The sequence below is a fragment of the Lissotriton vulgaris genome, chromosome 3_1 (genome assembly GCF_964263255.1).
Source record: "Lissotriton vulgaris chromosome 3_1, aLisVul1.2, whole genome shotgun sequence".
NCBI lineage: Eukaryota > Metazoa > Chordata > Amphibia > Caudata > Salamandridae > Lissotriton > Lissotriton vulgaris.
Window position 1 is genome coordinate 1,449,813 of NC_141689.1, and position 144,179 is coordinate 1,593,991.

Here is a 144,179-nt window from a genome sequence, read left to right on the forward strand (position 1 = left end):
ATTGCCAATTAATTACTTAAAATTAAATAATTATTAAATAATTATAAATAAATAAATTTACACATTGAACACTATACCATCTCAATTAAGCAAATATTAATAAATAAAATTCATTCATTAAATGTAATATAATTAAAGTATTCCTCTATAAACCCACAACCCGCTACAGAACTAAAAATACAAAATTCAAATAAAAAAATAATAACTACTAAAAATAATCAATACATTTTATATAATTAAATTACTTCCCACCCTATTCCCCTATAAGCCATCAACTTGCTACAGACCTAAAAACACAAAATTCCAATAATTGTTTTTAATAACTACTGAAATTTTAACACATGTAATAAACATACAAACAATTCTTATACAAAAAAGCATATATCACACGCATATAAAATATATACTAAAATACATAAAGTAATAAAAAAATCAATTATTTTTAACAACGATATTTTTGCAAACGATATTAAACACTTCGATATTTTTTAAATCGATATTACTTACCTATAAACTGATATTCTTTACCATGAGAATTTGTTTGTCGACATTCCTGACACACGATATTTTTGACACGATATTTGTGCAATTTGATATTTTTCACTCGCTATTCTGTCTCTGCACCGAGTGTCATCCTTTCCCCATCCTTCAGCGCCTACATGGTACCCCAAAATAAAGCTGGAGGTGACCAAGAGCCTTATTCTACTTATGTGTTTGAATGTCTGAATATATGTGGTATTTCTGTAATGCAAACCCAGCCAAAAGGCTGCAGAGAGCTGTACATGACCGACGACAAGTTTGAAGACAACATGTAATAGGAGAAAAATCCTGTTTGTGGGTGGGTGATGCGTTGTGATGTCGTGCTCTTCAAAGAGGCAAGTCTTAAACCCTTTCCTAAATTGGAGCAGCTTTGGGGCGGGTCCTGATGGACACAGGAGGCTGTTCCAGATTCAGGTGCATAGATACAAAGGGCGCTGCCTAGTTTTCTGTTTTTCACACCTCCTAGTCTGCGGTCTGTCCTGACTGCAATGTGCCAACACCTGCCAGCGACGGTGAGTTTGCCTGAAAGATAGTGGGGGTGCTGATTGCGATGGCTGTGTAAATGATGCAGCTGGTTTCAGAGATGGGGCCCGCAAGGGAAGGCTACGAAGATCCATCAGGATGAGAGTGATGTGATCGAACCACTCCAGGCCCTGGATGAGGGGTGCTGCGGCACGGAGGATGCCCGAAGGGGTCCCTGCCTGGACTCAGTGCATTACCACCATCCAGATGTGAGAGTACAAAGACTCAAACAGCAGCTCTGAAGTCTCAGTAATGAAGGAACGGTTTAACTTTCTTTAGAAGAGAGAGCGCCGGTACCAGGCCGTGTTTGTTTATTTCAGTGTGTTTCTTGAGGGTGATTCAAGTAACTTGGGTGAACGTTAGGGTCTGAAGTTGTGCAGGTGCATTTCATTGGGCCAGGTTTGTACTGAATTGTTGGAATTGGCCCTTCCTGCTGGGTCATCCCTAAACTTTTTGCCTTTTTCCTCCAATATTCTCTCTGACCTGTTTTTGTTGCTTTAATGACTCTGGGCACTTTACCACTGCTGACCAGTGCTAAAGTGCATATGCTCTCCCTGTATAAAATGTATATGTGATTGGATTCCATGATTGGCTTATTTGGTTTACTGTCAGTCCCTAGTCGAGTGCACCAGGGGTGCCAGGGCTTGTAAACACAAATGCCGCTAGTGGGCTTGCAGCACTGGTTGTGCCACCCACAGAAGCGGTCTAGTAAAATGTATCTAAGGTCTGCCATTGCAAGACCTGCGTGCAGTCTGGTACTGTCATGCTGACAGCGCAAGTGCACCTACTTGGCAATCCCTAAACCTTCCCTTAACTTCATATTAGTCACCCCTATGGTAGGCCCAAGGGCAGGGTGCATTGTAAGCATGAGGTCGGACAAGCCCTGATGTGTGTGGCATGTCCTAATAATGAATTACAGCTAATTTCGTTTTTCACTATTGTAAGGCTACCTGCTCCCTTTAGGCCAGAAAGGGCTGCTGGAATTATTACACTCTATAATCCCAGCAGGCTCAGGGAACATGGTAGAGAGTCATGTTTAGTGTGCCTGAATAATAAAATACATCTTTTAGTAAAGTTTATTTTAATATCCTGTGTTTGCAAACGCTACTTTTAGAAAGTTAGCCTTTACTTGCCTAGCCATTTCAGCCCACCTCTGATAGGATGTGTATCTGCTGTCTGGGTTCTGTGAGTGACAGGGCTGGGGCTGGGGTGAATAGGGGGATTACACTAGGATGGGTGGAGGGAGTGCCCCTTGACTCTGAATAGGGCTGTGCTTTGCCACCACAATGCTGCCTCCGCCCCCTGGGGAGCGACCGATGTCCCTGCCCTGCACACTGTAAGAATAAACCAGAGCCTGCAAAACAAAGTGCTCAGAGACTGACTGGATTAGGCAAAGGCCCCCAGGCCCGCAAGAACAAAAGAAATGTGCTATAAAAGTAGGAGTCCTGCTCCTAAGAAATCAGATCCTGTTAACGCCAAGAAGAAACTCTGCCCGAAGAGAAGGACCTAGGAAAGCTGCATGGAGGACTACTGTCTCTGACCTGGGAGACTGGCCTGTGGTGGGTGCCTTGCTGCATGAAGGAGGGAAGACAAAGACTGAAAGAGACTTTACTTTATTTCAACTTGTGCATTCTACTTGAAAAGATCTCCAAGGGCTTGCTTGTGAACCTGCCCCCTGAACTGCACCCCAGGAACAGTGGGCGCTACCCCCTCCCTGAAGGAAGCTGCTGCTGGTGGGATCCTCCCTATCAGCGCTGATCCTGGAGACCTGAGTGCACCTGGGAAGTCGTCCCGCACTCTGAGCGCCTGAGCCCCCAACTGGTCCAAGCACCATGAACCTGTGGCCCCCGGGCTGCACGAAGGCACCGCAAAGACTGGTGGCCCCCGAGCTTGCCACTCCAAGGCATCCCGCACTCTGAGCGCCTGAGCCCCCAACTGGTCCAAGCACCGTGAACCTGTGGCCCCCGGGCTGCACGAAGGCACCGCAAAGACTGGTGGCCCCCGAGCTCGCCCCTCCAAGGCATCCCGCACTCTGAGCGCCTGAGCCCCCAACTGGTACAAGCACCATGAATCTGTGGCCCCCGGGCTGCACGAAGGCACCGCAAAGACTGGTGGCCCCCGAGCTCGCCCCTCCAAGGCATCCCGCACTCTGAGCGCCTGTGCCCCCACTTGGTCCAAGCACCGTGAACCTGTGACCCCCGGGCTGCACGAAGGCACCGCAAAGACTGGTGGCCCCCGAGCTCGCCCCTCCAAGGCATCCCGCACTCTGAGCGCCTGAGCCCCCAACTGGTCCAAGCACCGTGAACCTGTGGCCCCCGGGCTGCACGAAGGCACCGCAAAGACTGGTGGCCCCGAGCTCGCCCCTCCAAGGCATCCCGCACTCTGAGCGCCTGAGCCCCCAACTGGTCCAAGCACCGTGAACCTGTGGCCCCCGGGCTGCACGAAGGCACCGCAAAGACTGGTGGCCCCGAGCTCGCCCCTCCAAGGCATCCCGCACTCTGAGCGCCTGTGCCCCCACCTGGTCCAAGCACCATGAACCTGTGGCCCCCGGGCTGCACGAAGGCACTGCAAAGACTGGTGGCCCCCGAGCTCGCCCCTCCAAGGCATCCCGCACTCTGAGCGCCTGTGCCCCCACCTGGTCCAAGCACCATGAACCTGTGGCCCCCGGGCTGCACGAAGGCACCGCAAAGACTGGTGGCCCCTGTGCTCGCCCCTCCGAGGAAGAGGCCCTGATCGCAACACACCGCCGCTGGGACTATCTCCAGCCACTGCCCCCCTCTTCAGGACGTGGACTCTGCTTATGAGCCTGTGTCCCCCGAGCACCCCCAACCTCAAGACAAGTGGTCCCGTGGTCTCCGCGCCGCAGCACCCTTCTGGAAGGCACCGCAACGTGGGACGTCAGCCTAGCATCGGCCGCACCGAACCCGCCATCAAGAAAGAGGTATTGTGCGCTTTGAACCTGTCCGCACCGTACGGCGGCTCCCCTGAGGCTGGTGCGCCTCGTAGTTCGCTGGGAACCTGACCGCACAGTAGGCTTGCTCACACGAGAAGCGTGAGGATTAGTGGGACACCTTCCTTAAAGCAGAACGAGGCGCACAGGAGCGCGAGGAAGTGCACAGAAGCGCTAGTAAGCGCCATACCTTCCAAGAACTTGTCCAACAGTACAGACCCTTGCAGATAAAGAACTGTGGCACCCTTTTAAAGTATTGGGACAATTTTACAAGTAACTGGAACACTTATTGAAGCATTGAAGACTGTATTTGAAACCCATCTGAAAGTTATATATATAAAGACATATATTTTTACAGATCTACAGCCTTGTGTCACTGTGTGGTGGTTGGTACTTATTGTGTGGGATATTGCAAATGCTTAACTACATGTAATCTGAGGTCTAGCCTTGTCTGCTCGCACCACACTACCTAAAGGGTGAGCAGGGGTTATTCCTGGGAGTAGTTCTTTGCCCTGACTTAGAGGAGAGGGTCCCTGCTTGTCGCAAGTGCCTACCTGTGCCAACCAGAGAACCCCAATTCTAAATGTATCTTACTTGTTTTTCAGTAAACTTTGCCGGCTCTCAAGCATTAGATCCGCCCTCTGCAGGACTGAGGTCTTCTCAGTTCTCAGATGGTGCCTGAGGTATGGTGCTGATGCCAGTGCAGACTCTGACGCGCAGCCTCTTCTACCCACAGGCGCTTGAGGCTGGTGCCTGCAGCTCTGGCTGCCCTCCTGGTCCCCCCTGCTTCATGCCTGTCACCAGCCGCCTGCCGCCTGGGAAGCATCCACGAGCTGACCAGTTACTTCATGGATGGAGACCTGATCCTGGGGGCAGCTCTGCGCGTGTACTCGTCAACCCAATATTTCTATGATTTGAAAACCCTCCAGCTGTACCCTGAGTGCTTTAGGTAAGAGCTCTGTCCTTATCGGCTCACAGGATCTTGACAGATTCTTGTTTGTTGTCTTTTTATTTGTTCTCCTTCAGTCACAATCAATCAATCAATCAAACATTTGTAGAGCGCGCTACCCACCCGTGAGGGTCTCAAGGCGCTAAGGGGGGTGGGGGAGCCGCTACTGCTGCAGGTCTTGAGAAGTCTCCTGAAGGTCGGCAGGTCCTGGGTCTGTCGTAGGCTCAGTGGGAGGGTGGGAGGTGGGAGAAGGATCTCCCGCCAGGGGTCGTTCGGCGGATGCGTGGGACGGTGGCGAGGGCAGCGTAGAAGGACAGTCGTTCGTTGAGGTATGCTGGTCCAGTGTTGTGGAGTGACACACAGAAATGTAACAGGAAGCATCTTTGTTGCTTTTGAAGCAAAGAGCATGTCCTCAGCTGTCTCTAACATTTGCTGGCACTGACTTGTCACATTAGCTCAATCAGGTAATACTCATGGCCCAAGAGGGCCTGGGACTTAGAAGTGTATGTTTTATGCTGTAATAGTTTCCCATAAATTGTACAAATGGCTCAGTTTGGGGCATGTTGTCTCATTCGCACACCCCTGCATGGGCAGTGTGACTCAGGCCTTCCTTTGGGGTAGTAATTATAAATCATGACTGTGACCTCCGGTCCCACCCAGCCCACTTACCTGATACAATGGTGGCAGCTCCCACAGAGGTCCCCGAGGGATACCCGTGAACCCCTAGAAAAAACCAAACACCGCCTTGGGAGAGGGGAGGGGCTAGCGCGACAAAAGAAAAAGCCATGGAAATTGAGAACAGACTTCCTCTTGCAGAGCAGTGGGGGGGGCTGAGCTAAAAAAAGGACAATGGACCAGCAAGAGGGGTCTGAAGAACAGTGGCAGCCAGCACAACAAAGAAGAAGGAATACTAACCTTTTGCGCATTATTTAATTTTCAATTTGTGGAAACGCGTTACATACTTATGTTACTTTAAATTGTCGAGTGTGCTAAGGAGCGTCATTTGTTCTAGAAGGCTGAGGCGTATCCTGAGGAGTGGGGTGGTTCTCCTCACCTTATAGCACCGTCAAATACAGGGTTCCTTATAACAAGTTGTGTAAATATTCTATGTGGTGCCTTGTTACCTAAATCAAATACCACTGTCCGGCTTTCTCTGATCACATGTGTGTTTTGGTTGGCCTAAGATGGCCAGCCATCACATATGCGCACTTAGGGAGTGCACATGGCAGTCCTCCTCCCCATGACCCGCCCCACCCCGCGATGACATTGTTTTATTTTTCATTTGCTGGCTTTGGGACAAGCAGCGGGCGAAGCTCCTCTGCATTTGTGGTAGAACCGCAGCTGCACACGAAGCAGGAAGAATGGTGACTCGGACACGTAGAGCGACGCCGCGCACCGGACAGCATAGATGCTGACACAGCGGGGAATCCCGAGGACTGTGCAGAAACGCTGGAAGTGGAAGGCTTGCCAGCGGGAAGGTCCCCGTATGTAAGGAAGGCATCGCAAGTAGTGGGCATCACGGAGGAGGGCAAGGATGAGGAGAGCTGGACACCACCAGCCCGTGTGAACATGCCCGCTGCAGCTCTAGAGTTGTGGCTCTGACGGTGAGTGATCAGGGAGGGACCAACACCAGCCTTTAGGGGGGAAAGGATCACTCATAGAGGCCAAGGCCAATCAGAGGCATGACCCATTGGGCACAGGTTGGTTTAGAGTGCCTAGGAAGTGGTAAGCTGACCCCAAGAAGGGGAAACACAGTGCTACAAGGCTTGGATAGTATACCTGAGATTACCCCAAAGTCCCCAGATGGATTTCATGTAAATACACTCAATGCACTGGCAATGGTGATGGGAACATCATGGAGTGGCCAAGAAGAATCAAACTTGGTGTCGCAATAAGGGAAGCCTAACCCTTCCCATAACAGCTGGGTACTCCCGCCAGTCTCTATATTCGCTGACCAGAATCTCCTCCTGGAGCTCGAGGGGTGCTGGTGGCAGCCATCGCGCAGGACCTGGAAGGAAGAAAAGGAGAAGGATTATTCCCCAAAGATGGCGCCTGTAGGAAGAGGCATGAATTGTCAACTACGAAAACCTAATTTCCAAAGATCCCTCCACAACGACATAGCCCCGGTGCTCCGCCCCTGATAATAATGAGTCTTAAAACCACCTCAACCATGTTTTCAGATGGTTCCCTAATTCCATACCCGTTGTATGGAGCACTCTAGCTCACAAGATGCTAGGAAACGCGGCGCAGCCCCTAGAGTTGCTGTGCTGCGTCGTATGACAAGGAGAAAGCAGGAGAGATCTATATCCACAGAGATATGCCACTCTCCTCCCTCTTCCTGGTGCTGGTGCACAGACCGGCCTCTGTGTGCCCCGCACACACCTTTCCACCATAGTGCAAGGGCCTGCGTGAGGCTAGTATAGGTTTTGTACTGGAAGGCGCTCTTCCAGTTCAAAATACAATGCTTAGACAAACGTGAAAAACGTTTTTACTATGTGTGTGCGCTGTAGAGTGCAGCACAAATGCAAAGTCAGAAAAGAAAGGAGAAATACAAGTGTTTCTCTCTTCAATGCCTGTTTTAAGTTGGCTGCATTTTTTGGTGCAAAACCTTGTCTACTATTGGTTTTGCATGTAAAAGCATGGGTGGTAGCACGGGAGCGCCCATGTACCACCCATGAAACGCCGTCTGGCACAAAGCAAAGAGGCGCTTCACGCTGCTTTGTGTTACTTTTAGGGCAACTTTTAAGTACAAAACAAGTTTTGCACCGGAAAGTAAATCCCCCCAAATAAGCGTGGGCTGGTTTGCGTCTCTTTTGTGATGCAAACACAGCACACAAAGTTTGTAAATCTAGCCCTAATACTCTTACAGAGACACTTGACATCTTTCATGTATATAATTCTGTGCAGGGCGGCACCTTTGCTACTGGGAGGTGTCACCCTATATTATGCTCAACTGTGCAGGGAGGACAAAGAATGAAGAACATTCACCTCTTGGGGTCCTGAAGCCACTGGAAAGTGTTGCTGGTGGATGAGGCCCACTAGAAAGAGCAAGCTGTCTGTGTACACTGGCCCCGCGGGACCCAGCAGAAAGAAGATGCTGCTTGTGGGCAACATAAGTACCACTGCAATGGGTGTCATGGAACTAGAGGTGCCGCCATATAGAGCAATCCGCCACTTGGTTTGGGATGGTAACGTCGGGTAGGCAATCAACCAGGATGCAGTAACCTTGCACTCCAGCCCCCCTAGGAGAGATATGAGCTTCCAAACCTCTCCGGATCTGTAGCTAACCTTACACTAACAACATCAAGGATAGAAGTAAATCAAGGGAAAGGGGAATGGGACGAGTGAGAGGAACAGAGACACCGGATATGGCCGCCCTGTCTGGATGCGAAGTGGGCTTCATCTGCAGGTGTGTTGATATATGAAGGAAAGAGAAGACTCATTTTATGGCTTTGGTATCAAACGTGGATGGTTTTCACCTTATTATGTAATATCTTATATACTTGCTGACAATGTCTTTGTTCCCTACTCTCTATTCTGGAGTTATGCTTGATATTTCACCTGAGCTGTAATATAACGATACATGATATACTAACTGTGAACAGCACTCTGAGCCACTCTTTGTTGTTTGCTGAAAAGATATGTATGCGATTGCCTTTTGAGGGTCTACTCATGCTCATTGTAACAGTTGTGATTGTAATATAACGATACATGATATACTAACTGTGAACAGCACTCTGAGCTACTCTTTGTTGTTTGCTGAAAAGATATGTATGCAATTGCCTTTTGAGGTTCTACTCATGCTCATTGTAACAGTTGTGATTGTAATATAACAAGCATTCATTAAAGCAACATTTCAGAAATCGGGTTATTGGTGGAAGCCCCACTTATGCAATAACCACCGTCCTTGTCAGGGTGAACCACCAAAAGTCACCTGTGTTTAACTCCCTGGTAGCTTGGCATAAAACAGTGAGGCTTAAATTAGAGTCAATGTGTAAAGTATTTATGCGCACACAGTAATAAAGTGATAAATCCCAAATGAATTTAGAACAATAGAGTAAACTCTATTAAATAAAATACCAGAATTACAAAAATCTAATCAGTAGAACAAGAGAGACTCAGCTTCAAAGTTGTGGGTAAGTATAGCGCCTAATACCACAAAGCACCACTCATGATCATCTAGTCGTGCTAGATGAGTAGAAAGTCACAAGTTCAGGCGGACTGCAACGGAGAGCTGGGTGGATGCATGGATCAGGTTAGTCATGCTGAAAAAGTTATCCTTACAACTCTGGCACGAAGAGTTCTGTTCCCTGTTGAGGAGGCCGCGAGGAGCGAGGAGTGGGGAGAATGTTGTGGATGGCCATCACTAAGAGCACGCCTGACGTCTTGGACACTCAACGGTGTGACACAAAGATCTGGTCAGGCATTGCTGACGGTTGCTGCTAGAGCTATAAATTGGAACGCCGAAGGCATGCCCGTCTGTGCCCGTCTGTGCCCGTCCGCTCCCGTCCACGCCCGTCCTTGCCCAAATGTTTCCTTGGGCCAGGATCCGTGCCCTGATTAAGAGGTCTACTATTAGCTACTCTCAAAATCAGTTGTTGGATTTACGTAGTATGCCGCTTCTTGATTGCACGTTAATCAACCCGAAAACCACTGATTCTAGCTGCATTTGCTGTAGATTTGCATTTGACACGCAGTCTTATAAAGAACATAGGGGCATATTAACAAGGCGGCACTATAAAATAATGCCCGCTTTTGCAGCCGGTTTCGGCCGAAAAGCGGCGATAATTTTATCGCCTTATCAGCAAAGACACGCTATCGCGTGTTTTGCTGGCTTAGCGCCCGTTTCCAGCACACCTAAATTTGCATCGCTAATGAGATGCAAAGTAGGCGTGGCTGGGAAACCATCCAGGGAAAATATCACGAAGGCAGCTTTGCGATATTAACAAGAAAGGGTAGCGATTATTATACTTAATGCAGGAATTTAACGTCTGTTAAATTCCTGACTAAGGCATACTTAACATGGGGGGTGGATTCTGTGGATAAGACCACAGGCCCTATCATCTAGAATATCGCCGTTTTCCACCGTGAAAAACGGCCATATCCACACTATTTCTGGCATTTATCGCCTCGGCGATGAATGTTGTTGATAACGCGCTAACCGGGCGATAAATTCCAGAGATAGCCAGCGATAAATATGCAAGCGCTAAGCGCGCTTTGCGATATTTATCGCAGGCCCTTGTTAATATGCCCCATAGTTCTTTTATCACTACTCCCTTTAATAATAATGCTCAGGAAAAATCCTTTAAAAGAAGTAGCTATTCACTTAACAAGGAATTTACCTTTTTCAACATCAACTGCTGCTCGCTCCCTAAGCACAAGGCGAATATCTTTGACCTCCTGATAAGCGAGCAGCCTGACGCTATTTTTCTTACAGAAACATTGCTGTATGGGAGCCCTGGCCCTGATGTAGCGTCTGTTTTGCCTTCCAACTACGTGATAGCTACAAAAGATAGGGGAGTCCAAATGGGGGGAGGCATTGCGGTTCTTTACAACAACTCGTGCACGTGTAAATTTGAAGATTTGCCCTTTAGGGGACGTGAGGCCACTTTATTTAAACTTACCTTGTCTTCCCAGTTTACATTCTCATGGATTCTGCTCTATCGCCCCCTGGGCCCGCTGGGTCATGGGCTACATCATTCCCTGATCTTATCACTCCCTACCTTCTGGACGCTGCCAATTTTACTATCTTGAGCGACTTGAATCTTCACTTCGATGACCGACATGTGTGACGAGCACTACATTGATCTCTGGCCTGGCAGCGATGAATATTCTGCTCTGTGATTCAGGCTCTACCCATGTGGCCGGCCATTTACTGGATCCCATGTTTTTCAACTTCGCTATCATTCTTTGCTCTCCCAGTACTCTGGTCAGATCACTTATTGGTCGGTTTCCGGGTCAGAAAAGAGATGTCAAGCTTATCCGTGACCGTTTTGGGTACTAAATCCAAATCAAGAATTTGGGGGAAATTGGATATCGAAACTCTTAAGAAGCTCCCATCTAAAAACGCCCCAGCCATCCATCAAGTCTCGATGGCAGATTTGGAAACCATCCAAAACTGGATCTTAAAATCCATTGATGTGTGTCTCCCACCTTCAATCATCGTCGCCCTGCCCCTTGATTCACCAAGAGGTTAAAGAAAGAGAAAAGTAAATGTAAAGCGTTAGAAAGACGCTGGAGGAAAGACTATGCACCTGCACCCAAACTCGCATATGAAACGGCAAAAAGAGACTTCCATTCACTCTGCAAAGCCGCCCGAGCTGAACATGTGGCTCTACCATCTCCAACACGCAGAAGAGTTCTAAAACTTTGTTTCAGCTAGTTAAAGAACTGTCTGGTGCAACTAGTCAACCCACGCCCCCCTGTGCTTACTGAATCACAATGTGAGGATCTTGATAAGTTTTTCCTAAGCAAAGTGGAAAAAATACACTCGACATTTAATGTTAAGCCAGTTAACACTATACAGCAAATTAAGAACTCTCCTTTAACACCGAGAAATACTGAACAGCTGGACTGTCAGACTGCCGAACCCACCAATAAATTGGAATAGGCTAACATGGGAATACTGTTATCAAGTATAACTATTGATAGAAGCGAGCTAAAAATATACTTCAAAGTATGTAAAGGCTAGCTACAATAAATCCCAAGGGTGGATTTGCTAGAAATATCACAGAAAAGAAGTTATAGAACTTGCTTTTCTGATTAGCTAAAATTCATCCTTCCAGCTGCCTCTTATTTGACAGGCTGGGTCAGACTGCTCGGATGAGGTGTGAAGTGGCCTGCATAGAGACGAAGGACATACAGTGGGACAATGTCTGCAGAGCAAAGGCAGGGTGGGGTGGAGTAGCCAAACACTTTGGAGGAAGTTGTCATACTTCTGGGTGTCACCTTGCACCCCATTGGTCAGGGTGACACCCCTGCTTGTCACGAAAAGCAAGAGTGAGAGTGGAGAGGCAGTGTCTGACAAGTGTACTAGAGGTGGATACGTCCTCCTCTAGAAATCTATTCAAAACACAAGGATCCACCTTGAGATGGGTTTCTTTAGTGGTTGTGCTCTCACAGTTAAAGTGTGTTTCCTACATTGGTTGAAAGCACACAGTGTTTGTTTGAATACCCCTCAGACACCAAAAGGGCCCTTGGTGTCATGCTTCATCATGGGGGTCTTCCCGTCCCGCTGCAGGACGGGGCGTGCTACGAATACGCGGGAGCACTGATCTTCAGTACTATGTGTGGTGTAGGAGTTCGTGAGAGGAAGGGTCAGGGGTGAGTGAAAAAAGAGAATTAAAAAAGACCTGGCACCTGTGGAATAATAACTTTAATATTCCCTGGAGCTGGTCCCTTCTGTTCTCACTATAATAATGAAACAATGTCGGTAGAGTGAGACTATGGTGATATACACAAAGGTAAGTGAAGATGCAAGGAATCTCAAGTTCACCCACACAACTTCAAACACTAACCTGGTCTTTTTGGATTTAAACATCTATCCGAATTGTGGTACGCTCAAGACGACAACACATTTCCAACCCACTGTGGAAAACTACCTGCTACTGTACAATAGCTACCATCCCCGACACCTCCAGGCCAACCTCCCCTACGGACAGTTTCTCTGTCTACAGGTGGATCCTTGTGTTTTGTATATATACCCCTGCGTGAAACTACAGAAGAAGAAGGCCCGCCCAGCTGGAACCCTGGCCTGCACCAAGAGGATTGCACTCGAAGGACTGCATCTTCTAAACACTTTGGAACTACAGCCCTGAGGACTTTGCCTTGCTTCAAGAAGAGGAGGAGCGACTCCATGAAATCAACAGGTTAAAAGAGCTCCACATGCATCGGCTCCAGCAACAAGAACCCAGCTGGAAGGCGTCAAGGGGACTTTTAAGGATTTGGCCTGATCTATTCAGGAAGATGTAGTCCCACCATCCCTAGGACCATCTCAGAGCTTCTAGACCCTTGACTGGTGTTGTGGACACTTTGGAATCCCAAAATGACCTTTGGAAGAAGATCCAGAAGTTTGGTAAAAAGCTCCGTAAGTTGACCGACTCATTGACCGACTCATTGTCGAGAGTCAAGCCACCGACGTCAAACCACAACGCAGCCTGTACTTCAGGTTTGTCCGGCTGAAGGCTCCATAGCTCAAGACTTCCAGGATTTCACAAAAGCCTTGTGCTGAGCCAAGCCGCCGATGTCGACTCGAAACCTGGCCTGGAGAGGAGCCTTGCTCGATATCGAGGGAAAAAGCTCCACAAAATTGGCTAAGTCAGAAGGTGAAAACTTGACCGCTCATTGTATCCGACTGGCAATCCATTGCGGTCTGCCTGACTTTCTCCCGGTCTAGTGCAACCAGATGTCCCAAATTTGCACTTTCTGTTTTTAGGCACTAGAAAGTGTTCATTCTTTAAAAATTCACACCTCTGGTTCCCTACATAGGAATTTTGTCGTTTTGGTGACAACTTAATCATAAAAATACTTCCTATTTTTATAAATTGGTGGTGGATTTTTGTGTGTTGTGTCTTACTTAATTAATATTTTGGTGTTTTTAAAAGCTTTTTACACCTAGCAGCCAGTTACCAAGGTTTGAGCAAGAGAACAATTTATTGAGACCTTGAATGGAACTTATATTATGATTGTGGCCTCATTACTAGTGGTAGGTACTTACCTACTTACCTACACCTACTAATAAACCACATTCCAACTATATCACACCAATTTGTTGCCAAACAGACAAAGAATATAGGGGCATATGTACAAGCCCCAATCACCACCACAACATCACTTTGAGTGACGTTGTGGTGGCGATAGGGGTTTTGCCGTATTTACAAAGCAGCGTTAAGCCACTTAAAGTGGCTTTAGGCTGCCTTGTAAATAAGCCCCCTTTCCCGCTATGCTTAGCGTGAAAGGAGTGGGCAGTGGGTGTTGTGGTGGGCGTTCCACCAGAACACCCATTGACTTTGATGCTGCTCCTTATTTACAAGGGTGGCGTAAATAGAGGCAGCGCCAAAATTAAGACCAGGGAAACCAGGACTTCAGTTGGTGAAACGAGGAAAAATGCATTATTTCTCCTCGTTTTTGCTTCCCCGTGTATGCTGCCTTGTGCAGCACAGATGGAAAGAGCTAAATGCCTTGGAACGTTTATGTACAGGAGGGTTCCCCTTCCTGTACATAAATAATCTAAACTGAATGTCATTTGGCGACTTTCATGTATGCTGCAAGAAGCAGCACACAAAGATGAGACAAAATGGCATTTAAAGATTGTTTATGTGCAGGAATGGGGACCTTCCTGCACATAAACAATCTCTCCTGTGCACGCAGACACACTGTACTATGGTGCAAGGGATGCCCGCGTTGGCGCTGCACTGCTAAGTGTGAAACGCAAGGCTGCACCATATCCTTGTAAATATGGGGCAGCCCAGCACTTCTGAAGTGGCAGAGTGAGGCGTTAAGCCATGACGACTAACGCCTCACTCCGCCGCTTCCTTGAACATATGCCCATAGTGTCTTGAAACTGTCAGTCAAATAGTGCGGGGGAAACAAGGGGGCAGAAGACAGGATTGGAACTGCCTCTTCTGCCGCGTCTGCCGCGTCTGTCTCACAGCTCCATGTCTATCCTCTTGCAGCCCATCCTTCCATTTCCTCCGCCATCTTCTTGCCTTCGTCTTCGCCATCGAGGAGATCAACAAGAACCCCAAACTGCTCCCCAACGTCACCCTGGGGTTCCAGGTGTTTGACACCTGCTCTCTGGACATCTCTGCGGTGGGCGGCGTGCTGAGGATGCTGTCAGGGACCCTCACACCAACTCCCACGTACAGCTGCTACCAGAGGGGGGCGCTGGCAGCCATCATCGGGCACATGCTCTCCTCCTCATCGGTGGCCATGGCACAGGTCTCCGGCATCCACAGGTACCCGCAGGTGAGGAGCGAGCTTTGCAGGTCGGGGGGGCCGTGGGCATTGTGGAGTCAGGACCAGGGCAGTATTTCACATTTAGGGCTGAGACTTATTGTTGAACTTGGCACAAGGTCCCCTCAGGGCTGCGGGTCCTATAGATGTGTGGTGAAGTATAATGTAATAAAAGTCAGCAGACAGGATACTTCACATTGTGTATTTATTTGCCACAACGTCAGCAGTCCCAAAGTAACTGACATACAAGGAATCTCTAAACTATGAACCCACATTGGACATTCTAATTCCTAATTATGTAATGCTGGAGTGTAGTGAACATGAGATCACCACAAGATGCTACAGACGTAGGTCTGTGTATCAGTTCAAAGCCGTCCAGGTGTGAGTGCGCCCTTTAGATCCTTGAGGGTCAGAGGTCAGCCTGCTCATCAGTCCACGGGCTCCGCAGATGAGACTGGGTCTTCGAGGTGCTGGAGGGTCAGAGTTGTCGCTGGACACGTAAAATCCACAGAGATTTTTATGTTCCCTATATGCGTTCACATTTACGGGACCCAGCACATCGCTGGAACTTACCCCCCCCCCCCCCCCCCCGACATTCACTCCATTTCCTCCATCTCTCTCTCCCTCCACTTTAAGTTTGTTCTACATTTACACCTCCACAAACAAGAGCTACCTCTCTCTCCCTCTTTCTCTCTAGCCCTCTCCACCTCACTCTCTCTCTTAGTCTCCCCTCTCTTTTTCTCTCTCCCTCTCTCTCTCTCCCCCCTCTCTCTCTTTCTCTCTCTCTCTTCCTCTCTCTCCCTCCCCTCTCTCTTCCACTCTCTCTCCCTCTCCCTCTCTCTCTCTCTCTCTCTCTCTCTTTCCCTGCCTCTCTCTCGTCGCTCCCCCCCTCTCTCTCTCCCTCCCCTCTCTCTTCCTCTCTCTCCCTCTCCCTCTCTTTCCTCTCTCCCTCTCTACACTTTAAGTTTGCTCCACATCCACACCTTCTCAAAAAAGAGCTACATTTCACAAACCCAGCCTCCCAGTTTCTGCATCAACCCCCACTGTCACCGGAGTCGCGACCCTCTAACCGTCATCTCCACAGCCACAAACATCTGTTTGCGCATTTCATCCTGAGAGTGACAAGGAACGGCCCCCACATCCATTTTTTTCTCATTTTGTTCTCCATAAAGGTTAATCTTAGGATGACAACTGAAAGGATGTGTGTCTCATGAGCCATCGGCTTGTGATGATGCAGGAGGCCGCCTTCCTGTTGGGTTCTGTTAGAAATGGGATTTCCAGCTGGCTGAGGCTTGCGCCAAATCCAGGCAGAAACCGCCACTCTAGTCAGGGCAAGGGAGTTACACGCCAAGATAACCCCTGCTCACCCTCTAGGCAACGTGACACGAGTCAAGTCAAGTCAAGTCAAGAGATTTATATAGCGCGCTACATACCCATAGGGTCTCAAGGCGCTAGGGGAAGGGTGGGGAGTTACTTGTCGAATATCCAAGTTTTAAGTTGCTTTCTGAATGCCGGGTGGTTCTGAGTAAGTCGAAGGTGAGTGGGAAGTGAGTTCCATGTTTTGGCTGCCAGGTAGGAGAAGGATCTACCTCCCATGGTGGTTTTGTTGATGCGAGGTACAGTGGCAAGGGCTTGGTTGGAGGATCGCAGCTGACGGGAGGGGGTGTAGAAGGACAGTCGTGTGTTGAGGCATTCGGGCCCAAGTTCGTAAAGTGCTTTGTGTGCGTGGGTTAGGAGGCGGAAAGTAATCCTCTTATTTACAGGGAGCCAGTGGAGGTTTTTCAGGTGCTCAGAGATGTGTTCTTTACGCGGGATGTCTAGTATGAGCCTGGCTGAAGCATTCTGGATGCGTGGGAGTTTTTTCTGGAGTTTTGCGGTGGTACCAGCGTATAGAGTGTTTCCGTAGTCCAGGCGGCTCGTGACTAGTGCATGGGTGACCGTTTTTCTAGTTTCGGTGGGGATCCAGTGAAATGTTTTTTTGAGCATGCGAAGAATGTTGAAACATGATGATGAGACGGCGTTGACTTGTCTGGTCATCGAGAGTGAGGAGTCCAGGATGACGCCCAGGTTCCGTGCGTGGTCTGTCGGGATGGGTGCTTTTCCAAGGGCTTCTGGCCACCAAGAGTCATCCCAGGCGGAGGGGGAGGTGCCTAAGATGAGGACTTCTGTTTTGTCTGAGTTCAGTTTCAGACGGCTATGCTTCATCCACACGGCTACTTCTTTCATTCCTTCGTGTAAGTTGGTTTTGGCGGTGGTAGGGTCTTTGGTGAGTGATAGGATCAGTTGAGTGTCGTCCGCGTAGGAGATGATGTTGAGATTGTGTTGGCGTGCGATGGTCGCGAGGGGGCTCATGTATACGTTGAAGAGGGTGGGGCTGAGTGACGATCCTTGTGGCACGCCGCAGATGACTTCAGAGGCTTCTGACTTGAATGGTGGGAGACGGACTCTCTGTGTTTTTCCGGTGAGGAACGAGGTGATCCATTCCAGTGCTTTTCCCTGGATTCCTACGTCTCTGAGGCGCTGTAGAAGGGTGCTATGACAGACTGTGTCGAAGGCAGCGGAGAGGTCGAGGAGGATGAGGGCGACTGTTTCTCCGTTGTCCAGTAGAGTTCGAATGTCGTCTGTTGCTGCGATGAGGGCGGTTTTAGTGCTGTGTTTGGCTCAGAAGCCAGACTGTGAGGAGTCGAGGGATTTGTTGGCTTCGAGGAAGGCGACGAGCTGGTTGTTGACAGCTTTCTCAATGACTTTGGCCGGGAATGGAAGAAGCGAAATGGGGCAATAGTTTTTGAGTTCGGTGGGGTCTGCTGTGGGTTTTTTCAGGAGGGCGCTGAGTTCTGCGTGTTTCCAGCTTTCCGGGAAGGTGGCGGAGTTGAGGGAGCAGTTGATGACATCTCGGAGGTGTGGTGCTATGATGGAGTCTGCTTTGTTGAAGATGTGGTGAGGGCAAGGGTCAGTTGGGGATCCTGAGTGGATGGAGTTCATCAGTCGGATGGTGTCCTCAGTGGAGATAGGGTTCCAGTCGTGAAGGATGTTCAAGGGGGGTGAAGGTCCTGCAGAAGGTTGGGTGGGTTGGTCTTCGGGTCGGTTGTCGAAGCTGTTGTGGATGTCTGCGATTTTGTTGTGAAAGAAGGAAGCTAGGGAGTCGCATAGGGCTTGGGAGGGGGTGATGTCGTTGGAATTGGCTGATGGGTTGGTAAATTCTTTGACGATGTTGAATAATTCCTTGCTGTTGTGGGCGTTGTTATCTAGACGGTCTTTGAATGCGGCTTTCTTGGCAGACCGGATTAGTTGGTGGTGTATGCGGGTGGCGTTTTTGAAGGCGTCCCTGGTGTTGGTGTTTGGGTCTTTTTTCCAAGCCTTCTCGAGGGAGCGGCAGTGTTTCTTCGATTTCTTAAGATCATCGTTGAACCAGGATGCGTTTTTGCTGCCTAGTTTGCTTTGGCGTTTTTTCAACGGTGCTAGGATGTCGGCGCTATTGGATAGCCATTGGGTGAGGTTCAAGGCTGCTTGGTCGGGGTTTGAGGAGTTGGCGGGGGGGTTTAGTAGAAGCGATGAGGAGATCTGGTCGGTGGTGATTTTGTTCCAGTTTCTTCGCAGGGTGGGTTGAGGGTGGTTGTGGATTGTGGTCTTATTGTAGGTAAAGTGAACGCAGCTGTGGTCCGTCCAATGGAGAGCTGTGGTGTGACTGAATGAGACATGTCTGCTGGAGGAGAAGATAGGGTCGAGCGTGTGACCTGCGATGTGGGTGGGTGTAGAGACAAGTTGTTTGAGTCCGAGGTCGGCAAGATTGTCCAGAAGGGTGGTGGCGCTGCTGTCATTGCTCTTTTCCAGGTGAAAATTGAGGTCTCCCAATAGAATGTAGTCCTCGGAGTGGAGGGCGTGTGGGGTGATAAAGTCTGTGATGTCGTCACTGAATTGTGCACGGGGTCCTGGGGGACGTTAGAGGAGGGTGCCTCTGAGTGTGGTCTTGGGGTCGGTGTGGATCTGGAAGTGGAGGTGTTCGGCGCTGGCAAGGTCGACGTCAGAGCTGGTTGAGATGCGGATGGAGTTCTTATGGACGATAGCGATGCCTCCTCCTGTATGCTTGATGCGGTACTTGCGGGTGATCTTGTATCCTTCCGGGATGGCAATGGTGATGTATGGGGCTGAAGAGGCATTCATCCATGTTTCTGTTAGGAAGGCGACGTCCGGTGAGATGGTGTCGAGTAGATTCCAGAGGTCGATGGCGTGTCTGTGGACCGAGCGGGTGTTGAGCAGGATGCATTTAAGGTGGTTGGTGTCAGGTCTCTGTATGGTGTTGGTGGATGAGGAGCTGGTTTTGGTGCCGTCGAACTTGCAGGAGTTGCAAGAGAAGGGACCATGGGTGAGTCCAGGAGCGGCTTGGACGCAGTTGGGGGAGCGGCCGGGGTTAAGGGCTAGGAGGGTGGTGGCATCGTAAGTAATGCAGAAGGGCTGGGCAATGCGAGGACCAGGGGGTATGGCGCTGGGCGCGGTCTTGGCGCGGACGGGCGTAGACGGGCTTACCTTTGGCGCACCTTCGGCGCGGCCGCAGCGCGTGGACGCTGCGCGTTGGAGCATCAGGCATAAATGAAGTGTGGAGGGGGCGGAGCGTGGGAGGGTCAGCTGGGAGGCGGGGTCTGGGAGGAGACACGGGTGAAACAACAAACAAGTCTAAATGGCCGCCCAGAGAGAAATCGAAAGTGGGGCACAGCCGAAGCTTCACTCAAAGAATCTAGTTACTAAGTGACTGAGGAGACGCTTCACCGACAAACACAATTGCCGCTTTAGACAATTAATTAAAATTAAAATGTAGCAATGCGCGCTCTAACGCTAACAAGCGCTCAAACGTAATGTAATTATTTCAGAAAAGCAATGCGGGCAAAAACGATACCAAGCGCAGTGAGATGATGTATGCGCTGTAGCAGGACGGCAGTCAGCAGGAATCCTGGCAGGCAAGGTAGGCAGCTAGCACAGGGCTTCTGTGAAGCGAGTGGAGAGCTGGGGGAGCGACCGTGATGGATGGAATCCAGACGGCAGTAAGGCTTATCCCGGAGGCAATGTAGGTTAAGTATTTGCGCACGCACCCACTAGCAACAACATCCCCGGCCCCCCACAGAAGGAACTCCACACAATGTTATATATAACAAGCATTTGCAATACAATAGGTCTCGCATTAGGAAAGTTTGAGCTATTGGTCTTGTAAATGACACATTTTTTATCTATGTGTTGGTTTTGAAAACAGCGAAATTAATAGCTTTGTCATATACAATGCCAATACGTTTAACTTTTGTAAATGTGACACCTATAGCATTTGTAATGCAACGTGTTTTGTATTTAAGTGATTTAGATGTATTGATATTACAAATAACAATAGCTTTTAATTTTTTCAAATAATTAATACTTAAATAAAAGTTATTGTAATTTATAATGGCAATAGCTTAAACTTTTGTAAATAAATTTTGAGAAGATTATGTTCAGTGTATTTTATTGTGACAAAAATCCAAGAACAGAAGTGAAATATTAACATCCTTTTGTGACATTTGTAATAAAGCTTGAAACATTGAGAGAACATATTTGAACCAGTTGTTGAATGGTTGCACAGATTGATGCTGTGGTGGCGAAGAGTGATGCTGTGGCGTTCAGTGATGCTGTGGTAGCACGTAGTGATGTTGTGGTGACCCTGAGTGATGCTGTGGTGGTGTGATAGATTTATAGAGGGAGGGCGATAGATAGATAGAGGGAAGGGCGATAGATAGATAGATAGATAGATAGATAGATAGATAGATAGATAGATAGATAGATAGATAGATAGATAGATAGATAGATAGATAGAGTGAGGGCGATAGATAAGAGTTAGGTTGATAGATAAGAGTGAGGGTGATAGATAGAGTGAGGCCGATAGATAGGTAGATGGAGTGAGGGCGATAGATAGACAGAGTGAGGGCGATAGATTCTGTAACAGGTTCTTCTTTTTTAATATAGCACCTAGACTCCGAGGGAGTTCAATAAGACATAACAGATGCTACTGGTACCAATCTTAATGTGCCGACTTAATTGCCTCTGAGCAGCGGTCAAATCAGTCCACTTGGGACTCAAACTGGCGACCTACAACTTACATCTCTGCAGCAGGAGCCTTGATCCACTGAGCTGTCTCTCCAGGTAATATAAAAAAACATTATTGCTGCGTCACAAAGCAAGGGATTGCAAGGTGATCGCAACCACAGAGTCTTAATTGAATGATGTAAAGCGCGTCAGTAAAAGGTAAGACATTCGCCTACTTATGTCATGTTCGCGGATTGTATAGCCATTAATGTGGCTTCGCAGCGTTCTCTCGAGTGAGTACATTCAATGCCCTAGGCTTGTGGATTCCAGTGACGGATGGAATGTGTGCGGAGCTGCAGGTTGTAAGGTTTGTTGCAGAATGGGGCGCCAGCCACCCCGAGAATACAATGGAACCCACCACCCCATGTCTCGTGACTGAGGCTGCTCAGACGCCAGGGTAGCAGTGCTACCCCTGGGTCACACTCTGCTTCTCCAGGCACTGCTCGGACAGAAATAGCTCGAGCTTCGCAGTGACACCTAAGGGAAGAAACGTGAACGGGGCTCTGAGGGCCAATGTCACTTCTTCCTCAGATACCCCCTTGCACATAGGAGGCCGCTGAGATAGGGTGACCAGGCGTCCCCGTTTTGCCAGGACGGTCCCTGTTTTTAACCAGTTGTCCCACCAAATTTCAAGAAATTAGCTCATGTCCCCATTTTTAGAGAGGGTCGACTGAAAACGGTGGGAGGTGTTTTTTATGTTTTACAAAGCAGCAATAGTTAGCAGTTGTTTCAAGAAAGCAATTTAATAAACAGGCAAGCTACTGGGCTTAAAAATTGTATTTTATATATGTTCTTACTGCCTGTTCTGTAATTCAAAATTTGCAAACATTCGTGACAAGAATTTTCAATTCTATTAAGGACTAGGAGGCGAGGATTATGCTTTCTCATTTCTTTAATGAAATGCTCAGCAGCCAATAAAAAACAAAACTACATTTCCCATGAACACCAAGGAATGACCATAGAGATGATGCTATAAAAGGTCCAAACATTAGTCTTTCTTCCTCTTTCTTTGTGGAAACAGGTCAACATCGAAAAACAATCCCAAGTAAAGCAGCAACAACAGTTCCAAGCACGCTGCCGAAATCCAAAGGAACTTGTAACAGAGGAAGGAGGAATCTCGGGTCCGAGAACTAGGAAACACAGGAGGCTCCCGAAGAAGATCAACAACATCATTTCTGGTCTGAACCTGAAAAAGATACAGAGCCGTAACATCCAAATAATGGAGAGAAATCAAAGCAAATCAAGGGGGGGAAAAAGAACAAGGAGACATAAATCTGCAAAAGTATGCAAGTATTACACAGTACAGCAATGTAACAGAGTCATAACAATGGGTGGGATAATCCTCGCCTCCTAGTCCTTAATAGAATTGAAAATTCTTGTCACGAATGTTTGCAAATTTTGAATTCTATGTCAGGACAGAAGGCTCCGATTATGCTTGTTCAAAGCTGGTCCACCACAACAGAAGCAACACTAACAATAGGTTTATAATAAAACTTTTTGAAAACAGAGTCTGAAGACCAATCTGCAGCTTTCATAATATCAAATAGAGTGACACCCATGGAAAAAGCCTTAGAGGCCATTGCTCCTCTTGCAGAATGTGCCCCAAACACAGAAACATCAATGCCCGCCTCGGACATGAGCCAGCGCACCCAGCGAGCCAGAGTAGCTGGTGCAACAGGGCGAAAAGGCTTCTGCAAGGCAATCAACAATTGACCCTGCATGTCCATACGCAAAGAAGCGGTACTCACCTCATAATCCTTCAAACACTGGACAACACAAAGATTGGGATGATCAGGAAAAGAAGGATACGTAATGGAGGAAGTATTAGACTTAGTCCTCCTAGAGAGAGTGAACGTAACACCCTCGGGGGTGAAACTGCGACCCGCAAGGTCTAAAGCGCAGATATCAGAAACGCATTTGCAAGACACTAGACACAGTAGCATGGCCAATTTCGCAGACAATTGTTTACGAGACAGTAAAAGATTAGAAGGCCAGGCTTCCAAAAACCTCAGGACAACAGAAACATCCCATAAAGAAACATATTTAGGAGTAGGAGGTTTCGCAAGACGAATCCCTTTAAGTAGTTTAGAAAGTAAATGATGTTCACCAACAGGCTTACCATCAATGTGGACGTGGCCAGCAGAAATAGCAGAACGAAAACTATTAACAGTTTGATAGGCTAGACCTGAAGTGGCCAAGGAAGTAAAAAAATTAATGATCAGACTGACATCCGCTGAAACGGGATCAACTTCCCGTTGAACACACCAATCACACCAGCGCTTCCAGGCCCCTCGATATCGCTTGTGAGTATTGGGAGACCAGGCGTTACTAATGAATTTGGCAGCGTCGCCAGAAATGCCCGGGATCGACCAACGATCCCCGAGATTCGCCATGCCAGCAACTGGAGAGAGCCGGACAGAATGAGGGGATGCGGCTCCCCGAGAGGATCCCGCAACAGATTCCACTTCAGGGGAAGAAGGAGTGGAGGCGCGCAACACATCTCCAGGAGAACAGGGAACCACGCCTGAGCCCTCCACAGAGGAGCAATCAGAATCAGCTCTGCTCGAAACCGCTTGGTGTAAGCCAACACTCTGGGAAGCATCAGGAATGGGGGAAACGCATAACAGAGAGTCGATGGCCACTGTTGCAGAAAAGCATCCGTGGCCAGAGCCAGGAGATCCGGTCTCCAACTGTAAAACCGGGGAAGTTGCGCGTTGAGGCGAGAGGCAAACAGATCTAAATGACACTGGCCCCACCGCCGAAGAATGGCACTGAAGACTCGAGGATGAAGCCTCCAGTCGCTGAAATCCCGAAGATGTCTGGAGTGCCAATCCGCAATCTGCTTGTTGCGACCCGGAAGATATTCTGCAATAACCGTGATCTTCCGTTGCAGGCAAAAATGCCAAAAATCCTTGGCTATCTCCGCCAACACCTTGGACCGAGTCCCGTCCAGCTTGTTGACATGATTCAGAAATGGGGGTGGTGATGAACAGAGTGTCTGAATTAAGCAGACCACTCTTACCCAGTCCAAAGATCAGGGCTTGATCAATCACTGTTTTTTAGCTCACTGCACCATCCCAGCTCAGAACTTGGCTATATGCAAATTAGTCTGACCCTGGCCCAGCTTGTTGACATAGCGGACTGCGGACACATTGTCCATTCGAAGAAGAATGCAACAATTCGTCTGAAGGGGAGAAAAACACCTGATCGCAAAGGAACCCGCAAGGAGTTCCAGACAATTTATGTGGAGAGACAATTCCTGGGGTGACCAACGTCCCCCCGTCGAGACAGATCCGCAACGGGCTCCCCAACCCCATTGACTGGCGTCGGATTCGATCACCAGTTCTGGAGACGAACCTAACAGGGCTAGACCGTTCCAGGCCTCCATGTGGTCCAGCCACCACTGCATCTCCCCCCGCACCTCCTCCGAAAGAGGAATCTGATCCGAATAGCGGAGGCCTTTCCGGAGATGCTGAATCTTCAGGCGTTGCATTGCTCTGTAATGTAGAGGACCTGGAAAATCGCCTGAATGGAGGACGCTAGAAGGCCTACCACACGAGCTAATGACCTCAACGACACAGTCTGTTTGGAAATAACAGACGTCAATTCCCTCCTGATGTAGCGTAGCTTCTGACCTGGTAAGAGAAGTTGGCAAGTCACAGAGTCTATCTGAAAGCCCAGAAAATCTATAGATTGAGAGGGGGTCAAAACCGACTTCGGAACATTGACCAGAAAACCTAGAGACTGCAAGAGCTCGATGGACCACTCCAGATGCTGCAGAAGCCTGAGAGGGCAATCTGCCATAAGAAGAATGTCGTCCAGATATATGATCAGTCTGACCCCCTGTGAACGTAGGTGTTCCACAACTGGCCTCAGTAGTTTCGTGAAACACCATGGTGCTGACGAAAGGCCGAATGGGAGAACCTGATACTCGTACCAACGCCCCAGCCATTGAAACTGGAGGAATCGACGATGGGGCTTGTAAATCGGGATTGACAGGTACGCGTCCTTCAGGTCCAGACGGACCATCCAATCTCCCTCCCGAAGGAGATCCCGCAAAAGATGGATGCCTTCCATCTTGAAGTGCCTGTACATCACCCCGCTGTTGAAGTCTTTCAGGTTGAGAACCAGGCGAGACCCGCCTCCCTTCTTCTCGACCAGAAAGACTGAGCTGACAAAGCCCTTCGGATGGCGTTCGGTTGGAACAATCGCTCCTTTTTTGAGGAGAACCTCGATTTCCTCTGAGAGACAAACTTGAGCGGGACGGGAAAAAAGAATAGGAGGGGGAAGACGGGCCTGATGCACTGGGTGATAGAACTCTGTTTTGAAACCCTGAACGGTTTCTAGCACCCATGCATCGGTGGAGATCAAGCGCCAATTGTTTAGGAAAAACTGCACTCTGCCCCCCAGCATCACATCGCATGCTTGAATTAGGCTCACCTGTAGTGCCGGCATCTTGGTAATGGCCTTGTTGTCCGCCAGATCGGCCCTTGCCGTATTGGCCCTTTCCTTTGCGGGACGGGTAGAAATTGGCACGAGTGGAGTATCCTGACTCATAGTGTCCCCCACGCTGCTGCGAGGCTCCTCTCTGGGACTGCTGCTGCGACCCACGGTCGAACGAGCGTCCCCGTTGTCGTCCGGCCTTGGTAAAAACTGGACGCATGGCCCGCCGTAAGGAGGCTTGAGCTTTATCAATGCCGCTGAAGGCGGACACAAATTTCGTCAGTTCCTTCAGGAATGGTTGACCAAATAAAAGGCCCTGCGCCTCAGGACCTGCCTCCGAAGTCGCCAACTCCGCCAACTTGGGATCCAACTTGAGTAGAATGGATCTACGCCGTTCCGCAGAAACTGCGCAGTTAACATTCCCCAGCTGGCAGACTGCCCTCTGCGCCCACTCTATGAGTTCATCTGGGTCCACGAGAGCCGAAGCTTCCTTCGCCTTGAAGCCTAAATCCAGAATCTTGGATAGGGGACCAAGTAAGTCCAGCAACTTATCTTGGACGGACCTCCAGGAACGGTCCAGACCCTTTTTAGGGTCCTTTGCATACTTCTTGAGGTAAGTGACCATCATCGGATCCACCTCCGGGGTCTCGGCCAGGTGGTCCGCAAGGTCAGGCCTAGGGCATTCGGAACGGAGCCTGGCCCGAACCGACGCTTCAAAAGGTTGGCGAATATGAGCCTCCAGATAAGCGGCTACTGCCGGAGCAGGCAACCACGACGACGAGTTCGGATGAACAATGTCCTCTGGCTCAAAATTTAGAACGGAGGGACGCTCAGGCGCGTCGACAAAATGCTCCTTGCGGAGTCGCTTCTTGGGAGGGGAGTCCGTACCAGAAGAGGCTTGAGCATGGTCGGAGTCTTCCGCAAAACGAGACACTGAAGATTTGGACGCCTCAGTACTCAAAGTCTTCGCCAGTCTCTGAAAGTCCGACTTGTGAGGATTATGTGGAGATTTGGCGGTCTTCTGTGAAGGAGGCAACCAACCCTGTTGCACCGCATACTGGTTCAAATGGCGCTTTAGGGGATTGATAGCACGAACAAGCGCCTTGTTGACAGAAAACTGCACACCCTTATCTAACTCCTCCACCAGATCACATCCAAGAGTGTCATCCTCTTCCTCATGATAGAAACAGTCATCGTCTTCCTCATAATAATCCGCCATTGCACAGGTGTGCAGAGATTCAGAGCCCACAAGATGACTGGCACAATATGGAGTATCGAAGATACAAGTAAGGGGGGGAGTGAACACCCCAGGCAGGCTAACTTGAGGTAAAACTCAAGAAAAAACAAGTACACGTGGAGGGAGTCAAGCCTGCCGGCCAAATTCACTCTAGGCAGAGCCTATGCACAAGGTAACAACCAAAACACTTTCCTGTGCTCCGGCGTCGAACGGGGTCGAAAGTTCAGAGCTGTGGGCGTGAGCGCTGTCAAAGCGGTCCTTCACTCAACCAGCGTGAGGAAAAAGAGCCTCAAACCGGAATAATGCAGTGCGCATGCGCGACGCTGCCGCTACTGAACACCGGCTCGAGAGCGCTTGCGCTCTCCGTGTGAGCTGGCGACCCCTGCTCCCACTCCACAAACAGCAACTGGGCACAAACGGCCAGGCGCAGGGATGTGAACACACGCTCCCAAGAAACACGCTGCCAACGGACGAAACAAACACCGGTACACACCGCAGGAGGAACCGGGTCCTAGAAACATACACAAGCACCGCGCACTAAAAGCAAAGCAGCGCAAGACAAGGCAAGCGTATGAATAACAACAGCAAGCAATAGCAATAACAGCAATTGAAGCAGAATAAGGTTAAAGAGACTTAACTGGCTGCGGAGCAGCAAAGAAAGAGGAAGAAAGACTAATGTTTGGACCTTTTATAGCATCATCTCTATGGTCATTCCCTGGTGTTCATGGGAAATGTAGTTTTGTTTTTTATTGGCTGCTGAGCATTTCATTAAAGAAATGAGAAAGCATAATCGGAGCCTCCTGTTCTGACATAGAATTCTCTGCTGAGCAGCGCTGTCATCGCTTGAAGTAACATTGTAGTCCTTCTTCTGTTTTTGCGAAATGTCCCGGTTTTTGGCTTTAAAATTCTTGTCACCCCCTACGCTGAGAGGACCTGGGGGCAGCGAGTGGGAGGGAACTTTAGAGCGTCAACAGGTGTGGGGGGGGGCGACGGGCCCCGCCTCTCTGCTCCCAACGCCACTGGGGAGTGTGTTGGTACAGGGACCACCAAACAATGCCAGGACATCCGCCATTTCTATCCAGGCTCGTGGCAGCCAGCGCCCTCTGAAAGACCTGCAGCTCGTGCCCTTCGTAGAGCTGGGGCCCGGCTGCAGGCTGTGCTGGCGGTGCACTGGCAGAGCCCCCCAGGGATAGTCGCCGACGCCTAGGGTCAGGCTGAGGCGCTCGGTCAAAGCTGCAATCGGGTCTTGGTAGTTGAAAGGGTGATGCAGGATACAGGAGTAGAAGGGGCGCTGATGGTCTGGACAGAGTGCATGGACAGAAAGGCCTACTGACATCATGGGGTCCTGCAGCTCGAGGCCAAGCGTACTGGAGATATGAAACCTACCACAGATCGCGGGGTGCTGTGGGTAAGGACTGATCCGTACCGGCAAAGTAATGAGGTGGAGGCAGTGCATGGACAGACGTAATGCTGCGTGGCAGCCTTGAGGTGCACGAGCAGCAATGTGTACGGTCCTAATACATTATCCTCCAAGATTTTGCAACAAGATTTCACACTTATTTACGTTGAAGATCTGCTTTTAATCTCGAGGACCCAGGTCAGTATTCAATACCAGCTACGACTGGGAAAATATAGCTCTGAAAACGGTTTATTTATTACACTAAAAAAAATAATGTCATTTTGTAAAATAAGGTCACGGCAATGACGCGGAACATCCTGTGATTATGGGCAAATCGCTTAATTTCCCCGTGCCCAACAAAGATGAATGTCCTCATGTAATGCAACTGGAGCTTTGTAAAGCGCTCCGATACCCGACACCTCGGGTCAAGTTTGCGCTATATAAAACTCTGTAAAATAAATAAAGGAAATGTAGAAAAAAATATTTGAAATTCCTTTGGTCTGAGCATGGCCTTCCTTTCCAATGCTTGTTAGTGAGCGGGTCGCGGCTGTTGTTGGCCCATGGGATGACTACCACGCGGACGTCTTTTTTCACTGAACCCTGTGGCTGGCAATGTTTTTTGTCCAGAAACAATCTGCATTCGGTCAGCTGCGCACAGCATCTCGGTCCACTGCTGACTTTTGCCTTCACAATAAAAGTATCTGGAATTTTCCAGACTGCGGGAAAGCGGGTCGTGTTAGAACCCTAACATGGTTTACTGGCCTAGAACGAGCCCCCCAGGAGCCTTCCCACGGATTTATGATAATTTTCAGAATCTAGGTTGTAATTTATCTGAAATGCATGTCATTGCTAGGACATCACTGCTTTGTTCAACGCGAGATGACAAAGGCATTGAAATGTCACACACAACTTTGAAAATATGGAGATGTCACACGTAAGCAAACTGAAAACGTGGCAGCCATGGAAACTCAAAACAAATTATATGGTAACTCAGTTTAAACCCTTAGGGGAGTAAACACGATTTGTAAAATGTATCTTTATTAAGCAATTGTGTGCAAGGTGCGGTCAGTCAGCCTGAGACTGGAAATACGAGCAGTTTCGAAAGGAATCAAATGGCGCAGATATTTCCGATACAATAAAAATACCTGGGGGCTTATTTACAAGCCTCTTGCGCCGCCAGTGCGCGTGCGTCACTTTTGATATGGGAAAAAGTGATGAACCGGCGGCGCAAAGGTCTTGTAAATAGGCCCCCTGAATTTTAGTTTACTTTGTGAAGGAGCAGAATTCTCCATAGGTACAAAAGATGAACAACTGCACTTGAAACCCCTTGTGAAGCAGGAGTAGCACGTCCTTCCAGGCACTATCAGTTGTTGATAAAAGGTAGAGCTGCTGGGAGGGAAGAAGTCGTGTGCTGCGCACAAGCACGCCCAGTGTGCCTGTAACAATGCTCTCAGCATGCACACTCTTATTGTCTGTAACCCTGCACGGCTATGATCTGCAACCGAGCACGCCCCCTGTACCGACGACCTCGTATAGTCATCACGCCTTTAACCATAAATACACATAGATTCTGTAACTATACACGCCCACTATGCCTGAAGCCATAAACACCCATGTGTACGTAACCAAGTACACACAGTGCTTAGAATAATGCTTTGTTGGTACCCGTTTCAGCTACTGCCATAGAACACACCAATTAGTCTGGTACTATGCACGTCCTTCACGCCTCGAGCATGCATACTCATGACGTCTGTAACCAAGTACAACACAGTGCCTGCCACCAAACAGCACAAGGGAACACAATCCAGAGACAGTGCATCAGTGGGCATACGGGAACTCTATCTAGAGACAGCACTTGGCATCGGTAGGCACATGAGGACATTATCTAGGGCTTGGCATTGGTAGGCACTTACCCTGTGTGACCTCCTGGTCCCAGTGGACGCCCGCCCCCTGCTGCTGCTTCTCTCAGGCTACGAAAGCAACAGTGTGAGTCACGTCCTGAGTCATGCTGCGAGCTACGCACGGGCACTAGTGATGTCGGGATGTGCAGCCGGAACTTCGGGTGCGTTAAGACTCTTGTGGGGTGGGACTTCCGTTTTCTATGGGAAGCCCGCGCCCACGGAGTGATTGGCAGAGAAGCAGTTCTGACGCGGGGCGCCCATGCCCAATGGAGAGCCCCGTGATGGCTGCGATGGTTGCAAAAGTCAGAAGTGGCGGCCGCCGATGCGGTGAGTGAGGCGGGGGGGCAATGTACGTGCTTGTATGTGTGCGCGTGTGTGTGTGCGTGTGCGCGTGTCTGTGTGTGTGTTCAAGGAAGGGGGGTGGCTGTGTGTGCGCGCGTGTGTGTGTGCTTCCATGAGTGTGGACGTTCGCGTCCACAAGACCAGAATCGCCGCGCGTGCCCCGGTCTGTCTCCCTTGAGAGGCATGACCTAAAAATAGCCCTTGTAGTATACCAAACACATTAGATAATAAACTCACACTTTACAATGTGCCATAGGCACGGGCAGAATTTACAGGGGATTCTGTACATGGGACATGGCCACGTGGGCCACTGTCAGGAATAAGCACTTTTAGAACTAGTACTTGGTAGAATTAGCACTTTGTAGGAATAACGCTTAGCACATAGAACATATAATACCTGTAGCACCAAATAGCAAATGTAGCACACAACCAGTAACCACTGGTAAAAGGTAAGTACCACCTACGCAATCCTAAACACCTTAGGCATATATCACGCACGGAACCATGAACTCACTAGCATAACCTATACTAGGAAAAACAACCTCCTAAGCATAAACATACATTCAGAGGTATAGGCATAAAGCATTATACATGATGTAGAAATCACATTAGGCAGGTTATCACATTTGCGCAAAAAGCACATGAGGGACTGAGGTCATTGAGGACATGAATGACTGAGGTCATTGGGCCATGAATGGCTGAGGCCATAAAGGACATGAATGACTGAGGTCTTTGAGGAAATGAATGACTGAGGTCATTGAGGACATGAATGACTGAGGTAATTGGGGCCATGAATGACTACGGTCATGGGGGACATGAATGACTGATGCCATTGAGACATGAATGACTGAGGTCATTGAGGGCATGAATGACTGAGGTCTTTGGGGACATGGATGACTGAGGTCATTGAGGACATGAATGACTGAGGTCATAGAGGACATGGATGACTGAGGTCATTGGGGACATGGATGACTGAGGTCATTGGGGACATGGATGACTGAGGTCTTGGGGACATGAATGACTGAGGTCATAAAGGACTTGAATGACTGAGGTCATTGGGGACATGACTGAGGTCATAAAGGACATTAATGACTGAGGACATAAAAGACATGAATGACTCAGGTCATGAAGGACATGAATGACTGAGGTCATTGAGTACCTAAATGATTGAGGACATGAATGACTGAGGTCATGGGGGGCATGAATGACTAAGGTAATTGGGGACATGAATGACTGAGGTCATAAAGGACATGAATGACTGAGGTAATGAAAGACATGAATGACTAAGGTCATAAAGGACATGAATGACTGAGGTCATAAAGGACATGAATGACCAAGGTCATTGGGGACATGAATGACCGAGGTAATTGAGGACATGAATGACTGAGGTCATTGAGAACATGAATGACAGAGGTAACTGAGGAAATGAATGACAGAGGTAACTGAGGACATGAATGACTGAGGTTATTGAGGACATGAATGACAGAGGTAACTGAGGACATGAATGACTAAGGTCATAAAGGACATGAATGACTGAGGTCATAAAGGACATGAATGACCGTGGTCATTGGGGACATGAATGACCGAGGTAATTGAGGACATGAATGATTGAGGTCATTGAGGACATGAATGACAGAGGTAACTGAGGACATGAATAACTGAGGTCATTGGGGCCATGAATGACTGAGGTCATTGGGGCCATTAATGACTGAGGTCATTGGGGGAATTAATGACTGAGAACATTGAGGACATGAATGACTGAGGTCATTGGGAGCATGAATGACTGAGGTTATTGAGGACATGAATGACTGAGATCATTGAGGATATGAATGACTGAGGTCATTGGGAAATGAATGACTGAGGTCTTGGGGACATGAACGACTGACGTCATAAAGGACATGAATGACTGAGGTCACTGAGGACATGAATGACTGAGGTAATTGAGGGCATGAATTAGTGAGGCCACTGAGGACATGAATGACTGAGGTCATTGAAGGCATGAATGCCTGAGGTTATTGAGGGTATGAATGTCCTTTGCAGCCTTAATTTGTGGCAGTTGGTATGTGACATGAAAATTGAGGGTAGACTGGAAAGTGACCACAATCCCCTCTGTGTGATCCATGACTGGTGGATGGCCATATCACGGAACCCTCAATCAAGCGATGGCCCAATGCCTACTATGGCCAATGACATGCGCAGACTCAACTGGCCGAGTGTACTGGCGAATGCAGAGTCTATGGACTTTATAAGTTCTGAGGTAGACACGGCAATCGCTGCTATGGAGGCTGCAAACTCCGTAACCCCAGGCTCAAGGGAAATAACGGACATACACAACAAGCTTTTTTCCCTTCTAAAACCGCATTTTCTGAGGTCCCGCAACACGAATAGGAAAAAACCACCCAAACCAGCTAGGTGGTTTAATCATCAGTGCAGGGAAGCCAGGGTAAGCTTGGGAAGAGCAATCAGGAATAGGGATAAGGCAGCGATTGGCGAGGCTAGGAAGTACTACAAGGTTAGTGTATCACTTGCAAAAAAAACATGGGACGAAAAGTATTGGGCAGAACTGAAGGAGGCCTCAGGGGCGAAGGATTCCATGGTTTTCTGGAATATTGTCTAGTGGGGTAGAGGTGGATCTCCAAACAAACCCGACAATAATGTCGCTGAAGGGTGCCTGGGTGGATTATTTCAAACCCCAATATGCTGAGACCACCGAGTTTAATGATGTGGAGGTAATTTCAGCTGTATTCCCCACTGGGAATTTATTTTCCCCTGAAGAAACTGAAGTTGCAATATGCGCTGCCAAAGGGGGAAGGGCCCCGGGTCTAGATGGGTCTAGATTCCCTCTGATGTTTTTATAAACGATAAGGCCAGGTGGGTTAGGTATGTATTCCTTTTCGGAAATGCAATTGCAAAGGGAACGGTAGTCCCAGAATTATGGAAGGGAGCAACTATTATACCTATATATAAAAAAAGGGATCGGTCCCTCCCGGCCAATTATAGGCCGATAAGTTTGATTGCCACTATCCAAAAAGTGGTAGGGAGAATGGTGGTAAACAAACTAATGGATTGGGTAGATGAGAACAACGCCCTGTCCCCATATCAGGCTGGATTCCGGCGGGCTACAAGCACAGTCGACCAGGTGTTTCGCTTTGCTCTGCTGCAGTGGGGGACGGTGGTGCTCGGCGAGGGCAGCCTGTATGTTGCCTTTGTCGACAAAAAGTCAAAATCAAAGCCTATAAAACCAGTCCTGGCAGTATACGATGCCAAGGCTATTGGGTCTGCCCTATATGGGGCTGAGCTGTGGGGCTTTGATAGGCTTCTCCCCTTGCAAATATCGGAGAATAGGTTCCTTAGGGGAATCACGGGTCTTCCCCAGAGTACACCACTAATCCTGCTTGGTCTCGACTTAGGGAAAAGATCAGTTAGTGACAGAGCGCGATTGCGCCTGATTCTCTACTGGAGACGCCTCTGGACTACCCCAGAGATACAGCACTATGCAGAGGGGTTCCTTGCCATAATGAAAGCTGACACCTTTCATAAAATAGTATGGTTAAAAAATCTTAGGACTGCTCTAGGTGACCTCGGCCTCTCCAATCTATGGGATAATCCATCTGGAGAACCCTTTCCAAGTAAAAACATAATTAAAAGTTTATATTGGGATTGGATAGATGGGAGACTCTGGCGTAAAACAAGATGAGACACAATGGCGGGGCGCTTCTTAGAAATCAAACTGTGTCCTATATTGGAACTATACTGGGACAGTATTACTAACCCAGGGGAGAGGAAGCTTTTCTTCCAGTTAAGATCAGGTGCCCTCCCTCTGAGATCACTGACGGGTAGGTGGAGGAGTGCAACTACCTCGTGCTGCCCGGTTTGTGGTGCACCCGAGGAAAGTATAGGTCACTTTTTATTCGTGTGTAAGGCTTATGCCACCCCCAGAAGTGTTTGGCTAGCCCCCGTTTGTAGAAATCTAGGGACATCCAGGGGTGTTGAGGCGCTACGAATTATTTGCACTGCCACTGACATGCCTATTGTTCTAGGAACAGCAAAGTATTTGGGGAGGGCATGGTCCATTAGACGGAGGGCAATCTCTATTAATGTAATATAATTAGGGTATTAAGTGATTTCTGTGTAAATGTACACCAAAGATTTTTTATTGCTTATGCATGTATAAATGTTTTAAAAATATGTATAAATAAGAATTTGTTTTAATGTGATGTATTTTAAACGTATGTTTGTGCTTTTATGAGTATATACCTCGAATAAAGCTTTGAATACGAATACGTCATTGAGGGCATGAATGACTGACGTCATTGGGGACATGAATGACTGACGTTTCTGAGGACATGAATGACTGACAACATTGAGGGCATGAATGACAGGTCATTGAGGATATGAATGACTGAGGTCCTTGAGGACAAGAATGAATGAGGTAATTGGAGACATGAATGACTGAGGTCATTGAGGGCATTAATGACTGAAGACACTGAGGACATGAATGACAGGTCATTGGGGGCATGAATGACTGACGTTATGGAGGGCATGAAAGACTGACATCACTGAGGACATGGATGACTGAGGTCATAAAGGACCTGAATGACTGAGGTCATTGAGAAATGAATGACTAAGGTCATTGGGGACATGAATGACTGAAGTCATAAAGGACATGAATTACTTAGGTCATTGGGGACATGAATGACTGAGGTCACTGAGGACATGAATGACTGACTTCATTGAGGGCACGAATGACTGAGGTCATTGAGGACATGAATGAATGACTGAGGTAATTGGGGGCATGAATGACTGGGGCCATAAAGGACATGAATGACTGAGGTTGTTGGGGACATGAATGACTGAGGTCATAAAGGACATGAATGACCGAGGTCATTTGGGACATGAATGACTGAGGTCATTGGGGGCATGAATGAATGAGGTTACTAGGGACATGAATGACTTAGGTCATTGAGGACATGAATGACAGAGGTCATTGGGGACATGAATGACTGAGGTCATTGAGGGCATGAATGACTGAGGTCATTGGGGCATGAATGACTGAGGTCACTGGGGACATGAATGACTGAGGTCATTGGGGACATGAATGACTGACTTCATTGAAAAAATGAATGACTGAGGTCATTGAGGGCATGAATGATTGAGGTCATTAGGGACACGAATGAATGAGATCATTAGGGGCACGAATGACTGAGGTCACTGGGGACATGAATGACTGAGGTCACTGAGGACATGAATGACTGAGGTCATTGGGGACATGAATGACTGAGGTAATTGAGGACATGAATGTCTGAGGTCATAAAGGACATGAATGACTGAGGTCATTGGGGGCATGAATGAGTGAGGTCACTGAGAACATGAATGACTGACATCATTGCGGGCATGAATGACTGAGGTCATTGAGGGCATGAATGACTGAGGTCATTGGAGGCATGAATGGCGTAGGTCACTGAGGACATGAAAGACTGAACTCATTGAGGGAATGAATAACTGAGGTCATTGGGGGCATGAATGACTGAGGTCACTGAGGACATGCATGACTGACGTCTTTGAGGGCATGAATGACTGAGGTCATTGAGGGCATGAATGGCTGAGGTCAATGAGGACACGAATGAATGAGCTAATTGGAGACATGAATGACTTAAGTCACTGAGGACATGAGTGACTGACGTCATTGAGGGCATGAATGACTGAGGCCATTGAGGGCATGAATGACTGAGGTCATTGAGGGCATGAATGACTGAGGTCTTTGGGGACATGAATGACTGAGGTCACTGGGGACATGAATGACTGATGTCATTGAGGACACGAATGAATGAGCTAATTGGAGACATGAATGACTTAGGTCACTGAGGACATGAGTGACTGACGTCATTGAGGGCATGAATGACTGAGGCCATTGAGGGCATGAATGACTGAGGTCATTGGGGAAATGAATGACTGAGGTCATTGGGGACATGACCTACCTGTGAGTGGCTTCATGATTCTAGAGTAACGCAACGCAGTGCAAATTGCTGCATTGCATTACTCTGCCCTGGGAGGCGTTCCATGGGCGTTGCGTGGTTGTTCCCATGCAACTCCCATGGTTTTTTTCACATTCCCACATGTACCTGGACTGGTAAACCTTTGAATACGCCAAAAAGATACGCCATCCCAGAGGAGGCCTAACGAGGAGAAATATCTTTGTTTCTCCCTGTTGCTTCCTCTTTCGATGTGTGCTGCACAAGGTGTGCCTTCCTGTACAAAAACAATCCTGCATATAACGCAGGCACCTTTACATCAAGGTGAAAGGAGGCCTGCTCTGGCGCTGACTTGCGGAGATGGCACCAGTGTAGAGGAAAAGGCAGCCATGTGCCGTATTGTCATAAATACAGCGCATTTCTGCCCTGTCCCTGTCGCGCAGCGCAGCACGGTGACTGCTGCGCTGTGCTGCACTGTGCTGTGTGACAAGTTCATAAATAGACCCCTATATGTGCAAAACCCGGAAGCTGAGGTCAGACCCGGGACCAAGGTTCAATTCCCGACGCGGCAGGGTCTGAGCCCAAGTGTCCACGGACTCGATAATTCTCACTTCGGTGCCTACTCGAATCATGGGTTCACACTCTGCAACTCGGGGCAATAGCTTCCTTAATCTCCACTATGGCCCCCCGCGACGGGATGCCTGGCTTTCACCTTGGGGATGCCCAGTACGGGTTATCTCACAGGGAAAAGCCAGGACGGGTTCCCAATGCAAGCACCGGGACACCCCGTTGGGGTAGCCGTGGCTATATAAGATACACTAAAAAAAAAAAAAAAACCTTACGTTTGTAAGAAAGGCATTATTTACAATTAAAATATAAGAAAAGAGGGTGGTCACACTCTATAAGATCATAAAAGTCTCAATTTCATTTTGGTAAAAAACATAAAAATTGGCGGGACAAAGTACTCCCAGTGTGCTAGCATAGCAGTGGCCTGGCAGATGCTTTAGGTAAGCCATGTGGCTGTTTCGTGAGTCTTCTAGCCACTGTGTCAAAGAATGTTGTTAGTCTGCAATTTAGCTGAGTCTCTTCAGGATTAAAACACAGCATCACAGCCTGCCTACAACTAGTTATGCCCTTTTGGTTCCATAAGACCCGAAGTAGGGAGCACCTTATGTCCATGAGGTTTGTACAGATGCAAATGATGTGTATTAGGTCCTCTTTTCCTGATAAGCAGAGTCGGCACCAATTAGCTGAGCAATCCTTTTTCCAAGGTGCCAAGTGGGGTAGTATAGGTATGATGCCGAGGCGCAGGTTTAAAAACTTGTTTTTTATCATCTGCGTGACGCCCATTTTTAGATATTCTTGCGGCTTCAAAGCGTTGTAGTCTTTCAGCACTGCCCATCCCTGGGCCCTCTTGGCCAGGGTTTCTTTGTCCTCTATAGATGATATCATCTTGGTTACTTTCGTTACCACTTTTTTGAAGGTTTTGATGTCTATCGGTGACTCCCAGAGATTTGTTAACCCCAAGGTCTCCAGTGATTCTTTTAAGTACTTCCTTCCGGGTGAGTTCTCTCGAATAGAGAGTTCAGTCCAGAGTTGGCCGTTTAGAGATCCTTGGTCGGCGTCTCTGATTTTTCACCAGCTTTTTATATATGCGCCTCTTCTCTCCACCGTTTGTTTCTGTAGGCCGAATTCGAGGTCGATTTGAGCAGTCGAGCTGTAAGTGGGTGGATGGAAAATTGCCCTGTATGCTCGACTGATGGTGTTATCTAGTGTTGTGACGTCTTTTCCTTGCACGGATTTGCTGCCGTGTGTGAGCATGGGGTGTAAGCGCACTTTAATCACCTGCAGAAGGGGGTCCAGTGACCGGTCAAGGAGAGCTTTCTTCAAGGGCTTTATCGATAAATAGAATGACGTGCCCTTCTGACGGATGGCCTTTAGTTGGTGTTTGAATGAGCCTCTACTGTCTATAAGTACGCCTAAGTATTTGTAAGTGGCTACCTGGTCTAACCTCTTCGTTTTGTTGTCGTTCATTGACATGACTTTCGTTTTAATTAAATTGATCTTTAGTGCGTTTTTTATGGAAAATGCGAGGGTGTTATCCAGAAGATGTTGGAGTCCAATAGGGGACCGACTGATAAGGACCAAGTTTTCAGCGTATAAGAGGTTTGAGAATGAGATGTTGCCCAGCCGTGGAGCATGTGATTTGGTTTTCTCCAGTTCACCGGGGTGATCTGCGAGAAAGAGGTTGAACAGCATGGAGGCTAGAACGCAGCCTTGTTTCAGGCCTCTGGTGGTGTTGATTTGCTAAGAGAGGTGCGTACCAGAGCCCAGTTTGATCTTGACCCAGGTATTGGTGTGTAGCATTATTAGCTGCTGTAGGAGTGGCCCGTGAATCCCGCATTTGTCCAGCTTGTGAAAAAGTTTGCTCCGGTCTACATGGTCGAACGCAGCACTGTAATTTATGAAACATAGAAATAATGAGCTCTTGGTATATTTTGCCGCATCTGTCAGAAGATTTAGCGCAATGATGTTAGTCGTTGTGCCCTGGCCTCTGCTGAATCCGGTTTGGTTAGCTGAGATGATGTACTTTAAGCTTGCCCAGGATGTTAGCTCATCCAGGATGAGGCCCGTGTAGTACTTTACCTCCGTGTCGATTAGGGCTATACGTCGGTAGCTACTTGGGTTGCTCCTTTCACCCTGTTTGTAGATCGGGCTTATTATAGAGCCTCTCCAAGTTGTTGGACTTATTTCTGTTTCCCTAATTTCCTGGAAGACTGGCACCAGAGTGTTGCTCCAGAAGTCAACGTCTTGCTCATATATTATTGGGCACCCTCGAGTTTGCCTTTTGAGATTTGTGACCTGATCCTAGCTGCGGTTTCTGTGTGTATTTTTTCCTCTCTGTTTGCATTTGTTGTGAGTCTTGTTGTTGCTTCCTTGTCCAGATTGGCGATGTTATGCAGAGGTAATTTTATAATATAGTCGTTATTAGCTTTGTATTTATGATTGCCAGTTTTATTGGAGCTCGGATGCGGACCAATTATCCGGGTACCGCCTCAGGGCGAGTACCCCTCTGGGTTTTCAACATTGAAGTGAGTTGATAAATAGTGTGCCCATTCGGGTTCGGATATGTTAGAGTTGATGCCTTTGTGACCTGGCCGTTGGAGGCTGTGGATTGATTTCAAGAATCTGGAGCTGTTCTTCTGTTTCGAGTCATGTACAATTTTTACCCAGAATTCGTCGTTCAGTTGCCTTTTTCTTTCCCAGGTCTTCTTCTTTAGCAGTACCTTTAGGGTGCGCAGCTCCTTTTGTGGAGCTTCATTGTTTGGTTGTTTGCGGAGCTGCCTAAGAGTCTGGTCTATTTTCCATTTTAGGCTTTTTATCTCTGGTGTGGTTACCTTCCCGAGTATGTTCCACGGTGTGTTCCCTTTATGTTTTTTTTCTCTGTGCCGTGTGTTGCTCCGAGTTCCATTACGAGTTCTTCCCAGGCCTCTAGTGAGTTATTTTTTGAGCTGGTTATCTGGTGCATGATTGTTTTTGCACTGGTTGATAATTCTGCAGCTTCGTCAGTCTTGCACCTTATTAGTCTGTAGTTAGTGGTATACTCTGTTCCGATGGTTCTCCTTGCTTCTACTTCGTTCCCGCTGGACATGCCTAATTTCACTTCTAGTGGCAGATGATCACTTTGGCCGCTCTCTCCTACCTTAAATGAGGTAATTGTTTCAAACAGTGGTAGTGTCGCAAGGGTGAAGTCGAGATGAGAAGACATGGTTGAGGAGAAATGTGTTGGTGCTGGTGGTGCGTCCTCTGCGAATCTTCCATTAAGTACTCGCAGGTTTAGCTGCTCAAGGTCTTTCAATAGTTGGTTTGAGTATTTTGTTTATTTATTTGGAAAGGCAATGGATTGGTTTGGTATTCCCCACGCGATGTCCATTTCCTGTGTCATTTTGTCGTCTGGTTTCTCGCCGAAGAGGTGAATTTTAAGGTCACCTGCCACAAGTATGTTCTCCATTTCCCTTGTCTCCATGAGTCTTGTCAGTTCGTTAACGAGTTCTCTTGCCCCTGTTTGTCTGTGCTTCGGGTGTATGTATGTGTTTATGATGTGTAGTGGTTGAGTAACCTGATTATTTATGATTGTTATAGCTAATGCCTGTATCGCACTTGGGGGGAGTTATTTTTACGTTAATTTCTTCCATTGTTCCGATGGTTGGTATTGAGGCGAATAACGCCAGGCCGCCTGTGCTGTGGCCATAGGAAGAACCTCTGATTGCTGGTTGGGTTTGAGTTGTGTAACCTTGTAGGGGTATTTCATTCTCTTCCCAGGTTTCTTGAAGTAAAATTAAATCAAATGATTTTAAGTCGTTTAGTGTTTCTGGGGCCTCCAGTTTGTCAGAGCGACCGTTGATGTTCCAAATACGTATTTTGATTTTGGGTGTTTCAGCTGTCATGAGGGTCAGGGCTGGTGCTCTTTGTCAATTAGTGTCTTCTGCGGTTATTGTCCGCCGTATGGTTGTCCTATTTGAGTCAAGTTGCTGAATTATTAAGTGTTGTAGGTGTGGTGGGTTGCTATCAGGTCCTGGGGAGTAGCTACGTGCTTCTTTCAGTATTGATTTAACTGCTTGAGGGCGTTCTTTTTTTCTTTCTTCTAGTAGCGGGGTGGGATAGGCTGGCCTTTTTCCTGCTTCGAGCTTTATTACCCACTGGGAAAATCTGAGTGTTTCCCCCATGATTAAGTTTGCCAGGTCATTTGTTTTCCATGTAGTCTTCGTTGTTTCGTGACCTAGTAAGTCAGGGGAGGGATGAAATTCGATTGCGAGCAAATATGTTGTGTTAATGTTTTTAAATTTTTCGATTGAGTGGACAAGCCTTAGAATGTTCCCCCTTTTTAGGGTATCCACTCTTCCTCTAGATTTAAATTCTGGAATAAAGAGAATAATGTCTGACTCTTGTATCCCAGGGGTCAGTCTTTGCTGGTGTCTGTTTAACTCGTACTGTTTAGCCCCGTGTAGGGGTTGGATTATGGTTGTTGTGGCACAGACTTCTGTACTGACTACATGAAGATGCTCTTTTGCCTGTGCACTGGCTGATTTGTTAGTGCTTGGTTTGCTAGCCTTCCAATAGGTTTCGGCTCACTCCTAACTCTCTCGCCTGCGTGAACATAATCCCCGCAGGACTGAGGAAAGGATGGATCCTTCTTTTGGTGCTTGGAAAATCTACTGGGTATGACCCCAATAATTTGGGGGTAATGTGATCCCAGGTATGGTGCTCTTGACTGCTGCTCATGAACCCCAGCCTTCAGGATCTTTGACTGACATCGAATACAGAGGTACATGTGGTGACCAGTGTTACTCTACTAGAGGTAATGTCACTTTTACATCCCAGTGCAAACTCCCACGGATTGTTCCAGGCTTTCCTAGCTTCTCTCAGGATCTTTGGGTGTGCTGCTTGTGACATCAGCGTATGGGGAATACCGCCTGTGACATCAGCGAATAGGGGGATACCGCCTGTGACATCAGCGAATAGGGGGATACCGCCTGTGACATCAGCGAATAGGGGATACCGCCTGTGACATCAGCGAATAGGGGGATGCCGCTTGTGACATCAGCGAATAGGGGGATACCGCCTGTGACATCAGCGAATAGGGGGATGCCGCTTGTGACATCAGCGTATAGGGGCTACCCCTCTGACATCAGCATACGTGGGCATACCGCCTTTGACATCAATGAATAGGGGGATACAGCCTGCGGAGGGGGAGCGACCCTTGACCCCACTAGGTAGGTCGCTCCCCCTCCGCACAGCACCCCCTATGTGTCCCTGCCCAGCTGCCGCTGCTGAGGAAGTTTGAGGCCCTCCACCACCCGCAGGCCACCACCTGCGCCTCATCACTGGTGGCAAGTGGTAGGCCGTAGGTTTGCTCATCCTCCATTGTATTGCCAGTATTTTCTTTCATTGCTCCCGTTGTTGTGACTGCATTGTCATTGTTGTGTCTGTGACTGCTGTTGTCTATCTCCCCCGCTGCCTGTACGTGGTCTGTGCCCATTCTCTCCCTCTGCTCCCCTCGCTGCCCCATGTCTCTCTGCCCGGTTTCCCTTCTGCTCTCCTTGCTGCCCCGTGTCTCTCTGCCCATTTGTTCCTTCTGCTTCCCCCGCGGGCCCCGTGTCTCTCTGCCCGTTTTTGCCTTCTGTTGCTTAGCTGCCCCTGCATTTCTGTGACCTTTCTGCCCTTTCTTGTGACCTTTGTGCCCTCTGTGCCACTCGTTTCCCCCAGTTTTTGTGACCTTTCTGCCCTTTCCTGGGACCTTTCTGCCTCTGTGTCACTCGTTTCCCCCCGATTTTTGTGACCTTTCTGCCCTTTCTTGGGACCTTTCTGCATTCTGTGCCACTCGTTTCCCCCCGTTTTTGTGACCTTTTTGCCTTTCTTGTGACCTTTTTGCCTTCTGTGCCACTCGTTTCCCCCTCAATTGTTGTGCCCTTTTGCCTTCTGTTTCCTTCGTCGCCCCTCACTGCCCACGCCGCTGCGTCCCCTGCGACTACGCCCCCCTGACTGCCCACTCGCTGCCCCCACCTCCCGCCTCCCAGCTGCTCCTCACTCCCACCTCCCCATACATGCCATCCGCTGCGGGGTCGCACCGCTGTCGCGCAGCAAGCCCGTCTGCGCCCGTCCGCGCCTGGACCAAGCCCAGCGCCAGAACCCCTGGCCCTGCACCCGCCACGATGACTGCTGCCACTACAACGCCAGCACTCTGCACGCTCTCAACCCCGGACGGACCCACAACTGCTTCAAGGCCACCCCGAAACGCACACACGGTCCTTTCACCTGCCGGAAGTGCACCTACACCAGCCACAGAGCCGACGAACCACCTGCCATGAAAGACCTCAACCACCTCCGATAAATACTACTGAACACCAGCACCGCACGCAAACACGCCATCGAGCTCTGGGACCTGCTCAACACAACCTCCCTGGACGTCGCCTTCCTGACAGACCTGGTTGAACAACTCCTCCGCATCCGACATTGCCATAGCCATCGCAGACGGCTACAAGATCACCCGCAGAGACCGCACCAACGGAGTCGGAGGAGGATTTGCCATTGTCCACAAGAACAGCATCAGGGTCTCGACTAGCACCGACGACGCACTCAGCACCGCTGAACACATGCATTTCCAGATCCACACTAACCCCAACTCCACCCTCAGAGGCACTCTCGTCTACCAACCCACCGGACCCCACCTCCAGTTCTGCGACTCCATCGCCGACTTCATAAGCACACGCACCGACTACATCCTCCTTGGAGACCTGAACTTTCACCTTGAGAACAACAATGACAGTAACTCCACCACCCTGATCGACAACCTCGCCAACCTCGGACTGAGGCAACTCGTCACAATGCCCACCCACTCCACCGGCCACACGCTCGACCCTGTCTTCTCCTCAAGTCCATACGTCTCAGTCAGCCACACCACAGAACTCCTCTGGACCGACCACCTCTGCATCCACTTCACCTTCCAGAAACCCACCACAAGCAAAATCACCGAAGACCAACTACATGCAAACCTCGCTCTCAGCCCACCCACCGAACCCTCCAACATTGACGTCGCTGCCCACAAATTCAGACGCTGGATCGAGAACTGCGCCAACACCCTCCCCCCGCTGAAGAAACCCCCCCACAGAGACACCAGACAGAGGGCCAACTGGTTCACCGCAGAACTCCTAGATTCCAAGCAAATCTGCCGGAAACTAGAGAAGAAATGGCACAGTGAACAAACTCCGGACAGCCACGCAGCACCCAAGGACGCCATCCGCAACCACCACCACCTCATCAGGGCTGCCAAGAAGACCTCCTTCAAAGACCGCCTAGACAACAACGCACACGACAGCTAGGAGCTCTTCAACATCGTGAAGGAACTCTCCAAGCTCCAACACCAATGACATCCCTCCGTCGCAAGCCCTGTGCGACTCCCTAGCCACCTTCTTCCACCGCAAGATAGCAGACAACCACGACAGCTTAAACACCCAGACAGCCCCAACAGACAGCAACACAACAGACCCTCCACACACCATCGACCACGTCCCCTTGCTAACCTGGACCAGCGTGAGCATCGATGACACCATCAAGACCATGAGCACAATCCACTCCGGCTCTCTGTCAGACCCATTCCCGCACCACGTCTTCAACAAAGCATGCAGCTCCATCGCACCCCACCTACGCAACGTCATCAATCGCTCCCTTAAGACCACGACCTTCCCAGAGAGCTGGAAACACGCCGAGATCAACGCCCTACTCAAAAAACCCAAGGCAGACCCAAGAGACCTCAAGAACTTCTGACCCATCTCTATGCTCCCCTTCCCGGCCAAGTTTATCGAGAAAATCGTTAACAGACAGCTAACCCGATACCTCGAAGAGAACAGAATCCTGGACCCTCCCCAGTCAGGGTTCTGCAGCAACCACAGCACCGAGACCGCCCTCCAAGGACATCATGACCCTGCTAAACAACGGGGAGACTGCAGCACTCATCCTTCTAGACCTCTCCGCCGCCTTCGACACCGTCTACCACCGTACACTACGCGCACACCTCCACCCCACAGGGATCAGAGACAAGGCTCTGGAATAGACCACCTCCTTCCTCTCCGGCAGAACCCAGAGCGTCCGCCTCCCCGTTCCGTTCCGAAGCCTCCGAGTTCCTCTGCGGCGTACCCCAAGGATCCTCCCTCAGCCCTACACTGTTCAACATTTACATGGCCCCGCTCGCACACGTCGTCCGATAGCACGACCTCAACATAATCTCCTACGGCGACGACACTCAACTGATCGTCTCCCTAACCAAGGACCCCATCACTGCCAAAGCCAACCTCCATGAAGGAATGAAGGCCGTCGCCGACTGGATGAAGATCAGCCGTCTGAAGCTGAACTCGGACAAGACGGAGGTCCTCATCCTCGGCTCCAACCCGTCAGACTGGGAAGACTCCTGGTGGCCAAAGGCACTGGGGGCAGGCCTGACCCCCACCGACCACGCACGCAACCTGGGAATCATCCTCGACCCAACGGTCTCAGTGACCAAGCAGGTCAACGCCGTCTCCTCCTCCTGCTTCTACACCTCCGCATGCTCCGCAAGATCTACAGATGGATCCCGACAGATACAAGAAAGACAGTCACCCAGGCCCTCGTCAGCAGCAGACTCGACTACGGAAACGCCCTCTACGCGGGAGCCCCGACCAAGCTCATCAATCGACTACAACGCATCCAAAACGCCGCGGCTTGACTGATCCTCGATGTACCATGACACGGCCACATCACCCCCCACCTGAGAAACCTGCACTGGCTCCCCGTCAACAAGAGGATATCCTTCAAGCTCCTCATCCACACACACAAGGCACTTCACAAGCCCGACCCAGCCTACCTCAACAGACGGCTCTCCTTCTACACCCCGAACCGCCAACCTCTCACTCACCACCATCCCGCGCATCCGAAGAACAACCACCGGCGGGAGATCCTTCTCCCACCTCACCGCCAAGACATGGATCACCCTCCCACTGAGCCTACAACAGACCCAAGACCTGCTGACCTTCAGGAGGATACTCAAGACCTGGCTGTTCGATCAGTAGCGGCCCCCACCTCCCCCCCAGCACCTTGAGACCCTCGCGGGTATGAAGTGTGCTTAACAAATGATTGATTGATTGATTGATTGACATCAGCTTATAGAGGGATACTGCCTGTGACATCAGCATATAGGGGGCTACCCCTCTGACATCGGCATACGTGGGCATACCGCCTGTGACATCAGCAAACAGGGGGATACTGCCTGTGACATCAGCCAATAGGGGATACCGCCGTGACATCAGCCAATAGGGGGAGACTGCCTGTGACATCATTGAATAGGGGGATACTGCCTGTGACATAAGAATATGGGGGCTACCACTATGACATCAGCATACGGGGGCATACCGCCTGTGACATCAGCGTACAGGGTGGATACCATCTGTGACGTTAGCGTATAAGGGGATACTGCATGTGACATCAGCATTTAGGGGGGATACCGCATGTGACATCAGCATGCATGGGGAATACCGCCTGTGATGTCAACGTCTATCCTGAGGACGGCTACTCTTAAAAGCCATGAAAAGGCTCCTGTCAGTGGATTTTGATACAACTTTAGTGCCATGTAAAGCCCATCGCCATTAGGTGATAAAAGGATGGAATGGATTGGGACTCACATTCATCTTTTCACCATCAAATGTATTGACTCAAAAATGCATAAATCTGTGAGCAAAGGCCTCCTGCATCAAAGTCGTCTGAATCTGCTGAAAAAAGTAATTTATTTTAAGTCAAAAAGTTATTTCTCAGCGCAACATGTAATCTTCCATAAAAAACCTCAACTCAACCTGAGATCTAATACTGTTTGAATTTTTTTTTTTTTTTAATTTTTATTTATAGTTTGCAAGGTGAAAATAGAAAGAGAGAGGAATAGTAAAAAAGGAACAAGAAAAGGGAGAAGGAAAGAAAGGAACAGGCGACATTCCGCCACATAACCCCACACAGGGGGTGTTAAAGAGCATCGTTGCAAAAAAAAGGGGGATAAAAGGAAATCCAGATTATGCATCAAAAGGGACGGCAACCAGCAAAGACAACAGGAGTGCTAATGATATGGGCCTGCTTATCACATTGTCCGAAGTGCGCATTGAAGTCCCAGCAGTTGGTGCAAAGTCCCCAGCTGGATAAGAATAACCCAAGCCCGGTCATAATCATAGCGTCCTCTCGCGAAGGCATATCAAGTCGCAACAAGAGAAAAACAACAACCCCAACTACCACCCCCCCTCCCCCTCCCCTCCCCATCCCCCACCCCCCACCCAGTGGTGGCGACCAGCACTCATGCAAACCAGCAACATACATACCAGTGATTAAATTTGAAAGAGATGAAGTGCCCGTAGTGCTGACGGGCAAACTGCCGAAGGTAAACCACGTGATAAAAATCTCACCAAGGGGCCCCAATTGAACATGAAGTTTTTAAAATTCCCCAGGAAGATATCTGAGAGTCGCTCCATGCTCAAAAGGCTCCATAGCCGTGCATGCCATAAAGAAATGGCAGGAGCAGACGGGTTTTTCCAAGTGGCTGCCAAAGTCAGCTTGGCCGCCCCCAAGCATAGCCACATAATGCGCTTATCAGCCCTAGTCTGGTGTTCAAGCAGCGGGTCTCTGAGGCCCAACAAGACAAAATCCATGGAATCCGGGAGTGGGTAACCCAGCACATCTTTAATGTGGGAAAGAATCTCGGACCAAAATGGGCGGATGGTGGGGCAGTCCCACCAGATGTGGCTGAAGTCGGCCAACATCCCGCTGCCCCGCCAGCACCTATCCGAGGTAGTTGGGAATATTCGGTGCAATTTGGACGGATACAAATACCAGTCGAACAGAAGCTTCATATGGGCTTCCCTGAGGTCAGTAGAGTGGTTATGTGCCGTCACATCCCGCCACAAGCTCCACCATTCGCTGTCGGAAATGTCCCTCCCAAGAGTACTCTCCCAGTGATCCATATACCGAGGCCGGGGGGACATCGTGGTGTCCAATAGCATCCCATACAGAAAAGAGATCGCCCCCTTCACGGTGGATGTGCGTAGGATAAAAGTTTCAAATTTCGTCAAAGGTCTGGTAGCTGCGTCCACCACTCCAGGCGACGTCGCCCAGTGCAGGAGCTGAAGGTGTCGAAAGCGCTCTGTCGGCAGAACACCATAGTCCCTCATACAATTATGGAAAGTGAGGGGCGCAGCACCATGGAACAGGTGAGCGAGGGCCCTACAGCCACCCTCCCTCCAGACCTCAACGGGACCCTCCGTCAACGCCGGAGGGAAGGCCGGGTTGAAATGGATCGGGGTGAACGGGGACGGGAATGTGGTCCACCGGTCATCACCACTGACCGTGTCCCAGACCTTTAACACCGTGCTGGTAGGAGTGCTAATGTACGCGTTTCTGGGTCGGTCCACCTTAGGTTTCCAAGCTAGGTCCCAGATGGAACGACCCGCAACGCTCCGATCCATATGGAGCCAGTGCTTCTCCGAAAGCTGCTGGGACCACTCCACCAGGACTCTCAATTGGGCAGCCTTGTAATACAAGTGCATGTCCGGAAACCCCACCCCCCCATCCAGCCGCGGGCGTCGGAGAACCGCATACGGAAGTCGCGCCCGACTGCATCAAGGTCTTAAGTCGACGGAAATAATCCACTCCTATCGGGATGGGCAAGGCTTGGAAGAGGTACAGGAGTTTAGGCAAGAGGACCATTTTAATCGCATGAATCCTACCCAACCACGAGATATATTTGGGCTTCCACCGTTCTAATTCCGTACGAATCGACGCCAGCATCGGAGGGAAATTAGCATGGAATAAGGCGCCTATGGTAGAGGTCAGCCGTACGCCCAGGTAAAGCAGGGAGGAAGCTGACCACGAGAGTGGAGTAAGCAACCGGATCTGGTGCACCTCACCAGGCGGTAGGGTTAAATTCAAGATGTATGACTTATCAAAGTTAACTTTGAAGCCCGCCACTGTTTCATACTCAGATAGCACTGAATGGACATGGGGTAACGACAACGCCGGATCTCGAAGGGACAACAATACGTCATCAGCGAAGAGTGAAATCTTATGTTGCTCACCCGTGAAGGGGAGACCCAAGATCCGCTCATTCTCCCGGATCGCCAGCGCCAGCGGTTCTATGCTAAGCGCAAAGAGAAGGGGCGAGAGTGGACAGCCCTGGCGTGTCCCTCGGGAGTGATGGAAACTCCCGGACCTGTGACCGTTAACCAACACCCGAGAGGTGGGATTGTTGTAATTGGCCTCAAGCATTCTTATGAATTGGGGCGAGAACCCGAAGGCCACCAACGTGCGGTGTAAGAACCCCCAATCGACATGATTAAAGGCTTTTTCCCCGTCAAGCCCTACCAACACTGCCGGTATGCGAAACCGCTCCGCTTTTTCAATTAAATGGATGACGCGCCGCAAATTGTCGTGAGTTTGTCTACCTTTAATGAATCCAGACTGATCTGGGTGGATCAGAGCAGGCATCAGGTCTTGCAGTCTGCCCGCAAGTATGGAGGAGTACAATTTAGCGTCCAGATTAAGGAGCGCTATCGGACGGTAAGAGGCGCAGTAGGTAGGGTCCTTCCCTGGTTTGGGGATAATAGTAATCATGGCCTCGGCCATGGTGTCCGAAGTCCTACCCTCAGAGGCCATCGTGTTGAAGAGGGAAACTAGGTAGTCGCAGATGTCGGATGCAAAGGTCTTGTAAAACAGGGCTGTGTAGCCGTCAGGCCCGGGGGCCTTATGTAGTTTCAGAGCTTTAATGGCATCCAGCACCTCCTCCCTAGAGATGGGGGAAGACAACAAATCGTTCCATTCCCTGGAAACTCATGGTAGAGGCAGACCACCCAAGAACGCAGACTGGGCTTCTGGATCTAGAGCATCGCCCGAATAGAGATCCTCGTAGAAGCGACCAAAGATGGCCGCCTTGTCCACATCTTTATGTTGAATAGAACCCAACCTTATTGCCCTGGGAATAGGAGACACGTCGAAGACGTAGAAGGGTGAATTCCGCCCTGTTGTTATAATGGGCCTTCAGCTTCCCTCGCACCGCCGTAAGGGGGCGAAGGGTCACTCTGGAGGGGTTCACCTTGTGCGCCTGCTCCAAGGTCGCAAGCTCCGATTCCAGAGCTTCCCTCTCCTTCCGCCGAAGTTTGTTAAGGTTCGCGTTAAGGGCGAGGCACGTACCCCGCAGGGAGGCCTTGCATGCATCCCACGTGGTATACACCGACGTGTCAGAAGGCGGGTTAAGAGTAAAAAAGTCTCCGATAGCCTTCCGCAGCTCCGTACAGGTCACCTCATCCCGCACCAGGGCAGCCGGGAAGTACCACTTCCGCCAGCCGTCCCCCCCCGCAGCCCAATGCAACCCAAGTACCACCAAACTATGGTCCGACAGCGAGAGCGGGAAGATATCAGCCATTCGAATATCCCCCGAGAGCCTGGTTAACAAAAATGTAATCTATGCAGGAGTACGAGCGGTGGACGTGAGAAAAGAAAGTATAATCCTTGGCCTGAGCGTGGACAAAGCGCCAGCTATCCATCAGTCCCAGTTCGCCCACTTGACGTTGTGTTTCCTCCGAGAAGACACCAGTATCTGCCCTGCGCGCCCCTGAACTATCTAAATCCCTGTCCCACACCATGTTGAAGTCCCCCAACAGTATCAAGTGCCCGTCTACAAAGTCCCCCATCTTGTCCATCAAACACTGCAAAAAACCATTTTGACCCGCATTCGGAGCATACACCACAACAAAGGTACACAAGCGGCCATACAACGTCCCTTTCACCATTAACCAACGGCCCTCCTTATCACCGCTTACCCCCAGGGGTTGAAAGTGGAGGGAGGCCCGAAAGAGGAGGGCCACCCCTCTATGCTTCGTGGGCGCAGACGCCCTGTAGATAAGGGGGAAGTGTCTATGGCGGAGTCTCAGTTCGTCTCTCCTGGCCAGGTGGGTTTCCTGAAGGGCAACCACATCGAGGTGGTGGTCTGAAAGATACTTCCAGAGTTTCTGCCATTTCTGTGGGGAATTAAGGCCCTTCACGTTCCAGGTGCCTATTCAAACAGGCATAATGAGGACCTAAGACTCCACGCTATGTAAGTGCTAAGGCATCCAGAGTCCAACTCCCGACCCCCGCTGCTCACCAAACCACACTCACACCGAGGATAATCATACAGAGACAGCCAAGGGAAAGCCCCAAGCATCTTCCGGCCATGGGGGACCACACCCACCCCCTCCCCAACTCCCCAGAGAGGCCTCCCCCCTGCAACGCCCTCTACGCCGGTACCACCGCCAAGCTCCAGAAGAGACTCCAGCGGATCCAGAACGCCTCAGCCAGACTCATCCTCGACATCCCACGAACCAGCCACATCTCCGGACATCTGAGAGACCTGCACTGGCTCCCCGTCAACAAAAGAATCACCTTCCGCCTCCTCACCCACGCACACAAAGCCCTACACGACCAAGGCCCGAGCTACCTCAACAGCCGAATCAACTTCTACGCTCCCAAACGCCACCTCCGATCAGCCAACCACGCCCTCGCCGCCGTCCCCCGCATCCGAAGAGCGACTATAGGAGGAAGGTCCTTCTCCTACCTGGCCGCCAAGACCTGGAACTCCCTCCCGTCCGACCTGCGCCTGACCCAAGACCACCTCTCCTTCAGGAAGAAGCTGAAGACCTGGCTATTCGAGCAGTAGCGGCACCCCCCCACCCCCAGCGCCTTGAGACCCTACGGGTATGTAGTGCGCTCTATAAATGTCTTTGATTGATTGATTGATTGATCACAAGAAATGGAGAGGTAACATCGTAGTGCAAAAGAAAAAGTGCAGAGAATAACAGCATTAGCAACAACAACAGCACACAGACACCACTCTTGGTCGCCACCACACCCCCCCTCCCCACCAACCCCAACCCCAACAACCCTACCGTAGTACCAACGTCCAAAACTCCCTCTTTCCCACCCCCCTCCAGCAAACCAAGAAACAAGAAGACAGAGCACAAGGCCCTAAACCTGAACCAATCACTCAGCAGTTCCAATGGGCCACAGGTCACAAGGTCCACATCAGACTGGAATCGGGGTGGGGGCACCAGTTCGGGGGCCCCCAGGGCCACGGCCCGGGGTGTCTTCTCCAAAAGTACCATAGTACCCCAGGGCCGTAGGGACAGAGACCTTCCGGCGCCCGACCATCAAGGAAGTCAGGGATCATGCCGCTCCAGAGCTCTGCTGAGTATCTGCAAGCGTGGCCGAGGCCACCGATGCCACCGCAGAACCTCTCTCCTGCAAGCTAGCAGTGTGGTTCGGACGCACCCGGTCCGGGGAAGAGCCAACCTGATGCCATGAAGGAGATCGCCGCCGTCGTCTCGATGGGGAGGGGTGCGCCGCCTGAGAGGAAGGAACGTCCTCCAGCCCCAGAAGCTCTTTCGCGGCCTGCAGGGAGCGGATCTGCGCCAGTCTGTTCTGCCATCGGAATATTATACGGAAGGGGTGCCCCCAGGAATACGAGATGTTACGCTCCCTCAAAAAAGCAGTCACTGGGCGGAAGTCTCTCCTCTTCTGGAGCGTGGACGCCGCTAGGTCCTGAAACAGTTGTGGCCGATGGCCTCTAAATTGCAAGGAGGTGATGGCTCTAGCTTTCCGGAGGATACGCTCCTTCGTCTGAAAGTCATGCACACACATGAGGATGTCCGGGGGGGGCCACCCCCTCGCCTGGGTAGGCCAACTCTGTGCACCCTATCCATTTTGATTTCCTGCACGTCCTCCTCATCCAATACCTGCAGGAATAGGGCCTGGACATACTCTCGCAAGTCTCCAGCCTCACCATCCCATGGAACCGCCCTCATGCGAATGTTGTTTCTCCTGGAGCGGTTCTCCAGGTCCTCCGCATGGGCCTGCAGGTCCAAATTCTGCTCCGTAAGGCGAATAATATCTTGTTGCAGTTGGTGCACATCATTCGCCACACTTAAGTCATGATCTTCCAAGGTGGCCACTCGTTCACCAATGCCGTCCACATCCCTCCGGACCTCCCTTAGATCCGACGCTAGCTGGGTGCGAAGCTCGGAGATATCCTACTTGATACAGGCAAACAGCTCCGTCATGAAGGCCTTGGTGGCGGGCGCCTCCTCGTCCGACTGCCTAGTCGAACCACTATGTTGCTGAGAGAAAGGGGTCCCAGTAAACAACCACAAAATTAAATACAATTAACAAATTTCAATTGACAACAATTAGCTAACATTGTTTTTATTTCCAATGTAGTTCAGCCATATTATTCAGGCAATTGAGGTAACACTTATAATTGCTATAAAGTGCCCTGGAAAGGGGGGAGGGGGATAAGTGCAGTGAGTGTAGGAAGGGTAAGTGACATAAAAAACAGAGCCAAAGGCTACAAACAATCAAAGGAATTAAAACTAATTCAAATTGGTAATGACCATAGGTTCCAAATCATTATTTATACTATAACATGCTTCATGTAAGTATTAGATATCGTTGTTCATGGGATGAAGCTGAGAGACACACAAAACAGTCGACGTTTCGACCCCTATTGTGACCGCAGGAGGAAGTTGATGCCTTGCAATGGGGTCTTCATCAGGACAAAAGAAAGGGGGCACAACCGTGGATGCTTGTTATTGTTGGTGGAGAGCGATATACTCCCACAAGGCAGAAACATGCAAGGACTAGATGGAAGGCATAAGTCTGGTCTCAAAACCACTGAAGAACGTTAGACAGAACGTAGTTCTGGTTGATTAAGTCGGTGTCTAGTACAAATATGGGTACCCGTCCAGATTAATCATGGAAGAAACAGCAGTCTCTTATGTGGCATGACTAGATGTCATCTCAATAATAACCTCACTGATCCAGCTACACACTAGGTAGATCAGCAGTTGAAAGGCAGTCACCGTATCAGGAGGAGAAATCGGTGAGCTAGTTCAGGTCATGCGAGTGTACAGGCAACATCTGCATCAAAAGGAATGAATCACGGAGTCGGCAAAAATCGATGATCTAATCCGGACCATACCAGAGTACAGGCGGCATCTGAAGCGAACGGAGTGAATCACTGAGTCAGCAGCCCTCGGGTAGCAGGAGGGGTGCGCCGCCTGAGAGGAAGGAACGTCCTCCAGCCCCAGAAGCTCTTTCGCGGCCTGCAGGGAGCGGATCTGCGCCAGTCTGTTCTGCCATCGGAATATTATACGGAAGGGGTGCCCCCAGGAATACGAGATGTTACGCTCCCTCAAAAAAGCAGTCACTGGGCGGAAGTCTCTCCTCTTCTGGAGCGTGGACGCCGCTAGGTCCTGAAACAGTTGTGGCCGATGGCCTCTAAATTGCAAGGAGGTGATGGCTCTAGCTTTCCGGAGGATACGCTCCTTCGTCTGAAAGTCATGCACACACATGAGGATGTCCGGGGGGGGGCCACCCCCTCGCCTGGGTAGGCCAACTCTGTGCACCCCATCCATTTTGATTTCCTGCACGTCCTCCTCATCCAATACCTGCAGGAATAGGGCCTGGACATACTCTCGCAAGTCTCCAGCCTCACCATCCCATGGAACCGCCCTGATGCGAATGTTGTTTCTCCTGGAGCGGTTCTCCAGGTCCTCCGCATGGGCCTGCAGGTCCAAATTCTGCTCCGTAAGGCGAATAATATCTTGTTGCAGTTGGTGCACATCATTCGCCACACTTAAGTCATGATCTTCCAAGGTGGCCACTCGTTCACCAATGCCGTCCACATCCCTCCGGACCTCCCTTAGATCCGACGCTAGCTGGGTGCGAAGCTCGGAGATATCCTACTTGATAGAGGCAAACAGCTCCGTCATGAAGGCCTTGGTGGCGGGCGCCTCCTCGTCCGACTGCCTAGTCGAACCACTAGCCCCTGGGGAAGATGGCGGCTGCGATGATTTAGATGCTCCGTCCCTTACCGTCTTCCCTTTGCGCGGCAAATTCGACATCACGGAGGCTCGGCCGCGCCGTGGAGTCAAGGCTATCGCACTCCCACCGGGGACGAAGGGTGCTCAGGAGTAACTGCGTCACGGGCGGCTGTCGCCTGAGCAAGATGGCGGCTCAGGAGCTTCCCGCCAGAGTCCAAAAAGCAATGTAGGGATAGTGCCGTCCGGCCAGAAGGCCTGGGTTCTCCGCCGCTATCAACCGGGTCTCTAGGGTCTCTAAAGCAGCCACTCGACCCCGCCAAACCTCAACTCAGTCCACTGCCACCGGACAGCGCGGGCCAGCCAGTTAGTCCGCAGGGTAGAATAGGCCTCCGATTCCACTCAAATGCCAGACCCGGGTCCACCGGGCAGGGCCAATGTCTCCGACTCGTAGTCGTTGCACGCCACGGGCTCCACCTTAGAGTGGTAGGTCGCACGCAGGGACGAGGAGGACACTCCGTCTCATCAGTGGACGCAGATAGCCGTCTCTGCGCCGTCCAGTAGCAGCCGTGCCCAGGCTGTACAGCCCTGCCGAGGATCCGAGGCACACCCTCCACGTGGCCAGTCGTCCGCCGAGATCTTCGGTCTGTTACAGCAGAGTGCCCATGATCATCCCAGTGTCTCGATGGTGCGGAGTAACACTGGCGGCGATAAGGAGGCAGGAGTGAACCGCTACTCCACGATGCCACGCCCAGCCGGCACCAGCTCCACTGCCCCCACAGGCCGGCCTCTCCCTCACGCAAGGCCGGTGCGTAATAGGCCGGGTGACGAGCTGCCCTCAGCGGCGCTGCACGGTCACTTAGGGTCTCTCCGGGGACACCGGACCTCTCCGCTCGATGCCGGTGATCTTGATAGAGCGCGCGGGTCACCCGGGTCACTAGATTTCCAAATTTTCCACGCACTGGGCCCTGGCGTGCATATGATGACAGTGTTTTGCGTGAACCGGGTGAAACCTCTGTCGCGCTCCTATGAGTAATCGAGTGGGTGACTCTTACACCACTCACTATTCATGTACCTGACTTACCACAGGCACATTACTCCTGACGGATCAGGAGCTAGCAGTGGACAGGTGATAAGGGTTTTCCTAAAAGGGAGAAAATTCTACATTACACATTTAATACCTTTAGTATCGTTTTAATGTATAATGACCACAGACACCTTAATGGTTTTAAGGGTTTTATATAGTATAAGTTTAGAACGAAAATGCCATTACAAGTAGGCAAATGCAAAGTAATACATCAATGATTAGTATCAGAACCAGGATATAACTATGGATTAAAGTGAGTATCATAGAGTAAAAGGGAACACTATAGGGCATGAATCATAATGAACATTTATCTAATACAGTTTAATCTAGGGCCAGGACGTGAGGAAGACCTAATGTGTGACCTAATAATTTTATACTACTTCCTAAACCTTATGCTATCTTTCTAACTTCACGGCAACCATACTAAGGGAAAGGGAATAAGTGGAACAATCTAAATAAACAGTTGGGTTTCTACAATGTCCTAAAGGAAGGGTAAAAGTGGAACATTTACTAATAATCAATTGCATGAAATTACATTCAAAAGAGACATGGAGAATATCACAGGCAAGATTGCTTTAATCAGAGGAAGAAAAGTTGAGGGTATAGTATAGACAGACACCTATGCCAATATTTACCTAGGTGAGAATGAGGACTAACCCTGGCCACGGGTCAGTTGGGAAAGAACGGGACAAGGGCCCTCAAGGATTCAGGAAATACCAGAAGGTGAGCAGGTACAGCTCATGGACAGTCAGGACAGGATACCCCTCAGGTCTGGGTCAGGACTGGGTTCACCAAGGCACGACCAACCCCTCACAGCATCGGATGCAACGCCAGCGTTACCCCCTCTTCTGCACGGAATCCGCCAATAACCCCGATTGGGTTTTCGAATCTCCCAGCAAAGTGCTTCGCTTAGCACTTAGGACTAATTTCCACCCCTTGGAGTTTGTGGAAAGTTTCAGGCAGAATGCTCCGCAGCACTCTGTATCAGGCACCTATAGAGTTCGTAGGGTCAGTGACAGGTCTGCTACTCGGACAAGTCGGACAATTTCTCTAAGCTAAGCTAGGCTATATATACTGTTTTGAGTCCCCAAGACCACCCATAAATGTTGCAAAATGACAAAGTCCCATCTTCTGATTGGTCAAGGGAGGTGGTTTAAGACATTTGTCACCACCTATATTTCTATTACGTATTTCACGTGACATTACCCTCCCCCTAGCATCTGGGTTCCCAGGCATACGTGTGGGAAAGTACAATAGTGAAGAAAAGGTTTGCAACATTGTTGCGCATTTCAGAGTAAAAATAGCAGGTCTTCAAGGGCAAAGGTGCGCCTGGAAAGGACAGTCCCCTTTTCAATGGCCAACTGGCCAGGTTCCATTGCTGCACGTCCCAGATCTTTGATCACGTGATGAGGGATACGTCAGCTTCAAAATGGTTCCCATCCCTACTTCCAGGCCCTCATTTACGCGGTACATGAAAAGTAAGCGAAAACAAATTAATAACACAGAATAAAATGAATACACTGTACACCATGACCAACTACTCTTAATCCCTTATTTTATAATACTTATAGCATTAAGAGTTAGTGCAGAAAAGATGCATAGACAAAAGCGGCTTAAGATAGCATAAAGCATGATTAGTGACAAGCGGCCATTTTAACACCACTGCGCATGTGCGAACTTTTCCCTCCAGATTGCGAGTGCGTCACATCACATGGGTATGACCGACGCATGCGCAGACTGGATTTCTGCAAAGCGGCCATTTTATTAATGTGCAAGCTTGATTACGATGAAAAACACATAGGCAAGCCTCCTAGGGACACCCGTGTGTTGGGGAAATACAAATAAATGACAAACAATCGGAGTTAGTACAGTTATGATTTAAGGCGAGGTTCATGAAAGAGAGCAAGTCGCGTTACGTGCGAATCCTTGCTCCATCAATCCCCTCTTTGATGATATTTACTATCATCACTACACATGAAAACAGATGCCAACTTCATTCATCCAATTCATCCATCTCAATCTCAATGAACTTATTGTTGAGCTTTCTCTCCGCCTCTCTGTGTGTATGATTGTTCTTTATTTTCTTATATATCTGGTTTCTTAATTCTTCTAATTCTAATTCTTCAGCCTTTCGCTTTCCTCTTTTATTCACTATATATTTTCTGCATTTCTGGCATTTGCAACAGATGAATATGATCAGAACAATCAAACCTATTCCAGCTATTGGCATCAGTATTTTCCATATAAGACTTTTACCTAAGTTAGAGAACCAACTACCTACAGAGGAGAGACCATCAGTGAGTCTCTTCCAGGCACTGTCAACCTCTAATGGTTTGAGTTCTTTTTCCAAATTAGTAATGTTGCTTATATACTTCTTAATTTCGACACTTTTATCAGGAATGTAAGTGCAACAATGTTGTGCCCTCAGCATCCTGCAGACTCCGCCCTCTTTTGCCAATAAGGTATCAAGAGCAAGGCGATTCTGTAAAACCATTGATCTGATCGCAACCATTTCGGTATTGATCATCAGAAATCCAGCAGCAGTGTCAGTAGATAACCGATCCACTACTGTAGATAATTTGCAGATTCTATGAGTATTCAGAACTACCCCCATTCCAGGTATCAGTGCACTAAAAATATCACCTATAATTTCTCCTACACTTTCACGTTTTCTACGCACTAAGCCATTAGTAATCTCATTGCTTCCAGCTGCATTGTTCACATGGTATATTTTCGGAAAGACAATGCCAAAGTAGCAGCTTCCATACCAGTGATCCGGCAATTTGAAATACGCCTTGTTTCCACATATATAATAAATTCCTGGAAACACAGGTTCTGACCCATTTTTGAAACCCCAACCTCCAATTACCTTGTAATTATGTTCACACTCGCTTGAACCAATGAATACATTGTTATAATAACTAGTCTTTTCTCTATGAAGACAGAGTTTCCCTTTCCGTTCAAAATCCAGCAACAGAGCAGGAGTAACTTCGCTTTGTGAGGTGTTATCCATGTTTTCTGCCCATCTAGGTGTTCTGTCCTTCTCGTCATTTGCCTTTTTCTGAAACTTTTCCCTTCTCTTCTCTGCCATTTTCAAGAACATTTTCTCTTGTGCATGTAAAGAACAAGTCAGGTTAGCTTTTCTAGCTTCATCTAAGTCTATGTCACCTATAGTCAGGAAATATTCTCCCATGTAGCGAGTCACTCCACCAAGTGTATGTACAAGGTTCAGATTCCCTCTAATAGGAAGTTCTGAAAAGATAACGTCAGTGTTTGAGTAATAGTACTGTAAAGTGCTTCTATAAAATAAACTAGCTAAAATACTACAGGAAATTCCATAGGTCAGGGGTAAATGGTGGTATGTCACGCCTTCAGCCACTGAAGTAGGTAGCATCATGCAGACATAGCAATCTTCTATCTCCATAGCTTCTACATAGTGCACTAAAAGGTTTGCGAAAACATTTAAGTGTGTCCTGTTCTTCATTTGGTGATAATGTAGTTCACCCTCATCTGATGCTTCTAAGTCAGGTCGTGTATGTCTCAGACTCATTGCATTGTCACGTCTTTCTACTCTTTGTGGTGTTTCTTCAGTATTTACAACTTCTGCGTCTTGTGTCATCAAGTCTGTAGGATATATGTTAGGGTCTTTGCTTATCATAAAAGGTACAAACACTGTTAATCCTATCCATATCATTACTATCAGTACTACACTACAGATGCATATTTTACAGCATGTCTTGCAACAGCTAAATCTGGACCTTCCAGTGACATTTGAATCAGACATTTTATCTTACAGGTGGCGTTTTCCAACCCCTCTTCGTTTCTTCTCAGCAGAGGTTTTACTTCGCTTCACCTCAAGGAGGGTCTTCGTCAGAACTCCGATTAGCAATTGGCTCTTCGTCACTTTTGCCACAGGCTTCGGGCTCATCAATTTCTTCCAACACCAAATAGGTCCACTCAGGGCTCCGATACTGTCTGTTCTGTTTCTTTACTCTGCCGCCCTTTCGGATGGACTTTCCTCGGGCTTCTTTTCCTTCACTTTCAGCCCTTTTTCGGTCCTTTAGTTTTTCTTCGACTGTTTTTATTCTTATTCTTAGTCTTTTTACATATCGGGGTTCATCCTTCTTTTCGATCCTATTTGTAGTCGAGGAAACTTGCTCTTCCTCGTGAACTCTTTTGCTTTTTCTTCTTTGTCGCACTATTGCTTCAGCAGTGTCTTTTTCCCTTCCTGTCTGACTAGTTCCAGGTCTTTCATCTATTTCTTCTGCCTGGTCCTTAAGCTGACCTAGTTCAGGTTTAGACTGTATTTGATCTTCGTTTGTTAGTGATTCACTGGACTCTTCTTCCTGAACACGTTCATCTATTACTAACTGATCCTGTTCATGCTCTTCGATCTCTTGATTTTCTTCCGCATGAACTTCTGCTTTGACTACTATCTGTCCCTTTCCAGTCTCCTCTGTCTCAGAAGGAGTGTCGATGACTTGAACTGTCCCTACTTGGCCTATTCCCTGATCAGATTTTATGATGGCTTTGATGATCTGACCTTCTCCTTCTTGTTCTGACTCACCTGCACTGTCCCACTCACTACCTAGGTAAGAGTATTTTCTGGTTCTTATTGGATCAAGAACTTGGTCATCAGCAGGAAACCATTCAACTTCTTGACTTGTGCCTGGTAGTTCGATGTCAGCGGGATCCGGACCCTCTTCTGGAGTCTCCTCAGCTGGACTACCTCCGGCTTCAGTCGCGTTTTCTCCAGTCACCTTCTTCGTGTGACTTGCATGGATCCACTTTGGTACACCAGCACACTTCACAGCAGTTGTGGTGACAAGGATCACTTGTCGAGGCTTGCCCCACTTTGGTCCAAGGCAACTCTTCCGGGTGTGTTTCTTCAACACCACCCAATCACCTGGTCTCAGATTGTGTGCTGGAGTTGTAGGCCATTCGACAGCAGTCTCTCCAATCTGGTGAGAGATAGAACGCACTTGGTCACCCAACTGCCTGCAGTATTCTAGCACCATATCATCAGAAATACTTAGCAGTTTGTGTCCAGGTACCCATGCCTGTCGCATCATTCTTCCCATCAGCACTTCATGGGGGCTCAGGCCTGTCTTTCTGTTTGGAATACTTCTCAAGCTCATCAGCACCATGGGCAAAGCTTCTATCCAATTCATTTTTGTGGAGTCACACAGTTTTGCCAGCCTGGACTTGAGAGTGCCGTTTATCTGCTCGACTATTCCAGAAGCCTCTGGATGATAGGCACAGTGCAGCCTTTGCTCCATTTTGAATGCTTTGCAGAGTTCTTTTAGGACTTCGTTTGAAAAATGTCCACCTTGGTCTGTTTCAATTGTCTCAGGAATTCCAAAGCGAGGGATCAGTTCCCTAAGTAACAATTTAGCTACCGTCAGGGCATCGTTCTTCTTTGCTGGATAAGCCTCCACCCACCGGGAAAACAAACAAACTATGACCAGGACATATCGATATCCCTTGCACAGGGGCATTGTTATGAAGTCTGCCTGCATCCTAATGAAGGGACCTTCTGCTCTCCCAATGGTACTTTGTTCCACTACTGTCTTCTTTTCTGCATTGAACTGTTGACACACTAAACACCTCTGACAAAGTTTGTCTGCTGTGCTCCTGAATTTTGGACTGTAGAACACCTTTTCAAACATTCGGCACATGGCATCCCTCCCAATATGTGTTGGTTCATGTATTATCCGTGCCATTGCGGTAACCAGTCGTTCAGGTAGTACAGGCATACCAGTCACGTGGACCACAACACCATCCTCTTTCCTTGGTCGACATTCATCCTGCCTCCACATGTTCCTTTCTTTCCTGTCTGTTGTCTGTTGTAGTTCTCTCAATTCATCCCATGTTCCCAATCTTTCAAACAACATCAGTTGGCAGCTGCTTTCACCTCCCCATAATTTAATTAGGAGGGACATTTTGTGTCGGGCGCAGTACTGTGCAATTTGGTCAGCATATCTGTTTCCGGCTGTCACCTCGTCATTTCCAGATCGGTGAGCCGCACACTTGACCACAGCCAATTCTTTGGGCAATTGGATGGCTTCTAGTAAGTTTTGTACTGGTTTTCCATTTCGGATAGGAGAACCTGAGGAAGTCATGAATTCTCTTTGCAACCAGAGCTGGCCGAAGTCATGAACAACCCCATAACAGTACTGACTGTCAGTATAAACAGTTACTCTTTTGTTTTTCCCTATTTTACAAGCTCTTGTTAGAGCAATGAGCTCCGCTACTTGAGCAGATTTAACTTCGCAAAGATAGGAAGCTTCCAGGGTTCTTTCCAATGTGACTACAGCATAGGCAGCACTCAAACCTCCATTCTCATGTCTCAAGCATGAACCATCCACATTTTGAGGTCTTCATCAACCAAGGCCACTTCTCTGATATCAGGACGGGGTTTTGTGCTAAATTCAGTCAAGTCTATGCAGCTATGCTCAATTTCATCTCCTGCCTCTACATCAATGGGAAGGGGCAATAGAGTGGCAGGGTTTAGAATATTACATCGGGAGATTATTATATTTTCTGCACCAATGAGAATCCTCTCATACTTCGTCAGCCGACTAGGGGTGAGATACTGTGTCTTGGTTCGGGTGAGCAAGATCACAACTGAATGTGGAACAAATACAGTGACAGGATGTCCCATCACAATGTTCTCACTCTGCTCTAGGCTTGTACAAGTAGCAGCTACTGCTTTCAGGCACCCAGGTAATCCAGCAGCCACTGGATCTAGGGCGGCCGAGAAGTAGGCCACGGGACGTCTAATCAGACCATGTTCCTGGGTTAAGACCGAGAGCGCACAATTGTCTCTCGTGTCACAGAACAGTTCAAAGTTCTTGGAATAGTCAGGCATTCCTAAGGCTGGAGCTGTGCACAGACAATTTCGCAATGTTACCCAAGCAGTCATGCATTCATCATTCCAACAAACTGGGTCTTCCGCTCCTTTCTTTGTCATGTTAATCAAGGGTTTAGCTATAGCCGCGAAACCCACGATCCACTCTCTGCAGTACCCAACAACTCCTAGGAACATTCTTACTTCTTTCTGAGTCACTGGTAGTGTCATTTCTCGAATTATTTTAATTCTTTCTGTAGTGACTTTCCGGATCCCTTTCTCTATCTGGTGCCCCAGATATTTTACTGAGTTCTTGCAGAACTGTAATTTGTCTGGTGAGACCTTATGTCCTCCTTTTCCTAGGTGATTCAGCAAGGCAATGGTATCAGTGACACAGTCGTCTTGACTTCTAGATGCTACCAGCAGGTCATCTATGTACTGTACCAGGACAGACTCTTTAGGCAGCACTAGAGATTCAAGGCATTTCTTTAGAATCTGGTTGAAAATCGATGGACTTTCGGTGTACCCCTGGGGGACACGATTCCAGACATAGACCTGGCTGTTGAACTCAAAACTGAAAAGGAATTTGCTTTCTGGATGCAATGGGATGGAAAAGAACGCATGGCACAAGTCTATGACAGTGAACCATTCCGCATCCCAAGGAATTTGATACAGTATTACTGCGGGGTTAGGCACTATGGGACAGCAAGGTACTATAATTTGGTTTACCTTGCGCAGGTCCTGCACTACCCTATACTTTCCGCTAGGCTTCTTAATTCCAAGTATGGGTGAATTACAGGGACTACTCATCACTTCCTGAATGATGTTTGCTTTGAGCAATCTGTTTAATTCCCTTGCGACTCCTTCTTTCACTTCCGCACTCATTTTATACTGTTTGGTATTTGGGTATACAGCATTTGCTTTTATAGTTATTTTAACTGGGTCTACATTTGCCATTAAGCCTACATCTTTTCCAGTAAAATCCCAAACTTCAGGTATTACGCTCGATTGCAGTTCTTCAGGTAGACTTTCAATGGACATGGACTTAATTTCTGTGTCGGGCCTCAGTAACATCAATTTATATAGGCCATCTTCATCTGGGGTCTGAATTTCAACACCATTTGGTGAGCAAAAGATGGTGCAACGCATTTTGCACAACAAATCTCGTCCTAATAGGTTTACGGGACTGGAATCACAGACCACAAATCTGTGCATTTCCTTGAAATTTCCTATGGAAATTTCCATAGGTTCTGTTACCGGAGTACTGATTATTTGATTAGAAACTCCCACTACTTGGATAGCTTCTCCCGAGAGGGGTAGGTTAGGAACGTCCGCTGTTCTCACAGTGGAACGGGTAGCACCAGTGTCCAACAGAAAGGTGACATCTGTCCCTTCAACCTTTCCTTCAATGTATGGTCCAGTCTGGTCTACCGGTAAGGAGGCGCCAAGCACGCACTCCTTGTCCTCCCCTCTCAGGCCCCGTCAGTATTGATCATCGCAGAGAAAAGTATCATTTAACAGGTACTGTGGAATGGGTGCATTTCTTTCATTCTCTCCTTCCCACACTTCGACCCTTTCATTCTGTTGACCCTGATTCCTATAGTTCTGTCTAGGAGCGCGTGGCACCGGGGGTTGATTTACCTGCTGCTGGGTCTTTCGATCCCCTCTTTCTGCACCTGTGGATTTAAACCATTTACGGGGGCATTACCAGCCTGCAAATTTGGACATTTGTCTCTCCAATGCCCCATGTGACCGCATCCGTGACAGGGGAATTTTCCCATAGCCTCTTCCCTACTCATTTTTACCCGGGGCCTGCCTCCACCCCCCGTAGTCGGATTTGGAGCATTATTACTGTTAGTCATTTTACTTAACTGTTTTTCTTGTTGTTCAGCTAATTTCACCTGAGCCCACATTACCTTCTCCTTTAGGGCTTTCTTTTTGTTCTCGATCTCATCTTCGCAGTATTTGGCATATTTGAGAACATCATCAATGGGTTTCCCTTGCCAACTGATTTTGTTATCTCTAATCCACTGGGATATTTCAGGTCTCAATCCTAACACGAATCGATAACTGAAATGGGTCATATCCTTCATGTCCACATTATCGATTCCACTGTAAGTTTTGAACACCTGTAGTAATCTTTCATAAAAGGAGTGGACTGATTCATCATGCTCTTGGGTAGTTCTATCTATACGGGTCCAATCAGTTTCCTTTGCAGGCACCTTTTTCTTCAGGTATTGTATGACTTGATCATACTTTCTCATTACTTCAGGTGAGGGAGCTCCAGTTGCAGAGTCTCTCTCGTACTCCTCATTGGGCCAATCGATTTTAATTTTGCATTCGGTCCACAAATCTACAGGCACCACAATGTCGAAAAAACCATCCAGGTCTTTCAGAAGACATTTCTGAACTTTTATGAAGCATTCGACCTGTCGGTACCAATCGACTGGTTTCTCCCGTAATTTTGGAAAGTCATTGGTAAATGATACTATATCTTGTCTGGACCAAGGGACATGGACATATTTTCCCCCTGGGACTTCTCTCATGGGACATAATTTTTCTGGTTTGTCAGCTTCTTTTAGGACGTACTCAGCAGTCCGTGGTCTCTCCTTGCTATCCTCCTTTTTCTTTGCCCACCTGGCTTTCCACTTGTCTAGATCTCCCCATTTCTGTGCTAAGTTTATCAGTTCTTTAATCTGCGTCTTCTTCCCTGCGGTATTCAGGTTTTCTAGATCTTTGTCTGAAAATTCTACCCTATAGGATTTCTGTAGTACCTTGGATCTGCTGATATCTATTCCCATACAAACTGCCGTGTCCATTAATTTGTCATAGTATATTTTTGCGTTCCGAGTAAGGTGTTTGCACATGAACAACAACTCATTTTCCTCCCGGACATTCAATCGTTCTAAACCCACATTCCCTGCGCTCAGTTCCTCTAGCTCTATTCTTAGCTTATAAATATCTAGTGGTTTCGGATGAGGGGTTCCCTTTTCTAATTCTCGGGTCCATCTTTCTATTTCCTCCGGAGTTACCACTGTCGCACTTTGAGTTCCTGATGAAGACTCTATTAGTACGTCTTTGTTCCCAGTCTGAGTTCCCAGTCGAGACATACTAGGTCCCTGTTCCCTATTAGGCAGATCCATCAAGGAAGCCATGGACTCACATTCACTTGCTTGGTCATCAATAATGAGTGGTTCCCTTCTGGGCGGGGGCATCATCGGGGTTATGACTGGAGTTTTTGGAGTATTCATTCTGTCCCCATATAGGGGAAAAACTGGACCAATGGTTACTGGAATCGTCAGGGCTTCAGGATTTGGATTAATCTGAGCTATGGCATGTATGAGATCATTCCGCTGTCCTCTCAGGGCATCCCTTTCCTGCTCGTGTAATACTCGATTCATGGGGGGATCCTGTATCATTTGGGGTACTAGAGAAGGATATATATTCGGAGCAGATGGAGTGGATAAAGCTGGTCTTTCCTCGCCAAAGGGGTTATAATTCGGGACCACGGGGTCGGGTCTACCAAATCCCTCTCCTCCCGCTCTTCTCTGTTCTATCCCTGTGGAATCGGCTTCACTAGTACTTCTTCTTCCTGATGGTCTCAATGGAGTATTTAAGCTTTGAGATCTGGTGTCTTCATTATAAGGCGGGGGACCTTTCATGAATAAGTCCTCTAAAAATTCATCTTCCGATTCACCCAGGGGCATCAGGTGTCGGGTTTTCTCAGTACATTTTTTTCCTCCCATCATTTCATTAGCTCCGAACATGGGGAATAACCCTTCTACCATCATATTTTGTCTCCACTGTTTCAATTTCTGCTCCTTGGTTTCCTTTACCATTTTTGGATACCATCGGGTCACTCCCTTGTCCATTCGGGGTCTGTCTCGCTCTAGAGCCTCAATTTCCCATTCCTCTAAAGCTTCATACTGAGTTAATCTAGGTCTGGGATGTAATTCATTCATTCGGGTCCTCAGGTTAAATAGGACTCTCCCGTTAAAAGTACCATCAATGGGAAAAGCTAAAACTCCATCCTCCGCAGTGTACTTTACCCAGTTCTCTAACCATACACAGGTATGATACCCTTTCTCTAACATCATGAAAGAGGCTGGAGTATCTGGCGGAGGAATGATCACGCCCTCCCTAGTTCGTACGGGTTTGTCAGTTTTGAAGAAATTCTTTATTTTGCTGGCAAATGACATTTTTCTCTTTCCTCCGTACATGTTGTGAGGTCTGCCTCTGCTCATCAACTCTTTATGACACCCTAGATTTCGTGGATCAGGCAGAAAATCAGGGTACCACATACACCGCTCGTAACAATCTATAAGCTCGGTGCAGAAAATTTTTACTTCGTTTGTGCTTCCAATGCTAGCGCGACTCCAATTTCTCAACAACCAATCAGTGTAGAGGTTGCAAAAAGTTCTTGACCAATGGGTGTGCGGCCTTTCGCGAGACGCGTTCTCACGCTCCGGCACTCACCCCTCCCTTACAATTTTCGGCTTCACTACACACCCGCTGGTTTAACCAATACCAGCGCGGCACAGAGTGACGTAAGAGCAGCCCTTCGGCTGTCTCCCTCCTTTACAAGGGGTGTGCACCTGTTACAACGCATTTTTTACAACGCACTACTGTTACAACGCATCCATTACAACGCGGATACTGTTACAACTCATGTTTTTACAACGCATTTTTTTACAACGCAGGTACCTTTACAACGCATACCATTACAACGTAAGTATTGGTAAGTATATAGTTATATTTTAAATGTTATATGTTTGGGGTAAAGGGGTATTTTTAGGGGTTAGGGTCAGTTTTGGGTTTTAGGGTAAAGGGGTATTTTTAGGGTTCAGGGTCAGTTTTCAGTTTTTGGGTAAAGGGGTATTTTTAGGGTTCAGGGTCAGTTTTCAGTTTTTGGGTAAAGGGGTATTTTTAGGGTTCAGGGTCAGTTTTCAGTTTTTGGGTAAAGGGGTATTTTTAGGGTTCAGGGTCAGTTTTCAGTTTTTGGGTAAAGGGGTATTTTTAGGGTTCAGGGTCAGTTTTCAGTTTTTGGGTAAAGGGGTATTTTTAGGGTTCAGGGTCAGTTTTTAGTTTTTGGGTAAAGGGGTATTTTTAGGGTTCAGGGTCAATTTTCAGTTTTTGGGTAAAGGGGTATTTTTAGGGTTCAGGGTCAGTTTTTAGTTTTTGGGTAAAGGGGTATTTTTAGGGTTCAGGGTCAGTTTTCAGTTTTTGGGTAAAGGGGTATTTTTAGGGTTCAGGGTCAGTTTTTAGTTTTTGGGTAAAGGGGTATTTTTAGGGTTCAGGGTCAGTTTTCAGTTTTTGGGTAAAGGGGTATTTTTAGGGTTCAGGGTCAGTTTTTAGTTTTTGGGTAAAGGGGTATTTTTAGGGTTCAGGGTCAGTTTTCAGTTTTTGGGTAAAGGGGTATTTTTAGGGTTCAGGGTCAGTTTTTAGTTTTTGGGTAAAGGGGTATTTTTAGGGTTCAGGGTCAGTTTTCAGTTTTTGGGGTACAGGGTAAAAATAAATTAAATTTAATTTTAAATTAAATTATTTAATAGTAAATAAATTAAATTAAATTACATTGCATTATTTTTGGGGTTGAGGGTCAGTTTTGAGTTTTTGGGGTACAGGGGTACAGGGTAAAAATAAAGTTATAATTTTTTTAATTTACAATAATTAATTTAAATTATATTTCATAAAATTACTTTAATTTATTTTTGGGGTTTAGGGTCAGTTTTCAGTTTCTGGGGTACAGGGGTACATGGTAAAAATAAAGTAATATTAATTTAAATTTAAATTAATTTACGGAAATTAAATTATTTAAAATTACATTAAATTATATTTTTAAAATTAAGTTACTATTATATTATTAATATTAATATATACTTACCAATACTTACGTTGTAATGGTCTGCGTTGTAAAGGTACCTGCGTTGTAAAAAAATGCGTTGTAAATACATGCGTTGTTACAGTATCCGCGTTGTAAAAACCGCGTTGTAACGGTATGCGGTGTAAAAGTCCGCGTTGTAACATCATATATCCTTTACAAGGTAACGGAAACTTTGTATTTTCTCTAAGGTGCTATTGTTAATTTTAGTCAACAACGTGTAACATTCGCCATTGTGTAGGAGTGTTCTAAAGAGATAGAAAGTTCTTCTTTTACTGCAAGTAAACCACTTCTGTCTACTTTTCATACACTTCGGATAGACTTCTCTTGCCTACCCTATCACGCAAGCATTAGAAAACCTGCTACTTCCCAGACTCATCCACTTCTTTCCGGGATATATACTAAGCCTAAGGTTTCGACAGCGTTTCCCTCTGCTAACACACAAGCTCCGATGACTCTATTACTCCCTTAGTGTGACCCTTACTAGGTGATATCAGACCAAGGTTTCTATCAGCAGTCCCGTCACTGTCATTCATACAGTTTTCCGAAAAAGACCTAATTAGCGCTTCCAGTTCCACTTGAACCATGCACTAACCTTTCCTCCCTACAAATGACCTCAGAACGCGATGGATTCTACTCACCATCCGTTATACAATTCCCCGGGGATTTCAGACAACACTCAACAATCACACACAATTGGTTAACAAAACATATAATATTTAGCAGCAATACATATATAAAATCATTTAAAACAATTTTGAAATCGATTTCTTTTGCAATAAAATATTAAGTAACACAATCAATATTAAAAAACAATTTTTGCAGCACATTTATTTTTCACGGTTTCTTTTCTAACTATCTTATCTACCTATCTTACTAGTCCTAACCATTCCTCTGCTACCAGAAATTACTGATAGAGCGCGCGGGTCACCCGGGTCACTAGATTTCCAAATTTTCCACGCACTGGGCCCTGGCGTGCATATGATGACAGTGTTTTGCAATGAACCGGGTGAAACCTCTATCACGCTACTATCAGTAATCGGGTGAGTGACTCTTACACCACTCACTATTCATGTACCTGACTTACCACAGGCACATTACTCCTGACGGATCAGGAGCTAGCAGTGGACAGGTGATAAGGGTTTTCCTAAAAGGGAGAAAATTCTACATTACACATTTAATACCTTTAGTATCGTTTTAATGTATAATGACCACAGACACCTTGATGGTTTTAAGGGTTTTATATAGTATAAGTTTAGAACGAAAATGCCATTACAAGTAGGCAAATGCAAAGTAATACATCAATGATTAGTATCAGAACCAGGATATAACTATGGATTAAAGTGAGTATCATAGAGTAAAAGGGAACACTATAGGGCATGAATCATAATGAACATTTATCTAATACAGTTTAATCTAGGGCCAGGACGTGAGGAAGACCTAATGTGTGACCTAATAATTTTATACTACTTCCTAAACCTTATGCTATCTTTCTAACTTCACGGCAACCATACTAAGGGAAAGGGAATAAGTGGAACAATCTAAATAAACAGTTGGGTTTCTACAATGTCCTAAAGGAAGGGTAAAAGTGGAACATTTACTAATAATCAATTGCATGAAATTACATTCAAAAGAGACATGGAGAATATCACAGGCAAGATTGCTTTAATCAGAGGAAGAAAAGTTGAGGGTATAGTATAGACAGACACCTATGCCAATATTTACCTAGGTGAGAATGAGGACTAACCCTGGCCACGGGTCAGTTGGGAGAGAACGGGACAAGGACCCTCAAGGATTCAGGAAATACCAGAAGGTGAGCAGGTACAGCTCATGGACAGTCAGGACAGGATACCCCTCAGGTCTGGGTCAGGACTGGGTTCACCAAGGCACGACCAACCCCTCACAGCATCGGATGCAACGCCAGCGTTACCCCCTCTTCTGCACGGAATCCGCCAATAACCCCGATTGGGTTTTCGAATCTCCCAGCAAAGTGCTTCGCTTAGCACTTAGGACTAATTTCCACCCCTTGGAGTTTGTGGAAAGTTTCAGGCAGAATGCTCCGCAGCACTCTGTATCAGGCACCTATAGAGTTCGTAGGGTCAGTGACAGGTCTGCTACTCGGACAAGTCGGACAATTTCTCTAAGCTAAGCTAGGCTATATATACTGTTTTGAGTCCCCAAGACCACCCATAAATGTTGCAAAATGACAAAGTCCCATCTTCTGATTGGTCAAGGGAGGTGGTTTAAGACATTTGTCACCACCTATATTTCTATTACGTATTTCACGTGACATTACCCTCCCCCTAGCATCTGGGTTCCCAGGCATACGTGTGGGAAAGTACAATAGTGAAGAAAAGGTTTGCAACATTGTTGCGCATTTCAGAGTAAAAATAGCAGGTCTTCAAGGGCAAAGGTGCGCCTGGAAAGGACAGTCCCCTTTTCAATGGCCAACTGGCCAGGTTCCATTGCTGCACGTCCCAGATCTTTGATCACGTGATGAGGGATACGTCAGCTTCAAAATGGTTCCCATCCCTACTTCAAGGCCCTCATTTACGCGGTACATGAAAAGTAAGCGAAAACAAATTAATAACACAGAATAAAATGAATACACTGTACACCATGACCAACTACTCTTAATCCCTTATTTTATAATACTTATAGCATTAAGAGTTAGTGCAGAAAAGATGCATAGACAAAAGCGGCTTAAGATAGCATAAAGCATGATTAGTGACAAGCGGCCATTTTAACACCACTGCGCATGTGCGAACTTTTCCCTCCAGATTGCGAGTGCGTCACATCACATGGGTATGACCGACGCATGCGCAGACTGGATTTCTGCAAAGCGGCCATTTTATTAATGTGCAAGCTTGATTACGATGAAAAACACATAGGCAAGCCTCCTAGGGACACCCGTGTGTTGGGGAAATACAAATAAATGACAAACAATCGGAGTTAGTACAGTTATGATTTAAGGCGAGGTTCATGAAAGAGAGCAAGTCGCGTTACGTGCGAATCCTTGCTCCATCAATCTCTGCGAACGTCTCAGAGTCGGTGGGCACCCCGAAGGTGATGCTATACAATGCTTAGCAGGTCGGGCGCCGGAGCGACCCAAAAGCACGTCTTACTCCGACGCCATCTTGGCTACGCCCCCCCATACTGTTTGAATTTTTGCCTCTTGAGGACATTATATATTTAGGGAATCAGTATTTAGAAAGGACAGGTTCTGAATTTTAACAGTGATGGTAACTCTTTCATAGAATTCAGATGTTAAAGAAATAACAGAAATATAGGACTTGAAAGTGATAATGTGCGGACTTGAGCAAATGAACCAAACTAAAGGTAACTGGTCAGCTAGAGAGGAAACATATTTTTAAATAAGCTTAGAGGGAATGTAAAATAAAGGTAGCTCTGGGTTAATTTGTATGAGTGACCTGCCTCCTTCTTCAAACCCTCGTTCCACAGAGCCTGAAGGCTGTCCATCACCTGCCTGATTATTAAAAGGTCTACCAGAAGTGAGGGACCTCCTTTGGCCTTGGCGCGCCCAGTGGTCCCCCGGAGTCCTTGCTGTATCCTCCTCTGGACTTGGCGCGTGGTCCCCCCGGGGTCCTTGCTGTATCCTCCTCTGGACTTGGCGCGTGGTCCCCCCGGGGTCCTTGCTGTATCCTCTTCTGGACTTGGCGCGCCCAGTGGTCCAAAAAATACAAAACCTAGTCCTCATGGCATTTATCATTACAAGTCCGTGTACACAAGTGGATTGACAAAAGAAAGATCATTCCACCCACACTTCTAATTCTAGAAATTGTTTGTTGTGTATCAGACGAATGCCAAAGTTAAAAGGGCCAATCTCTGATAAACATATAACTAAACAACACAGTACAAACATCCACTAGAAGGACAACACTTGAAAAATGTGTGAATAGCTAGATGACACCTCACGGGCGCACCACCAATGGGACCCCTGGCTGGTACTCACCAGGATGGCCCTGTTCTCATCATTGGTGTCATCTAGCTTAACGCAAACGTGTCCGACACCCCAAAGGAAAGAAAGACAGTGAATGGTGCAGTGTACGCAAAACTTATATGTGACAAGGACTAACAACGTTCAACATATAACAAAACAACGATTGTGCACACAAGATACATGAACCTTTTATTTGTATTCTCTTGTTGCCAACAGTAAACATATAAACATAAAAAAGAGTGAGGCGAATACTACCTATCGATTCGCGCTCACCTCGAAGCCGACATGTTTCATTGCCATGGTGGGATTCAGGCAATTTCTTCAGGGCAAAAATTGGAGGGAAGCCACTGCCAGCTATACTGTGTTTTAAGAGCTGTAAATCAATGGAAACATATATGTAGGTAAGAGACACTGCCTAAGAACTCCAATGGGTAAAATATCAAAATTATTTAAACCCGCAAAATGGATAGAATTACCTAGCTGGTGGATTTTTCTTTCATACCGTTACTGTAGCGTCTTTATGTTGTCAAGTACCTACTCCCGATCGGTGAGTCAGGTCTGAACTCCCTTCCGTTTTTCTAATGAGGAAAGGTGCAAAAGAAACAGCCCGGCGGGTAGCCATTAGGGATTGTGATTCTAGTCTTACCGCGTTTCAGAAGTGTTCATTAATGGGACCATGCGATCCAGCGCGTATTACCCGTGGAGAATGTACGTTAAGGCGTCTTCTCAGCCCAGGAACGCCTCGCGAGTGGAAACACTTCTATTTTATTTCCGGGTTCGAACTACCTCGCGTACTGATTGGTTCTTGTGGTCACGTGGTTGGACAGTGTATTCACACGTGATCGGACATTCAGATTTACAAATTATTAAGTTTAAATCTCAGATGTTACAATACTGATATGAGGCAAAATGGACAATGTATGTTATATTAGCTTCATGTGGAAGGTAACGTTATACCAATCGTTTCCGCACCCTGGAGTATACTTCATTGGGGCAAACGGCCATGTTGGAACAGTACCACGATGGTTACTACCCCGGGCCAGCAACTATTTAAAAGACCTTTCTGCGCTAATAATTTTTATGTTTAGTGTGTACAGGGATTAATTTCATAGATCTATAATGCCTCTCTCTTTGGAACTCATTATAAGATTTTAAAAAAATTCATCTGCGAATAGTTATATTCACAAGGTATACTGATTTATGCGTTTGTTATTATCACACATTGCATTCCTGATCTTGATCGGTCACTAGGGAGAGCAATTAAAAACAAATCGCATGATACAGTTCAGTGTCCTAATCAAGGGATGGTAAATGAATACTATCTCTTTTTATATCAGGTTAGTTGAGCCAAGGAGCTTCAATGTAGATCTTTGTCATCGTAGCTTATTCCATTCCAGTAGTTCGTTTAGGCCCTGTTGTTCACTTCGTTCCTGGTATATCCAACGCGCTTCTTTTGTCACTAGGCGTTTTTCCAAAGTTTGTGCCTCACCTGTTACTCTTTCCAGGACCACCCAGGTGAATGTATGTTTATTTCGATGGCAATGTTCTACCAATTTTGTGGTTAATTTGCCCTGTCGGATAGTGCTACGGTGCTCTTGTATACGAAGCTTGATCTTGCGCGTTGTTAGCCCTATGTACTCTAGGCCGCACTCACAGCTCAGTCTGTAGACCACATTCGAAGTATTACAGTTACTGAAATGGTTCAATGTCCATACTTTTCCGGATTTTAACGTAACTGTGGTGCTCTTGTTCGTGAGGGGGCATACCGAACAATTCCCACAAGGGTAATGTCCATTAGGTATAGTGGTTGTTTCCGTGGGAGTCTTTTCTAGCGCCCTTGTATGGACCAATTTATCCTTGAGGTTTTGGGCCCTGCGAAAAGCAAACCTTGGAGGAGGCATCTTGTGATCTTGAGTAGTCAGTATGTGCCAGTGTTTTCTAATGGCTTGGCGTATCTTCGAGGCCAGCGGGTCAAAAGTCATGACCACTGGCAGACATTCTGATTTTTCTTTCTTTTGGGACTCTAGAAGAGCTGCCCGGGGAGTATTCAAGGCTCTCTTGTTTGCCTGGAAAATTACCTTGTTAGGATAATCTCGTGCTTTTAACCTACTGCTAAGTTCCTTGGCCTGTTCTATGTAGACTTCAGTCGAGGAACAGTTTCTCCTGTACCGCATGAACTGACCCACTGGGAGGTTGTCCCTGAGTGCCCTTGGATGGTATGATTGGTAGGTCAGTAACGAATTCCGATCAGTGGGTTTCTGATGTACTCGGGTAGCCAACTTTCCTTCTGAGGCTTCAATGTCCAAATCGAGATATACAGCACTGGAGTGGTGGTACTTCCAAGTGAAGCGCAGGCTCCTATCTTGCGTGTTGATCCAGTTTAAGAATTGTAGGAGCGTTTCTTCATCTCCAGACCAGATGAGGAGCACGTCATCGATATAACGTCTCCACAGACGTAGATGGTCCTTAAAGGGGTTGGTATCTGATTCGATGACGTGCTCCTCAAACTGTCCCACGTAGATACATGCCACGCTGGGTGCCATAGTAGCCCCCATAGATGTTCCCGTTACTTGTAGGAAGAGGTCTTTTTTGTAACTGAAAAAGTTTCTTGTTAATGCCAGTTCTATGCATTGTAGGATAAAACTTTGTGGCGCATCGTAGAACCATTCTTGTTTATCTAGCGCTTTGGCTATTGCTATCAGAGCCGCCTCCTGAGGGATGCATGAGTATAAAGACTCAATGTCTATAGTTACAATATACTCTGTGGCCGGATTGAAGGCCATGGAATCAAGCACGTTCAGTATGTCTGTTGTGTCTTTTACATACGAATTTTGAGTTATTACTGATTCGCGAAGATAATAGTCAGCGAATTGGGACAAGGGTTCCAAGATGGACTGGATACCCGACACTATAGGCCTCCCTGGGGGGGGCCTCACAGGCTTATGAATTTTAGGGAGAATGTAGAAGGCTGGAGTCCTCGGATTGGTGTTGATGAGGAACTCCGCCTCCTTCGCACTTATCCATTTCTTTTCTTTAGCATTAGACACTAGTTGTGTGATGGTATCCTTTAATTCAGGAGTCGGGTCTCTAGCAAGAGGTTGATAGTTGGTTCTAACATCCAATAGCCTACGTACTTCCTCTTCATAGTCAGATGTGTTTAAAATCACGATAGCGCCCCCCTTATCCGCGCTCTTTATCGTGATTTTATCATTATTCTGAAGGGACTTGATGGCTTCCCAATTCTGTTTCGTCATGTTTTTATAGTTCACAGATGTGTTCTTACTTTCTATGTTTCTAATCTCTTCCAAGACTTTAGCTTCAAACACCGCGGTTTCAGGGCCAATCGATGTGTTAGGAGGGCAAAAAGAGGAGGGTTTTCTTAAGTTAGAGTTGAAACCTTTGCTTTCTTCAAACGGTTGTTTCTGGAAAAATTTCTTGAGTTTTATTCTGCGCATAGTTTCATGGAACTCAGTTCGACATTTGAAGGCGTCATGATGAGGTGTCGGCACAAAGCCCAACCCCTTGTTCAGCACTTCCTCTTCTGCCACTGTCAGGGGATGGTTGGATGAATTCACCACAATGCTGATCACAGCGGTTTCTTTCCTCTGCTCCTCGTTAGTCGTGGTGAGGAGGTTTGCCATTGTTGTTGGGATCGGCTGCCCCGTCCTCTCCCTCTGCCTTGTAGTTGCTGGAATCCCGGGCCTTTGTTGGATGCTTAGCCCTGTTCTAAAAAATTCCTCAATAGTGTGTTTAAATCGGTGTTGGATGGTTCTGGTTGATTAAATCTCACCCTGCTAGTGCTGGGGCCTGGTTCAGAATCTTCTTCACTTGACGTATTAGCAAACGTCCAGTTTGCAGGTGTTCTTCTTTGTTGTTGGAACCGGGTTGCCTTCCCCCTTCTGTTGCCACCGGTCTGTGGTTGTTGTTCTTGAGCTGACTGATAGTATGTGTCGTTGGTGTAAGGGAATGCCCACTCGTGTGTGTAACGTTGGAGGTTACGTTGTAATCCTCTTATTTTTTGTGTCACCATATATTCTTTATATTCTTCCAGATCTGTTTTGATCTTTTCTAGATGTTCCTTGGCATCCGTAAAACTACTATCACGGTTGATGGTTTCCTCTAATTCAGCTATTTCTTTCAGTACCTCTTCGCTCAAGCGTTGAGCTGTACTGATTATGAGGATTAACCAATCCCTTGTACACTTGTTGGCGATGTAACTCCAATCACAGCGGAATTTTTTATCGTCTAAGAAGATCCTTGGCTCAATTCTGACTATAAGACTGGCAGGGGATGCTCCTGCTTGATAATGTTCTGACATAAGGGCTCCATGCAAAGCAATCCTTATATGTTTCTTTTTCAAATTACTTAATTTTTCCCATTCTTCTCTTACTTTATTGGTCCCTGCTAGGGGGTTGTCGCTAAAGAGGGAGGGGCCTGCTAGGATCGCTGCAATTTGTGCCTCTGAGAAAGCTAGGCAATTCTTATCCATTCCAGAGTACTAGGTAGGTGTAACACAAGAAGGCAGTGTCAATGATATCACAGCACAGTTAAAAATCAGAGTACGATTACTTGGCTATGAACAAAAACTCTCACGGCTGGTCTGCCGTACTAATTATATCTATACAATGGGAGTCAAGAGGGAAATTATAAGGCTAGGTCACCCTCCACTCAATCTATCCAAAAAATACAAAACCTAGTCCTCATGGCATTTATCATTACAAGTCCGTGTACACAAGTGGATTGCCGGAAAGATCATTCCACCCACACTTCTAATTCTAGAAATTGTTTGTCGTGTATCAGACGAATGCCAAAGTTAAAAGGGCCAATCTCTGATAAACATATAACTAAACAACACAGTACAAACATCCACTAGAAGGACAACACTTGAAAAATGTGTGAATAGCTAGATGACACCTCACGGGCGCACCACCAATGGGACCCCTGGCTGGTACTCACCAGGATGGCCCTGTTCTCATCATTGGTGTCATCTAGCTTAACGCAAACGTGTCCGACACCCCAAAGGAAAGGAAGACAGTGAATGGTGCAGTGTACGCGAAACTTATATGTGACAAGGACTAACAACGTTCAACATATAACAAAACAACTATTGTGCACACAAGATACATGAACCTTTTATTTGTATTCTCTTGTTGCCAACAGTAAACATATAAACATAAAAAAGAGTGAGGCGAATACTGCCTATCGATTCGCGCTCACCTCGAAGCCGACATGTTTCATTGCCATGGTGGGATTCAGGCAATTTCTTCAGGGCAAAAATTGGTGGGAAGCCACTGCCAGCTATACTGTGTTTTAAGAGCTGTAAATCAATGGAAACATATATGTAGGTAAGAGACACTGCCTAAGAACTCCAATGGGTAAAATATCAAAATTATTTAAACCCGCAAAATGGATAGAATTACCTAGCTGGTGGATTTTTCTTTCATACCGTTACTGTAGCGTCTTTATGTTGTCAAGTACCTACTCCCGATCGGTGAGTCAGGTCTGAACTCCCTTCCGTTTTTCTAATGAGGAAAGGTGCAAAAGAAACAGCCCGGCGGGTAGCCATTAGGGATTGTGATTCTAGTCTTACCGCGTTTCAGAAGTGTTCATTAATGGGACCATGCGATCCAGCGCGTATTACCCGTGGAGAATGTACGTTAAGGCGTCTTCTCAGCCCAGGAACGCCTCGCGAGTGGAAACACTTCTATTTTATTTCCGGGTTCGAACTACCTCGCGTACTGATTGGTTCTTGTGGTCACGTGGTTGGACAGTGTATTCACACGTGATCGGACATTCAGATTTACAAATTATTAAGTTTAAATCTCAGATGTTACAATACTGATATGAGGCAAAATGGACAATGTATGTTATATTAGCTTCATGTGGAAGGTAACGTTATACCAATCGTTTCCGCACCCTGGAGTATACTTCATTGGGGCGAACGGCCATGTTGGAACAGTACCACGATGGTTACTACCCCGGGCCAGCAACTATTTAAAAGACCTTTCTGCGCTAATAATTTTTATGTTTAGTGTGTACAGGGATTAATTTCATAGATCTATAATGCCTCTCTCTTTGGAACTCATTATAAGATTTTAAAAAAATTCATCTGCGAATAGTTATATTCACAAGGTATACTGATTTATGCGTTTGTTATTATCACACATTGCATTCCTGATCTTGATCGGTCACTAGGGAGAGCAATTAAAAACAAATCGCATGATACAGTTCAGTGTCCTAATCAAGGGATGGTAAATGAATACTATCTCTTTTTATATATCAGGTTAGTTGAGCCAAGGAGCTTCAATGTAGATCTTTGTCATCGTAGCTTATTCCATTCCAGTAGTTCGTTTAGGCCCTGTTGTTCACTTCGTTCCTGGTATATCCAACGCGCTTCTTTTGTCACTAGGCGTTTTTCCAAAGTTTGTGCCTCACCTGTTACTCTTTCCAGGACCACCCAGGTGAATGTATGTTTATTTCGATGGCAATGTTCTACCAATTTTGTGGTTAATTTGCCCTGTCGGATAGTGCTAAGGTGCTCTTGTATACGAAGCTTGATCTTGCGCGTTGTTAGCCCTATGTACTCTAGGCCGCACTCACAGCTCAGTCTGTAGACCACATTCGAAGTATTACAGTTACTGAAATGGTTCAATGTCCATACTTTTCCGGATTTTAACGAAACTGTGGTGCTCTTGTTCGCCCAGTGGTCCCCCTGGGGTCCTTGCTGTATCCTCCTCTGGCCTTTGCGAGCCCAGTGGTCCCCCTGGGGTCCTTGCTGTACCCTCCTCTGGCCTTGGCGCGTCCAGTGGTCCCCTCGGGGTCCTTGCTGTATCCTCCTCTGGCCTTGGCATGCCCAGTGGTCCCCCTGGGGTCCTTGCTGTATCCTCCTCTGGCCTTGGCCCGCCCAGTGGTCCCCCCGGGGTCCTTGCTGTATCCTCCTCTGGCTTTGGTGCGCCCAGTGGTCCCCCCGGGGTCCTTGCTGTATCCTTCTGGTTGCTGCTGCTCTGCTAGGAGTGTTGCTGTGAGTTCAGCCACTCTCTTGTGGACTTTGAAAAAACAATACACATTTCATGAGAGAAATTAGCTAAATTCTTCTTCAACTTGGTGATTTTCGGGATATTAATTTATTAAATTCTACGGTCCATAGCAGTCTATTAAAAGAAAGTTTTAAATTGGGATATCCTTGCCTTATTTTCTTCTCATTTGCTGTGCAATATACTGCTTCAGAGGTTTGTAGATATTAAATAAATATTTTAATGACTGTAATTCACGAGAACCCAGGAAAACCTACTGACCCTGCGCATTTTTAGAGCTACACACTCATGGGTCAAACCGTATTTATTTGTGTTAGCTGCACCATTAAGAAGTAGGTGGGCTTGCTTCAAAATGCGTAAATACGTTTTGACCCTTGAGTGTGCAGCTCTAAATAAGCGCAGACCTGCAGAATAATTCCTGTTGCTGCCCCTTTCTGATGGCCTTTTAGCTTAGTGTCTGGTCTCAGCATTTGCAGAGACATCAGCAAGAAGCAATAACTGTAATATAAATTACATATATACTTTTGAGTTGTGCAGGCCCTGGGGAACTGGTTAGACAAGTTGCTTTTCATACATTCACTGCCTTTCCAGTAAATTTGCTGTCATGAGTGTGTAGCATGCTGAGGGAATGTCATTGTTGGGTACAACAGTGCACACTTTCGGCCAGATTCATGAAAGACCCGTTTTGCGAGTCTGAAATAGCGATTCATAAGGAATCGCTATTACAGACTCGCAAAACGGGATTCATGTAGGAATAGCAAAATTAAATGCGATTCCTACTGATTCCTTATTTGCGATTAGCAAACTGCTAATCGCAAATAAGGAATAACTCGCCATTCATTCCTATGGGCCAAAAGGCCCATAGGAAAGAATGGGGAGTATTCCTTATTTGCGATTAGCAATTAGCTAATCGCAAATAAGATAGCGATTTAAAGGGTGCCAGGGGTGTCCAGAGGACACCCTGTAGCACCCCTTAAATGCTAATTTAAACAGGTGTTGCGCACACACATGTCCAAAGGACATGTGTGTGTGCAACACGCAACTCAGAAAAAAGCTTTTAAAAGCATTTTTCTGAGTTTTCGCTATTTACCACGAGGTTTGACCTCGCGGTAAATAGCGGGCCGCAATTGCGAATTCGCAAATTTTAATTGGATGATGAATTGCATTTAAGGAATCTCAAATAGAGATTCCTTAAATGTAATTCTTCGCAAAATTGCGAAATCGCTATTACCGATTTTTGCATTTGGGATGATGAATCCCAAATGCAAAAATAGCGCTCGCAAAGGGCCAGATTCTCAGAATCCGGCCCTTTGCGAGCCGATTTCGGCTTGATGAATCAGGCTGTTAATTTGTTGAGTCACTTATTCTTTATTCATTGTGACAAATGGTTGCAAGTAGGTGGTAAATTCAACACCAATGGGACAGAGGTAAATATTTTAAGACAGAGAGGAGACACCCACATTTTTTTGCAATGATTGCTGAAGCTCTGTGGCTGAGGGCCCTTGAGTCTCATGTATGGTTTATTAAACTCAGTGGTAACAAGTTCTCTCCCTGAGTTGGGCAGTCAGATGAGCCCATGGCTGAGCAGCTTATGAGACGAGTGGGTATCTTTCTTACTTTTAGCATGTTTTCTACGTGGAACACTGTCTTGTTTGTACCCCACGGTGTCGGGAGCTTTTCTCCAGCTTGCATCCCAAGTGTAGAAGAAAGATATATGGACACCTTTACCAAAACCAGTTCCCGCCCTATAAGAGAGCAACATAACTGAAGCTATAAAGGCCTGAAGTTGGAAGATGATTGTGGGAAAGACAGGCTGCGTGGAATAGGAAAAGACCACGTGCTGCCTCAGCATACTCTTCCGCAATAATATCCTTTGCGGCAGCTCTCGCCGCTTGGCTCAGCACCCTAATGCGCAGTGCTTAATTTGTGAAGGTGTTTGACAGAGCTCAGCCTCTGCACCTATTTGGAAGCATCGGCACATATTTAAGACCATCCACCACATGGTCTCTTCATCAAAGTGTTTAAAAATACAATATATGAGTAAAAAAAGAATATCAGCGTGCTGAAGACATTCCAACAGCTTTGGGTGTCATAATATACTCCAAATTGTCACGTCTATATGAATGTGCCTCTGCGATTAGCCCTATTTTATTTAATATATATCTGCAGCCTCTGCTTCTTATTATTAAATCTTTTGGAGTCAGCTTAGTTAACTATGCTGATGATACTCAGCTGGCGTTCTCTTTAGAAGGTGAACATGCGATCTCCCTGGACACCTTCCAGCAGTGCATGCAATGCACGGCTGGCTGGCTCAGGAGAAATTCCCTTCAATTCAATAGCGGAAAAATCGAGGTGCTGTACTGCTCCTCCGCAAGGGTTCCTTAACCTCTGCCTTGTGAATTTAAACTCACTCCTGAGGAGAGACCAATAGCGCCGGTCAAGAAGGTACGCAACTTGGGGGTCTGGATCGATGATAACCTCCAGATGGAGTCTCATGCAAATAAGACCGCTAATGTATGCTTCTCCTTAATACGGTTGCTACGAAAAATACTACCGCTATTACCAACGGACTTACACCTGGTGGCGGTAAGAAGCACTGTATTAAGCATGCTGGATTACTGTAACTCTCTGTACTCGGGCGCCCCACATTACATCATCCAGGGTCTGCTGAGAGTACAGTCTGCTGCGGCGAGATTGGCACTCAATAGGCCGCGAAGGTCATCCTCCACCTTGGCTCTCAGAGGGCTGCATTGGCTGCCTAGTAAGGAAAGGGTATACTTTAAATCTTCATGTCTGACTTTTAGAGCAGTGCATAAACTGGGACCAATCCCCATGCAGGAAAACTTCAGGTGGTACCAACCTGAGAGGCATCTCCGCTCTTCGAGTGCCGGCCTTTTGTCGGTCTCCAGGTTTAAGCTGGAGGGAGGGCATTCAATGTGGTGGGTGCCCGCCTTTGGAATGAACTCCCCCTGAACCTAAGACAAGCAGACACCCTGACTGAATTCCGTAAAAGCCTAAAAACTTGGCTCTTTCCAAAATCTTAGCTCTCCGCTTTCTATATACTCGGCCTGACCTTTTTTTCCATCAAGGCTCCCCTCTCAGTCAGAAGTGCCAGGATACCCGTAGGGGGACAGTTAGCGCTATAAAAGTACTCAATTCATTCATTCATTCAATGTGGCTGTAAGTATATGTTGTTGGTACTTGTGTATGGAGGCGTGGCCTGGGCTGTAGGTGGAGCCAGTTATTATTATTGTACAGATGAGGCCCTTCGGATGGGCCGCATTCGGTGTGATGCTGGCCGCTGTGAAGGTACCTCTGTGGCTCAGTCCTGCTCATCAAGGAGAGGGAGGCACAGCAAGCTGCCGCCTCTCGACAGGCCTGCGCCCTCCCATGCTTGTGCCTGCTTCAGCCTCCCACAGCCCAGCATTGAGTTTTAACACACACATCATGCATAGGTCACAGGCGGCTGCAGCGCTCGAATGACCCAGCCAGGATTCCACTGAAGGCCCGAGCTGCTCTTCAGCTGCCCTTCAGCTGCCCTTCAGCTGCTCTTCAGCTGCTCTTCAGCTGCTCTTCAGCTGCCCTTCAGCTGCCCTTCAGCTGCTCTTCATCTGCTCTTCAGCTGCCCTTCAGCTGCTCTTCATCTGCTCTTCAGCTGCCCTTCAGCTGCTCTTCAGCTGTGTTTTATACCTTCATTTTATCCTTAGGTCTGACGGTGTCGCAGGACTATCAGCTTGCTCTAGTCATAGACCTACCAGGTTGTATAATGTATACACCATAGCCCACTTCCGGGCCCCTGATTAGTTTATGAGCACTATCTGGTCCAGAAGAATTGCCTTTAGGGCATGAAACATATTGACCACACATGAGGGTTGAAATGAGGCCATACTAATGTAATCTTGGTCCTCAATACCCCTCATTGCACTTTTTAATAAGGTTGCTAGTCACACGAATAAAGGAGACCTAGTGGACTAACCAACCTTTTTTAAAATTACACTTTGCTCACTACTCCACTTCTCTAGGTCCCTCACACGCAATCAAACAACGGCAAGGAACAAAAGATCTCCATAAAAGTGTAACACTCATTGTTACCCGTCAGGCATTGCAGCGCCGGCTTGACGTTGGAGCAGGAAGCCGATGATGAAACAAAACCACAAAGGCTGAACGAAATATGTCATCCAGCCTATTAGTTGTGTGAGGTTTCTTAGTTCCGACAAGGGACCTGCCTAGTTCCCAGACTGTCGTCTTCACTAGTCAATTCAGAGAGAGAGACTCTATTACAAGATCATTCCCAGGGGAACTTTGTACAACTCTTTGGTTACATCTTCAGCTGCCCTTCACGGCCCTGCTACCAGCGCAGAGCACAGGAGAGGGTGCAGCTTAGTGACTGTATCACATCTTCTCATAATCATACGACACAGGCAGACGCTGTATGTGTGAAGACACGGAACGTGCAGGTTGTTGCGTAAAAGAGGACACGGGTCAAAGCCTCTCCATGTACCCTCTCACTGCCCCCTCTCCACGGAGTGACTGACTGTGAACATGCAAAGCCCCTGGGTCCGTGCACAGCCAAAGTACAACACCATCAGAGTACATAATATAGGTGCACGAGACAGGCCAGCCTGGGATCCAGACAGGGGAAGGAGGTGTGAGCTAGGCTCTCAGGCAGCGCAGCTGGGGAGGGAGACTGGCAGCAGCGGATCATGAGGCAGAGCATAAATGAAGCCCTGAGGGGAGTGTGCGGCAGCTCTCACCTCCGCTGTGGTTCAACACTCTGAGGCGGGGGTCGGGAGGGGAGTGTGTTGCCCAGATTTCTACAGCAACACTGTAATATCACAATCCTCATCGCAGGTGCATTCACAGCACCGTTGTCTTGTCACAAACCAAAATGACCTGCTATGAAAATACCGTTCAGCATCAAGTCAGAGCCAGGTGTAGCCAGGACTGCCTTCATCTTCTGAGGTATTTCAGTTTATTGCACCTTAGGTACCTTGGCCCTAGTCAGACCCCAAATGTGCAGAGTTTGGTTTTCTTTTTTTTTTTTTTCCCAAAACCTTTATTGCACTTTGTATAGTACACAGAGGGATGCCTACAACCCTGCGGGCCGGCCGCTATCAAAGGATCATTGCATAAAGTGTTTCCAGTAAAACGGATATGAAAACCATAGGTATTTGAAAGTCATAATGAGGCGTACTGAAACAATAAAAGTGCACGTTGAGCAATTATTCAATGCAGGAATTGAGGTTTTGTTGGAGTTTTTTCGTTTTTTTGAAAAACAACAAACACAGAACTTCAACAGGTAGGAATGGCAATACGGTCTGGCGTGAATCAGTGCGTTTCGGTTACAAATGTCCCTTGGGAGCATGGAGATTCGGCTTCCCCGGTCAGTACATGCATGCTTCTACGTCCCGCGGACGCCCCCCCCCCTTGAATCCTCAGTGTAGGTTCCAGTAAGCTACCTCCCGCCACGATCAAGGCCTCCATCACACTCCTACCACCCGTCCAGATTACCCTTCCTCCCCCTCATCATCTGAATCTTCCAGATCATCCTCACGTAAGGGCTCGCAGATGTCCCCTCTGTATTCGTTCCATTTCAGCCATATTTTATTCCATTTCCCCGGGCAGGCTCGGTTAGAGTACACTGCCCGTTCGGTTAACATCACACGATCCATGTTCAGACACCACTGGGATTTTGTTGGGAGGTCCACCGCCCCCCAGCGCTGCGCTATGTCCCGTTTCGCCATAATTAGCCCCGCCGTGACCCAGAGTTGCTCATTACGGGACAAGTCGGTGGGCTCCCAAATGTTCAGCAAGCACCTTCTTGGGTTGGGTAATAGGGACTGATTCAGTGTCTGGGAGAGTGTACGGAGTATTTGTTTCCAATATTCCTGGATCTTGGGGCATTCCCATATGGTGTGGAAGAACGTGCCCTCCTCCCCACACCCTCGCAGACAGTAGGGATGTGGCGCTCTTTGTATGCGGTGTAGCATTGCCCTTGTATAATACACCCTGTGCAGGATCTTAATTTGCACCAGTCGCATGCGCGCTGAGATGCCTACTTCTTTGGGGGACCCAAGTGCCTCGTTCCATTCGTGTTCATCCATGTCATCAATCTCCCCTTCCCATTTCTCTTTCAGGTGTGATGTGGGCTCGGGGGAGTTATTAAGTAATTTACGATAAGTGAGGGACGTCGCCCGCTCTAACATACAGTCTGTGAGTAAGCGATCCTCCAAGGGTGAGGAGTCTGGCAGCGGTGTGTCGGCTGGGATGGCCGCAAGTAGGGCATGGCGGATCTGAATGTACCTATATAGTTCCCTGTCGTTGAGCTCATAGAGTTCTTTTAAGCGGGCAAAGGGGATCACCTCATTCCTCTCCCATAGATCGCCCACTGTAGAGATACCTATCGTGTCCCATTGTGTGAACCCTTTGGTGTTCCGCAGGTTGCCCAGTGCGTGGGAGTCCCACAGTGGTGTCATCTTAGTGATCGTCCCTTTCCAGCCCAAAGCTGCCGTCGCTGCGTGCCATATCTGCACTGTCAATTTGGTGGGGCCGACCAGAGTCCGTATCTTGCGGCGATCGTACAGTCAAGTCAAGTCAGAGAATTTATATAGCGCACTACATACCCAGAGGGTCTCAAGGCGCTAAGGAGGGGGAGGAGGATTACTTGTCAAATATCCACGTTTTAAGTTGTTTTCTGAAAGCTAGGTGGTTCTGGGTAAGGCGAAGGTGAGTGGGGAGTGAGTTCCATGTTTTAGCAGCCAGGTAAGAGAAGGATCTGCCTCCCATGGTTGTCTTGTTGATGCGAGGTACAGTGGCGAGGGCTTGGCTGGAGGAGCGTAGTTGGCGGGAGGGGGTGTGGAAGGACAGTCTTGAGTTGAGGCATTCTGGTCCGATGTCGTAGAGTGATTTGTGTGCGTGGGTTAGCAGTCGGAAAGTGATTCTCTTATTGACGGGTAGCCAGTGGAGGTCTTTCAGGTGACCAGAGATGTGTTCGTTGCGTGGGATGTCTAATATGATTCTGGCTGAGGCGTTTTGGATTCGTTGGAGTTTCTTTTGGAGTTTAGCGGTAGTGCCTGCGTAGAGGGTGTTTCCGTAGTCCAGTCGGCTCGTGACCAGAGCATGGGTGACTGTTTTCCTGGTTTCGGTGGGGATCCAGCGAAATGTTTTTTTGAGCATGCGAAGAATGTTGAAGCAGAATGAGGATACGGCGCTGACTTGTCTGTTCATTGAAAGTGAAGAATCCAGGATAACGCCTAGGTTCCGTGCGTGGTCTGTCGGGATGGGTGCTTTTCCAAGGGCTTCCGGCCACCAAGAGTCGTCCCATGCAGAGGGGGATGTACCTAGGATGAGGACTTCTGTTTTATCTGAGTTCAGTTTCAGACGGCTGTGTTTCATCCATTCAGCAACTTCTTTCATTCCTTCGTGTAGGTTAGTTTTGGCGGTGCTGGGGTCCTTGGTGAGAGAAAGAATCAGTTGAGTGTCATCCGCGTAAGAGATGATGTTGAGGTTGTGTTGGCGGGCGATGGTCGCGAGGGGGCTCATGTATACGTTGAAGAGGGTGGGGCTGAGAGAGGATCCTTGTGGTACGCCACAGATGACTTCGGTGGCCTCGGACTTGAATGGTGGAAGGCGGACTCTCTGGGTTCTTCCGGTGAGGAACGAGGTGATCCATTCAAGTGCTTTTCCATGTATTCCGATGTTGCTGAGGCGTTGTAAAAGGGTGCTGTGGCAGACTGTGTCGAAGGCTGCAGAGAGGTCGAGGAGGATGAGGGCGACTGTGTCTCCATTCTCCAGTAGAGTTCGAATGTTGCTGCGATGAGGGCGGTCTCAGTGCTGTGTTTTGCTCGGAAGCCAGATTGTGAGGGGTCGAGGGATTTGTTGGCTTCGAGGAAAGCGGCGAGCTGGTTGTTGACAGCTTTCTCGATGACTTTGGCCGGGAATGGAAGGAGCGAGATGGGGCGGTAATTTTTGAGTTCGTTGGGGTCCGCTCTGGGTTTTTTCAGAAGGGCGGTGAGTTCAGCGTGTTTCCAGTTTTCTGGAAAGGTGGCGGAGTTGAAGGAGCAGTTGATGACGTCTCGGAGGTGCTGTGCTATGACGGAGTCTGCTTTGTTGAAGATGTGGTGAGGGCATGGGTCTGTGGGGGCCCCTGAGTGGATGGAGTTCATCAGGCGGATGGTGTCCTCAGTGGAGATTGGGTTCCAGTCGTTAAGGGTGTTCGCGGGGGGAGAGCGTTCAGCATGTGGTTGGGTGGGTTGGGCTCCGGGTTGGTTGTCGAAGCTGTTGTGGATGTCTGCAATCTTGTTGTGGAAGAATGAGGCTAGGGAGTCGCAGAGGGCTTGAGAGGGGGTGATGTCGTTGGAGTTGGCCGAGGGATTGGAAAACTCCTTGACGATGTTGAAAAGTTCCTTGCTGTTGTGGGCGTTGTTGTCAAGTCGATCCTTGAATGCTGTTTTCTTGGCCTTTCGGATTAGTTGGTGGTGAGTGCGGGTGGCGTTTTTGAAGGCGTCCTTGGTGTTGGTGGTTGGGTCTTTTTTCCACGCTTTTTCAAGGGTGCGGCAGAGTTTCTTGGACTTCTTAAGATCATCGTTGAACCATGAGGCCTTCTTGTTGCCAGGTTTGCTTTGACGTTTTTTCAGTGGTGCTAAGGTGTCGGCGGTGTTGGATAACCATAGGGTGAAGTTGGCGGCGGCTAGGTTTGGGTCCGAGGAGTGGGCTGGGGTGTTTAGAAGGAGTGATGAGGAGATCTGGTCGGTGGTGATTTTGTTCCAGTTTCTTTGCAGAGTTGGTTGGAGGTGGTTGGTGGGTTTGGGCTTGTTGTAGGTGAAGTGAACGCAGCTGTGGTCAGTCCATAGGAGATCCGTAGTGTGGCTGAAGGAGACATGATTGCTGGAGGTGAAGATGGGGTCGAGTGTGTGACCTGCGATGTGGGTGGGGGAAGTGACCAGTTGTTTAAGTCCGAGGTTGGCGAGGTTGTCCAGGAGGGTGGTGGTGTTGCGGTCGTTGATCTTTTCAAGGTGAAAGTTGAGGTCTCCCAGAAGGATGTATTCTTTGGAGGGGAGCGCGTGTGGTGTGATGAAGTCCGTGATGTCTTCACTGAATTTTGCGCGGGGTCCTGGTGGTCTGTAGAGGAGGGTGCCTCTGAGTGTGGTTTTGGGGTCGATGTGGATCTGGAAGTGAAGGTGTTCGGAGTTGGCGAGGTTGGCGTCAGAGCTGGTTGAGATGCGGATTGATTTCTTATGGACGATAGCGATTCCTCCTCCTGTGTGGCTGGTACGGTCTTTGCGAGTGATCTTATAGTCTTCAGGGATGGCAATGGTGATGTCTGGTGCGGAGGAAGTATTCATCCATGTTTCCGTTAGGAAGGCGATGTCTGGAGAAATGGTGTCTAGTAGATTCCATAGGTCAATGGCGTGCCTGTGGACTGATCGGGTGTTGAGAAGGATGCATTGTAGGTGGTTGGGGTCGGGAGTCAGTGGTGTGGCCGTAGCGGAGATGTTGTCGGTGCCGCTGAATTTGCAGGAGTAGCAGGAGAAAGGTCCATGGGTTTGTCCAGGGGCGGCTTGGACGCAGTTGGGGGCGCGACCGGGGTTAAGGGCTAGGAGGGTGGCGGCATCGTAGGTAATGCGGGAGGGCTGGGCAGCTACAGTGGACCCAGCAGACCTTCCGCGCCCAACTGTACCCTGTCTGAATGGAATGCCGGTTCAGTGTGTGGTGTGTGGATCCATTGATTAACGGGTTTGAGGTGGGCTGCCCAGTAATACAGTTTTAGGTCCGGTAGCGCAATTCCTCCGCTATACCAGTCCCTGCGCAACTTGGATTGTGCCACTCTTGCCGGAAGGGCGCCCCACAGTAGGTTGGAGACCAGTGCTGCCACCTTCTGAAAAAACTTGGGAGGCACCGGGTAGGGTGAATTCTCGAGGATATATAAGAAGCGCGGTAGCGCCATCATCTTGTAAAGGGCTGCCCGACCTAGGAGCGTTAGCGGCAGGCCGGACCAGAACTCAACATCGCGTTTGAGCCTTTCTAAGGGCGGTTTCAGATTTTTGTCTGTGAACTCTGTCGAGTCTTTAGTAACGTGTATGCCTAGGTATTTGAAGGACGATCCCGCCAGTCGTAGTGGACAAGTATCGTCTAGATTCGGAGCCGGACCTCGTAAAACGTATAACTCCGACTTGGACCAGTTCAGCGTGTAGCCGGAGATCCTGCCGTATGTGTCGCAGATGCGCAAGAGGGCCGGTATACCCTCCTCGGGTTCTGTGAGATATAGTAGCATGTCATCTGCGTATAGAGACAGGCGGTCTTCCCAACCCCCGGTCCCCGGTATACCTTTGAGGAGGGGAGAGGCTCGTATGAGAGTCGCCAGGGGCTCCAGCGAGATGGCAAACAGTAGCGGTGACAGAGGGCAACCCTGTCGTGTGCCCCTTCCCAGCGGGAAAGTGCGCGAAATATGGCCATTCGCCACTACGTGGGCCACCGGGGCTGTGTACAGCAGTCTGACCCACGCCAGAAAGCGGGGCCCAAACCCCATACGCTTCAACGTTTCAAAAAGGTACTCCCACTCCACCAGGTCAAATGCCATTCTGGCATCGAGCGCCAGGATCACCGCCGGCTCTTTTTTTTTTTTTTTTTTCAAAAGATTTTTTATTAGGAGCTGCAAAGAGAATCATCAGTACAGGAATAGTCGGTTCAGTACGAATAGTTACAGTCACATGAATAGGAATACAGAAAATTGTCACCAATAATGCAATTGAGTCCATAAAAAAATAAAACAATGAGTCCAACACGTTACATAAAATACCCTTAACATGTCCACATACATTCCGATAATAACTGGTGTCATGTAAAGCCTGACCTTGAAGGAGATAGGCACCACCCCACTATCGCAGAGGCTACATAAGCTGTACATTTTCGTAACCCAAACCTGTAGTACATGTGGGAGCTGGAGTCATCACTCTGTGGTTAGGAATGTGCAAAAACATAGATTGGCTAACAATCAGAATGAAACATTGTGTGATGACACGCTCTAGGGCCTTGTAGACGAGATTCAAGGAGGTTTGTATGTAACAAAATGAGTGTCCAGCGAGGACCAGATTTTCCTCGATGGGGGTCTCCACGGGGTGGAGGTCAAGGATATATTGTCAGCACCTCTCAAGTACGATACCCAGTTCAACCAGTGAGGAAAGGAGGCTTTGTTCGTGCTTTTCCAGTTGTTAAGTATGATTTTAACCCCAGCCGTCAGCAGCAGGTCCAGTAGGGCTCTATCGTTTTCATTGAGAGTGACGGCTTTGGCAAAACCTAGTACAAGCGACGAGAATTCTCTTGGTAGAGTAATATGGAGGACTTCCTTCACGAAACCAAAGATCTTGTCCCAATACGAGATAACACAGGGGCATTTGAAGACTAGGTGCTCCAGATCTCCACCCACCCCTGAGCAGTTCCAACACGTGTCATCGTCCTTGATTTTATGAAGAAACAACCTCCTGGGAGTCCAGAATGCTCTTTGATAGTATCAGATCTAGCCAGGACACCATGTAGTCGCCGCAAATTCAGAGCTGTGTTCCTGTGCGGCATAAACCCAGACTGATCCGGGTGTATAATCGAGGACAGATGGGGCAGGATCCTCTGCGCCAGGAGCTTGGCCAGGATTTTCACTTCCGCGTTCAAGAGGGAAATGGGTCGATATGAGGAGCAATCCTCCGGCGGCTTGCCCGGTTTGGGGATTGTCACAATAGTCGCCACACGCTGATCTAGCGGAAGGGAGCCCCCCTCCAGACAATCCTTGAACATCCCCAACAAGTGTGTGCTGAGGGTGTCTGGCATCGTCTGATACCACTCTACCGGTATCCCGTTCGGTCCAGAGGCCTTGCCCGGGTTCAGTGCCGCTATGGCCCTCTGGATTTCGTCAGCTGTAATGTCTGCCTCCAATTCGCTCGATGCCTCTGATGATAGGGTCTGGACCTCAATCGGTGCCAGGAGTGCCCTGGCATCCTCAGGTGTAATCTGACGTGTTGGGGTGTACACTTGCTCAAAATAGGTCGCAAGTAGTTCTGTTATGTGTCTCGGATCAGTGTGTGGTACCCCCTGCTCGTCATGTAGACGCTGGATCCCCCTGGAGCTGCCCTCACGCTTGTCGAGCCATGCCAGCATCTTCCCCGCCTTGTCCCCTACTTCGTAGACCCTGTTCTGAGTGTCGGCGATGTGTCCCTTGACTACCAACCGTAGGTGGTCATTGTAAAGCTGTTGCTGGAGAGTAAGTGCGTGTAGGGTAGAGGGAGAAGGGTGGGATTCATGAGCCTCGGTCCGTTCCTGCAAAGCGATCTCCAGGTCGGCCAGTTCTTGTGACTGCTGTCTCTTATGTCCGGTTATAGTGTTAATGGCTTGGCCCCGCAAAACAGTTTTGTAGGCCTCCCAAAGTGTCGCCTGGGAACGCACCGATTGTGTGTTTTCGAGGTAGTGTTTCGTGGCGTGTTTGAGTGCCTTGCGTACCTGTGGAACCTTAAGATAAGATGCGTGCAGGGGGTAAATGCGCCTACGTGCTCTCGTCTGTAGGGAAAGTGTCAGTGTGAGCGGTGAGTGGTCAGAAATACCTCGGGGGTGAATCACCGAGGTGTCCACATGGCAAAGGGCCTCCCCTAGGGACAGGAAGTAATCTATGCGAGACAGGCTACCGTGCACCGTGGAATGAAAAGTGTACTGCTGCGTGCCCGGGTGTAGGTGTCTCCAAATGTCTGACAGGCCCATGGCCGTGGTGAATTGCCGGAAATATGTTTCCCCCCCAGTCTGGTTCGGAGCGGGGTATTTATCCAGTCGTGGGTCTAAAACAGCATTGAAGTCCCCCCCAGAATGATCTCTCCCTCGGGGAGAGTTAAGAGGAAGTCCCCTAGTCTCGGGAGGTGGACTGAGTGCAAAGCCGGTGGGACATATACTGACACTAGATTGAAGAGTTTCCCCTCCCATTGTCCCTGCACGGCCGCGAAGCAGCCCTGGTCGTCAGTTTTTGTGGACAGGGGCAGGAATCGTGAGTTCTTCTGCACGAGTACGCCGGACCCCCTGGAGCCGGACGTGAAGGCAGAGTGTGCCCACATTTTGTAACCTCGCCTATCTAAGGCCTTAGTAGCTCCCCCCATCAGGTGCGTTTCTTGCAACAGGGCCACAGTAGGCCGCAGGCGCTTAATAGCAGTTAAAACCAATCCCCGCTTTACCTTATCCCCCAGGCCTCTCACATTCCAGGACATCAAGGTCAGTGGCGGGCACGGTGCATTCGTGGGGTTCAATCCCCCCGCTTGTACAGTATTGTTAGCCATCGGGGAGTATGGGACACATGCTGTAGCGCCCCAGAGACGAGACTGGGCTGTCGGCTGCGTCGTCGCGCAGCGAGGCGGTCAGAATCCTCATGGGGGCATAGTGTCACTGTCTGTTCTCAACAATGTTTCCCGAATTCCATAAGCCCTGAAACAATGTCCTCGACCCCTTGTGCACATTCCTAACAGAAACCATTCAAAACAATCCCCCCTCCCTGCCCCCCTGCTTAACGGACCTTCAACTGCCCGCCACCCCAACTGAGCAGAGTGCTGTACCCTGCCTAAAACCAAAGTACTTGCGTGTAAGGGGGAGAGCGCCTCCCCGGGTTGGCCGCTCCCCTGTAGGCTCTTGGGGTTGCCATGCCAGAGTCAACGTGCAGCTGTGAAATACAAAGTTAGGCCGGTGATTGGCGAGCTCGTTCAGTTCAGTGGCCTTCGCCGGAGTCACTCCTTTTCGCCTCCCCCTTCAAATCCATGGGAAGGCGAGCGTTCTGCGCCCTCCACACGCCCTGACGCCTGCGAGCCATTCCTGCTGCCTCCTCTGCGATCCGACTCCGGTCTGTTCGTTTTGCGCTGCCGTCCAACGGTGTGCCAGCCCTCCAGCCAGTCCCGGGCCGTGTCGGGAGAATCAAAAAACTATACTTTTTTGTCCGCCACCACCCGTAGCCTGGCCGGGAATATCATTGAGTAGGGTAGCTCTTTCTCCCGTAGGGTTTTCTTAACTTCCAGGAACGTTCTCCTCTTTCTCGACACCTCCGCCGTGTAGTCCGGGAAGAAAGCGACTTTGGAGTTCTGGATTTGAATGGCCGGCGCCACTCTTGCAGCCTGCAAAATGGCGTCTCTGTCCCGGAAATTGAACAACCTCGCCAGTATTGGACGCGGCGGGCCTCCGGTCTTGGGTTTCCCTCCCGGTACACGGTGGGCTCTTTCGACCGAGAAAAAGTTCGATAGGCCTTTAGGCTGGAGTCGAGACTTCACCAGATCTTCCACATATAGGTCTAGGGCCCCCGTGTCCTCCGATTCCGGAACGCCTAGAATACGGACATTATTGCGTCTTGAGCGACCTTCCTGGTCGTCCAGTTTGTCCCTGAGTAGTTTGTTGTCCGTTTGCAGGTGCTCCATAGCGATTTGCAGTTCGGACACATCTTCGATCAACGATTTCGTGACCACTTCGACTTGCTTGACCCGTTCGTTCATCTTCTGCAGATCTGCCCTGATTAAGGTGACTTCAGTCGCCGTGGCCCCCACAGTCTCTTGTACTTGCGCCAGCGCCGCCAGGACATCGTCCAGTGTGGCTTTCTTCACCTCCTCGGCCTCCGCCATTTTCCCTCCAACAGTTTTGCGCTGGTCTTGCGAGGGCGAGCGTCTGTCGTACGCAAATTTATCCAGCTTAGCCTGGGTTGTTGTGTTCTTTGGGCCTCTGTGCGACATGGTGTGGGTCCTGTCGAGGTGGCGCAGTGATTTCCCCGGTCGTCTCCGCCGGGTAATGGCGGCGACGAACCTAGAGGACTTGTCTCCTTCTGAGTCTCCGGCAGCGCTTATTACGCCCGTAGATGGTCAACAGGTGATAGTAAAGTGGGCTCACGAGTTCTGGTCGCTGCGGAGAGAGTTCGTGGGTCTTCGGAAGGAAGCAGTCGGTGAGCCGACACTTCCGGTCCCTCGGCCCCGGCTTCAGGCCGCTTCCGGCTGGGTCGCCCAAACTGCGGCTCCGCGGTCTCGTAGTCGCGTGTGGGCCCGGCTCCTCCTCCGTCTTCGGCCAGCGGCAATGGGCCGTTCCGGACTGTCGCCGCACCGGAGAGTTCTGGAGACGTCCGCTGCACGGTCTCTGGGTCCGGTTCCCCCTTTGGAGCCGGAGTTGATCAGGATAATTGTGCGGATTGTTGCGGAAAGCCGCCTTTACCCGGGAGCCTCCCTAAGCTGCGGCCGCCATCGTTGGCTGCTAGCCACGCCCCTCCCAGAGTTTGGTTTTCATTCACGGTCGGGCTGACAGTCTGTGGAGTCGCAATGTTTGACAAGTCATTTTTTTCTGCTAGGGGTTGATTGGGTGGAAGGAGCGGTTTTAAAACCTATCAGGTGCACGGCAGGAGCTTCAGTGCTCGTCCCTTTGGCCCTGCTTCTCGATATCGATGAAATGATGTGCGTTTTTGTCACCTGCGACTATAACTCACTCAGCAGTTTGCTCGCAGTTCTTGGGCCCGGGGTCACAGAGGGAAAGTTCAGCCACCACGTGAGAGGGGAGAACAGTGATGTTATCGCAACGCAAGCATGCACCCTCCGGCTACTGACTTCTCGACTTCGAGCCAGCACCTGATAAGATCCAGGGGCAGAGACAGACGCGCACGACCAAGAGAGCAGATATCAGCTGACCGCCGCAGAATAGAAACCACACTACTCATTATCCAATATGTGCAACATACTAGAGACGGGGAACAACATGCTAATTACACCCACATTCATTTGTTCTGCAGATTAAACTTGTGCAGGCAGCAGCAATAAAATAATGAACAGCGCGCGCATCACTGAGTCAATTCAACTGGAAACGCCAGCTACAAACATCTGAAAGAGGGAAGGTGTATGAGCTTCCTTTGAGCTGTGAACCTTGGCAGCAAGAATAAGGCGGCATGTAAAGGTTAGAAGCAGGAGGCATACAAACACAAGTACGGTCGCGAAAGTGAGTTAATTAGTAACCCGATACAGGAATGCAGCCAATTGAAAACAGATGGCGTGCATTTGCCTCGCACTGAAAGGAGGCAGCAGGAGGAGGGGAGAGGGGAGGGGGCCTGCACATGTTTCCCTTGCGGGAGCCTTCAGGAACCATATAGTTTCAAGGTTCGCTCCTGCAAGGGAATCGTCAGACGTACACGCGTTGCCATTGAAGACAATGAAACGCGTGTACGTTTTTGGCTTCAAAGCTGAATCGATTGCAAAAGGTCTTTTTTCCTATTCAGCGCATGTGCGCTGCGTAGGCGAGACCTAAAAATGCAGCACATATAGAAAGAGGAAAATGCCTGTAGTGATTGTTTTTGTGCAGGAATGCGTCCCTTCCTGCACAACAACAATCATCCATGCAACTCAGGCACCCTTGCACCATGCGCATGGGTGCCTGTGTTGGCTCACGGCTGCTGTTTAAGTGCCGGAGCAGAGTAAAGCATAGGGATGCGCCGTATTGCTGTAAATATGGCACATCCCTGTGCTTTTAAAAATGACGCAGCTCAGCGCAGCAAAATGTCTTGCAGCGTCTCACAAAGTGCTGCGTTGCCTTCCTCTGCAGTGGGTGCTCCCACACAACACCAACGGATTTACAAAATCACGTAAACCTGGGGCCGCCTACATTCACAACAGAATTAATGTCATCCATACCACACCTTTCTCGTCCAAACCGTACTTCACAAAAGCAGGGGTCTTGCAACGCTCTATCACCTCGCCCATGCTTTTGTAAATCTACGTGAAGTCATTACCGGCACTGATCAGTCATTTCACTTCACGTGCTATATGATACACAAATACTCCTTCAACTGGAATGCCCCAAAGACATTGGAAACTCGCCAATTTTCAGTTGCCTCAGAGCCTTGGATCAATGGTTGACATGGAGCCATCTCAAATTGTAAGCTTCAAAAATGGAAATAATCATGTGTGGGGATTGGAAAAATTATGATCCGCTCGCTGCCTAATGATCTGCGAACACCTCCAAAGTATCTAAAGAAGTAAGAAACCTCAGAATGACCATGGGCTCAAAGCTATCGATGAATGCCCAAGTGGACAAACTAGCAAGATCAAGCTTTGTTACTATAAAAACCCTGCGATGAATCTTCCCCCATCTGGGATTTCCACACAGGGTCCAGGCTACCATCTCCCTTGCTCTGACTAAACTCGATTACACCATTAGCTTCTACCACGGATCACCTTTAATGACCATGAAAAGACTACAACGGATTCAGAGCTCGGCTGCCAGACTAATCTTACATATAAATCCGCAAGACCATGTCTCCCCTGCCTTGAAAGCCCTGCATTGGTTTCCAGTTGCCCGAAGATCCACGTTCAAGCTGCTTTGTATCACCCACAAGTGATATATGGAATGGGACCGCTCTTCATCAGGAATAAAATCACCAAACCCATTCAACAGAGGAACCTCTGCTCTAAAGGAGCATCTTGCCTCAGAATCTCAAGATACGAGAAAAAAAAACATGGGGAGGGGGAACATCCTTCTCTGTTCAAGCAGCCACATTATGGAACTCTTTACCACCCAACATACCACCCAAGATCCACGGATAACCACCTTATCTTCAGAAACCTACTCAAGAATTGGCTCTTCCCACCACCACCATACACAACCAGAAATACACAGCATATCCCTCTGCATATAAGCATGTTATTTGTACTATAGATATGTACCTATATATGTGTATTCCTTTGTATAAACATGTAGAATAATTATGATTTGAATTTGTTTGAGCAAGACCTCTGATCTCCTAGTCAGAATATTGCTCTCCCCTCACACAGCTCTACCAACTAGCATCTGCTCCCAGCGCTGCCCAGGTAGGTTCGAGTCCACTGCCTTCTGCTCTGGCCCTACCCTCCTCCCTGCTCATGTGATATTCCTCTCTGTGCCCCTATTTTTCTTTTTTTTAATACTGTTTTTCCTGTTGCTTCCCTTCCTTTCTTTTTCTTTTTCCCTTCGCCGCAGCTCCCCCCATGGCCCCTCCCCCTCCCATGGGTTGCTGCTACCGCCTCCTAGCTGACCCACCCTCCCCCGACCCCTACTTAATGGCGTCCGCTGTGCAACAGGGGGAGCAAGACCTCTGACCTCTTGGTCAGAATATCCCTCCCCCTTCACAATGCTCCAATAAAGAACACCTGTCCCCAGCTCTGCCCAGGTAGGTTCGAGTCCACTGCCTCCTGCTCTGGCCTACCCCACTCCCTGCTCGTGTGATCCTCCTCTCTGTTCCCCTGTTTTTAGTTTTTTGCTGCCGTTTTTTTCCTGTTGCTGCCCTTCCTTTCTTTTTCACTCTTTACTTGCCTTTTATTAATTTCTTATGCTGCCTCTCTCCCCTTTCCTTTATTTCCTCCTTTCCCCGTGCTCTTCACCGCTTCATTGCTGGTGCCCGCGCAGCCCCTCCCCCTCCCACCTCCCAGCTGTCCCGCCCTCCCCCTACTTAATGGCAGCTGCATAAAATGCGCACCACAGCCAAGCCCATCTGCACCCGTCCACTATCGGACCACGAACAAAGCCAGGGACCCTGGCACTCCGATCATCCACCGCTGCGACTCAGCAGCATTTCATGCCCTCAACCCCAGAAGAAACAACAACTGCCAGCTGCCGACGCCGAACACCACCCACGGCCAGTTCTCCTGCAGACACTGCTGCCGCACCTTCACCCTTTTCAGGATCCCCATAGCTGACCGCCACCCTCCGCACACCAGCACACCAAAACCCCTGAGCTGCATCATCCACAATGTACACTCCCTGCACCGACACGCAGTGGAAATCAGAGACCTCCTCGACACCCTGTTGCATGATGTCACCTTTCTGACAGAAACCTTGACCATTGCAACCTCCACCCCCAACATCGCGACCGCCATCCCCGTCGGATACAAGATCCAGAAGAAGGATTGCCTAAACACCCTTTAGGAGGACTCACCATCGCACATAAGAACTCCCTCCAGCTCACCACATTCAGCACGAACAACATCTCAGCCCCCACGGAACATCTTCATTTCCAGATCCAGACCTACCCCAGAATGACCCTACGCGGCACCCTCGCCTACAGACTTCCCGACCATGAACCTCGTTCGCCACAACCATCCTTGACCTCATCGCACACCATGCCATCACATCCATGTACTACATACTGTTGAGACCTGAACTTCCACCTCGACAAGCTCATCGACGCCAACTCCACCGCCCTCCTGGACAACCTTACCAACATGGGACTGAAGCAGCTCGTCCCCACCCCCACACACAAGGCAGGACACACCCGCGACCCCATCTTCGCAGGAGGGAACATCATCCACTTCAGCCACACCACGCAACCATTCTGGACATACCACCATTGTGTACACTTCTCCTTTTCCAAACCCACTGCACACAAACCTACCCCACGCCCTCCACGCAGTAATTGGAGCAAGGTCACCGAAGAGCACCTCAAATTCACCCTCAACCACGCGCCCCTCCTGCGTTGACTGACGTAAACTCTGCAGCCCACAAACTCCACAGATGAATCACAGACTGCGCAGACAAGCTCACCCCCCTCCAAAACTCTGACAAACAGCAACTCACGAAAGCCACCTGGTTCATCACCGACCTCCAATAATCCAGACGCACCTGCAGACGTCTCGAGAAAAGTCTGGAAAAACAGCAAAACCCCAGAAGCACGGACCGGCTACAAGAACGCCATGACTGAATACCAACAACACATCATATCCACCAAAAGGAACTTCATCCAGAACAAGATCCTCGCCAACTCCAGCGACACAAGGAGCTCTTCAACATCATACAGGAATTCACCAAAACCCCAGCGAAGCCTCAGACATCACACCAGCCAAGGACCTCTACAACAAACTCAGCTCCTACTTCCATCTCAAGATCAAGTCCCTCTATGGCAACTTCAACAAACAGATATCACACTCCAAAACCTCACCTACCCCAACGCCAGCCAGCCTATCATCTCTGCCTGGACCCTGGTCACTACCCAAGACACTGTCACGACCATGAAGAGCATTCACTCAGGAACCCCCACAGAGCCCTGCCTGCCGCACATCTTCTACGGAGCTACCACCATAGCACCCAAATTACGACACACCATCAACTCCACCTTAAAAACCGGCACCTTCCCCGACGACTGGAAACATGCAGAAATCAAGCCCCTCCTCAAGAAGCCCTCCATGGACCTAAATGACCTCAGAAACTACAGACCCATCTCTCTCCTCCCCTTCACAGCTAAAGCAACGGAGAAGATCGTCAACATCCAACTCACAAACTTCATCGAAACTAACTCCATGCTCGACGCCTCCCAATCCGGATTCCGCTGCAACCACAGGACTGAGACCACCCTCCTAGCCATCACTTATGACATCCGCACTTTCCTTGACCAGGGCCACATGGTGGCCCTCATCCTACTTGACCTCTCTTTGGCCTTTGACACTGTCTCCCACTGCACTCTAGCCGCCAGACTTCATGACGCTGGTATACAGGGAACAGCCCTCGACTGGATCCGCTCGTGCCACACCAGCCGAACTCAAAGAATCAGACGCATGCCCTTCCTCTCTGAACCTACACAGAGCAGCTGCGGAGTACCCCAAGGATCATCGCTCAGCCCCACGCTCTTCAACATCTGCATGGCCCCCCTCACCGCCTTCTTCAAAGAGCATGGACTCAGCATAGTATCCTGCGCCGATGACACCCTGCTCATCCTCTCCCTCATAAAGAAGCCAGACACCACCAGACTCAGCTTCCAGGAAGAAAGGAAAGACTCACATCCTAGATCAGCAGCAGCTGTCTGAAGCTCAACTCGTAGAAGACAGAAGTCCTCAGACCCACCCCCCTCCTCTCGGGACGACACTTGGTGGCCCTCCGCCCTCAGCAACCCCCCCACTCTCACAGGCCAGGCACGCAACCTCTGCATCATATTCAACTCCTCTCTCACCATGACCCGACAGATCAATTCCATCTACGCCACGTGCTTCAACACCCCCCGCATCCTCCGCAAGACCTTCAAATGGATTCCCCCGAATACAGAGAAACCGTCACCCACATACTCATAACCAGCAGATTGGACTACAGAAACGCCCTCTACGCCGGAATCAACAAGTCCCTGCTCCGAAGATTCCAGACCATCCAGAATGCCGCTGCCAGACTCGTCCTCGGTGTACCGCGACAAGACCTCATCACCCGGCACCTACGAGAGCTCCACTGGCTCCCTGTCGAGAAGAGAGTGACCTTCAAGCTACTCACTCATGCATACAAATCCCTCCACAACACCAGAGCCCAATATCTCAACAAAAGAGTCTCCTCCTATGAAACCTTCAATCGCCACCCTCACCCTTGCCCTCACCGACCCTACAAGCCTTCAGGAAGAGCCTCAAGACCTGGCTCTTCGAGTTGGACGATGATCCCCCCAGGGCCTTGAGACCCTCATGGGTGAGTAGCACACTTCAAAAATTCCTGATTGATTGATTATATTTTAATAAAAATATATAGATATTCATTAGTTCTGCTTAATGAATGCATATTACTGATAGTTACATGTTTTAAACATGCACATAATTGACTACATACATAAGTTCATCTTTTATCATAACTATTTATCTACAATTGCTTCTCTATTGAATTACAAAAAATATATATATATAAATAAAATACAACAACACTTGAAAGCCGGAGTTTATTTAATGCATCTTTAATCTACATATGTTACCTTCCTTTATGCATCTATATACCTTCCATGTACTTATGGATCTATATATTTATTACTTCTAATTCAGCATATCTCATGCACTACCCTATTTTTCGCCCTATACCGCCCTCAATATATCCTTTACCTCAACTCTCTGACTCATCTCAAACCTCTTTCTACTACTCTTTCCAAAGCACCACCCTGTTTCTCAGTCTATACCTCTATCAATGTATCCTCTACCTCCACTCTCTCATTTATCCCACACCCCGAACCACTACTGTAATCCCCAAAATGAATCTTTCTGGGCTATTCCCTACTATGCCCCTCCTTGCATCATCTCATACCTCCTTTACTTTTCCAGTCCCCAGAACAAGCCTTCCTAAACCCTTCCCTCTGACTCGTCCCTCTCCGCCTCCGTTTCACTCATCCCAAGCCCCAAACAAACAAAAGAGCACATTTCTAAATCCTTCCCTCTTCTATCCCTCCACCATGCTTTTCAATCCAAATAACAGACTAACATGTCCACCACTCAAATTAATTTATATTTCATTATACTAATTCACCACTAATCCTTTATGGGTTCCGGAGGAGCGGGCTAGTTGCCAAAAAACCACTTCAACACCTCATCAGGGGCAGCAAGCTCTATATAAATGCAAACCTTTTTTCCTCTTCTATCCCTCCACTATCCTTCACAATCCAAATAACTGACTAACAAATCCACCACTCAAATCACATTCATATTTCACTATACTAATTCTCCACTAATCCTTTATTGGTTCCGGAGTAGCGTGCTACTTGCCGAAAAAGTGCTTTGACACCCCGTCAGGGGTGGTAAGTGCTATATAAATGCAATTACAATACAATACAATCTCCTCTTCCTGGAAACCAACCTATTCCAAGCCTTCCTGGAGTAAAGAACCTGCTCCTCTTTCCCTGGACAGTGAACCTCAACCACAGGCCTGTGATCTTCACCCACTCAGTCCCATACGCAACCACTAATCAGTACCGTTATGGCAAGAGTAGCCATTCCAAGAGCTGTTATAGGACAATCATTTATGGGATATTCTTGCTTCTCAATGAAACTGAACTGTTGGTAAAAGTTGGATAAATGCATTTCTTTGGCTCGTTAAATAACAAGTATAGTTATTTGATCTAAAATGCCTAAATACGGGAATTGATGTCAGCGCCTAATAAAAGAATAGTTCATACAAAAATAAAGATACAGCAGAGGACTGGGCTCACAACACAGTTCAGTGATCCGCTCATGAGGGACCCTTCTCTTTCATGGGTGTGCAGCACCGGTTCCAGGTTAGTTGGATTTCTTTCATGTTAGATGATCGGATCCAGAGATTGACAATAGACAATGGTCCAATTCCTAATCGGGATCACGGGGATAACCCAAGGGGATCAAGATGAAGGGAATAGGAAAAATGCTGGACGAATGGACATTTATCCTCATCTGCTCAGGATTGCAATGTGACTAAAAGATCTTAACAGGAGAATACTGTTGGGATCAACACTGGTTCAGGTAAGAGCCACAGTGTGGGGGAGACTTTAAATGAAACATTGAGAGGTGATATACCCGCATATGACAACCTTTTCTGCCGCCAGCATACATTACAGTAACGGAATGTCCACATGTGCTTCCTCCTCTATAGATAAGTTATGGTGCAACGGACTCCGTGCTCAGCGATCGGCTTCAGTTCCCATCGTTTTACCGGATGGTCCCAGATGAACGCCATGAGCAGGAGGCCATCGTCCAGTTACTGCGGCACTTCGGATGGAGGTGGGTGGGACTCATCGCCTCGGTGGAGGACAGCAGCCAGAGAGCCAGCAAAGGTCTGAGAGAGAAGCTCAGCAAGGAGGGAATCTGCTTGGAATATGTGATAACCTGCTCCGGATCAAACCTGGTGAGCTATGAAGAGGTGATCAAAGCCATCAACAACAGCTCATCAACGGTGGTCGTTGTGTACAGCAGTCTGATGTACTTTGGCCCATTAATGTACAGCGCCGGCTGGAGCTCTCTGGCTAGCAAAGTCTGGATTGTCTCGCTAGCCATGGACATCTTCACCGATGCCGACACTGACTGGGCGGTCTTCAACGGCTCCTTGATGGTCTCCTTTCCCCAGGGGGAGATACCAGGATTGAAGGAGTTTCTTTACAGAGCTACCCCTGCCTTATACCCCTCAAACCCATTCCTAAAAGATTTCTGGCTTTCTGAATTTGCTTGCAGCCTCAAAAGTTGCAGTGGGAATAAGTATCTTCAAACAGTGGATGTTTCACTTTACGATGTGAACAATTTTCGGGTGACGTACAACGTTTACAAGGCTGTGTACGCGGTGGCACGCGCACTGCATGACATGTATCAGAGAGGAGAGTTTACAGCTGTCTCCAGCCTGAAGAAGAACTTCCACCCCTGGAAGGTAGGTTTCCTCACACACACATCTCCAGGTGCAATGAAACGGTTAATGAAGTATAAGGTGAGGCCTTGTTCTGATCCCATTGCAAATTCCATAGAGGAAAAGCTGGCAGCAAACAGGGATGAACATCAGACCACTGGTGCTTGGTGACATTCAAAAATGGAGGTGCCGTTAAGCAGAACTTGACACAGTGTTCCAGAGCTTAAAGTGAGCCCCAGTTACATTACATTATTTAAATAAAAAATTAAACATTTTACAAAGAAATGTATATGAAAGATTAGCTACCAATTAAAAAGAAAAGATTTAAGAATAAACTCCGATGTTGGATTGGTTCCTTAACTTCAGAACATTGATCTACATTATGTGTTATTTTGATATGAGTGCGCAGGACTGTTGCTAATACATGAAAGCTTAGCTTACCTTAGCCGCTGGCAGCATCTCCCAGCACGTACCTCAATGTGCTCCAGTCCCTGGCTACGCCTCCTTCAAGCGCGAGGTCCCACAGCCAACTCCCTTATCCAACACAGACGCTGCTCTCATGCTGTTATGCAGCATGAGTGAATGCGTGTATTGGCCAGAGGGGTGGGCTCAGCGCTCCTAAAGGCACGGCTGGACTGCGCCTGCTCTCCACACAGCTGTCTAAGACACCCGGCTTGGGGAGGTTTGAAGTGCGCATGTCGAGCTGCCCTGCCAGATAGCTGGCCAACTGACATGTGGACTTCAAACGGAAGGGGCCAATCCTCACAGCTGCCAATCAGCAGCAGTGGCCCATTGGTCCTGCCCCGCTGTTACACTCCTCACAGCTGCCAATCAGCAGCAGTGGCCCGTTGGTCCTGCCCCGCTGTTACACTCCTAACAGCTGCCAATCAGCAGCAGTGGCCCGTTGGTCCTGCCACGCTGTAACACTCAGCACAACTGCAGAGTACAAAATAAAATAGTAATAAAATCATTTTATTACCATTTTATGTTTCACACTTTCTGTGTAATAAAAATCCCACAGTTGGATATCAAGGTTCACCTTTGGGATTTAAGAAAGAAGCGAGGCCAGCACCAATGTTCCACCAGCGGATTCTCAGGAGCGTCCCGGATTCGGCCGGGAGCAGGGTGCTGAGGGCGTTGGTAGCTGGTGCGCTCTGAAGAAAGAGGCCACTTGAGAGCACGCTGCACAAAGGTACTAAAAGATAAGTCCGAGGGGTCCCACTTGAGGAAGCAGGTCACAGAGGCCTCAGGACCATGGGTGCACAGCTGGATTATGATAACCAAGGCCAGTCAGGCCAGGTGCAGGGCAGGTAGGGCAGCCGGGTGGAGTGCGTCAAGGTGTCCTCGCGGTCAGGAGCAGGGTCGCCGGTGGAACCACTGGCATAAGGTAGACGATAGTCCTCATCAAGGTTGGTCATGGAAGAAACAGGAAGCGTAGAGTTCAATCTATTGCTCCTCAGGGAGGGCGCCAGGTAAGAGCTGGCATAAGGTGCCACACAGGGCTCTTCAATGAACTCTACTGACTGACACATCCTCTCTCCTTCAGCTCAACCAGTACATGAAGAACGTTCATTTTCAGACGACCTCAGGGGATGAGGTTCATTTCCAAGAAAATGGCGACTCTCCGGCTCGCTTGGATATTTTAAATCTTTTCATTGCGGCTGATGGAACTGTGAGGAAAACCAAAGTGGGACAGTATGTTTTCTCACTCAACCAAAGTCAACAGATTTTCATCAATGAATCCCACATCCTCTGGGGGCTGAATAGGACGCAGGTAGGAAAAATGCAAGATTTGTGTTTGATAACGAGCTTGTTCGGTGCCTCCGCACCACTGTGATATATTTAGCCTTAAATGGCTTTTATGTGCTCTCTATGCATCATTTCAATTCATCAACAATCAAACAATCGAATAACATTATTATTATTATTATGTAGCTTATAGAGCGCACAGCTACCCCCACAGCGCAGTCCATAGTTTAGATGTCAGAATCGCAGACGGTCTTCCTCCTCGTTGCGACTTTTGCGACTTGCAAGAATAAACGATTATTCGACCTAAGTGATTGGCATTGCTTTTATGGGCGAATTTTCTTTCTGAAATAGGCAGGGTCCTTGCCCTAAAGCAAGAGTGTGGGTTTTTAATTGAATGTGCTTTTAACAGGCAGCCAATGAAGTTGTTTCAGATCAGGTGATAGATACTTCGGATCAGTCGAGCTGCTGAATTTTGGACTATTTAAAGTCTTTGGATTAAGTCAGCAGAAAGACCCAGATAACGGCCGATTCACAGAACTAACTTAAGACAAAATCCTAAACTTTCGACTCTTTTGCTATTCATAGAAGGCACTTACTCATTTTGGTATTCACACAATGAAAACCAAAATGAGTAAGTTTAGGATTTTGCCTTAAGTTAGTTATGTGAATCGGGCCCATAGACTATTTGCACGGTCCAAACTGGCGGATATCAGCGAGGGGGCCACTGTCTTCCTTGTAGCCTCTCGGATCAAATGAAGAAACGTCTTTAGCAGTTTGACTTCAGCAAAGCAGATTGTTTGCTTTGGGATGAGAAAGAGAGGCTCGAGTCAAATACCAGCTGTGGACACAGGGGTCTGGCGGCTTCCTTTGCTCACGTCACGCCACCAAAGATTTGGAGGATGCGGGTCACAGGAACCAAGGCAAAGAACTTCAATGTTATCAATATTTAATTTGAGAAAATTACCGTCCACCACTTGCACACCCCAGGACTCAATCCGCCTGGCCAGCGACGTAAGATAAAGATTGAACAAAGTAGGACTCAGAGCTGATCCCTGGGGGACACCAAACAGAAGAGGCTTAGAGTGGGATGAGGAAGGATTAAAATATCTCAATACAAAATTATTGTGACAAAAATATCATCGGGATCCTATACTTATAATGGTAAACACAAAAATATTGAAAACAAAATATCAATGTCATTAATATTGTTATATTAAATATACTACTTTAAATATATATATATATATATATATATATATATATATATATATATACATAGTCGCCACAGTTCGCTGTATTTCACGAAAATAGACGACACTCAAAAGTCTGTTTTCGAAGTGAAAATGTTATTGGCAGACCCCCTGCCCCCTCGACAAACGTGTTTCACCAGTTGGGCTTCGTAAAAAAAAAAATATATATACATATATATATATATATATATAAAAAATAAATATTCAACGTTATATAATATTCGTTTTTACAAAATAAAATATATTTAATATATATTTTAACAAGTGAGCAGTGAGCAAGGACGTAATGTCTGAAACGCGTCTGATGACTTGCACCACCACGAGAAAATAAAGCACTTTTGAAGCGAAAGACTGGCGTCGGCGTTATTTGTTGTCTGCAAACCCGTCAGTGCAACCAGGCACTTCTACGACGAGTCGGAGACGTATATATACATATATATATATATATATATATATATATATATATATATATATATATATATATATATATATAAAAAATAAATATTCAACGTTAAATAATATTCGTTTTTACATAATTAAAATATATTTAATATATATTTTAACAAATACAACAAATAAAATACATTTTAAAAAGTTAAAGTCACATAATAATTAATATATATTTACATAAAGACCATTTTTAAACAAAGCATTTTAATTTATAATTATAATTTCAAAATTATTAAATAACAATAATATCATATATATATATATATATATATATATATATATATATATATATATATATATATATATATATATATATATATATATATATATATATATATATACAATATTACACAACGAAGGGTAATAAGGCACACATTCAGGAGAAATTTGCATGGGCAGGTTTATTCCTCTGTCATTACGTGTTTTGACAATAAAACTGTCTTGGTCATACACTGACTGGTGAGTGAAAATGCATTACATAGATTGTTGAGACATAGACAAAGGACTCATGCTCAAAAGTACTGCCAAGTAACAGAAAATAGGTGGCCATCTTGGAACATGTAAAGTTACATGGGACTTGCCATAAAACCCCCTGCACAGTTCAATACATCATTTTTACCAAATTATATTGTTGCCAGAAAATAACGTCATGCTTAATTGACAAAAAGGTTTTTAAGCGCTTCGTAATTACAAAAGTGTCCACCCATTGGGGAAACGCGCACATGTACTCTACTTAGCCACCAAAGTGGTTATTAAGACACAATAGTGCATCGTACCAAAGTGGACATATCCCTGGCTTACATGAAAGTCAAATGAACTCAAACTCAAGGTCCTGTGAAATCAACGAAAGTTTGTAGCCATCTTGGAAAAGTAAAATTGGATTGGAAGTACCCTATATATCCTGTACATAGTGATACATCAATTAAATGATTGGCTATCGTGCAGCTGTCTGCCCCTTTAACCACTTTGGCAGTGTGGTTACGCAATTGGGTATGTCTTTTACTACTGATGTATATTGCCGTATCCATGACATGTCATGCAAAGCTGTTTTTGCAAAGCTTCTGACTCATAACATTATTTCATCTCCTGAGTGTGCGCCTTATTGGATTTCCTTGTGGGGTATTATGTCTGGTTTTGTTCCACCGGCTTTGTGCACCACCTGACTACGGGCCAGGGATTTCAGTAGGAACTTCCTTTAGATATCATATATATACATATATATATATATATATATATATATATATATATATATATATATATATATACCAATAAAATAACATCTTTTAAAAACAAGCCGTTCAAATTGAATAAAAAAATTAAAAACTTAAAATTCTCAAAATGAACTAAAACATATTCTACACATTACAAACATCAATCATTAAAAATATTTAAAATAAATAAAAACATAATAATATAAATTATAACAACATAAAAGAAAATATAAAATATACAATTTAATACATATACTATTACCTCTAGAATTTATGCAAAACTATGCAAAATATTATAATAAATATATGAAAACGTATAACTCCCACTTCACACAACACAAAAATTTTAAAACTTGGTAAAATGGACAAATCTCCCTCCAGTAAATACAACAGTAGTAAAAATGTATTATAAAAGCATAAACATTAATTATACAAAAAAATACATCATATACATTTAAAATATATACTAAAATAAATAATAATTAAAAAACAATATTTTAAACAACTATGGGCCTGATTACGATGTCGGGCGGAAAGCCTATGATGTTGGAAGCTTTCTGCCCGACATTATAGGTTTCAGTCCGACCGCTGTATTAGGATGACGGAGGTCGGAGTGAAACCTGCGGGGGCTTCACATGCAATTCCGACTGGCTCAAGGACCCGCCAGAGCGCCGAGAGCCACCATAATCCCCTAATGATGGCAGAGCAGCGTTGCACACGGTGCAGGGATATTTCAAAACATCCATCTTACAATGGCAGCGTGTGCTGCCGGCCTTTTCCTTCCACCATACAAGCTGCCATTATAAAACGGATGTTTCAGACCGCCCATAGGACGCATCCTAATACTGAGGTTGGAACTGCCAACCTAAGGTTGGGCGGTTTCAGACCGCTACGGTGTGGTGCAGGCGCAAGTCTGCCCGACAGCTCAATGAGCTCTTATAATTTTTCAAATGACATTAATGACTTCGATATTTTAAAAATTGATATTACTTACCATAAAATCCATATCACAATATTTTAGAACCGATATTCTGGTAAATCAATATTATTAACTCAATATTTTGTCTGAATATCGGATTAAGAAGGACCCGCTGAGATCTATCCTCAAAAAATGACTTTAGCCAAGAAAAGGCCGTGCCTTGTATGCCAATTGCACTAAGTCTATTCAAAAGGGTGTCATGTGATACTTATCAAAGGCTGCCATTAGATCTAACATAATCATCACCGCAGAGCGACCGCAGTCCAGATGTTTTTTATTATGCATTATACATACATATGGCCTAGGCCATATATAAGACATTATTCCTTTGGTTGAGATATCGTTGGATGGGTTACTCCATCACAATAGTTACGGATATCCTGCCCGCCAAAATATAAATCCCATACGATATATATATCGGCGGTCGGGATATCCGTCATCGCTGTGACGGTTTTACCCATCCGCCGAGATCTAAATCAGGCCCTAACTTTCTTTCTCCAACAATGACATTGACTTTTTTCCTGATCAAGCGACACTTACCTAAGCCACATTGCCAGGGTGTGCCTTTTTAACTGTCCTGAAGAAGACGCTTTTTGATGCACAGCTGATATGCGTTCACAGCTTGGCTGGTCCAACATAGTCCTTGGAAATTAATCAGAAATGTTCCGAATGTAGACATTTTAATAACTATGTCCTTTGACCACGCTTTCATATAAAACTAATGTGAAAGTTGTTTATGTCTTTTTCAATTTTTTTATACACCAATTTTTGCACAGCCAAAGCAACTTTTGCCCCATCAGCAGAAACCATTGTAAACTTGATTGGTGCATTGGTTTCATAGATTGTCACCTATAGCTTTTAACTCCTGTGTGTTTTTGCAATATCTTCTTTCTATAAATATAAAGTTAATCTGCCAAACCATTTAATGTGATAAGATATTTAGAGCCCAGGTTCTGGAGAACACAGGGTAACCCATTAATAGATAGCAGGGTGCACAGTGATAGCATTTTTAGGTCTCGCCTAGCGTTGCAGCGCGCATGTGTTGCACGCTCTGCGAGACATATTGTGTATGAGGAGATTTCAGAAGGGGCATTGAAGCCCCGCCCATCATTTTCAATGGGTCGCATCAGTGTTTATGCTAAACGCTGGCTTCCCATTGAAAATTGATGCTTTTTCGTTACCGCCATTTCTCCTTTTCGTCTAGCCCATCCGGACTGGGTCGCCTGCTTCATGGCTGTCGTGAACAAATTTCTTATCTTTAGATGGCCATCTGTTTCTAATTAGCGTGGTCTTAGCGCTGTCGCTGGCGGCCGCACTTGTTTGTTACAGCGGAGGGTGTTACTGCAATATATAGCCTGGCTGTCCTGAACTCTTCTGCTCCTGGTGCTGCCTTATTTCTGAAATTAAACTCTTAGTATGTGTACAGTTTGCCCGGCATCTCCCAGAGATTACTTTTAATTAAAAATATTCCGATTCTGCCATTACTATAGGAACGAGTGTGTATACCAATTCCAGCATTACATACGCCTTAGCCTTGTTTTTTTGTTACAAAAAACGCAGAGGCCTATTTTTCTGGAGCTCAGCGCAGTAGTTGACACTCATGTGTATTTCTGAAAGTAAATACAGCGTGAAAGGTTTCTTTATTGGCTGGGTTTTGGGGGGTCTGGGTCCCATTGTTCCCCCGGGCTCCCCGCAGAGTGGAGATCCATGCAGCATCTTCTGGGACACATATATTCATGGTGGAGTCCTCGCATTACAGGCTGAGCCCAAACAGCTCAAGGCGCATTGTGGAAAGCCCCGCCCGCACTCCTATTTATATTTTTCACCCACCTCCCCTCTCTGAGCAGCGTGACCCTTGTTCCCTCTCCTCTCCTGAACACCATTAGCCATTTTATGGGGGAGTCAGCCCCTGCTGCAGTTGATGAAAGCTGCTCGGCCCCTCTGCCTGGCTCTCATTCCCTTAGCCCAGCCAGGGAGCGGTGTAGCCCCGGGCAAAACATATGCTTCTTTGCAGTGCTCTAATCCGATGAATAATTGCCGCCTTGTCTACGGTTCCCAGGGCTTTTGTCCCCCTCGATCAGGCACAAGCAGCTCCTGTCGGGGGGCTATCTGCTCCCATCAGAGCCTGGGCCCTCCGCAGCGCTTTGCTCTCCCTGCTTCAGGTGACAGTCCAGCCAGGGGCCCCAGCCACCCAACACAGGTGTTTCTGCAGCCTGAATCACATGCGCGTTTACGTGCCAGGTCTACTGTTCTAAAGTCAAAATAGTACTACATCATTTAGTATAAAGCGCTTCATAGCGCACTGCTGTCATTCAGAGAGCTGTAAATAGCAGGTGCTATAAATACACGGTGCAATAGCACAGATACAAAAGAAATAAATAGCGTGGGGAACTGTGTAAAAGAAAGCAAGCTGCAAATCAGTGCTGCAGGTAAAAAAATGTCTTCTTCTGTGTCACCAACTATTGCTGCAGGCTTCATCCCCCGAAGGCCGTGCCAATCTCCCGGCATTTAGTTACTGAGCCTCCATGGTAGCAGAGAAGAACCCCCAGTTCTGTTGGCTATATTTTTAAAGAAACTTGACTTAAAGGTCAAAAATCCTAAATGATAAAAAACACCCGTGTAGTGGCAGTGGAAAGGGGGCGTTTTCACCTTTTCAACCTTGTTACTTATTCAACTAGCCACACGGCTACCAGGCCGACCATCTTCAGCCCTTTATTTAATCAACACCTCCACCCCAACTCCTTACTTCCCATTCTATTCCAGATGCCTGTCCCGCTTTCTCTTTATATACAAGGTTACTGAAATTATGCAGCAATGGAAGACCAAGTTAAGTGTCAGGCTAAATTAAATTATGTGGGAAGAAAATAAAAAATATAAGGTGCAGTGCAGGACAATCTGTGGAAGTTGTATTCCACTATTTTATCATACAATATTGTCAAGCATTTGCAATGCAGTAGGTCTCACATTCACTCAATTTTAAGATATTAGTATAGAAAATAACAATGCCTTGTATTTATGTTTTAAAACCCAAAACATAAATAGAAAGCATTGTCATTTGCAATTCCAATAGCTCAATATCGTGTGAATGCGAGACCTATTGCATTGCAAATGCTTGTTGTTTTAATCCTACGATATTGTCTTCTTTCTCACAGATCCCCAGCTCTCTGTGCTGTGACAGATGCCCCCCTGGAACCAGAAAAGCCCTCCAGAACGACCAACCAATCTGCTGCTATGACTGTGTGTCCTGCTCAGATGGCGAAATGTCCAACCAAACAGGTATGCAACCTATATTGTTAGTACAAGAAAAAGAAGCTGGCACCTGGTACCTGTGTGGTGCCCCAGCAAGGACTTTGGGAAAAATTAACGGGCTGGAGGGTCTCAGTCCTGGCATCCACACCTGGCAGTCAATTGTGAGAGGGTTCTATGTATTAACCCCTTCGCTGCGGGAGTAATTCCCCTGCTGTGCTGGGGGGAGGGGGCGTGCACAACACCCCCATGCTCATGACGAGCTCCACTCGTCATGAGCCACGGCGCTCCTGTGGTCAAGATGAGCTGAGCTCGTCACAGGTGCACCGGCTCCCGTGGAGCGCTCAGCACAGCAGGGGAATTTTCCCCGCACCTGGGCGTTACACGGGCCATGAAGAGCTGAGCTCGTCATGAGCACCGGAGCGCCGTGGCTCATGACGAGCTCAGCTCTTCATGAGCATGGGAGGGGTTAAATACACTGTTACATTGAAAATAAATGCTTTGTAAGGTAAGTAGATCCAATAGGCGTAAGAGTACTTAAGTAGGTTTATTAGGCATAAATTAGGTAGTAAGGAAGGCCCCACCGGGAGCAGCATCCAGCTGCTCGGCCCCACTCACTCAAACTGACCACACATTCACACCATGCACACAGGAACATTCTAATGACATCACACACACAGGCTGAGCAGCAGGGAAGGAGAAGACCAGAATATAACACATCTCCCTCCTTTAAAACAATGAAAACAAAAGAAATCAAGAGGAAATAAATACAGTAAGCCCAGGCGATGACAAGGTCAGGATTTCAAATAAGCAGTTAACAAAAATAAATGAATGACTACAAATAAAAATTATAGAATAGGAATATAGCATAATATAGGAATTCTTGCACAAAACACGAAAAGAGGCATATTATCACCTCGCACAAAACCAATGCAAAAACATCACATAACAATTCAACCTGACAAATTAGACCTCACATAACCACCATCCCCCATCACAAACCAAAACCCTAAATATCACAAATCATGCCAGTTGGCCAGACTGTCATGAAAAGCAATAAACAGGGAACCAAACTAAATAAAATGGCGCCCCAAAGAATAACAAAGATAGGACGCAGCGGTTCTAAACTAAGCAACACACGGCACAACACAGTCAACAATAGAACACCACCAGGGTAGAACAACGGCATGGGGTATATAACTCCCCAAAACACACAGGTGAATGACTTTTCAAACACAAACCAAGGCAAACATACTTCAAAGGGTACGTGACACCCAGCGCACGGGGTACATGACTCCCCAGCGGTTCTCTGTATAACTGAACACCTCTAACTGAACAGAGCACTGACGCGGGTCAACAAAATAAATCATGTATAAAACAGAGCATGAGCTGAACTGAGGACTCTGCAGCCCCATATAATTCAACCTGAAACGGATGGAGCGCCTCAAACAATGAGCACTTACGCGGCTCCGCAAAAGATACACACTAAAAATCCAAACTGGAAAAACTAATCTTCAGAAAATACACACTAAATTTGAACACCTCAAAACATTTTGAGCACTAAAAGTGGTTCAATACAATGAAAGGAAAATGTAGTCCCTGCACGACTCCTCTCAGTAAAAATGTGAACCCCTCTATTGGAATAGAGCACTAAGAAAAGTGGTTCATAAAAAACATACAGCATAAATAAATCTCATCACCTACCAAAAGTAGTTCTAAAACATATGGCAGTATCACACGCTCCTACTAATAATCACTAAAAATAAATTAAATTGAGCATCTCAACTCAAACTGCGCACTTATATGGCTCAACCAATTAAAGCAAATACAACTAGGAATGAACACTTCAAATAAATTGAGCACATATGTGTATGTGGTTCACTACAATAAAATAAAAATCTTGCACTTCCACGACTCAGCACAGGGTACACGACTTTCATGACCACCCCAAACGCACACCAAAATGAAACATGGTCACAAAGTGACCTGAAACAATGCATCAGAAATAACACTTAAAAACATGAATCCACAGTGTCTTAACCGCATCGGTGCGGCACATTTTCCTGCTGTGCGCTGAAGATTCGTAAATACCGCGGTTCATGACGAGCTCAGCTCGTCATCCGCATCGATGTGGTTAATCGTGCGGATAATATTTTCCTGTAGAAGTGCAATAATGAAAATAAACGCTAGGTGGCGCAGTTGGAAAAGAAACAAAAATACAGTACGTCAAACGTCCCAAATAATAAGTGAATAATATCGAAATCTTAATGTTGGAAATTCCCAAAGTAGACAGCTCCTGGGGGGCGATCTCTCACCCGGGGAAAACATCAAAATTCGTGTGGTAGTGTCAAAATCCAATCCATGTTAAAATGTTCAGGAAACAGTACCTTCTCTTGAAAAACGATTGGGAAATCCGCTCGGTGTAACTGAGGGAACAGGAGCACAATAAAAGAAGGACTTAGCGCTCAGTGATGCATAATCTCGACGCACATGACACTGCGTAAACTTGACCCTTCCTGACGCTGTCATGATCTGAGGAGAGGTGTGTCCATAGATGACAACGCGTTCTACAGAATCACCAATACTGTGGTAATATTCTGTTGCGTCCTCATTCAGCATCCAGCTGGCAAAGAAGCAGGTCTTCAGCTGAAGAAAACGACCGTTGGAGAATATGGTGGGCAAAACACAATACGTTACATACGGCAACAGAACACACAATAGTGTGCAGAGTCAAAACTTCTCACTAAGCCAGTTGTCAGCACTTTACTCCGGGGCTCGATGTTGGCCCCCGATTACCACAATAAATATTTTCAGTCTCTTCAACATTGCTCAAAACTGCCGCCTCACACAAACTGCTGAAAGGTTAACACCAGGGCCCGATTTTTGCCCCCGACAACACATAACTTGGTCACTTTAAACTGGGACCCGATCGTAACAATTAGCACGAAACTAGCTTCAGAGCTGGGCATTACAGGTTTCCAGGCATACCAGCCACGCAATGTCCATTACTGCTTCACGCTGAGGCTCAGCCTTAACTTTGAAATTCCGACGGCCTCGATAATAAATCAGCAAGTTTACAACAAATAGGGCACACAAAGTCCAACGCTCTAAACATACCTTTAAAAAAGATGTCTTCACTAGGCTGTCAGATGTAACATGACACCGGTGGGGCATCAAAAGCGTTACTTGTCTTTTTAAGCTTTTTGCCACAGTTAATTGGCAATCATCTTTGTAGTTCATTGTTTCATGTTTCAAATGTAGTTCCTGCACCAGTAGTTCTTTCTCCCTCGTCGCCATTGTTGCATTGAAAATAAATGATTTGTAAGGTAAGTAGATCCAATAGGCGTAAGTGTACTTAAGTAGGTTTATTAAGCATAAATTAGGTAGTAAGGAAGGCCCCACCGGGAGCAGCATCCAGCTGCTCAGCCCCACTCACTCAAACTGACCACACATTCAAACCATGCATACACGAACATTCTAATGACATCACACGCACAGGCTGAGCAGCAGGGAAGGAGAAGACCAGAATATAACATACACCTTTCTGATAATTTTGAAATTATCAGGCTTCGAGATGATTAATGTAAAATACAATAATTAGCATGTGAATTATGTTGCACAATCACTAAATTCTATTACACATTATATGTCGCAATAATATATATATATATATATATATATGAATAATTGGTGGGCTTTCAAACTATAATAAAGCAAACATTATATGTTGAATATGTGCTATCAATCCCACAAAAGAAAAAAGAACAATTGATGGATGGAATGCTGAACAATGTCATACATTCACACCAGTACAGAGATCTGGGCATAAATCCATCATTTTTTTGCTCACCATGCCATTCCAGTTTGGACCCAGCCATAAGCAAATCAACCTTGACCCTGCTCCCCATGGGAACAGTCCAGCCAGAACTGCCAGGCCAGACCCTCCCTGGACTGGAAACAAGAATCCTGGGACTAGGTTTGGGGTATCAGCCCTCACCAGCCAGGATAGCTTGAATTTAGTGGCATGGAGAGCATGGGACCCACGTCTGGGCATACCTGCCCCACTCGGGGTGCCCAAACAGCCCATGAGCAGAAAGCCACTCCCACTGTGTTGCTGGTGCTAGGCTGCAGGATCCTTCTCGGGCACAGCCATGGGGTGCTGGTGCAGTAAGAGCAGCCTGTAATATCATTACCCATGTTGTGACCTTGTTACTTAAGTTTTCAAATTCCTATTATTTTTCACTGGCACAGTTGGAGTTATATCTGAACAATTTGCAATGCACAGATCTGTATTTGAATGATTTCTTAAGTATTTATATTTTAGGAACCATTTCTGGCTGGCAATCTTGACATAGTTCATGGTGTACTGGAATGTGTAATTCTGCATCCCTTTACACCATCACCTTGTGCAGAACTTTGGCTTTGTTCTTCGAGCTCACTACCAGAAGTGAAGAACACAGACTTCGGAGCCCAGTTTTTTCTTAACACTGGTAGTAACTGTTCTGCTGAGTTGAAAGAAAGCTCAGGTAGTGCAACAGTTTGGAGTTCCTAACTATCCCATCACTACTGACCCATGAAAGCCAGACCATGAGAATTCCCTTAGAGTGGTGAATGTAGGCGAGTAACCAACCATTAGTCAACCTTAAGTTCACCTTAGGGGGTTCAAGTGCAAATTCTCATTGCAAACATTGAGCGACAACATGATATTCACTGAACCTGCCCAGACCATGCCACAGTGCCTGGGTTACTCTGCCAATGGTCTCACTGCAACACATAGCCCTAAAGTTTATGTCTAAAACATAAAACTAATATTATAATTTATTCAATTGTTTCCAGATATGGACAGTTGTATAGCATGCCCAGAAGACCAGTGGTCCAACGAGAAGAAAGACGCTTGCGTCCCCAGAACCATTGAGTTCCTATCTTACGACGATCCCTTCGGTGAGAGTTTGGCTTCCATCAGCATCTCCTTGTCAGTAATCACTGTTGCCGTGCTGGCAATCTTCCTGAAACACAGGGACAGTGCAATTGTGAAAGCTAATAACCGGGATCTCACCTACATCCTCCTCCTGTCTCTCATTCTTTCCTTCCTCTGTTCCTTGTTATTTCTTGGACGTCCTCAGAAGGTGACCTGCCTCCTCCGGCAAGTTGCCTTTGGGATGATTTTTTCTGTCGCTGTTTCCTCTGTTCTGGCCAAAACTATCACCGTTGCCATTGCTTTCAATGCTACAAAGCCCGGAAGTAAGTTACGAATGTGGGTAGACTCCCGGGTATCCTTTTGCCTTATCCTTCTTTGCACACTATGTGAAGTCATCATCTGTGCCGTGTGGCTGACCCATTGGCCTCCATTCCCAGACATTGACACAAAGACTGAATCTGGGAAAATGATCCTGCTCTGCAACGAAGGGTCTGTCACTGCGTTCTATTGTGTGGTTGGATACATTGGTCTTCTGGCTTTGTTGAGCTTTATGGTGGCTTACAAGGTGCGGAACTTACCAGACAGTTTTAACGAGGCTCAGCACATCTCCTTCAGCATGCTGGTGTTCTGCAGCGCCTGGGTCGCCTTCATCCCAGCCTACCTGAGCACGAAGGGCAGGTACATGGTGGCCGTGGAGATATTCGCCGTTCTGGCCTCCAGCGCTGGACTGTTGGGCTGCATATTCATTCCCAAGTGTTACATTATCTTACTGAGGCCAGAATTAAACACCAAAGAACAACTAATGAAAATAAAAAATCTACATCAAAAGTAGAAAGCAATGAGCAGTTCTGTGGTCTTCTATGCCGCATTGCATCACATAAATTAGAGATCAGAAAATGGGAAGTAGAAAAATATCACACTTGTTATTTAGAATGTATGTTCAAACACTGCCCAGGATGCTCCATCTGCTTCAGGAATTCAGAGCATATAGTTAGAATATGCAATTAATCTAGAAAATGGAATTTATGTATACCTATTCAGCAATGGTAATTTGTTATAATAATGTATATCTGTATTGACAGAAGTCACTGTTTCTAACCTCAAAATTCTAATTTTATTGATTTAGATCTAGGCAGAGATCAACAATATTCACAATTGTAAATCATTACAATTAAATGTGAAGAAAATAGGCCTGACAGTCTCAGTGCAAACCTCACAATAAATACATTGGTAAAAATGATTTAAAAAACTTGTGTGAATTATAACAAACAAATTCATCGGGAGGTGACTTTGCTAGGGCAAGCAGTCTGTCAGTTTTGAGTATGTTATATTTAAGATACAAAGGTTTTAAAAAGGGCTTTCTAGCTTCCTTCACCAGTGTAGTGGTACAAACTAATGAATGTGCTTAAGTTCCTGTGTCCCACCATTCCAAAGTTCCCACATTCCAGTCGTCTTTCCTTTATCAGACCAGTGCTTTTTGAAATTTTATAAATTGCCCAATCTTAACATGAGTACAAATCTCCAGACGCTATGTTCACAGAAAACTTTAAGTATTCTTGATTCTGTTGAAAAGACATACTGTCAAGAGTAAGGCTGATATGTTCCTAACAGCGAACAGGAGTATAGCTGGTTCTGGCAGCCGTATATTTTAGAAACACACGGGGGCATATTTACAAGGGGCATATCTCCGCTCTTTTGGCTTTTAAAGCCAAAAAAGCGGAGGTAAAAATATTGCCCTATTTACAAGAGGGTGATAAAATGCATTAGCGCATGTTAGCACCTTTTTACCTGACTCCTCCCTTTGCATCTCTAATGAGATGCAAAGTGGGTGTCACTGGGCAGAACAACCTTGTAAATATCGCTGATGTGCACATCGCGATATTTCAAGGAGGCCCAGGCATTTTTGCAGACGTTAGTTTTTTGAGAAAAACGCTGTTTTCGCCAAAAACTAACATCTGCTAAAATGCAGACTTAGCTATACTTATGATAGGGGGTGGATTATGCTGATACGACCACAGGGTCGTATCAGCAAGGTTATCGTCGTTTTCCATGGAACATCACTGGAAAACCAGCGATGTTCCATGGAAAATATCTCTATCGCTGGGAAATTATCGCCATTGCACTATGCGTTGTTAATACAGCGCTAGCATGGCGATAATTTTCTGCGCTAACTATTTTCTCGTTAGGAGCGGCCAGCAATACTTATCGCTGCCGCTTGTTAATATGCCCCTTTGAACTGTGCTGGTGTCCGCAGCTGCAAGGGGGCAATAGTGCACTGGAATTGCACTAGTGCAACCTTGAGATTATCTTTAAATGTATACAGTCTTACTTTTCCATTGGAAGTTTCTTACCTCAGCCTGGCTTTACGATATTATCTTCAGGAGAAGCTTTGCTTCAAATAAAATTAAAACAGACCATTTACTTATGGGAATACGTTCTAGGGCATGAGATAAAATAAGAGGTACAGTTGCCCTATAAATATCCAAGCGGGTTATAAAATGTTGCCCATCAGAGGAACAGTACAACTTTTTTGAAGAACCTATACGAGCTACTGCCTTAAAGCCTCTATGGAAAAGAAGAGATGTATTTTGTAGAGACTGAGAAAAGCCCCTTCCTTGGTATGTGTATGTTTGCTCTATATCCAGTGGCCTTCCAGCCAACCTCAAATTAACAGGGCGATGCCACCCCTTTCCTCTGAAAGGCAACGCCTTGGTCTTAGCTACATTCGTTTCCAGAAAGTCATCCTCCGCGTACTCACAAAGAAGATCGAGATCCTGCTGAGGACCAATAGGCGTGAGATCAGAGATGACTACGTCATTTATTTATTTATTTTATTTATTTATCAATTTATAGGGCGCAACAGCTACCCAAGAAGGGTTTCCCGGCGCCTAGACACAGCTAAAAAATGAGGACAGAAAAGGAGGTGACTGTTAAGCGGTTATTGTTCATACAGCCAGGTCTTTACAAGCTTTCTGAACCTACAATAGTTTTCTTCCTTCCGGATATCTGGGGGAAGCGTGTTCCACAGGGAGGGTCCAAGATAGGCAAAAGATCTGCCCCCTGTTCTTGCACGTTTAAACCTTGGTATGCAGAAGCAAGCTGCTGTCTGAGACCGGAGGTTTCTCTTGGGCGTATAGAGGCAGGCAAGGGATTGGAGGTATTTTGGTGCTACTCCTGTTTTTATTCTGAACATATAGTTCAGGGCCTTGAAGCGAATTCTGCTCTCTATCCTGAGCCAATGAAGATCCCGACGATGGTTCGAGACTCCAGAGTTCTTTGGAATCTTGCATAGGAGTCTGACCGCAGCGTTTTGCGCTACCTGCAGTCGTCCGATGACAGATTTATTTGCGCCCAGATAGAGGATGTTGCCGTAGTCAAGCCTTGATGTGATAAGGGCATTGACTACGGTCTTTTGTGTTGACATTGGCAACATCCACAGGATCTTCCTCAACCATTTAGCTATGGTGAGACACAAGCCAGTTACTTTACTGGCCTGTTTGTCCATGGATAAGGCATTGTCCAATACAAAGCCCAGATTTCGAGCATGGGACACCGGGGTAGGAAAAGTGCCCATCTGGTCCGGCCAATGCGCAGAGTTCCAGAGAGCTTTGTCCTTTCCCAAAATCAGTATTTCCGTCTTGTCGCCGTTCAGTTTTAACTGGTTTGTTGTCATCCAGTTTAGTATTTTTAATAGTCCTTCCTTGAGTAACGACGGGGAGTGGGGACAAGATTCAGATAGGGAAAAAATGATTTGGGTGTCATCGGCATAGTTCATAAGCGTTAGACCTAGCTTTTCAACAAGTTCTGCCAGAGGTTTGAGATAGATATTAAAAAACAGAGGGCTCAGGATGGACCCCTGAGGCACTCCATGAGCTGCAGGTAGGGTGTCTGACACGGCTTGTGCAGATGCGATCTGAAAAGTTCTGTTTGCCAGGAAGGATTTGATCCAATCCAGAGCCTTTCCTCTTACACCATTTGTGTATAGCTCTTTAATAAGCGTTTCATGAGAGATGGTGTCGAACGCCGCACTTAGGTCCAATAACACAAGTGCGACCGTCTGGCCTTGGTCAAGAAGTTTCCTGATGTGTTCAGTGACACCTAATAGGGCGGTTTCCGTCGAGAAACCAGCCCTAAAGCCAGATTGCGAAGGGTGGAGTAAGGAGTTTTCTTCTGCAAAAGTGGCTAAAGTAGAGTGTACGTGTCTCTCAAGACACTTTGAAAAAGCAGGAAGTAGAGATATAGGTCTATAATTGGCCAATATTTCTGGGTTTGCATTTGGCTTTTTCAAAAGGGGTGTCACCATGGCATGCTCCCATAAGGCTGGGACAGTGGCGAGATCGAGGGAGGAGTTTAGGAGATTGACAATGATATTCAAAGACTGGTCATCCAATTTTTTAATAATTTTAATAGGGATGGGGTCCCTAGGGGAGCCGGATTTGACAGTTTTTAGGATTCCTTTCAAGTTCTCTAATGAAAGAGTCGGCCAGGATTCCAGTAAGCTTTCACCTAAAGCAGTGGGTTGAGGCAGAATAGGGTCAGAAGGAGGGGGTAGGTCGGAAACAGAAGTATTAAGACGAAAGCAGCTCTTGCTTTTGTACAGGCAGCATGATAATGATTTCTGGCTTCATGATAGCTTCTTTTGGCATTGGGGTCGTACTTTTTACGCCATTTGCGTTCTAGTACTTTGCATTTTGATTTTTCACTTTTAAGGCTGTCGTTAAACCATGGGGCCGGAGGACGATGCCTACTCCCTTTGGTGCGAGTAGAGGGCAGACAGTTATTTGCTGCGTTTGTTAGCCAGTTTTGTGTTTCAATAGCTACGTGGTCCATGTTGGAGTTAAGGCTTGGAGGGTTTTGTTTAAGTGCCGCATTTAAAGCATCGATGTCGACTGATTTCCAATTTTTTCTGTAAGTGGCATCAGTATTTTGTTTCACACTGGGGGAGGGTGGGAAAGTAATGCTAAAATTAATGAGATGATGGTCGGACCAACCAGAGGGTACGGTGGCGATGTACGTGAGTTCCCTGATGTTAGATATTATGGGGTCCAACAAATGGCCCGCTATGTGAGTAGGGCTAGAGTTTATTATAGGTAAATTTAGTGCAGCTAGATCTTCCAACAGATTATAACATGAGGGGATGGTGGGATCTTCAAGGTGTAGATTTAGATCACCCAACAGGGAGAAATTGCTAGATGACATATAGTAGGGAGTGATAAGATTTGCAAAATTTGATACCCATTGAGAAGGGTTACCTGGAGGTCGATAAATCAGAAGGCCTGACATTGTAAAATTGGGGTTCAAAGAGATTTTGAAAAGACCCGCTTCACAGTCTGGAATTGGTACAGGTTCCAAAGTACATTTGAATTCTCTGTTGAAAATGATAGCTATCCCGCCCCCTACCTGTTTTTCCCTGTCTATTCTGACAATGGCGTAGTTATCGGGGAGGGCAGTAGCAACATCTGGGCCGGCGCTGTCATGTAGCCATGTCTCGGTTAAGAAAACAGCGCTAGGACATTCTTCGGTGAGGAGATTAAAAATATCATGCTTATGCTTAGGCAATGATCGACAGTTCGTACTGTAAAATACGTATGTTGGCTGCAAGTTTTTACGTAATATTTTGCATTTCCTGTGTCTTCTGGATGGGTTGGGGTGAGGTTGATATACGATGGTAGATAGTTTACATTCGGAGCAGACATGAGTTCCGACTTTGTGAAGGTTGGACAGAGAGCAATTCGGATTGGGGGTAGGGCGCAACGCTTTCAAAGCGGATGATGTTCTTACCAGCCTGGGAGGAGCAGTGGGAGTGAGAGCCTCAGCCTCGTGCCCCGTCCTGGCACGGACGGGCACAGACGGGCTAGTCTTTGTCGTGTCTTCGGCGTGCTGAAGGTGTGCCCGCTGCGCTCGACCGCTGCACTGTCGAGTAGTGAGCATAGTAATAGGAGGAGAGAGGAGTGGGCGTGGCTACGTGGGTGGGCGTGGCCCCGAGTCACGTGGTGCAGCGACGCTGAGGAGGGATTGAGGTCTTCCCCTTCAGGCGCTGTTTAGTACAAAGAGAGCAAGGTGACTGCCTCAGTGCGTCTTGAATAGTTTTAAAAAATCGAACATGAAAACATGAAAACAGTGCAATTTAGCAAGATTAAAAAGTAAACGCTAATTCAGTAGCAGCCCAGACACCCCGGCTTCCGCCTCAGGGTACTTAGCTGGTCAACACCGGCTTAGAGCGAGCACGGCGTTTTTATACTTCCTGGAGTGGGCGTGGCTACGTGGGTGGGCGTGGCCCCGAGTCATCAGCGTACAATAGAACAAGCAAACTTTGAAGTGCCATTTGAGGAGGAAAATTATTAACATTGTTAAAACAGTCTGATAAATCACTGAGATAAATTGAAAACAAAAGAGGAGCTAAAATACAGCCCTGTTTCAATCCATTTTGTGTTCAAATCCTAGGATTCAGCTGCTTCCCCCCCCCCTTAAAACTCTACACCAGGTGGAAGTTTGAAGTGCAACCATAAGTCTTAATAAATCACTTGGGATCCCCAGATTAACCCGTTTTCTCCAAGGGTAAGCCTATGACCCTATCAAATGCTGTCGCGAAATCAACGAACGAAGCCTCATCCCGCGGATTCTATTTGTGACCTGGAATCCAAGAGGTGCGTGGACGGAAGACCGACCAGAGATCTGCATAACCACAGATGTGCATGACCGCGGGTCTACATGATCTGCATGAACGTGGGTCTACATGATCTGCATGAACGCGGGTCTACATGATCTGCATGAACACGGATCTGCATGCACATGGATCTGTATGATCTACATGAACACATATCTGCATGACCTGCATGACCAGGGATCTGCATTATCTGCATGAACATGGATCTGCATAAATTCAGATCTGGCATGACCGCAGATTTGCACGAACATTGATCTGCATGATCTGCTTGACTGCGGATCTGCATGAAGACAGATCTGCATGATCTGATGAACACTGATTGTTTTCACTCATTTTGTCATTTGCCCTCAATGAGTTCATGAGTGAGCAAGACAGCATTTATAGCACCCAGATGCAGTGGAAGACCTCAAGGAATCCTAGCAGAACACATTGAAGAAGACGCAGTCCTGGGGAAGGACGAACAAAGAATAATCAAGAAAGCAGCCGAATAAGATTATAGAAGACGGCCGTCCAGTGAGAAGCCAGTGCCACAACGCCGACCATCTGGTAAGAATGTGTTGTATTAGAGAGAGCAGCTCTTCCACGGCTACAGCTGTAGGTGAGACCTAAAACACAGCTCCCCAGCACCATTCACAGGGTCAGCAGGTCAATTACACATGTTGTAGCCACAGTTGAAATGAAACAGTGACATGTATGTTGTAGTCTCTTGGCTTCCCAGAAACAGCGCTACTCGCTGCAACGATTTCCTTCCTTCAGCCGCCATTCCCGAGGGCGAGGCGAGACACGCCCCCTCGGCTGGCCACGCCCCCCCTACAAATAGAGCGCGCCGGTGGCAGGCGTCGCATCTATGATTGGCTCCTGAGGCGAAAAGCCGGGAGCAGGGGCAAACTACTTTTTAAAATTATTGTGACCTATATTGTGTTTTTAACTGTCATCTTCACCTACCAGCATCTCTTGGCTTCCCAGAAACAGCGCTACTCGCTGCAACGATTTCCTTCCTTCAGCTGCCATTTCCGAGGGCGAGGCGAGACACGCCCCCTCGGCTGGCCACGCCCCCCGCTATACCTACAAATAGAGCGCGCCGGTGGCAGGCGTCGCATCTATGATTGGCTCCTGAGGCGAAAAGCCGGGAGCAGGGGCAAACTACTTTTTAAAATTATTGTGACCTATATTGTGTTTTTAACTGTCATCTTCACCTACCAGCATCTCTTGGCTTCCCAGAAACAGCGCTACTCGCTGCAACGATTTCCTTCCTTCAGCCGCCATTCCAGAGGGCGAGGCGAGACACGCCCCCTCGGCTGGCCACGCCCCCTCCAACCTCCTGACCCACCGGCATAAAGCATGTGTCTTGGCAGGAAGCGCAGCGGACGAGCGCAGCGGGCGCGACGTTTGCGCGCCGAAGGCGCGACTAAGGCAAGCCCGTCTGCGCCCGTCCGCGGCCGGACGGGGCTAGGGGCACGACACTATGCCAAAATAATATCTTATTCCTCAAAGGAACTCATCGCCCTTCAAGGCCACTGGCCACTTCCCGATCCCACCCGCAGGCTCGTCTCCTCATTAGGCCTCGCTTCTTCCTCTCCCTCCCCCACGACACCACACCCTCCGTTGCATACCCCCCGTCACCTTGTCCCCCCCCACCCGACCCTCACCCCATCACCCCGCCTTTGTCTGTACTCCTACTCAACACCAGGTCAGCGGTCAAGCGCCACCACGAGCTGTTCGTCCTACTCGATTCAGAGAAACCTGACCTACTGCTCCTGACCGAAACCTGGTATTGTGACTCCTCCCTCCCTGTTCTCCTGGCCACCCTACCCCCCTCCTATGTGGCCTTACGTGCCGACCGCCCAGCAGGCAGGGCTGGTGGTGGGGTCGCCTTAATCGCTCGGTCGGAATTGAACTTTCAATCACTCCCCTTTTCCCCTATCCCCCCTGCTGACTTTTTGGTAGTCCGTTCTCTTTTATCCTCCCCTCCTATTACTTGCCTCTTAATGTACCGCCCTCCTCAGCCTTCGCCCTCATTCCTACCGGCATTTCAAGCCCTGTTGGCCAACTTGGTGGTCAACTACGCCTCGGTCTTGGTGCTGGGAGACTTCAATTACTGGCCCTCAGACCCACATGAGTGTACGGCCTCTAAAGAATTCATAGAATCTCTCCTGTCTCTCAACTTTGCTCCGCATATAACTGTCCCTACTCACTCCCATGGGCATATACTCGACCAGGTCTGGTCCCTCAACCTCCCAGTGGCTTCGGCGGCAGTCTCTCCCTGCCCCTGGTCTGACCATGCCCTTATTTCCCTTTCCATTCTCCGCAACCCGGTATCAAAAACTCCGCATGCCAAAAACACCTGGGCGCGGAACTGGAACAGACTGGATTTTCCCTCCCTGACCTCCCTGCTTCGAAACTCCACTCCCACCCTCTCCGGCTTATCATCTACCTTTCAAGCCAAGGCCATGAACACCTGGCTGGCTGGTGGTTGTGACTCAGTGGCTCCCTTACGTCACATTTCCATCCGTCGACCTAAGGATTCCAACAGATGGTTTAACGACCACCTAAAAGAGCTCAAACTGAGCGTCCGACGGGCGGAGAGGCAATGGAGGAAAAATTACTGTCCTTTATCAAAAACTCACTTCCTCACATCACTGGCCAAATATAAAACAGCAATCCTCGCCGCAAAAACCACCCATTTCTCTGCAAAAATAACGTCCGCTGAAAATAAATCCAGGGAAATTTTTGGCATAGTGAATGACCTGGCATTCTCAGATTGAATCTCACCCCAAATCCCTCCCTCCCAGCTTCTTTGTGATCAACTCAACGCCTACTTCCTGGATAAGATCGTTACCATCAAGGCCAACATTCCACCACCTTCACCTGCATTTGTTGATCCTTCCCCCCCCACCGTTCAATGCCCTCTCACCTCCATTCCCCCCCTTACTCAGGAATCATTTCTGGAGATTCTTCCCAAAGTGAAGTCAGGGTCTCCGGCGGATGTCTGCCCGGCACGTATCCTGCAGCAAATTTACTCCTGCTGTTCTGAACCCCCCATCGCCTTCCTCAACAGCTCCCTAGCACAGGGTGTAGTGCCCCCCGCGCTAAAGGCAGCCACTATAGTACCCATCCTGAAGAAACCTGGCGCAGACCCTTCCATCTCGGCCAACTATCGCCCCATCTCCTTGCTGCCCTTCTTTAGCAAGGTGATGGAACACCACGTCACCGCGGTACTCAGCGCCCATATTGAGACCAATGGGGGGCTGGCATCTCGCCAGGCCGGTTTCCGTCCCAGACATTCGACCGAATCGGTTGTGGTCTCAGTCCTAGACAACCTCAGAAAGGGTATGGATGATAACAAACACCAGGCACTGGTCCTCCTTGACTTGTCCGCCGCCTTTGACACGGTGGACCATACCACCTTATTGTCCCGTGTCAGGGCGGCTGGAATCGGGGGATCAGCCCTGGTTTGGCTCTCCTCCTTTCTGAGGGACCGCACCCAGGCAGTGCGGCTAGGCAACTTCTCTACCACTCCCCTCCCTGTCACTTGTGGTGTTCCCCAGGGATCTTCTCTTTCCCCCCTGCTTTTCAATCTCTACATCTTCCCTCTTATCTTCGCGCTCCAGCAGCTGGAGGTCACCGTGTATAACTACGCGGATGATCTCCAGCTCATCTTCGATCTGTCCTCTTCTCCCCTTTCTGTCTCTAACTTCCAGTCTACAATGACATTCATCAGGGACTGGATGAGCCACAACCACCTTAAGCTGAACCCGGATAAAACCGAATTGGTCCTCACTGGTGGTTCATCCAGCCCCTGGAACTCTCTTTTCTGGCCCCCCTCTCTTGGCCCCGCACCTTCCCCCTCAACCACGGTCAAAACACTGGGTGTCAAAATGAATAATCAGCTCACTCTTCACTCACAAATCAGTTCCGTGGTCTCCTCTTGTTTCCTCACTCTCCGCACCATCCGCTCTGTTTCCCGCTTCTTCTCCCCTCAGGCACTCAAGATCATCATGGCCGCCCTGGTGATATCAAAGCTGGATTATGCCAACGCCCTCTATCATGGCATTCCAGCTTACAGCCTGCGAAGACTCCAGTCGATCCAGAACCAGGCGGCCCGGCTGGTTTACGGCCTCCCACGCTATCACCATTCTACCCCCCTTCTCAGGGAGCTTCACTGGCTTCCCGTAAAAGAACGCTCCCTTTTCAAGACTGGCTGCATGGTCTTCCAGGCCCGCCAGGGCACTGCCCCCGCCTTTATCTCTTCTTTAATAAAACCCTATGTTCCCACAAGAGAGCTCCGGTCTTCCTCTAAGTCCCTTCTTCAGATCCCCCGCTTCACACGTAAAAATTGGGGTGGGGCCAACTTCTCCACCTTGGCTCCAACATTCTGGAACTCCCTCCCTGACCATCTCCGCTCTGCTACCCAGTACCTCTCCTTCCGCAAAGATTTAAAAACCTTCCTCTTCAATCAGGCTTTCCCCGCTTAGCTCTTCATTCCTTTCACTCTTGTCCTTTCCCTCAGTTGCCGATCCTGCCCACTAGCGCCAAGAAACCGCATGGTGTACGCTGCGCTTTAGAAATGTTTTAAATTAGAAATTAAATTAGAAATTAGTCCTATGAGGTCAGGCTTACACGTCACCGGAAGGACTCGAAGAGTTGAAGGCCGGTTGCCTGCCAGGGCCGTAGCTATCAATGGTGCAGTGGACTCAGGACCCCAGGGTGTAAAGTGCTCTCTGTACCCTAACGACGGGTGTCTTTTAGTAGCCAAAGGATTTCAAGGCGTACACTGAAGGCTCCGTTCAAGGCAATATTACGTGCGCACCCTTCAGGCTTAGTTCAAGTACAGATTATGATGTGCACACTTCAGTTACTTGAAGTATTTCGATGCGCACACTTCTTTGGTGAACCTTAAAAGCGGACAGCCAGAAAGGCCAGTTTAAAGCGCCCAGTTCTTTTTAGAATGCGTGTGAGCCACAGTACCTTGACTTTCCTTGGCGGTTTGGGTCGGACGGCTCTAGGCTGTCGTCCAGCGGGGCGGTGCTGTCCTGGAGGGCGGGGTGGCGCGGGGGCCACGGGGTCACTTCTCTTCAGGCTGGCGGTGCTCCGGGGGACACAGGCTCACAAGGGCAGAGTCCTGGGGTCCTGGAGAGGGGTGCAGCAGATTGGAGATCGCTTACAGCAGGGCTTTTGATGGAAGGCGAGCCCACGCTTCAAGTCCGTCCTTTCTTTACTTTCAAAGGCGCGGGGGCAGCAGATTGTGGTGATTGGACCGGACGGGTCCTTTGCTTTGCGTTGTTTCTTCCGCTCGGTGAGCCAGTCACGGTGCTGGGGTCAGACAGCGCTGACCTTTGCGGGGCGAGCTGCGGCTCGGCGGCAGGAATTCACGGTGCTCGGCAGGACCGGGGTGACTACGGGGTCTTTAGGGCAGCGATGCAGGGTCGACAATCCTCAGTAGTTGTTCCTCTTCCAGGGGGGGTAGCGCCCAATGTTCCTGGGGCGCAGTTCAGGGGGCAAGTTCCACAGCAAGCCCTTGGAGATCTTTGTAGGAGTTTGGCACAAGTTGAAAGGAAGCAAAGTCTTTCAGTCTTTCTCTCCTGCTCTCCTTCAGCAGCAAGGCACCCACCACAGGCCAGTCTCTTGGGATCAGAGTCAGTACTTCTCCATGCAGCTTCCTGGGTCCTCCTCTTCAGGCAGAGCTTCTTCTTAGCGCAAACAGGATCTAATTTACAAGGAGCAGGGCTCCTACTTTTATACAGCATTTTCTTCGTTCTTGCAGGCCAGGGGGGCCTCTGCATAACTTTTTTCAGTCTCTGAGCACTTGTTGGGTGTACTCTGGTTGCTGCTTTCAGTGTGAGGGGCAGGCACATCAGACGCTCCGCAGGAGGTGGAGCCAGCATTGTGTGGACAGGGGAAGCCAGGAGTATCTTGTTGACAGTGCTTCGCCCTTCCTGGGCCAGGTGCCGGCGGAGTCATCAGTCGCTACCCAGGGGGCGTAGCCAGCATTGTGGTGGCAGAGTACTGCCCTGTTAAGAGTCCAGGGGCACTCACACCCCCCACTAAGGTGTAATCCTGGTATTCACCACCTGTTATCCCCCAGCCCTGTCACTCACATAACCCAGACAGTCAGATACACATCCTAGCAGAGGCGGGCTGAAATGGTTAGGCAAGCTAATGCTAGCTTTCTAAAAGTAGCATTTGCAAACACAGGATATTAAAATAAACTTTACTAAAATATGTATTTTATTATTCTGAGTTCAGGCATACTAAACTTGACTTTCTACCATGTTCCCTGAGCCTGCTGGGATTATAGGGTGTAATAATTCAAGCAGCCCATCTTGGCCTATGAGAACAGGTAGCCTTACAATAGTGAAAAACGAATTTGGCTGTAATTCACTATTAAGACATGCCACACAAATCAGGGCTTGTCCTACCTTACACTTACAATGCACCCTGCCCTTGGGCCTACCATAGGGGTGACTAATATGAAGCAAAGGGAAGGTTTTGAGGCTGGCAAGTGTGTGCACTTGCCCAGCCAGCATGACAGTACCAGACTGCACGCAGGTTCTGCAATGGCAGACCCTAGACACATTTTAAGGCTGCTTCTGTGGGTGGCGCAACCAGCGCTGCAGGCCCACTAGCAGTATTGGCATTCACAAGCCCTGGCACTCATGGTGCTGACAGTGAATCCAATAAACCAATCATGGACATCAATTACAGGTACACTTTGTACAGGGAGAGCATATGCACTTTAGCACTGGTCAGCAGTGGTAAAGTGCCCAGAGTCCTAAACCAACAAAAACAGGTCAGAGGAAATATAGGAGGAAAAAGGCAAAAAGTTTAGGGATGACCCAGCAGGAAGGGCCAAGTCCAACAGGTTGCCCAACCAGATAGGCTGGGGGCGCTAGGTTGTGCGCCGATTTCCACCTGTGAAGTCCTTAGTTGAGCCTCCACGTTGGTTTGATCCTCCGGGTGAGGGATTTGATGTCTAAGGGCCTCGCGTGAGACGAGAGGTGCCTCTCTAGGCTTGTCGGTCTTGGATGCATGTTTAGGGATGAAAATGGGAAAAAGTGGTTTAGGGCTACTTTTAATTTCGGCGGCGCCAGAGGTTAGTGTAGCCGGTGATATGTTTCTGCTTTTGACTTTAGATTTCTTTAGTTGTTTCTTTAGTCTTTTTTTGGCTCTCCTTGACAGCGGAGCTTTTACACTTGCCGGTGCCCCTTCGGCCTTCTATGGCAGAGGGGTAGTGAGAGATGAGTCGTCACTTACGGTGTCATGATCCAAGACCTCAAGGTCACCACTCCCTTGTTCTGCCAAAATAAGATTATTGCATGGCCCTACCAATGGCTCCTTTGGTGAGCTGTTAACCGCAGTGCAATGGTTGGTCGTTTCATCATGCACTTTCGTCAGGGCTGGTAACTTTTGTGCGGCATGTACTTGAGGGGTCCTCTCTCCCAGACCCTTAGCTAGTGCAAGCATGTCTTTTAGAACTTCTGGTAGATTTGCCCATTTTTCTATAATGGCGGCACAAGAGTTGATATTAACCGCGTGGGCGTATTGGGCATCGATTAGAGCCTCTAGCTTTGCCAATTTATCGTCTTGGCGCACCAGGTGCTGGGCAATTGAATGCAAGAGATCGACTTGTACTTCCATCTTCATGGACAGCCATAGCAACGCCCTGGCCATTGTGTCCTGAACTTCTCTTATTACGGACAAGTTTAAATCTTTGACAGTGACTTCTTCGATTGAGTCTTGATGATGTGTCGGGCCCAATGGGCCCCATCCCTCCATTTGTGATGTTCTCAAGGCATTAATTCTTCCTGAGTTTATAGGTGTGGCTTCAAGTGTGCGTTCAATTGACTGTTCTAATTTTTGTAGGAACGAAGTTGTTAGTGCGTCCATACCCGGGGAGGTCGACCTCTATTATCCGGGGTGTCTCTGTTGTATACGGTCGCTTGCCATTGCTCTTTGGGGAAGAGGATGCGGCAGCCATGTTTTGCTTCGCAAAGTCTGTCTCCACGTGTGCCCCCACTGTGGGTCTCACGTGAATGTCCGATGTGATCCTAAACGGACTCTTCACCCTGGCGACGGGCTGAGGTCGTGCTTCAGGGCTCCCGATTTTTTCAGTGATGGCAAACTCGCAAGAATGAGGGCCCCTCTGATCCTGATTGGACTTTGGTGTCCCCGGTTTGGTGCAGAACTCGGGACCTGGTTGTCTCTCGTCCAAGGCTGTCGAGCCACTGGGGGCCTGAAAGAATTGAGTAATGAGGCCTTGAGGGAGGGAATTACCAGTGACTGAGTCCTGGGATTTTTGGGTACTAGTGCTTCTGGTTACTCTTCTTTGTACAGTACTTTCGGGGGTCTTTTTAAGCGTCATCCTTTAGGCGCCGTTAACTGGGGCTCTGCGCGATATAGTTCGTTACTTGTGGGCCTACTTGTAGGAGAATATCACCTATGAGGGCCTTATGTATCTTTATGTGTCTAGTTTGTGTGTCTGGCTCTGCACGCAAACTGTATTAGTCTGTATTGGTCTGCGTTTCTTTCAGGGGGAGAAGGGGGGGGCAAGCGGTGCACGCAGGGGGGCCGCAGGCTGGGAGACCTAGTCAAGCAGCCCCTCGGTCCGCACCCCGGGCTCTTACTTCGCGGCCGCCTCTAACGGCGGCCGCGCTCGCCACCACCACTTACCTCCGACGCTGGCTGCTCAGACTGCTCCAGGTACTCCAAGTGCTCCAGGTGCTTCACAGCTCTCAGGTGCTCTGCCGGCTCAGTTGGAGTATCTACGCTGCACAATTACCGCTCAGCTGTGATAACAGGACCGCGCCACTCCTCCACATGCCACACTCCGGGATACACTCCGGCGTTGCACCGCGCGCTCCGCAGTCGTGGGCTCTGGTCGCCGGACGCCTGTTCTGCTTCTTGGCAGTCTCGGTGGACTCAGCGGTCTACGACGTCCGACCTCCCAGACTTTCTGAGTCCGGCAGAAAACCCTGAAACCCCGAGACCAGGTCACGGCTGGACACGGCTGGACGCGGCTGCTACAGCGGCTGCTACAGCCTACCACACGCTGCACGCTGCTCACCGCCCGAGCTCTCTCACGGCTCACACTGCTCACTAGTGCCACCTCCAGGAGTAGAGAAGTCTGTGTGTGTGGCTGTGCTCCTTGTGGAAGGGCAGACTGCTGTCACTCACAGGGAGGTTAGCCAATAGCTGAAGTGGGCTGACCAACTGACCTGAGCTGTGTGCTGCCATGGGTGGAATGTGAATGACACAATTCCATACCAGCGGATGAGGAGGGCGGGTGAAATCCACTGTTAATATCCCATACAAATACTTTCACTAAAAACAAATGGTCTTGGCTAATGCCAGAGGTCGAAAAGATGAATGAGGTATGTTTCCTCACTCACAGAAATGCAAAGGAGATACAAATGCGATAGATGAAAAAATCTAGAGGAATAACAAGGTTGAGTCCAGTAACCTGCCAGCAAGAATAGTTCCTGAATGCAGAGAGTGTGGCAAACTTCTTCTGTCCATACAAGCGGGCCCAACAGAGGCACTCGTGAGCTCACGCCTGTGTCTCCCTCAGGTAGGTGAACTCACGCCTGTGTCTCCCTCAGGGTGGTGAGCTCACACCTGTGTCTCCCTCAGGTAGGTGAACTCACGCCTGTGTCTCCCTCAGGTAGGTGAACGCGGACTGGGTCTTGGTGCAGTGAGGGCCCTATGAACAACCATCAGCTGAAGCTTTTCAACCCTCCAGGCCAGCACCTCAGTCCCATCATCTCAGCCACACAGCTTCCACCTCTGTGGGATTCCAAGGCATGGATTGCGCCTTCTCACTGTCATCCAAACCTGCGGCTGGAAAGACATTTTATTAAAAAGAAAGGTTATTCATTATGATTGTGTCGACTGTGCGTTATCATATTTGAATTTGCAATCATCCTGTCACACAGAGCTCCCAAGGTACAATTAACATCACCCTTAGCCTTGCAACACAGGACACTCATCTGAAGGACCTTTCAAAGACAAGGGAGGAAAGGACACGCTCACCCTTCTTCAGGAGCTCAAAGTACTGACCTGTACAATCTCATTTTTATGATGATCATTTTTCAAGTTGTTTAAACTACTGAATAGTAAAATAAAAGTGAATTAATATACCTTAAGAAAATGAAGTGAAGTCTGCCCTTCTACCACACTCCACAAGTCAGACTTGAACCTTCAACTTTGGAGGAAGAGGCTTTTTTATTTACATTTGAAAACGCTTATTAAATTGAATAAAAAATACATCATCTACATCCATAGCTCAGTAAAATCAAATAATTCCAGAATAATAATACACAAATCTTTTAAATGAAAGAGGAGGGGTAAGAATGAATCAGGTTAGTGTTAATACAAGCTTCAAAATGAGATCATAAGAAGGAAGCGATCAAAGAAGAAAGAGTGAAGGAGGGAAAGTGAGAAGAATCAAGGGCAAATTCAACAGATTAAAATAATCAATCAGATTTGTAACATAAAGACACCGGCCCAGAATTATGGAGCATTTACGCTGCCCTTGCGCCATGTAAGGCGGCGCATGGACGAAGTAAAGCCTTCTGTAATATTTACAAAGCTGCACTTGGAGGGATTTGTGCCGACTCGCGTGGCTTTGTAATGAAATGTAAAGCTGCGCGGGGGCTTGCACTGTGTTCCATGACATTTACACCTGGGAGCAGTTCTTACTCATCCATCCATGGATTTGGGCGCATTTCCAGATTTAAAAAATAGGAAACCAGGGAATTTGTTCAAATACTCTGCCTTCCCAGGGAAAGATTTTACGTTTCCACGTGTCTTCCGGTGAAAATGGTGCCTTCAAAAGAGAAAAGGACTAAAAAAAGCAGAGTGGCCACTTCACATTTTCCCAGCGAAAACTGGGTGTTTATTGCAAAGTGAATAGCAGTGGATTTTGAGCCCTAGCTCAGTCGGCAACTAAGGAAACATAGCAAATATGTATATTTTTTAAAACTTGACACCTAGGGAATTCCACAGTGGGGTGGCTTGCATGGCTCTCACTGGGTCATTTTATGCAGAAGTCCTTGCAAACCTCAAACTTTGGCAAAAAACACACTTTCCTCACATTTCTGTGATAGAACATACTGGAATCTGCAGTGAGACACAAATTTCCTATGTTTTTTTCCTCCGGGCGCTGAGTTACTGCACGTCTCCCAATAAGAACATTAACCCACTTGTGCGGGGGGTTCAAGAGACCAACATACAAAAGGCCCCAAAGGGCTACGTTGAGAGGTAAGGAATAGCGATTTCTGCAGTATTTGGGGCAGTTCTGTGTCGCCACCTATGCAAACCTACTCACCATAGATATTTTTTAAAACTAGACAACAGGGGATTCCAGGGTGGCGTGCCTTGCAAACCTCAAACTTTGTATAAAATGAGGCGTTTGGTTGCATTTCTGTAATGGAAATGTCCAGAATCAGTAGGAGTCCAATTCCTACCACACAGAGTTATACTACATGTGCCAATAAAAACTCTGCCCCACTTGTGTGGCTCGGCCTTACACCTGCAACAGGAATGGATCGAATCAAGGTGATCCTCTCCAACACCTTTCTTTTAAATTATGGAGCGCAATTTCTGAACAGCCCCTTATTAAAGCTTTAGCTGCATCCTCATCCTCATTGGAGGATTCTTTTAAGGATATTTTCAAGTGTGTCAACAACTGGATATCATCAACTCTAAATAACTTGGCCTTCCCTAAAGTAAAAGTTTCAGATCGCTGCTCCATATCAGCCTCCTGGTTCTCACAAGCCCAAGGGGAAGAAAGAAGCAAGCGTAAAACTTTTGGAAGTACATGAAGAAGGAATGATGTCATTTACGATAAATACACCTACAAAGCGGCTATAAACAATTGTTGCACATCCGTCACGGAAACAGAGGCAGATTTTAAACGCAGTAAGTTACTGAAGCACTTAATGGCCCCAATGACCATTTTTACAGCTGTAAAGTCAAATTTAATCCCCAGACGTGCAACCCTGCCATCACTCCCTCAGGTGATCTTTATAAACGCCTGTCAGAGTTCTTTCATGACAGGAGTGAGACAATGTACCTGGATTTTCTGGATTCTCCAGGTAACTTTGATGTCTTGCCTACTATGGAGCGGGCGACCCTCTTCCTGGGTTGCACCTCTCTCTATTTATCATCATTTCACTGGAGGCTCCGGCCTAAGCCTTGCTTAAGTGCCGGTCTGGCTCCCCTTGGACCTCGTACCCCACAAGTGTTCAAGAAGGCCCTGTTGTAAACGTATCTAGGGCCCTATTTAAATATCCCCGATTTATGCCCTTATGTGGTTATAACAAATCATATCCTTAAAAAGGCATAAGAAATCATATCCATATTTAGTCATAGCCAATGCAGTCCAAATACGGCAAGGCTACTCCCATAGACTCCTAGAAAGTACAACGCGTTCTTAAAACAAACCAAGCCTCCAGCAGCCCGGGAATTCCCACTGCTTCTGTTTTGATTTGTCCAATAACTCCTGGAGTTCTGAAAGAACTGCAAGTTCTTAGTGACGTCTTGTGTCCAACCTTACGACAAAGTTGGCACCTTCCAGGTATAAATATACCAGCATCTGCCTTAGCAAACACACGGTGGTTTGGAGCAGATCGGCTATCTACTTACCCGACGCCCTGCTGAAACGAGTGCTGAAGGAAGCCGACCGTCCCATTGACGCACTGAGAGAGACGCTGTCTTTTCTCCTGCAGAGAAATCCAGCACCAGTGTTTCCAGGCACCCTTGCGGGTTGCTGGGAGATTGAGTCCTGAGAAAGAGATACAAGACCTCCTTCATTCTATAACCAAGGCACAGAGCTGATTAGACCCTTAGAGAATTCTTGATTCAGATTCTTGGCAAAACTATCTTAACTAAAACTATATCTCACTTACTCCTTCCCACGTACTAGGCTTAGGTTAGGTACACCGGGGTAGGCGTATCTTAGAAACACCAGTTAAGTCCGTTTAGTCAACTTTTATCATTGTATGTATTTTATCCGTTTTAAGTATCATATGGCTTAGAAACCATATAAATGCTTTTACAGTATTATTTCATAATACTCCTTTTACTGTACGCACTTTACTTTATGACAAGTATTGCAATTGTGGCAATTCACTTCTCTTGCATGAGAAAGAAGACTGCTCAATAAATAACCACTTTTATTGAAAACGCCCGTCTCTCTATTTCTCTGCACTCCTGGTGAAACTAAGCATGCACGATTGACTGAGAGAAATAACTGTCTATTGTTTCCGCGACTCTGGAGATATACTCCTTATTCTGGAGGGAGCAAAGTTGTCATGTTTATGCAGTTGTCAGAAACTAATCCCTTCTTGTCTATTCAGGAAAGTTAACACCTTCTTGTTTACTCGAGAAAGTTTCTAGTGACCTCTGAGCTAGCTGGCCTTCATAATTAAGTCTAACATATTCAATAGAGACCTAGTCGACCTCAGTCCTACGTCTAAACTACCGTTTATGTTATTCAAATGCGCAGAGCCTATTGGGAATATAGGAACTACACTACAGCCCTACTGATCCCCAAACCAAAGCTCAACTCACTATTTAATCAGTCTCCAGCGATACCTCCTGACTGCTGCAAGCATCTGTGCTGCTACACCCTTTACATAATCCTTCTCTCGGATTCCCGGCCAATGTAATTGCTTCCAGCAGCCTAAAAAATTATCTAAAAGTAATTTTTCGGCCAGCCATCGAACTAGCTAGAACAACGCAGGCTTCTGCATCTCACCCAGTCCGTTTTTTGCTCAAATCACAATAATGGCGATGGCGCTGCTTGACGTTACTGAATTCATTCAATTCAGCGTGGGTTGAAGGTCACTCTGCTGAGGCCTTATCCGCTTAATTTGACACTGTGACGTACCCATCTTGCTTGCAAAACTTGCTAGACTTGAGGCGATGGGCTGGCTGTTATGTTTATTATATTTCTCCTAACTGTTGTGGGAGAGTAGGATCTGCTTCTTAAAGTTACCCCCACTTCTTGCTGATGCTTCAGTTTTCAACTTAGTCTGGCTGGGGTCCTGCTATTCAGGACCCCAGCCAAGCTGTATTCTCCTCTAAATTGATTGCATGAACATTAGGTACACTCCAGATTGGATTCTGGGGTACCCTTGTAAGTCCCTAGTATAGGGTATACTATGTACCCAGGGGCTGTAGCATGTATTATGCCACCCCTGAGAGACCACTTAAACTGAAACCACAAGTCTGCTGCTGCGGCCTGGGTAAGGTGGTGCATGCAATATATCTACCTTATCATTATCCTCCGGGGTTGTTAGTGATGCAGTCTTGACCATATACTCGTAAGTGCATTATAACCTCGCGGTAAATGCTAACTTTAAAACGGCTGCACAGAAACACGTTGTGTTTGGTGCCAAACACCTTGGAATCATACCTCCCAAGCACTAACTGGTGTGGGAGGTATGATTCCTCCATGGTAGAACCACTAACGTGGGGAACCGGGCTACCCGGTACCAGCTTTCCTCGACCCTGGCATCACAGGATGGATGCTGCCAGCCACAGACACGAGTCTGCCCTCCTGCTGCAGGAAGAAACTCCTGTCACAGGGAGGTGTGACCACCTCCCAGACAGGCTTTAGTGTATTGGGGCTGGGTGGGTGCACTCCAAGAATGCTTTGATGTCTGGTCTGCCCTGGGAGCACTTTTAGTGTCCCTGTGCATAGTCCAGCTCAAACCGGTTGCAGGAGCTGTTGGCTCCTGCTCTGGTGCGAAACTGGACAAAGGACATGGGGGTAGCCACCCCTCTGTCCTGACCCTCCCATAGGTGGGTCCCCAGAGTTTGTCCCACCCCTTCCTTGGGTATAAAGTAGGAACCCCTGACTACAGGACTTTAGATTTTACCTGGACGAAACTCTGCTACAGAAACCAAGTACTTCGACGATCTACACGACTAGATGACTAAAGAATCTCCCTTGGAGTAAAGCAGTTACTCCCCTGCTAAGCAGGCACAAAAGACGCATCTGACCGGTTTGCAACTTCAAAGCTCCTACGGACTCCGAAGGCTTTTGCAACACAAGAGGTAGGTTTCCAAGTGTCCCCGAGGTCGACTAGTGTGCTTAGCAATCCTGAAACCTGTATCCCTTGTGGGGACAGTACAATCTGAACCCCTGGGCATCATGTCCATTTGCAGAAGCAACTGCTTTCCGGTGACCCCTGAAACTGTGCTTTGGGCTACTCAAAGTCCAGACCCCGAGTAGGGATTGCACCGAATATTACCGGCCTACACTCCACAAGTGTTCCGTGGGCTGGTGTTTTGTGATTCCTCTTGAGGACTCTTCGCGATCACTGGCCGTTGGCCTGTGGGTCCCTGGGAAGGTAACTTTCACTTCCTAAGGGCTTTTCTGGTTGCTCCAGAAGTGCTCTGACTCTTCATTGCTTGGGGAGTCCCCAGGACCTTGCTGGTCCTCAGCGAAACATCTTTTCTCTCACCGCGTGGGTTGCAGTTGCCAAGGCTTGTTGGTGTTCAATCCGGACACTGACCCCCCAGCACTCAACATCCTTCGTGGGGCAGCTCCTCTGCGGACTCAGGTCATCGTCAACATCTCCTGGTCCCTGTGGCGGTAGAGTCAAGCTTCACCTCATCTCACCTGAAGCACCAGACATCGGTGGGCATTCGTCTATCATGGCACTGATCACTGGAAAGTGACCCAGAATCTGTCCCCTCTGGTTTCAGGTTCTTCTCAGCTCTGATCCAGGCTTGGATCACACCGGAGACTTTTCCTCTTCACGGCAGCAGCACTTTGCAGCATCTCACCATTGAAAACTACGAAGGTTCCCAATACGCTTTGACACCTATGCACCCAGCGTCCCTGGGTTAGGTAACACGAGTACTCCGGTGCTCACATGGGTGCTGGCCTTAGAACCGTCTAAGTCTGAAAGGGTTTGCTCAAAGTCCTCTTCTAAGTGTCCTTATTCTTTAAAATTCCAACCGCGACTTTGCCATAGAGTTGTACAGAGCTCGCTGCTGTGTTCTCACACTGCACAGGTCCCCCATGGGTCCCGTGTCACTACCTTGGGTCGTTCCTTGGGGGCCAATGATTCTACGTGCTCTAGGCACTGTGTCTAGTCAAGTTGTGGCTGTTATACCACTTTTTTTAATATATGGTCCGGTCTACCCCTGGAGCCCGCTGTATATTGTGCTCTTTACTGTTGTTGTAGTACTGTAATATTGTGTGCCTTGTTCTCTAATCTCATAAAGAGGTTAGTAGAGAGTGTTTAGTAATAAATATATTTATTTTATATATACCTTGTGTAGTTATCCTTTCATTTGGTCATTCAGGAGTTATAATCTGGTAAACCAAGCTGCTTTACATTCCTTCGAGACTTAGCCGGAAGGCTCCTCTCCATAGCTGCCACTAGCATAGCTTTCAATAAAGGTTGTCTTTAACCTAATCATCAATAAGGGTCGATTGGACTGGTACAAGGTGCCCACTTTAACTAGTGGACAGCATATACCAGGCCAACTGCTCACAACTGTTTTACCTGCAATTGTTTGTACTTCATCGGTCTGGCGCGACCAGCCTTGCGCCGTCTCTTCTGCCGCGAGCCCTCGCCCAGGGTTCTATGACGTCCATGCGTTCTGTGGCGGAACCTGGGGAATGGGTGGCACTGCAGGGAGCCCGCGCCCAGAGTTCCATGAAGTCCATGCGTTCTGTGGTAGAACCTTGGGCATGGGTGGCGCTACCGTGAGCCTGCGCCGAGGGTTCTATGACGTCCATGTGTTCTGTGGTAGAACCTTGGGCATTGGTGGCGCTGCCGTGAGCCCGCGCCCAGGGTTCTATGATGTCCATGTGTTCTGTGCTGGAAACTTGCACATGGGTTCTATGACGTCCATGCGTTCTGGGGTGGAAACTTGGGCATGGGTGGCACTGCCACAAGGCCACACCTATGGTTCTATGACGTCCATGCAATCTATGGTAGAACCTTGGGCAGTCCATGCGTTTTGTGGTAGAACCTTGGGCATGGGTGGTGCTGCCGGCGAGTCCATGCCTAGGGTTCTATGACATCCATGCATTCTGGGGCAGAACCTTGGGCATGGGTGGCACAGCCGCGAGCCCACACCCTGGGTTCTATGACATCCATGCGTTCTGTGGTAGAACCTTGGGCATGGGTGGCGCTGCCGAAAGCCCACAACCAGGGTTCTATGACGTCCATGCGTTCTGTGGTAGAACCTTGGGCATGGGCGGCACTGCCGCGATCCTGCACCCAGGGTTCTATGACTTCAATGTGTTCTATGGCGGAATCTTGCGCATGTGTGGCATTGCCGCGAGTCCGCGAGCCCGCACCCAGGGTTCTATGGCGTCCATGCGTTCTGTGGTAGAACTGTGGGCATGGGTGGCGTTGCCATGAGCCCGTTCCCAGGGTTCTATGACATACATGCATTCTGGGGTAAACCCTTGAGCATGGGTGTCGCTGCCGCGTGCCTGGCCCAGGGTTCTATGAAGTCCATGCATTCTGTGGTAGAACCTTGTGCATAGGTGGCGCTGCCGCAAGTCTGCTCACAGGGTTCTATGAAGTCCATGCATTCTGTGGTAGAACCTTGGGCATGGGTGGTGCTGCTGGCGAGTCCATGCCAAGGGTTCTATGACATCCATGCATTCTGGGGCAGAACCTTGGGCATGGGTGGCACTGCCGCGAGCCCACACCCTGGGTTCTATGACATCCATGCGTTCTGTGGTAGAACATTGGGCATGGGTGGTGCTGCCGAAAGCCCACAACCAGGGTTCTATGACATCTATGCGTTCTGTGGTAGAACCTTGGGCATGGGCGGCACTGCCGCGATCCTGCACCCAGGGTTCTATGACTTCAATGTGTTCTATGGCGGAATCTTGCGCATGTGTGGCATTGCCGCGAGTCCGCGAGCCCGCACCCAGGGTTCTATGGCGTCCATGCGTTCTGTGGTAGAACTGTGGGCATGGGTGGCGTTGCCATGAGCCCGTTCCCAGGGTTCTATGACATACATGCATTCTGGGGTAAACCCTTGAGCATGGGTGTCGCTGCCGCGTGCCTGGCCCAGGGTTCTATGAAGTCCATGCATTCTGTGGTAGAACCTTGTGCATAGGTGGCGCTGCCGCAAGTCTGCTCACAGGGTTCTATGAAGTCCATGCATTCTGTGGTAGAACCTTGGGCATGGGTGGTGCTGCTGGCGAGTCCATGCCAAGGGTTCTATGACATCCATGCATTCTGGGGCAGAACCTTGGGCATGGGTGGCACTGCCGCGAGCCCACACCCTGGGTTCTATGACATCCATGCGTTCTGTGGTAGAACATTGGGCATGGGTGGTGCTGCCGAAAGCCCACAACCAGGGTTCTATGACGTCCATGCGTTCTGTGGTAGAACCTTGGGCATGGGCGGCACTGCCGCGATCCTGCACCCAGGGTTCTATGACTTCAATGTGTTCTATGGCGGAATCTTGCGCATGTGTGGCATTGCCGCGAGTCCGCGAGCCCGCACCCAGGGTTCTATGGCGTCCATGCGTTCTGTGGTAGAACTGTGGGCATGGGTGGCGTTGCCATGAGCCCGTTCCCAGGGTTCTATGACATACATGCATTCTGGGGTAAACCCTTGAGCATGGGTGTCGCTGCCGCGTGCCTGGCCCAGGGTTCTATGAAGTCCATGCATTCTGTGGTAGAACCTTGTGCATAGGTGGCGCTGCCGCAAGTCTGCTCACAGGGTTCTATGAAGTCCATGCATTCTGTGGTAGAACCTTGGGCATGGGTGGTGCTGCTGGCGAGTCCATGCCAAGGGTTCTATGACATCCATGCATTCTGGGGCAGAACCTTGGGCATGGGTGGCACTGCCGCGAGCCCACACCCTGGGTTCTATGACATCCATGCGTTCTGTGGTAGAACATTGGGCATGGGTGGTGCTGCCGAAAGCCCACAACCAGGGTTCTATGACGTCCATGCGTTCTGTGGTAGAACCTTGGGCATGGGCGGCACTGCCGCGATCCTGCACCCAGGGTTCTATGACTTCCATGTGTTCTATGGCGGAACCTTGCGCATGTGTGGCACTGCCGCGAGTCCGCGAGCCCGCACCCAGGGTTCTATGGCGTCCATGCGTTCTGTGGTAGAACTGTGGGCATGGGTGGCGTTGCCATGAGCCCGTTCCCAGGGTTCTATGACATACATGCATTCTGGGGTAAACCCTTGAGCATGGGTGTCGCTGCCGCGTGCCTGGCCCAGGGTTCTATGAAGTCCATGCATTCTGTGGTAGAACCTTGTGCATAGGTGGCGCTGCCGCAAGCCTGCTCACAGGGTTCTATGAAGTCCATGCGTTCTGTGGTAGAACCTTGTGAATGGGTGGTGCTGCAGCGAGCCCGCGCACAGGGATCTATGGCATCCATGCGTTCTGTGGTAGAACCTTGGGCATGGGTGGCGCTGCCGCAAGCCCGTGCACAGGGTTCCATGGCGTCCATGCGTTCTGTGGTAGAACCTTGGGCATGGGTGGCGCTGCCGCAAGCCGGCGCACAGGGCTCTATGACGTCCATATATTCTGTGCTGGATCCTTGGGCGGTGTGAGAAGTCATCCTTGACTTAGGAGAACATTTCTTGAACATAACAAAAGGATTAAATATTGCTAAGTAGAAAAGATGGATAGCCAACTCCTTACACCAAATGTAAGCCTTACAAAGAGCAGTGTAAAGTTCCAACCTCTGATCTACTCTATCAACACCACCCATGTGCCTATTATAATCTAAAATGCACACAGGTTTGCACACTTCAGCAACCTGACCCCAAACTGTCACAGGTGACGTACTTTCATCATGGATGGTAGTCAGCATGCAGACATCTCTCCTGCCTGCAAACTTCACAGCTAGAGGTTACTGACCAGGCAACGCACTGCACTGTCCCTGCTCAAGCTTTTGGCAAACAAGTTCTTTTGGGAAACCTCTACAGTTAGAGTGGATGATGCCACAAGCAACAGTGTCCACTTTGACCAATTCCCTGAACAACTGCAGACCAGTGTAGATGTTATCTGCATATATGTACAACACTTGAAAGTCTGAGTTTATTAAATGCAACTTTATTCTACACATATT

The 144,179-nt window shown here is 47.9% G+C and overlaps 1 protein-coding gene across 1 annotated transcript; it reads left to right on the top strand.

Annotated features, from left to right (window-relative positions):
• The first annotated feature begins 14,660 nt into the window (after window positions 1–14,660).
• On the top strand, window positions 14,661–118,259 carry LOC147725791 (vomeronasal type-2 receptor 26-like). Its single transcript, XM_086962791.1, has 4 exons — window positions 14,661–14,927; window positions 105,171–105,384; window positions 112,402–112,539; window positions 117,346–118,259. Exons 1-4 carry the CDS (start codon window positions 14,790–14,792, stop codon window positions 118,257–118,259), a joined length of 1,404 nt encoding a protein of 467 aa, XP_086818917.1. The 5' UTR covers window positions 14,661–14,789.
• The last annotated feature ends 25,920 nt before the right edge of the window (window positions 118,260–144,179 follow it).

What these genes read in the sequence shown, in the direction of transcription:
- LOC147725791 (XM_086962791.1), top strand. Translation starts at nt 14,790, where the DNA reads ATGCTGTCAGGGACCCTCACACCAACTCCCACGTACAGCTGCTACCAG. An exon ending in GCATCCACAGGTACCCGCAG is followed by an intron (nt 14,928 to 105,170) that starts GTGAGGAGCGAG and finishes TCTCTCCTTCAG; the next exon opens with CTCAACCAGTACATGAAGAA. An exon ending in CGAAATGTCCAACCAAACAG is followed by an intron (nt 112,540 to 117,345) that starts GTATGCAACCTA and finishes AATTGTTTCCAG; the next exon opens with ATATGGACAGTTGTATAGCA.